Raw genomic sequence first — 137,901 nt, 5'->3', positions numbered from 1 at the left:
CCTGAGATGTCCCCAAAGTGTCCCCAGCGTCACTCCCATATCTCCCTCAAATGTCCCCAAAGTGTCCCCAGGGTGTCCCCAGGGTGTCCCCAAAGTGCTCTCAGGGTGTCCCCATGATGGTGGCCCTGAAGTATCCCCAAGGTGTCCCCTGGGGGTCCGCACGGGGCATCCTGAGGTGTCCCCAAAGTGTCCCCAGGGTGTCCTGACAGTGTCCCCCTGGGGTTCTCAGAACGTCCCCAAGGTCCCCTCAAGGTGTCCCCAAAGTGTCCCCAGAGTGGTGGCTCTGAAGTGTCCCCAAAAGTGTCCCCAAGGTGGCCTTAGGGTGTCCCCAAAGTGTCCCCAGGGGCCTCCTGATGTGGCCCGTTGGTGTCCCCACGACAGCTCCCAAAGTGACCCCAGGGTTTGGGGTTCCCAGAATGTCCCCACAATGTCCCCAACATGTCCCTGAAATGACCCCAGGGAGTTCCTGAGGTGTCCCCAAGGTGTCTCAGGGATGTCCCCAGGGTCACCCCAAGATGTCCCTTCAGTGGCTCCCAAGTGTCCCCGAAGTGCTCTCTGGGTGTCCCCAGGATGTCCCTAAAGTGTCCCTGAGATGACCCCAGGGTGTCCCCACGGTGTCCCCATGATGTCCCCCTGGGATTCCCACAATGTCCCCAGGGTGGCCTCAAAGTGTCCCCAAGGTGTTCCTGAACTGGCCCCAGGGTGGCGCCACAGGGGGTCCTAAAATGTCACCAAAGTGTCCCCAAGGTGTCTCTCTGGTGTCCCCAAGGTGGCTCCAAAGTGTCCCCAAAGTGCTCTCAGGGTGTCCCCAAGATGTCCCCAAGGTGTGCTCAAAGTGTGCCTGAGGTGTCCCCAGGGGGGTTCTGGGGTGTCCCCAGGGTGTCCCCACGATGGCCCCCCAGGATGTCCCCGAGGAGTCCCCAAAGTGTCCCCAAGGTGTCTCAGGGATGTCCCCATGTCCCCAAGGTGTCCCCATGATGGCCCCTGAGAGTGGCCCTGAAATGTCCCCAGAGTGTCCCAGAGCTGTCCCAAGGTGTCCCCAAGGTGTCCCTGAGGTGTCTCAGGGATGTCCCCAAGGTGTCCCCAAAGTGTCCCCAGGGTGTCCTCAGGGTATCCTGAGGTGTCCCCAAGGCGTCCCCAAGGGTTCCCAGGGGGATCCCAAAATGTCCCCAAGATGTCCCCAAAGTGTCCCCGAGGTGGCTCCGAAGTGTCCCTGCGGTGTCCTCCCAAAGTGTCCTGACAGAAGTGAGGGGAGACGAGCGCATCCTATTGATGATCATCGGTCTCAGATTTATTGATCCAGCTCACACACTTTTATAGTAGGTGTTGCCTTCTATACCAAGGCAGGCGACCAGGTTCTGAGGAACAGCTCGGCAGCCCTCTCTCTCCAGGGCCGCTCGGGCCAATGACACACGCAGACACCAATGTGGTGGACGGTCAAAAGGCGTTTATTACTTCTTCTTCTGGGGTCTTATAGTCTTGGGGGTCTCTATGTCAAAAAGGGGTTTGTCTTTCTTATCTATGGTTAGGGAATGGAAAAGTACTGGGTAAGGAGTGGAAAAGTGCTGGGTAAGGGATAGAAAGTTGCTGACTTCAGTGGGACAGCATTCTTATTGTTAGTGGGGCCACATTCCTATTGCTAGTTTCTTATCTATGAGTACCTGGGGGTCTTATCTACGGGAAACAGAGGGTCCTGCCTTTCCGTCACATCGCGACAATCTTCCACAGCGCCTCTTCCCTAGCTACCACAAGTAGGGTTAATGAAGCTCATACACATTGCAAAACCTGAGCTCATCATTGGTTACAGATTACACACCAGCCCCTCCTTTGTTGCTAATACCTGTGGTTTTCTTGTTGAGGCTAATACTTGTTTTTACATCCTGCTGTTGACTACATTCAAGGACACCATGTTTTTCACCGTGTTCTTCTCGTTATTTGCTCAAGGATGCAGTGTTGTTGTTTTTCTCGTAAGGAAAAAGGCTGAGAACTTGCTGCTTACAGCTGCTTTTTTACTGCTTAACCAGCTGTATGTGATCATGGCTTTTTCCTCAGGCCATGTCTGCACAAAAACTCTCCACAGATCCCCACCGCCCTGGGTGACTGGTGGATAGTCTGCAGCCCCAGTACATCAGCCAGACACTCTGCCTTATTTAGCATGGCTACTGCAGCAAGGACATCATCTCTACTGGCTTTCTATCCAAAACATATGCAAGGCGCAACAAAGAACACACCCAAAACACTAAGCACAGCTTATGGCCTTAAAAACAAAAATCTCAGGATGGCAGTACTGGATCTTCTGATCCAAACCATCAGGAAACATTTCTTTAGAGGTGAGAAAAGCTTCTGTTGATTGTACAAAAAGTAGCTATGTCAACCAGCGTTGCATGACCCAATATTTCTATTGAACTGGAACTATTTTGATCAATATTGTTGATCCATTTATTTTCAGTGCATTTGGCAAAAAATGTAAAGTATCGTTTAAAAGGAATTATTGGATGCGTACTAAGTACTACGGATTAGTTAAAGTGTTGTTTTTGCATGGCTTGGTTTTTGGTGGGGAGGGAAGAAGCCAGCCACAGAAGTGATTTTTTGTGAAAAGCTCCTAGAAGCTTCCTCCATGCCTGGCAAAGTGAATCCCTGCTTGGCACTAAGAAAAGACATGCTGCTAATCCAATTAGAGAAGCTGGTAGCGCCTTGGTGATATATTTAAGAAGAAAATCAAAACTGCAGGCAGTTAACTCTTAAGTTTGCAAATTTTTCGCTCGGCACCTCTTCTGGTTTGAAAGCAAAACCAGCCAGAGACGCTGTTGCAGTGTGTGTGTTTGACTGTAATGCAGTTCTAGTAGTCAGTTTTAGAATACTTCCTCTATTGTGCTGTTGTAGCATATTTTATTATTAATGGATTGTTCCTTTCCCCCCTGTGTTTTTAGTTTTTGCCCTAGCTGTCCACCTCCCCAAAGACGTGCCCTTTTGTACCCTGTTCCTCCTCCCACTGAATGTCAATCCCTCCTCAAGCCTGTCCCTTTCTCTAGAAACTTCCCTATCAATTTTATATCCTTCAAAACCCCATTGGTTTGTTTAAGTTCTTCTCCTCCCCTGTAGTCCCCTATTGGTTTAAACATTATATTTCCTGCCTTGTGGTCCACCCCCAGTTTCTCCCAGTGTGTTCAAGATTGTATCCTCCCCTGGGACCTCGCCCCATTTCTAAGTTGATGGATGCCTTTGAGTCAGTGTCTTGCTGTCCCTGACCCTGCAGGGAAGAAACTCCTTTGGAAAACATACAGAAAACCTCTCCCTGTTCCTCGTCCCTGCCCTCGGTGCAGTCCTGTCCCCAGTGCAGTCCAGCTGTGCCACAGAGCAGCTGTGCCCTACAGCTGCACCCTGGATTCCACAGCTTTCTGGGGGCAGCCCACTCTCGCTGTTGGTGTCAGGAGCTAGTTGGGCTGAAGAAATCCAGCACCACAGCAAGACTCCAAGTCATAAATACAATTTATTTGGAAAAGGGGAAAAAACCCCAAGTCCATGCAATAATACAAAAGAAAAACCACTGACAGAATACAGCGTGACACCCTGCTAGTTAGGGTGGTGGCAGCAGTCCAAATGAAATGGTCTTGTTGAAGTGGTGATCCTGTAGAAACCATCTGGAAGCTCTTGTCCTCTGGAAGACCAGTGGGTGAGGGTGGTCATTCCTCTGGGAATCCAGTGCAAAGACTGCCTGTGGTGTCCAAAACCAAGATTATATCCAGCTGGGGATGCTTAGCTCCTCTCCCCTGGGCGGAGCATCTGGCAATGCGCTGATATCACTCTGAGTCGTGCGGTGGGTCCTTGATTACCCGGTGAACAGAAACGGCTCCCGGAGGGAGTCACCTCTGAATCATGTGGCAAGACATTGATGGGCCCATTAACAGGAGATAAGGAAAAAACGATGCCCCTCCTGGTTTCAGCAGCTCTTGAGGGTGGGAACAGAATGCATTTTTGTACCGTAACCTAGGACAATACAAGATGCATGTTTTTGTATTTGCAGGAAGTTTGTATGGATCTGAAAAGTGTCCTTACAGCAGAGGCACAAAAGTATTCTCATACCCCTTTTAGTCATCTTCAAACCAAGCAATTCTCACAATAACCTACCGCATGAATGACTTGCAAGTGAGTTGAAGAAACACGGCAAAGATAAGTAGTGTTCAACTGCAGAGAATCGTTTAGGGACACCATACCTTTATATACCTTGATATTTTAAATCAGGAAGCATGGATGGACCGATTTTTCCCCTTAGCTGACTACAGAACCAGCAGCCCCTTGCAGGAAGGTGTTTGGATTCAAGATGACACTGGCAACTAAGAGCATGGCTACATAGAAGGCGCTACTTTTAGACCAGAACATTCAACTCATTCAAGGCAGATAGGAGAATAGCTGACTAGTGACAGCTGTGACCAGAAGAGTCTTAGGCTTGTCCCGTGGGAACAATAGTAACACATTTCAATTTTAAAGAAACGTTCATTTCAGAGGATCAAGCATCCATAAAAATAAAAGGTCAAGTAAAGACATCCTAGTGCTCTTCTTATCAGAAGCATGTTCCTCCATATGAAAGTACTTAGGAAAAGACAGTCCATTCATAAAGAAAGGTGTGCCAGTTAGAAAACCCCTAGAACAACACAAGACAAACTTACACAATATACATCCTCAGTTGCAAAATGAAGAAATAATAATTTCAATCTTCCGTGGAATTAGTTGCATTTTATTTGTTCTTTTCATTTCAATTGCTAAAAAGTTATTTTTTAAGACTAAATTTTATTAAGTCAGCAGAGCTACCTTTTCGAATGTCTGCATACCCCTATTAAACCCTGAGGTGACAAAGAGAAGGCAGTGGAAGTAAACCTGGTCCCTCTCTCCCTCCTTGAAGCTTTAGGCCAGCGAGTGATTAGAATTTAGTCCCTTCATTTGAGGTAAATGCTTTACCAAGAGAGAATATTATGCAGCCTTTATCTTTCCTTTTGGAGCTGATCCTCTTTGTAGTCATAAATTCTTGACTCACTTGGTGAGAAACAATGGCATTACAGCCATGGATGTTCAAGTGCACTGATGGGAAACAAAGTTTTCATCTTCAGGTCCTTGCTGCAGTAAATATTCCAAATTCATCAGAAAGAAAGTTCAAAGACCAGAAATCCCCATTCAAATGACCTAATTCGAATAGTCTGTAGGTATAAGAGACATCAAGCGGGTGCTGTCATCTCTTAGGGGAATACCCAGCCAGTACATGATTGTCTAGTTAGGCGGCAACAATTTTGGAAATAATTTAATTTTTTGTATTGCAAGTGAATGGTCAATCCATTTTATTACTGGATAAGGTAAAAGAATGTCTTCTGCATCCTCTCAGAGGGGAAGCTTCCCTAGATCTAAAGCTGCTCAGCTCCAATATAGGGTGCTTTGTCTTAAAAGGGAACTCTAGTCTTTGTCCTTTTGGATTGCTTCCATAGCTTTTCACTCACTCTTCAGGCAGCTGTTAATATGTCCTGTTATCCCATGCAAACTTTTATGGGCACAGTCACTGAATTGGTACGTATTCCATGAAGTCCACAGGCGCCGTTGCGATGGAGCCACAGGTCTCAAGGGGGTTAGCAGATGTTCTTCTGAGGCCACTCCTAATCATGTTTGATGGATCATGGTGACTGAGGAAAGTGCCCAAAGACTGGATGAAAGCAAGTGTCACCCGTCTTCAAAAAAGGCAGCTAGGAGGACTTGGGAAAGTACAAACCAGCCAGCCTCTTTTTTATCCCCAGGAAGTTGATGAAGCAGATATTGCTGGAAAGCCTTGCCAGGCACATGAAGGAGGACAAAATAATGCCATACGCATGGATTTACCAGGGGAACTTTATGCTGAAGAACTTTTTAAACTCCTCTGATGAATCAACTTGACTGGTAGATGAAGGGAATATTATCTGCCTGGGCTTCAGGGAGGTTTTTGACATATCTCTACATGGCAGCACGCATACATATGGAAGCAATAGTGCAAAGGGGAGGGAATCAGTGTCTTTTCAGTGATGCTGAGTGAAAAAACAAGAGGCAGTGGGCACACACTGAAATACAGGAGATTGCCTTTGAACATCAGTAAATGATTCTTTACTGTGAGGGTGACTGAACCACGGCACAGACTGCCCAGAAAGATTGTGGAGCCTGGATCTTGGAAGACATTAAAAGTACACCCAGATAGAATCCTGGGCAAGAGGCTCTAGGTATCCTGGTTTAGGCAGGGGGGTTGGGCCTGGTTAGCCCCACCAACCCCTTCCACTCTCATTCATTCTGTGCTAGTGAATTCTCTTCAAGATGCATTTCAAGCACTGGCATGACAAAGTTCTGTGCAGACAGAGATCCAAATGGACACGGCATCTAAGTTCCTTAAGCAGTGTTCAAGAAGAATGTGAAACTCTGGGACGAGTGTCTCTTCCCTAACTGAATCCCTTTCATGGGAAAATTCCCAGCTCTAGAAAGATCTTCTGATACGCATGCTTAAGACTGACACTGGCTGAGCAAATTTCTCCCTATGTGTATCCAAGACCAGTTAGGATCTTCACCCAAAGTGCTGTCAACATAGTCACAGAATGCCTATTGTTAAGAAGTGACAACTTCCATCAGAATGGCAACTATTGGTCCACAAAATGGATGAATGGATGGGAATTATCTACTTGGGTTAAAAACAAAAATAAAGAGTTGGCCTTTACTTATCAATTTCATTGCAATATTATAAGGGAAGAAAAAGACCTAAGTCCTTGACTTTCTTAACTCGAGGAAAGATTTTAAAAATTCCTTGTAAAAATGTATGATCACAATCAGACTATTTGAAACAATTTTAGTTGGGAAAAAAGTTCCAAATTTGTCTAGATAGTGGCAAAGAAGCCAAGAAAATAGGAAAGAAACAAAAAGAGAGCAGAAGCGTCAGCTTCATTGTACAAGCTCGTTCTAGAAGTGGTCTGCTGGGGAAAGGAAGCCCCAGTTGAATTTCCAATGTATTCCTGCGCTTGATTCAGTAACTGGTCAATGTAAAAACCAATCCTTTTGTACAACTTCTCCCAGCAACAAAAACTCCAACAGGTTGACACTACCATCACGCCTGTTCCAGACATATTTCAAAGAGAAATGATGATTTTCTTGAAAACCTACTTGCATAAAAGTTGCAAGACGGTGGAGGGATTCCCACATCCTCCTGCCTCCATCTGGCTTGAAAGTAGATTTGATAAAATATGCAACAAAGCACATGATTTATAAGGTAGAGTCAAATGGATGATTTGGGAATTGATCTCTTGTTGATAGTAAACTTCATATCCACTCTGTGTGACCTTTCTAAAACAAAATGCGGAGCTGAGGCATGAATCTGCCACAACAATTGTAAAGCAAACATACACACTCCCCTTCACATGCCCCCCCTTCCACACACACCTAGGCACACACAGAGATCAGCATAGCAGATCATGAACACCTTGGAAAAGACGGAAATGCTCAATGCCTCTCTTGATGGGCAAAAGAGCTGGTGCAGTAATTCAAATGCCTGGTACAGAAATTCTGTTTAATATTTAGCTCCTATTTAAAACACAGCTTTTCATTTCATTCTATTTACAGAATATTTTCATGTCATTTGCTTCTTTAAAATTACTTAGTTCTCACCTGTTGTACGTCTAGGAATATTTTCTTCCAAAAATAGAAAAAAATAGATGATATCTCTTCAGCACAAAACATTGGCTGATGTAATTTTAAACCATCATGATATGGAAGAATTGTTCTGTCCCTCTCGAAGGTGGAAGAAGCATTTGGATCACAGATCATCTACAATGAAATACTTGACATGTTTAAGATGCTTTCAATCAATTTTGATCGTCAATTGCTTCTTCGTTGTAAACAGTCATTTTTCAGTGAAGGGAAAGTGTGTGTGGTATATCTACATGATGTGTTCAAACCCAGTTCCTACTAATGGCCAGGCTGAATTCCAGGAAATAACGTCCCGAATGATATTTTGCCGCCTTCTTTGGCACTTCATGAAATCTTACCATGATGAAGTGCTGAAATACAGAGATTTTCTCTTAGAGAGTGTCTCATGTTGTAAGCCATCCCATGGATTTTATGCTGTAATTCTTATCTCTTTTAAAATTTGCAACCTTCTGTACAGTTTTCATGAACCTTTCTGTTACAGTAGTGAGTAGCACAGATAAATGTCATTTTGTACAACTTTGAAATTACCCCAAGAGCTGAGAGAAAACTTGCTCCTATACTTCAATCCCAGTTTCTTCTATAGTCCAACTTTGTTTCTCTACCATCAAGCTTCTCCTTTGTTGCTGCTCCAAGCCCCGTCCAAGCTGACCTTGAATACTTTCAGGGATGGGACACCCACAACTTCCCTGGGCAACCTGTTCCAGTGTTCCAGCACTCCCACAGTAAAAAAGGCCTTCCTTTCATCTAATATGTGTAGGAAATCATAAATCTAGGCATAGAAACTTGGAGTGCAAATTTGAAATTCTTTTGATTTGAAGCACATTTTATATGAATACAGACTTACAGATGACTAAAAGATGTGGATGGGCATTTGAGCTGACAAGTTTTGAAAAAGTGCATGGAATTTAAAATTGAAACCAGTAAAATTAAAAACTTCTTGCCATTTTCTTTTTCCTCTCCTATTCAAAATTGCATATGTCAGATATCAGTGCTTCGTGCAAACCTCTCAGATGCTCTCAGAGAAAAAGCTTTTCTTTCAGACTAAGTTGCGGTTGACGTAGAACACTAGCAGGAGTGAAAGTTTTTCTGGGCATCGGGGGAACGCCTTCTCCTTGGATTTGTGTGCAGAATGCATTTTATCCAAACTGGAAAATAGATCCCAGCTCTGTTCTATTCATCATTCTTACTGCATCAGGCCTGAAGATTCTGTGAAAAGTAGCCTGTGGACCTTGAAGATAGCGCATGTGAAAGAGATGAGAGGTGAGGGAGAAGTTGAGGGAGAGAAGAAAGAGCATATGGCCCAGTACGGACACCAGAAAATATTTCTTCATGTGATCCATGGCCTGAACAATTGTTTAGCACCCTTTAAAGGTGTTGTTTGACAAACAGGGCTGAAGCAGATCTTCAAAATATCCAGGAGATCAAAATCCATTGAAGCAAATTCTCCTGGCCAGTCACCTTGCTGCTGCTGCTAATTCACCCTCCATACCAGCTGATCAGGCCTAACAATGCTGCTGCAAAAATATTGTGAAAAAGGTAGGCACATTTTCACAGATGCAGGGAAAATCCCCTTGGATGATCATTCCAAGGCATAACTTAATGGAGCAAGTTATGCAACCTTGTCTACTGGCAATATCTAAGTAGGTGAGTTCACCATCTGTCAGCATCACTTTTGAAAATAAATGTTTGATCCACAAAAAAAATATTTCATATGTCCTGTCTACCTGCTTCATTTCAACCGATGAATGGGCTACATTCCATCAGCAAAGGGTTTATGATCCTATCTTTCTTTAAACTGTGATAATTCTTTATTTTTTTCTAAATCAGACACTGTCTATTCATAAGATTCAGATGTCCATGGTAGAAGTGTAATTAAATTCACATGTTAAAAATATCCTTCTTGTTATCTTTTCTTTTAATTACCCACACGTAACATCAGTCTGAGAGCTGAAGAAAACCCCTTCATTTGCTGTTTGCCAAGCATCATCTGTGTGATACAAATTCTACTTGAGAAATCACACCCATTCATTGCCATGTAAACAACCTTTTCTTCGTCATTAGGTATTTTGGTGAAGTGAATGATTAGAACATAAGCAAGGGCATTTGTTCAATATGCTCCAGAAAGAGCTGTGGTCTGTTCTCTTCTTTGCTGCCTGTGTTAGCACTGAGCTGCAAAAAATGAAAGACTACTAGGAAAAGTGTTACTTTCAGTCTAAATTCATAAATGATGTTTGAAATACCCTGTTAAATGAAAAGGTGATCTTTTAAAATATGACATCTTAAGGGGAAAAGTCAGCTTTAAAGAGGTTTTGAGACAGTTGCTTCTGGAAAAAAAAAATTGACGCATCTGAGGTCTTTAGCCATCCCATCTTGAAGATTGATTCAAAACACAGTTCCTTCATACAGAAAGAAGAGAGGACCATAGATGGCAACCCATTTGAAAATGGAGTTCTATTTCTTTCTGGTTGGGATTACCGGACACCATTTCTTGTGAAGTCGAGGGACTGCAGTTAGCTCTCCACTAATTTCCTTCCCTGAAATTCATCTGCATTTGCTCCTTTGTCCAGAGTCCCCATTTATTAGTGATGCTATACTCCATCTATGCATTAGAATATTCACCTAGAGTGTGTGACTCATACTTGCTAGGTTAAATTAGCTGGAACAGAATGGATAGTTACAGTTGTTTGTATGCAATAGTCTTATTTTGACAAGTTTTCTTTCAACAATGTTGAAGCAGCACTTAGCAAATAGGAAGTACAGCTTGCAGCAGGGAAAGACACCCTTCTGCTTTCTCAAGTTTCCTGTAGTTCAATAGATGCCAAAAGGTTTTTCGTAGTACTACTACTGTCTTGTAGGAATACTCGATCTAATCCTACCTTTGATAAAATGGGCTACTTTTCTACAAGGCAGAACATTTTTCTTTTAATAATATGTTTTTTGTAAGTTGGAAACATGAACTTGTGCACCAGTCACGTGGAATGTACTCCTACTTCTTAATAAGTTTCACAACCTTCTTTAGAAAATACTGACTCTCTGTAACTTCAAAATAAGAATTCTGGGCATCTTCATTCTATTGTAATTTTTTTTCTGCCATGCTGGTATTGTTTTCTGTCATTTTTACCAATAGAAATATTTTTCCCTGACACCTATGGAAAAGACCTATTTTTACTCAATAGTGCAGCATCAGTACATTGTTTAGAATTATTTCAACATGGTCCCAAATATATCTGACAGCTAGACAGCAGAGGTTAGCAACAGTGAATGGGAGTAACTTCTGAACGGGTTCAGTAGATTTCCCAGGAAGGGCTTGCTTTCTGCCACTGCAAATTTTCCCAGAGATATTGTCTGGTTAAGAGTCGCATCAGAAGAGCCGGAGAGAGCGGCAGCTTCCGAAAGGCGAAGAACAAAGCTGCACAACACTGGGATTGTGTGCACAGCTTGCCAGCTGATAGAAGACAGGACCTTACCACTCTCCTGCCTTTTCCATTCACATGAACACTCGAATGGAAGGCATTTTGGACAACTTTCTTTTGCTTCTTGCAAAACACTCTGCAGACCTCTCTGCAACTTCTAGAACACGATGGGAGATGTTTTCTGTGCTGGCACAGTTTCCCCTTGCCAGACATAGTGGAAAATCTTATTGCTAAGATGCACACAACAAGATACACTAAAGATGAAGATAACAAGCTCTTGGAAGCTACATGCCGATCCCGGAGGTCGTTCAGCAGAGAAAGGGTGGTGCCATGTAAGAAATTGGCAAGTGTTTCTGGATTTCTCCAAAACTAAATTTGCCAGCAACAGGGACCCTCCAAGGCTTTGTAGCACCAAAGAAAACCTTTCAACTGATACCCAGACCCTGGGAAAATTATTTCCACACGGAAAATGGCCTCAAGTCTGAGGCCAGTCTGGCTAACTGGTCGGTGTTTGGCTAGAAATTGGCAAACTTTGCTGGATTTCTCTAAAACAAAAATGGCCAGCAAATACAACCCTGCAAGTCTTTAGAGCCCCAAAAGTCTCCCCTCAACTGATACCCAGTCCATGAGGAAAGGACTTCTTTTTCCCTTGGGAAATGGCCTCCATTTGCAGCATCTCGCCCTGACTGACAGAGCGGTGCCTGCTTAGAAAACTGCAAACTTTGCTGAATTTCTCCATAACTAAAGCTGCCAGCAACTAGGACCATGCAAATATATAGAGCCCTAAAATTCATCCCTTAACTGATACCCAGAGTGTGAGCAAAGGTCTTCTTTTCCACATGGAAAATGGATTTCATTCTAACCTGGGCAGCACCAGGTTAGAAATTGCAAACTTTGCTGGATTTCTCCAAAACTGAAGCTGCCAGCAATGAGGACCCTCAAGTCCTTAGAGCCCCAAATGTCACTTTTCATCTGCTACCAAGACCCTGGGAAAAAGGACTTCTTTTTCTCATGGGAAATGGACTCTGTTTGCAGCATCTCGCCCAGACCTACAGGGCAGCGCCTGGTTAGAAATTGGCAAACTTCTCTGGATTTCTCCAAAACTAAAGCTGCCAGCAACGAGGACCCTGCAAGTCATTGGAGCCCCTAAGGCCACCTTTCATCTGGTACCCAGACCCTGGGGAAAAGACTTATTTTTCCCATGGAAAATGGACTCCGTTTGAAGCAAGTCACCCTTGCTGACAGGGCGGTGCCAAGGTGGAAATGTACAAGCCTTGTTGGATTTCTCCATAACTATAGCTGCCAGCAAATAGGACTCTGCAAGTCCTTAGAGCCCCAAATGTCACCTTTGAACTGATATCCAGTCCCTGGATAAATGACTTCTTTTTCCCATGGAAAAATGCCTCCATTTTGTGGCTTCTGGCCCACGTCAACAGTGCAGTGCCAAGCTCCAAACTGGCAAACTTTCTTGGATTTCTCTATAACGTAAGCTGACAACAAATATGACACTGCAAGTCCTTAGAGCCCCAAAAGTCACCTTTCAACTGATTCCCAGTACCTGGGGAAACGACTTCTTTTTCCCACTGAAAATGGCCTTTGTTTGCAGCATCTCGCCCTGACCGACAGGGCCGCACCCATTTAGAAATTAACAAACTTTGCTGGATTTCTCTAAAACTAAAGCAGCCAGCAACTAGGACCCTGCAAGGTTTTAGAGCACCAAATGCCACCTTTCAACTGATTCCCCAGACACTGCGGAAACTACTTCTTTTCCACATGGAAAATGGCCTCCGTTTGAGGCCACTCGCTCTGACCGACATGGCGGCGCCAGGTTGGAAATTGGAAAACTTTGTGGATTTCTTCAAAACTAAAGCTGCCAGCCACTAGGACGGTGCATGTCCTTAGAGCTCCAAAGGCCACCTTTGAATTGATACCTAGACCCTGAGGAAAGGACTCATTTTTCCCATGAAGAATGGACTCCAATTGCAGCAACTCACCCTTGCCGACAGGGTGGTGCCAAGGTGGAAATGGACAAGCCTTGTTGGATTTCTCCATAACTAAAGCTGCCAGCAACTAGGACCCTGCAAGTCCTTAGAGCCCCAAATGTCACCTTTCAACTGATTCCCAGTACCTGGGAAAAGGACTTGTTTTTCCCACAGAAAATGGCCTTTGTTTGCATCATCTCAACCAGACCGACAGGGCCGTGCCAGTTTAGAAATTAGCAAACTTTCCTGGATTTCTCCAAAACTGAAGCAGCCAGCAACAAGGACCCTGAAAGGTTTTAGAGCACCAAAAGCCACATTTCATCTGATACCCAGACACTGGGGAAACTACTTCATTTCCACATGGAAAATGGCCTCTATTTGAGGCCACTCGCTCTGGCCGCTAGGGTGGCACTAGGTTAGAAATTGGAAAACTTTGCTGGATTTCTCCAAAACTAAAGCTGCCAGCAACTATGACCCTGCAAATCCTTAGAGCCGCAAACGTCACCTTTCATCTGATACCTAGACCCTGGGAAAAAAGACTTCTTTTTCCCACAGAAAATCACCTTTGTTTGCAGCATCTCGCCCTGGCCACTAGGGCCACGCCTGGTTAGAAATTGGCAAACTTCACTGGATTTCTCCAAAACTAAAGCTGCCAGCAACTAGGACCCTGCCAGTCCTTAGAGCCCCAAAGGCCACCTTTAGTCTTAAAGACAAACACAGTTGAAATTACTTCTTTTTCCCACAGAAAATGGCCTCCCTTTGCAGCCTATCATCATGGCAGACTGTGCGCTGCCAAGCTTGAAATTGGTAAACTTTGCTGGATTTCTCCAAAACGAAAACTGCCAGCAACTAAGACCCTGCAAGTCCTTAGAGCCCCAAACGTCGCCTTTAATCTTATCCCCAGACCCTGAGGAAGTGACTTCTTTTTCCCATGTTAAATGGCCTCTGTTTTGCAGCCATTTGACCTTGGGCACAGGATTGCGCTTAGCTCGAAATTTGCAAACTTTGCTAGATTTCTCCAAAACTAAATCTGACAGAAACTAGAACCCTGTAAGTCCTTAGAGCCCCAAAAGCCACCTCTGACGTGAGACCCAGACAGTGGGAAATGCCTTCTTTTGCCTATAACATATGGCCTCCATTTTTTTCCAGTTGCCCGGGCAGACAGTGCGATTCCAAACTTGAAATTGGCAAACTTTGCGGAATTTCTCCAAAACTAAAGCTGCCAGCAACCAGGACCCTGCAAGTCATTAGAGCCCCTAAGGCCACCTTTCATCTGGTACCCAGACCCTGGGGGAAATTACTTCTTTTTCCCATGGGAAATACTCTTTGTTTGCGGCCACTCGCCATGGCCAACAGTGCAGTTCCAAGTGAGAAATTTGCAAACTTTGCTGGATTTCTCCAAAACTAAAGCTGCCAGCAACTAAAACCCTGCAAGTCCTTAGAGCCTGAAACACAACCTTGAATCTGACATGCACAACTAAGGAAAAGACTTATTTTTCCCATGGGAAATGGCCTTGGTTTGTTGCCACTTGGCCTGGCCGTGAGTGCGGTGCCTAGCGAGTAATTTGCAAACTTTGCTGGATTTCTCCAAAACTAAAGCTGCCAGCAACTACAACCCTGCAAGTCCTTAGAGCCTCAAAAGCCACCTCTGAGGTGAGACCTAGACACTGGGGAAATGACTTCTTTTGCCTATGACATATGGACTCCATTTTTTTCCAGTTGCCCTGGCAGACGCTGCGATGTCAAGCTTGAAATATGCAAACTTTGCTGGATTTCTTCAAAACTAAAGCTGCCAGCATCGAGGACCCTGCAAGTTCTTAGAGCCCCAAATGCCACCTTTAGTCTGAAATACAAACACAGATGAAATGATGTCTTTTTCCTATGGAAAATGGCCTCCCTTTGCGGCCTCTCGGCTGGGCAGACAGTGCGATTCCAAGCGAAAAATTTGTAAACTTTGCTAGATTTCTCCAAAACTAAAGCTGCCAGTACATAGGACCCTGCAAGTGCTTTGAGCTCCAAATGCCACTTTTAATCTGGTACCCAGACCTTGGGGAAATTACTTCTTTTTCCCATGGGAAATACACTTCGTTTGCGGCCACTCGCCCTGGCCAACAGTGCAGTTCCAAGTGAGAAATTTGCAAACTTTGCTGGATTTCTCCAAAACTAAAGCTGCCGGCAACTAGGAGCCTGCAAGTCCTTAGACCCACAAATGCCATGTCTGTGGTGATACTCGGATCCTAGGGATATGACTTTTTTTCCCCATGGATAATGGCGTCTGTTTGCGGCCACCCAACCAGGCAGACCATTTGGTGCCAAGCTAGGAATTTGCAAAGTTTACTGGATTTCTCCAAAACTAATTCTGCCAGCAGCTAGGACCTTTGCTTTTTTCCAATTGCACTGGCAGACAGTGGGCTACAAAGCCCTCTCCCAATCTCTCTTTGTATTTCCATCTTCAGAAATGATGCAAGAAATCTGTACTTGGCTGAAATGAATAGAGGTACTGGATGAGACAGAGTAATGTATGCCGTGGGAACACTGAGAGTATTTGGAAATTTGGCACCTCTTAATTTCAAAGCCTTCAGTCTCATCTACTGGAAAGTGCCTCAGTCTTTGCATCATCCTGAGAATAGGTGATAACCAGTTCTATGCCTTGTTCTCTCTTTTCCATGCCCTTCTTTCTGGTTCTAGTTTGTATTCACTTCAAAGGAGAAACCTCTTTTCCTTATAAAAGAGATAAGCCAATTATTTTATACTTGTTCTTTGTAAGAGAAGTACTTGTCCAAATCTCCACAATCTAAATAAATGACCTCTCCTTAGTGCTGATCAAGCCTCTAGGAAAGACGAAACAACAGAAAGTGCTCAATTTTTGTGCCCTCCTGCCGTTGTAAGGTAAGAGGCCAGAGGCAAGAATCCAACACAGCTTTTCTTTAACCTTTCCTTTAAAACAACACTGTCTGGTCCCACACCAAAGGTACAGTGGGTGAAATACTGCCTGGAAGTGACAGGGCGTAACAAATAGTAGATGTCCTACTGCTCTCTTTCCAGAAGAGCTCTGGGGAATGCTTTACAAGTATGTACCAGTGTATATCTATGTGTACATGTGTACCAAGGTGTGTGACTCTGCACATGCGATACCTGTGTGTGCCGGGTGCACACACACAAGTACCAAGGTGTACACGTGATGTGTGCATTACTATATACATAAGTGTTAAGTTACCCCTTCTTAGGTATGACTAAATTGGTGTACAGCCCTGTGTTTGTGAATGTGCACAGGCTCTACAAGTGTGAGCATAGCCCTGTGTAAGATATGTGTGTTGATGACATTACACATATTAGTGTGCACAGATTTATATGCCTATGTTAATGTACACAAGTATTACCGCGCCTGAGTGGGCGCAGCTGGTGAGAGAGAGACGGTGAATCTTGTTTCTTGAATCAGAAGGCTTGATTTATTAATATATGATATAATACATTATAGTTATACTAGAAAGAATAAGGAGAGAGGTTTTGCAGAGCAGCTAGGCTAGCTAGACATCGATAGAAAAGAATCCACAACAAAGCTGTGGCCAAGGACTCAGTCCCCTGGCTTGCACTGGTGATTGGCCCTTAATTATAAACATAAAACATGAACCAATCACCAATCAAAATAGGTGCCCCTGTTGCATTCCCCAGCAGCTGATAATAATTGTTTACCTTGTCTTCGGAGGCCTCTGGCCTCCCGAAGACACAGAAATCCGAAAGAAAGGATTTCTGTGGAGAAATGTCTGCGACACACAAGTTCTACATATGAGCAAGTCTCGTGTTTGTGAGCATATGTGCATTAGTAGAGAGTGTACATAAGTGAGTGTCTTTGTGGCGCATGTGTGCTGGCGTGTGCAAGTAGAGGGTGCACAGCTCTGTGTGTGTGTGTACGCAAGTGTATGCTGCTGATAGGTACCACTGTACCTATAGAACCAAGGTTCTATACCAGTAAACAAGTGTGTCTACTAGCTCTGCAAATACCCCTACGTGCAGACATGGGCTAAGCACGCCCATAAACACGGCTCTGGATGCACATCTCTGTGCCTCTGGCTGCTGTCCCACCTGAGAAAATGAACGTGTGTGTTTGTGTGTGTCTACGTATATGTGTCACTACTGAGCTCTACTGATCACAGTAGCCCCAACTCCCTGTGTACACTATGTCAGAATATGTAGAGTTCAACTTAGTTTATGTTCTTACCTTGTGCCTTAATTTTGCTGTAGACTTGTTAAAACTTGTAAATGAGTAAACTCATTCTTGTATATTGATAGATTAGCATTATTCCCCTGTTGCTATACTTTGTGAAAGACAAGTGAAAGCCTCACAGGACTACTCTCCATGGTTTAAATAACTGCTTAAGTAACATTTATAATGGAGAATTTAAATTGTATTAGTCATTAATATAATCGTCCTATGAAAATTACAAGTATCTGTTAAGGGGAGGAACAGTGTAAAGTGTTATAAGGATTCACTTAAAACTAAAGTATGGTGGGAACTGAGACCAAGACCAAGTTGGCCCCTGTACTCACCATCGAGAAGATTATAACCCAGCTGCAGGCAGCAATCCTGTAGGCATGGGAGGTGGGGGTAAAAGCCATACTGGACCTTTGTTCTCAAACTCCACCAATCATTTTGCTTAAAACCCTTTTCCACTATCCCCACCCATATCAACAGATACTATTATAACTAATCCATAATCAAACTTGACTTAAGAAAAAAACAGGAGTAGTTCATAAAATAAAAAATTAGTTAATTGCTCGAGCCAAATAACTTACAAAAAAGAAAAGGGGGGTTTGTTTATGGATTATCCATTATCTATGATGGATAATGAGAAGAATGGCTCTCACAATTAAGGGATGAATATTGCGTGAATATTAAGAAAAGCTTTAGTGATGTATAGTTATGTTATTGCAGTTTAAATGTCTTCTCCTTATAGTTCCCTATCCCCCCCCCATATTGTTGCCATCAGACAGCCAGGGTTGACTAGGACCAGTAGAAAGAAGGTGTGCCCATGTGCCCCTTGCATGGGGCAGTTGGGAATGGAAAAGCTTGTTGCTAGGCAGGCACAGCCTGACAACCCCTGACCCTCCAATCCAGTTACAAGAAAGCAGGTTCCACTGATAAATGGCAAAGAGCTGCCTGACAGACTTTGGGAGGGGCCAGGGCTGGCTGATGCAACCCCCCCGCCCAGGGCTATAAAAGACTGAGCATACATCTTGAAGATGAGCCAGCCACATGGTAGGCAGCCACGAGGGCAGTTCCCAGCGCTGCTGTTTTCCCCTATTTAGTCCTTTTCTTGTATTTTTTTTAAGGTTTAATAAACTCTTTAAATTTTTTAAAGTGAGCAGTTGTTTCTCACAATAATAACAATGGCAGTATTAATAGCAAAAGTATACAAAAAGATAAGGTGTTTCACCCACAGAAAGGTGTTTACCACTGGGAACAAAAAAAGATGGTAGATACTTGTATATATTGTGTCCACATGACTAATATGGCAAGCATTCCCACACAACACCCATGTGGTCATCAGGAACTAAAGCAAGATGACAGGGAAGCTCCTGTGGCTAATATTTCCTGCTTACCTAGCCTGAAATAACGAAAAACAGTGACAAAATAAACCCCCTGGAAGCCAGGTCATCCAAGTAGGGGTTGCATTGCCACTCTGCTGAGCTCAGTTTTGCATGGATGCCTCTGGTGCTTATACAGCATTGTGGGGTCTCCCGTGCCAGTCCTTTCCTGCAATATAGCCTCCCTGACAGTGCTGTCAGTTCGGCACTACAGTCAATTAGTGTTTTCTATGCTGTCCATTTCAGCACTATGGTCTGCGGCTGCACTGTGGAGGAAAAATGGGAGAGGGGACCAGTGAGATGGCAGAGGAACTGAGGCCATAGAGGTTGATGCTGACACCTTCGCAGAACGAGGGGAAGATGGCTGAGTTCCAGTTAGGGTGCCCAGGTTTTCCTGCCAGAACTAGTGATGACGTACATGACATAGAATAACAACTTGGTCACATCCACAGAGTGCTAAAACTCTGCTCCCTTTCTGTAAGCAGAACAATATCACTTTGCTCATGATGGGCCAGTACTGCCTAAACTGCTCACTGGGTCTGGCCAGAGCTGGGTGGGGTGGGTGAAGTTGCCAAAATGTGAGAGATCCAACCCTGCTATCTGGATTGGGGCAACCTGTTGGAGACTGAAATGTTATAGTTTATGACTTAAACATTTTCATGGATAACTTTTGCCTATTATAGCAAAATGCATTACAAAAGCTGCAAAGAAGACCACCACAGCCTGAATAGGCTGTCTGACTGGGGCACTGAACTATTCACGTATGGAAAAAGACAAAGTAAACTCATGTCTGGGAAGAAAAGAATACATTCATGTAGGAAAGACATTCTGTGTTGTCCCTGGGAGCCAGCAGGGCCTCCTGAAGATAAGGAGAAGCCCTGTATCTCTCCTGAAGGAACACCAAGGTCGTTACCACAGAGACCAGAGAAGGAGAGAAAGTTGGGAGATACGGACTCTGGCTGGCTCAAGAGTGACGTGGCTCTCTGGGTGTCTGCTGAGAACTTTGTTTCTCTTTTATGACCAATGGGCACTGCATATGTGTTAGAGAGGTGTCAATATCTGGAGGAACTCTAAAGGTTACGTTGGTTTAATAAAATCTCTCTTTCGCCCTTCTGATGGAGTTGTGTATTACTGTACTGTAATACACAACTACAGCGACATCAGGTGGCCGTCCTCCGTGATTACAACGGACTGTAAAAGGGAAAAAAAAAAAAAAAGTTGAAGGGCACCCTAAAAAGTCTGAGTGAAGGCAGCAGGGACGCTGCGAAGGTCCGGACCTAATTCAGACATCTGATTCGAGGTGAGCAATCGAGAAAAATTATGGGAAATAATTTATCAAAGGAGGAAATTACTGTTTTGTCCATGTGGAAAACTTTATTGAAAAGACAAAGGGTTGAAACTTCTGATTATGCGCTTTGCAGTTTACTGATGTGGTGCAAATCACAGGACTTTGAGGCTGATGCCGACACTGCCTTCAGTGTCTGGGCATGGAAAAAAGTTGGGAAGAGACTGTGGGAAGTGATATCTAAGGGGGATAAGACTGTTGTTGATTTGGCTGCTACTTGGAGGCTGTTGTACGAGGCATTGAAGGAATGGAAAGCAGAACAAGAGAGAGAGGAGGAATTGGAGGAGCAGGAATTGGAGCAAGAAACTGGAGTAGAGGAACAGGAGGAAGGTGAGCTTGAGCCTGTCGATGTATCGTCTCCTGAGGAGGCTGCTGCAGCTGCTGTGGAGCTTCCCCCAGGGTTTGCTATCGTGAGAATTAAACGGCAGGCTGGGACTGTTCCTCGGTATTTATCTCCAGAAGACCATGTTAAACCTGTGTATACTTCGCCTGCTCAACAGTTAGCTGAACTGAGTGCTAGACCAAAATATCTCACGCCTGCACAGCAGCTAGCAAAAATGAAGTTACAGAAGAAGCGGAGTGAAACACAGGCTGGGTCGCTGCTCCCCCCGCACCTTCCGTGGCTCAGCTGCCCGTGCCGTGCCCGCCCCTCGGCCGGCTGTTCCTCCCCCACGCCCCGCTTTCCCTTGAGCCAGCCACCCCCTCTCTGCCCCGCTTCGAGCACTCTGCCTGCTCCTCATGTTCCCTTGAGCCAGCCACCCCCTCTCTGCCCCGCTTCGAGCACTCTGCCTCCGCTCCAACCCCCGGCGAGCCGTCTGCCCCCCTCCTTCCCGAACTAGTCCAACAAATGCAATCTTTAACATGGTGTCCTGCCTTGTCTAGTGACAGCTCTGACGATGAACTGCCGGTTATAAGTACATCTAAAAAGACACAGGATGCTGTTTCTTGGACTCTTGCCTCCCTGCCAGGTGGCTGTGACTCCTTGACACCCTTTGCATTTTTGGGAGCACGTAAGAATGAAAGCAGTTGAAGTAGGGGATTGCAATTTGTTAGAGAAAATAGGTCCACCTAGAAGGATGGGGATGGCTGCTGCTGCTGCTGCTGCTTCTGGTGGGCCTGTGGCTTTTCCTGTTTTCAAAGCTGCTCCTAATTCAGGACAAGACAGCCATCAGGTTTTTGCATGGAGGGTTGTACAGGACCTTCAGTCCAAAGTAGATCAGTATGGCGTTGACTCTTCACAGGTGATGCAAGTGATTCATGTTTTAAATGCTGATGTACTCGCCCCTTATGATATTGTTCACCTTTCTAGGATTCTGTTTCAGCCAGTGCAGTATGGTGTGTCTCAAGCTACCTGGAAACAAATGGCTGAAAGAGTAGCATTGGACAATATGCAGTTACCTCAGCACGATCCACGTCATGCTGTGGGAGTTGATGCCTTGCTGGGCAATGGACCATTCTCTAACCTGTATTTACAGGCAAGATGGGACCCCCTGGTTCTGGCACAGGCCCAGCAGCCGGGTATGAGTGCCTTACTTAAAACAATGGAGATGGCAGCTCCTAAAACAAGGTATATTACCATCCAGCAAGGGGTGAAGGAACCTTTTCTGCAGTTTGTGGAGAGGGCTGCTGCAGCCCTTGAGAAGCAAGTTGAGGATGATAAGTTGAGGCAAATTTTATGCAGACAGCTAGCACGAGAAAATGAGAATGACAATTGTAGGAGAATTATTGATTCTTTACCAGCAGAACCTTTGCTGTCTGATCTTGTAGTTGCTTGCTCAAAGGTTGGTTCGGTTGAGCATAAAATTGCTGCTTTGGCAAGAGTCATGAAGTCCTCACCCAGATGTTCTGCTTGTGAAGAATCATGACATGTGAAGACCCAATGCCCTCAAACTGCTGGGTGATGTGCACACTCTAGGGTAGTTTGGACCAGTAAAGTGCCTTGTCATCGATGTGGTAACTTTGGCCATATTGCTAAATTTTGTAAGTTAAGATCTTTTTCAGGTGGTCAACAAGCGCAGGGAAACTGGAGGCAGAATGCGAAGGGGCGCGTGAAGACACAAATACCCGGACGGCAATCACGAGCCCTGCCAGCACTGCAAAGCTCTCCATTTGTGACCGAGACACAGGGGCCACAAGAGGCTTGGCAGGGATTGATAAACCGGTAGCTGACACAGTGACTATTCTGACAAGAGATATATGTAAAGTGCCTCTTGATGCTTATGGTCCTATAGGTCAAGGTTTGAGTGCTTTTTTGATGGGAAGATCTAGTAGCACTATTGAAGATATTCATGTTCATTTGGGTCTTATTAATTCTGATTATGTGGGACAAATTCAGATGGTGTCTGTTAGTGAACCTCCTGTTGTCATTCAAAAAGGTATTTGTATTGCTCAACTTTTCCTTTTATGAGTTGTGTTCCACCTGTAGTGGACCGGAGTTGTGGCACTGGAGGTTTTAGATCTACAGGACCACCTCAGGTTCTCTGGACTCAAAAGGTGACCAATGAGCTTCCAGAAATACAATGTTTGGTCACTGCTAAGGGATATCACCCAGAAACTACAACAATCTCAGGTCTACTTGACACAGGAGCAGATGTAACTATAGTTTCACAGCTTGTTTAGCCTCCAACATGGCCCCTCACTCAATCAACCTTTGGAGTTCTTGGGTTAGGTGGGTCAATTGCTGGTGCTTTATCTGCAGTCGCGATCACTGTAACACATCTGGAAGGTCAACAAGCTGACATCAGACCATATGTTACTAATGTTCAGCCTAATTTATGGGGACGTGATTGTTTAACTCAATGGGGTGTTAAAATTACCATGGATTTTTAGTGGGGGCCACTGGGATGCAGGGCTTTAAACATCCAGTTGTGTCCTTGACATGGCTGACAGATGAGCCTGCCTGGATTGAGCAGTGGCCCCTGCCTACTGAAAAGCTTCTTGCCCTGTGAAGCTTAGTGGAAGAACAATTACTAGCTGGACATATTGAAAACTCATTTAGCCCAAGGAATAGACCTGTGTTTGTAATAAAGAAGAAATCTAGTAAGTGGAGACTTCTGCACGATTTGCAGCGGATAAACGCGGTGATGGCCGCAATGGGTGCTTTACAATCAGATCTCCCAACACCTACAATGATTCCACAAGGATGGGAAATAATTATCATTGATTTGAAAGATTGCTTTTTTACAATTCCATTGGCTGATCAGGATAAGGAAAAATTCGCCTTTATGGCGCCTTCTTTAAATCATGAGGAACCGGACCAAAGATATCAGTGGACTGTTTTGCCTCAAGGAATGAGAAATTCTCTGAGTATTTGTCAGTGGTTTGTGGCACAGGCTTTATCTAAGGTCCGAGAGCAATTTAGCAACTGTTATTGCTATCATTGTATGGATGATATCTTGTTGGCTTCTGAAAATAAACAACAATTGTTGGCTCTTGAAAAATGTGCTGTGAAAAATTTAGAGGCCTTTGGTTTGGTTATCGCCCCAGAGAAAGTCCAAAGACAGATGCCGTGGAAATATTTGGGGTTGATAATAACCAATACACAGATTGTGCCTCAACCTATAAAATTGGACATTGATCTTAAAACTGCTGTTGACATGCAGAAATTGGTTGGTGCAATAGGTTGGCTTAGCCATACTTGGGGATAACCTATCATCAACTGCAACCTTTGTATGACTTATTATCAGGGATAACTTCTTCTACCGATGAGAGACATTTGACTGCTGCAGCAAAAAAAGCTGTAGAAGTTGAATTGGCCTTAACATCACCAGGATAGATGTTTCTGTTGGTGTGCAATTGTTGATTTTGAGAGATAATGAAATACCATCTGGATTGTTGTGTCAATGGAATGACAAATGGGAAGATAAATTGCATATTTTGGAGTGGGTATTTTTGTCTTTCAGGTCACGAAAAACCGCTCCAGGTCTGTATGAGCTTTTTGCAGACATCATTATCAAAGGTCGCAGACGCTGCCATGAAATCCTAGGTTGTGATCCTGTAACTATTGTCACACTGGTACAACAATGGTATTTTGAGTGGTGTTTTCAAAACAATCACAAGCTACAATCTGCTTTATCTTCCTTTACAGGTCAAATAGCATATCATTTACCATCTCATCTTATTTTGAATTTCACTAAGGAGATTCCTTTTCAGGGAAAACAACTTTGCTCTTCAGTAGAAGGCACAACAGTTTTTACGGATGGATCTGGAAGAACTGGAAAGGCTGCTGTAGCCTGGAAGAAAGATGACCACTGGGAACATGAAGTAATGGTTCAACAAGGGTCTCCTCAGTTAATTGAACTTTGTGCCGTACTTTTGGCATTTACCTTATTTCCTAGTTCTGTAAATACAGTTGCTGATTCTGTTTATGTTGCTAATTTAGTAAAGCAGTTGGATCAAGATGTGTTGTATAATGTAAAGGAGAAACCATTATTTGTCATGTTGTTTAAATTGTGGACTGTTATTCGTAACTGAAAGCATTCTTATTTTATTATGCATATTTGTAGCCATACATCGCTACCTGGATTCTTTGTGGAAGGTAATGCCTATGTGGATTCCCTCGTGGCTGCCTCAGCAGTAAAAACTGTGCCTGATGTGAACAGCAAGCTGCTCTATCTCACCAATTTTTTCATCAGGGTGCTCAGGCACTATGGCAGCAATTTATATTATCACACAGTGAAGCAAAGTCAATTATTTCTTCTTGCCCTGATTGTCATTTGTCTCATGTCTCACAATATTACAGCACTAATCCTAGAGGCTTACTCCCTCTGCAAGAATGGCAAACAGATGTTACAAAAATGCCTGAATTTGGCCGTTTAAAGTATGTTCATATCACAATTGACACCTTTTCTCACGCCGTGGTTGCCTCAGCGTTGGCAGGTGAAACATCTCGGGATGTTATTCGTCATTTTTGCCACACCTTTTCCATCTTAGGTGTTCCATCACATGTAAAGACAGATAATGGCCTGGTGTATGTTTCAAAGAAATGGCAAGTGTTTTTTCATGCTTGGGGTGTTGGTCATTCTACAGGTATCCCTCATGCTTCGACAGGCCAAGCAATTATTGAGCGTGCTCATGGTGTGTTGAAGCGCCAGGTGCAAAAACAAAAATGGGGAATGCAGAAGGAATCACCTCCAGTGAGATTAGACAAAGCCATTTATGTCTTAAACTTTTTGTGTCCTTTACCTGACTTACAAGTCTCTCCTATATTCTACCATTTTTTGTCTTTGAATTCAAAACAGCCAAACTTTAAGAATGCTATTAAGGTTTGGGTAAAAGATTTAATTACAGGAAAATGGACTGGCCCAGTAGAATTAGTAACATGGGGAAAAGGAGATGCATGTGTTTTAACAGAAAATGGCCCTCGACGGTCTCTGCCTGTTGTGTCAAACCTTATTTGGAGCACACAGAAAAGGACAGGATGAATGGTTCCACAGTGGGAACAAAATGAATAGGTAATTGTATTGGTTATTAGGTAGATGGAAGCATAGACCCTCAAGGACTGTGTGGTAAAGATGGTAATTCAAGACAGAGTAAGGGAAGTTATAGGCTTACATTGAAATTCCAAAAGTCAAGTTAGCGGACATCACTTTTGCTTCCTTTTCTTGAATTCTCTTAGAGAGGTTGGTAGTACTGAAAAGTGTGCCTTGTACCATCTCCTTTTGCAGAGCACCGATGGTCCCAAAATAGGGGAATTTGATGTACCTAAGGGAGAAGTGTTGCTTTTGCATAGGGGCTGAACTAGTAGCTGAAGTCCACACTTCGAGCAACTAGGTTGGTTGCCCATTATGATAGCAGCAACCAGTTGCAAGGTTAAGTGGATGCTACTTAGTTCTGAGTGGTGACTAGGCAGATGACTTGGTCTCTGACTCTATGTGGGAGAAAGTTATTTGATTGGAGGTGAAAGTGTCATTCTGCTACAAATGTGCTATCTGGAAATTGCGAGGTCTGTAACGGTATTTGAATATCTGTCTTTATGTGTTTTGTTTGTATATGAACCTTACGATTGTGAGGGTGTATGTTGTGGAGTTGGTAGAAGTTGGTTATCTGTAAGTGAATGAAGAATGGATCCTCTGTCTGCTTGGATTTTTGCAAGCGCCCTGCAGAAGTCCTTAGCAGTTGTATTTGCTGGTCAAATACAAAAAGGGGGAATTGTTGGAAAGACATTCTGTGTTGTCCCTGGGAGCCAGCAGGACCTCCTGAAGATAAGGAGAAGCCCTGTATCTCTCCTGAAGGAACACCAAGGTCGTTACCACAGAGACCAGAGAAGGAGAGAAAGTTGGGAGATACGGACTCTGGCTGGCTCAAGAGTGACGTGGCTCTCTGGGTGTCTACTGAGAACTTTGTTTCTCTTTTATGACCAATGGGCACTGTATATGTGTTAGAGAGGTGTCAATATCTGGAGGAACTCTAAAAGTTACGTTGGTTTAATAAAATCTCTCTTTCGCCCTTCTGATGGAGTTGTGTATTACTGTACTGTGTCGCGCCCTACAGCGACACATTCACACAGGGGTCAAGCTTAACCCCTTCAGGGTGGAGACCAAAGCCCCAGGGCTATCAGCTGCCAGGTTCCCACAGGTCCTCACACCAAAGGGTGGGGGGAAAAAGGCTTTAGGTGTGTGATGAAAATTCCTCTGGTTTGAGGCAGTTATCACCCACCCTCTACTAGGACCCCAAGATGCAGGGGCCCTTTGTCCCAGGCAAAGCTTATCCACAGCACAAGGAGTGCCATGGTCCATCAAAGGCACCCCCAAGGGGTCCCCAGACCCTGCACCAGAACACTGCAGATGATGCAACAAATTCACAATGTTGCAAGGGACAGTGACCTCCTGCAAGGGAGGCACATGAGAATTCCCACCTGCCCAAAATGTATGTATGTATGTATGTTAATGCAATGGATTCCATACTTTTCATTGTGGTGTGGCACAGTTCCTTCTGCCACTTCCTTCCTTCTGCCACTTCCTTCCTTCCTTTCCTCTTCTACTATTAAATAAAACATATAGATTTTTTGGCACCAACATCTAACCCCATTTGGTTTTAATCTCATTTTTGGGTATATTTTGAACCTTCAAATTCTTTCCATTTTATACACAGAGACTTAGTTTTCTTTGCTCTTCTGGGTTTAAACCAGATCATAACAGGACCCCAAAATAATGAGACATAGGGAAAAACCTGGGAGCTTAATCATTGCCACAGCAGGAAGGAAGAAGTCACAGTCTCCTGGCACAATCCAGTTCAAACTGAAAACCAGGGGAATAATGGGAGATGAGTGAGTGCAGCCATTGACCCAGTGGTTCACTGTCTCCACTGTGGGTTGCACTGTCTCAGTGCAAAACCCAGAGGATCCAGCCAGGCAGAGGATACCAAAACCCACCAAGCATGCAGGTGTTGAAGCTGCCAGTATTGAATTTGCACCACTGAGGATGGATGGAACAATGAAGGAGACCACCAGGAAGGATACAACTCTGGGATGCTGATTGAGAATCAAATTGCAAAAATTTGGTGTAGTTTCGGTTAGGAGTGGGTTGGAAGGTGAGGGGAGGATGAGGATGGGCAGTATGAAGAAAGCAGCAGTGGTAAAACTGAAGGTGAAAGGAGAAACCAAACAGGTGGAGAACTTCCAGCCCCATTTCAACAGGGCTGCAGAGGGCAAAGTCCAGTGTTGGCAGTAGGTGCCCAGCATGGGTTTCTCCTCTGGGAAGGTCCCCACCAGAGCCCCCCTCACCCAGCACAAGGGGAAGAAGAGGTTGTTGCCAAATGTTGAGCTCTTCCCCAGGGGCCCCCAATTCAACCTGCAGCCAGTGATGATGGAAGTCACCCCATGTTTCAGTCTGGGGAAACTCAGGGGTGAGGGAACTCTTAAGTTTCAGCTGCATAAGCTGGCACTGAGCTCCCAACTCTTTGGTGAGCAATGAACCCCCCACCAAGCATGGGAATCTTTGGCAATCCCTTAAAATGTTGATGGAGTAGTGGAGCATCACTGCCCCAAACCGTCTTTAACTCATTTACTCCCCTAAAACCATCTTTTATGGTGGCTGTTCAAAGATTTTGTGTATACTTTCAAGCAGGGGAGGTGTTTAATGGCTCCTTGCACTTGGCTTGGCTGAAATAAATGTTAACGCCCAAAAAAGTAATGAGAATGTCTGTGCAGTCTGGGCATGGAGCTGGGAAGCCAGAGACAGGTTTTCTTGGGGCTGGCAATAAGCAGGGGCGGGGGGGCAGAGTTAGGCTATGTTTTGGGGAAACAGAAGTGGATTTCAAGGGGCTAGGGCTGGGTTTGGGGGGCCTAGGGTGTGTTATGTTGGGCTGGAGATCTGGAGTTTGGGGATGTATCATGGGGTGCTCAGTTGGGTTTGGGAGACTAGGAGAGTTTTGGGGGCCTTGGATGGGTTTTGGGGAATTGGGGGATAGATTGGGATAGATCTTGGGGGGCTTTAATGGGTTTTGGGGAACAAGGGACTGTGTTTAGACAACTAGAAATTGGTTTGGGGAGACTGTGTATGGGTCATGGAAGACTTGGATGGATTTTGTTGGACCAGGGAAAGGGGTTAGGGGGTTGAAAATTAGTTTTCGGGGGGCTGGGATCCTTTCTGGGGGGACCAGGAATGTGTTATTGGGTTTGAAGATGAATTTGGGGACAACAGAGCTGGATTCGGGGGGGCAGTGTTGGTTTGAGGGGGTTCCTCCACCCAGGTTGCTTCTGTTGTGACATCATGTGTTGTCATGGTGATGTTGGAACCTACAGTGTTGTGAGGCTGCGTTGGGACAGTTGGGTGTCTCCAGTCCCCACTGGATGCTGAGCTGGAGGATCCTGAGCCCCTGGTGAAGAGCCATCCCACCATGGTGACACTAGTGGTAGGTGCCGAGTGCTATGACATAATGGCCATGGTGGGGAAGGGGACTTTTGGACAGGTGATCCAGGGGCAGTGCAGGAGCACTGGGGAGATGGTGGCTATCAAGATCCTGAAGAACTGTGATCACGATGGCCAAATAGTGAAGAATGAACTGAGGCTGCTGCAGGCTTTGCGGGAGGGGGACACAAAGGACTCTCACATCATTCATTTCCTCGAGTCCTTCAGTGACACAGTCTGGACCTACCTGGTCTTCGAGCTGCTGCAGCAAAACCTCTTTGACTTCCAAAAGCAAAACAACTTCTCACCACTGCCAGTCCGACACATCCGAACCATCACAGCACAGGTGCTGGTGGCACTGGTCAAGCTGAAGGAGCTCTCCATCATCCATGCTGACCTTAAGCCAGAGAACATCATGCTAGTGGACCATGCACGCTATCCATTCCGCATCAAGCTTGTTGACTTTGGTTCGGCTATCCTCCTCCCTGAGGTCTGCCATGTCCAGGAGCCCTATATCCAAACTCGCTTCTACCGGGCACCAGAGATCTTGCTGGGGTTGCCCTTCTGTGAGAAGGTGGACATCTGGTCTTTGGGCTGTGTGATGGCCGAGCTTCACTTGGGTTGGCCGCTCTACCCTGGCAATGATGAATATGACCAGGTATGCTACATCTGCTCTACCTTGGGGCTACCCCGGGGTGAGCTGCTCTGTGCTGCCCAAAAGACACAGTCCTTCTTCCAACGTGCGCCATGTTCCACTGGTACCTGGCAGCTCAAACCGCCAGGGAAGGTGATGGCAAAGCCAATGGAGAGGAGGGAGCATATCTTTTCCTCACTGGATCAGTTGGCAGTGGTGAATGTATGCCCGAGGCCTGATCCTGATCAGGAGGAGCTAGCCAAGCACTGTGATCTGTACAGGATGGTGGAGCTGGTCAAGAGGATGCTCACTTGGGACTCGCATGAGCGAATCACACCCAGTGCTGCCCTTCATCATCCCTTCATCTCCATGAAGGAGGTGAAGCCCAGCTTTAAGGCCACCCAGTACTACCAGCTCAGTCAGGAAGACCTGAGGGCATCCTGTAAGGATTCCAGCATAATCAAGATCTTCCCAGGCACAGAGAAAGGTGCCTTCATCCCTGCCAGCCAGGGAGGCATCCAGAAAGCCACTGCTCAGATGGATGGGCTCAGCCTGGCTGAGCCAGCTGGGGACACTGGTGACAAATGTCAGCAGGACATCTGTCAAGCCCCCAATCTCGTCCACTGTGGAAGCCAATACTGTCAGCATCACCGGTGTCCCCAGATGGAGCCCACCAAGGGTCACTTGGCTGTGCCATGGTCTCCCAGCAAAATGAAACGGTACAGCCACTGGTATGGCAGCCCAGTTGGTGGCATCATGGAACAGAACCTGCCTGGAAGATGTTACAGCTCATCCTGTGCCAAGGTACAGGGAGGGGGCTCCTGGCAATGGGGAGTCTGGGACAAAGGGTGCTTGGGGTCCCTTACATACTTGGGTTTCCTGGTGCCACATGTCCCCGGGTGCCTGAGGTTCCCACAAAAAAGGAGGTAACATTCACCCTGTCCCGATGCTTTCTGCCCTGTTCCCCACCACAGAGAGCTCTGGTGATGTGGCGCAACCCCAAGCCTCCAGGGATTTGGAGAATGGGCTCCAGAGGCTGGGCTGGGATGCCCCTGCAGTACTCAGCATGCTCTTCCTACCACAGAGCCAGTGGCACTCCCAGCACCACTGAGATCCCACAGCAACCCTTGCATACACTCCAGCAGTCCAGAGCTTGCAAGAGACCTTCTTCTTCCTCACCCTCAAGCACCCCAACCACCAAAACCCAGCGCCTTGCTGGTGGAGACCACAGTCAGGGCTGCAGTAGAACATACTGTGCCAGGTGCTACCGGCTATGTTTCTCACATTGATTCCCCAATAAATAGTTTTGCCAAAAAATGAGAATTTCAACTGATTATTTGCCAGGGGAGTTTGGTACTGCCAAGACTTGAGGGGTATCCCAGCTTCTCACCTGGGGCTGGTAGGGCCTGTCACTTTTCACCATTGCAGCATGGGGAACCCCCATCCTCAGGCTCAACAACAACATGAACTCCAGAAAACTTGGGTTTTCTGCTTTTTCTCCTGTAGCAGGGCATCTCACATCTCACAAAACTTATCTGTAGCTTGTTAACTTGTCAGATAGCTCAAACAGGGCAAGTTGTCTTGTATGAATTATTTTGGTGCCATGGGGTTAACATTAGTCTAGCATCTCCCAACTGCCAATAAACACCTTACTGTTGAAGTGAAATTTAGCAAGATAAGCTGCATTTCTGACTGACAGACACTTCACAAACTATAAAAGCTACTTTCACAAAGCAAAAATCTGCACATTTTTCTGGAAATGTGTATAGTTTCTCTCCATATCTGGGATGCCTGCTTTCCAATTACTCCCCTGGAGGCTGAGTAAAAGAACTCTGTGTACATAATCATCATCTCAGTAGCAAATTACATTTGACTCCTAATCAGTACTATTTCTTTTACTAGCTTTAATATAGATACCTTAATATTGTGCACTGTTCTATATAATCTACTAGTAGCTCCTTTAATTTTATACTGAGTACTAAGTAATTCTGATTAATAACTTTCATGTTATGGCCTTCTGTTTAATAAATAACTCATTTATAAATAGATCTAATGTGCTATCCTTAGAACTTGTGGGCCAGAGTAATTTCTTTAATTTAAACTGGCAAGGCTTGTCTAAGGCTTCTACTCACCCTGTGACATTCCCCAAACTGGAGTGGGAAGCCAGAGTCAGCACAGCCAGACCCAGTGGTTCCTCAGTAGAACATTCCTTGGCCTTGAATGGAGCCCGCAGAGGCTCTCCCAGCACTTGGCACTGCCTGCTTACAAACTGCCTGTGGCTGCTCTTGGGTGGTGCTGGTGGCATGGTATGGGCAGCAACAGCTCCACTCACCCTGAGCTTCACCACCAGACCCAGCTTGCTGGCTGCACAAAGTCCCAAGACCAGTCAGATATCCCTGCAAGGAGATTTTTGGGGAAGGACAAAACAACCCAAGAACCTCCCCAAAGCCGCTGTCAGCAGCAGCTGGTGGTGACTCACCCAGAAGCGTTGACCCCAACCAAAATCCAGAGTGGAGGCGACACAGGCATTCAGGACACCCTCCAACAATATCCCCACACAGCACCCTCAAATAGAGCAAGGGGCAAACCTGCCCCCACCACCCATGGGACCCCTCCACAACACATGAGGCCCCCTAAAAGAGGCCAAGACCCCCAGAACCCCCCCAATAGGACAGAGGCTCCCCCAGCACTCCTGGGATATCCAAATGGGGTCTGGAATCCTCCCAAGCTGAGTTCTGAGTACCCATCCACACTTCTATCCCAGCTCCTCAGCTCCCAGTCATGCCGTTGTACCTGGTGGGGGTCAATTTTGGGGGTTCATCTCCCCGCAAACTCCCCTATGCTGTCACACATGTAGGGGTTGTTCTGCTCCAGAATGGTATCCATCATCATCTTCATCCCCATCCTATGTCTGCTGGAGGTGGGGATTCCCACCTGTCCCTCTCTGCTCCCCTGCACGGTGTCACTTTGCCCTTGTTCTTGCAGCAGGGACAGTCATCGTCCAGCTTGTCCCCTTCAGGGTCATGGGGGAAATTGGGTGGAGAAGGCTTCTTGAGAGGGTGGGGGCTAGGGATAGATGGATGGACAAACAACTCCCTCTCTCCACTGGGGGGATGGATGGATGATGGATGGATGGATGGAAGGATGATGGATGGATGATGGATGGATGATGGATGGATGGATGGATGGATGATGGATGGATGGATGGATGGATGGATGGATGGATGATGGATGGATGATGGATGGATGGATGGATGGATGGATGGATGGATGGATGATGGATGGATGATGGATGGATGGATGGATGGATGGATGGATGGATGGATGGATGGATGGATGGATGAATGGATGGATGGGATGGATGGATGGATGATGGATGGATGGATGATGGATGATGGATGGATGGATGCATGGATGGGTGGATGATGATGGATGGATGGATGGATGGATGATGGATGGATGGATGATGGATGGATGGATGATGGATGGATGGATGATGGGTGGATGATGGATGGATGGATGATGGATGGATGGATGGATGGATGGATGATGGATGATGGATGGATGGATGATGGGTGGATGGATGGATGGATGGATGGATGGATGGATGGATGGATGGATGATGGATGGATGATGGATGGATGGATGGATGGATGGATGGATGGATGGAGGATGGATGGATGGATGGATGGATGGATGGATGGATGGGATGGATGGATGATGGATGGATGGATGGATGATGGATGGATGATGGATGGATGATGGATGGATGATGGATGGATGATGGATGGATGGATGGATGGATGGATGGATGGATGATGGATGGATGGATGATGGGTGGATGATGGATGGATGGATGATGGATGGATGGATGGATGGGTGGATGGATGGATGGATGCATGGATGGATGGATGGATGATGGGTGGATGATGGATGGATGGATGGATGGATGGATGGATGGATGGATGGATGGCTGAGTACTGATGGACATCTGTGACAACGGGTGTCACTCAGGGGTCTGTACTGGCACCTGTGCTATTCAGTATCCTCATCAATGAAACAGACAGTGGCATCAAGTGCACCCTCAGCACATTAGCAGATGACACTGAGCTGAGCAGTGTGGGTGACACACCTAGAGAACAGGGCCACCCAGAGGGACATGGACAGGCTCAATCAGTGGGCCGATAGGAACTTTATGAGATTCAACAAGACCAAGTGCAGGTGCTGCACATAGGTCAGGGTAACACCCAGTACCAATACAGGCTGTGAAATAAAGAGATTGAAAGCAGCCCTGCCAAAAAAGATGTGGGATGCTGGTGAGAGGCTGGACATGAGCTGGCCATGTGCACTGGCAGCCCAGAAACTGTGTCCTGGGCTGATCCCCACAGCATGGGCAGCAGGTGAGAGGGGGTTCTGCCCCTCTTCTTTGCTCAGACAGAACCCCACCTGCAGTGCTGCCTCCAGCTCTGGGTTCTCCAGCACAGGAAGGATGTGAACCTGCTGTCCAGAGGCCATGGAACTGCTCTGAGGGCTGGAGCAGCTCTGCTCTGGGGACAGACTAAGAGCCAGGGATGTTCAGCCCAGAGAAGAGAAGTCTCTAGGGGGACCTTAGGGCCCCTTCCAGTGCCTAAAGGGGCTCCAGAAGAGCTGGGGAGGGACTTGGGACAAGGTGGTGTGACAGGAAAAGGGAGAATGGCATCATACTGTTATCTGGCAGGGTTAGATGGGACACTGGGAAGAAATTCTTTCCTGCAAGGGTGGTGAAGCACTGACATGGCTTACCCATAGAAGCTGTGGAGCTGACAATGTGTCACTTATACTCAAGAGCATCCCTGAACCAGCCTTGGGACTTGATGCCAACTTGCCTCACCAGCAGCCTGGAGAGCTGCCTTCCAATCAGCTCTACCAACAGGATATAGCCAAGGCATTACTGTAAGTTTCCCTCTTCTCCTTGAGAAACCACGTTCCACACCCAGAGACAAACCAGGAGGTGCTGTGATGGTTCCCACCAGCTGTCCAGATCAGAGAGACACAGGTAAGGCACCATGGAGGAGACACTGACTGTCATTTCTCTTGCATGAACCGGGTTTAACAGCAGGAGGGAGCCAGGGCACAAGGGCTCATAAGATCCAAAAAATGCATCAAACAGCAGCAAGAGAAGAGGAAAATGTGCAGATCACCAAGCTGGGATAGTGCTTTTAGGTAACATCTGCCAGCACAATTATAGTGAAAAGCATTGGGAGGTCAGGGACTGACTGAGAAGAGTGCCCAGCAGAGAGGAGAGCCCAGGGAGACAGGAGAAGACAGAGGACGTGAAAAAGATGGAAAGTGGAAACTGAGGCCACTCATAGTGTGCAGGCCCTGGAGAGAGACACTGTTGGTTGAACAGATGATGGGGAAGAGTAACCTGGCTTGTAGTGCAATTTTTACATGATTTGCAAGGGTGTTTTTTGATGTCATGTGTGCCTGAGAAGGTAAGAGGACAAGGCACAAAGAAATGGTTTATGCAGATGCAATACATGTAGCTAAATAATAAAATCATTTATGTTGGTAATTCTATAGTAAAGTATCTTTCCCCTTCTCCGGGGCTGCTGAAGAAGTGACTTTTACACAGAATGTGACTAGTGCCAAGAAAGATCCCTGCACTTGGATGCTCATCTGGACTCTGCTCCTGCTCACATCCCCTACTCCCAAAACCTTTCTCATTGGACTTAATTGCCAGAGGGCACAGCAGTCCCAAGCACTGGCAGTGGAGATCATTCCTCATTTTGGAGTGAGCTTCACAGTAGGCTTGGGAGTGGGTGCTTTATACTTTCTGTGAAAAGAAATGCTTAAATGTTTGTCTTGGTTTTGCCTCAGAAAGTGATTTCTGGGATGGCTGAGAAATAGGACAGAAGGTATATGAACTGCAGCTTGTATGAGACACTGCAGAATCATCTTCAAGGTGAAGTGTTGTGTTTTTTAATCAAACTCCACTGCCCAAGTCTGCCAGGAAACCAATTTCTTCACCAAAAGAAGGAGTAAAAAGAGTGGAAACTCACCTGCTTAATCAAACAGCCCTGTTGATGGGAACTGTCAGTGTCCATGCTTGCAGTCGCTGGGCTTCCCTGTCTCCTGCAGAGATACCTCTCTCTGGGTGCTGCACCTGGCAGAACGTGAGCCACTCAGAGGGGAGCTGAGCCTCTGACCCAGGAGCCCTGGAGACACTGTTCCTGAGAATTCTTTTTCCCTGAGATCTCTGCACGCTCTTTCAATACAATTGTACAAAGCTCCCACCTTTCTACATAACAAGGGAGTGTTCATAAAGGAAGTCTTGAGTTAAACAAATTTTAAAAAATCCTGTTGTTTCTTGCACGGTCAAACTCTCTATAGAACAATCAGAAGCAACCATATGGGACCAGGTTCGGTTTGATGGTTTTATTGTTTCAATCATAAATGTCAGGTTTAATGGTCAGCCTTCTCCTGAGATGTCTGCAGCCTTTGATGGTCACTGGCAGGTTATGCTGGGAAGCTTGGTGACCAGTACTGACCAGGTCTGTACAGAAGCTACATGCACTTGAAATCATTGGCGAAGAGTGAGGCTACTGTTGCAATGTTGCAACTGGTGCTACTTTTTACTCCTCCTCTCTTGAGGATGAATGAAGAAGTTCCCTTTCTCCACGCCTGCACCATCCTCCCCCGAGCTTCTGCCATCAGGAGGCTCTTTCTCTCCCTGTGGGAGCAGCCGAGCAGGTTCCCATGGCCATGTCCCAGCTGGCGGAGAGGGTGCCCTGAACTTCCTGGGAGATGGAATGTCGAGCTGGCTTCTATTCAAGATCTCCCCCTCCTCAGTGTGTGTGGGCTTTCTCCACCTCCTTGATTTCTTGCAGTCTCCTTGCGGCTTCAAGCCTGTCATTTTCTGGCACACTTGATATGACAGGCAGAAGACTGAAGCAGCACAAGGCTTTGGAAAATAGATCACTGTTTTCCAGTCATGTCTGTCCCTTTCAGGCAGTGACTCATCTTTATGCTCCCAGACATCCATTTTGCCCCTTTTCACAGCTGGCCCTTCTCAGAGAGCATGCATCTGGAAATTTACACAAGCCCAGTTTAGTCAGTGTTCTCCTGGGGGTCAGGGCACCTCAGAGCAGACAGGGAAATATTCCCAGTGCCCTGGGTTTCCACAAATGCATACCTAACCATTTCCAAATCAGAATTCTCATCCCAGAAAGGTCTCTTTCCAAGCAGAAAAGTTGCAGTGCACTTGTTTACATACCTTGCTCATCTTTCTGCCACAGAAAGCATGACTTCTGCTCAAGCACATTGACAAAGTCAGGACATTCAAGGATGTCCTGTAAACCTCTCAAAGGCAGTGTTCAGCTGATCAAACCTTGAAAACAAGCACAGATCTAACTGTTGCCATCGTGGAATTAGTGGAAAAGACCCTGAGGATTAAAACCAATTGCTCACCCACCACTGCCAAGGCCACCACTAAACTACGTCCCCAGGTGCCACATCTACACAGCTTTTAAACCCTTTCAGGGATGGGGGCTCCACCACTACTCTGGACAGTCTTGCCAGGGCTGGATGAGCCTTTCCACAGAGATTCTTACTGATGTCCAACCTGAACCTCCCCTGCAACAACTTGAGCACAGTGCCTCTTGTCCAGTCCTTTGTTCCCTGGGAGCAGAGCCCGACCTTCACATGACTGCATCCTCCTGCCAGAGGGTTGTGGAAAGCAAGAAAGTCCTCTTAACCCTCCTTTTCTCCAGGCTGAGTCCCCCCAGCTCCCTCAGCTGCTCCTTGTGCTCCAGACCGTTCCACAGTTCCATTGTCTTTTCCAGACATACTCCTGCCCCGCAATGTCTTTTTTGTAGAGAAGCACCAAGAACTGACCCCAGGACTAGAGGTGCCTCACCACAGCTGGGGGCTGACTGCCCTGGTTCCACTGGCCACGCCGTGGCTGATACATCCCATGTGCTATCGGGCCTCCTTGCCCATCCGGGCTCATGTTCAGCGTGCCCAGGGGCAGGGAGATGAACGGGCAAGCCTTCCCAACCGAGCAGCGGTCTGCTCTGGGCAGTCCGAGCTGCCCCAGCAGGATGGAGCTCCGGACGCCACCCGGATACCACAGACGCGGTCCGGACACACAACACACATCCCACACGTCCCGGACAGCCTCAGTCCCTCTCCCGCCCGTCTCGCCTTTCGTCGCCGTTTCCACTTCCGCCGCCATTTCCGCTTCCTGCAGTGGCAGTGGCAATGTCGGCGCTGGCCGCGAATCCCAACAACCCCGTGGTTTTCTTCGATGTGACCATCGGCGGGCAGGTGGGGGTGCTCCAGGACGGGGAGCGGCCCGGGGAGGGACTGTGGGGATAATTGGGGATGTCGGAGTGTTGTGGGGGATGAGAGAGCACGGGCGGGGTTCAACGTGGGGCTTGCGGGGCCGCGCCTGGAAGCGCTGGGAGGGGCGGTACCGGGAGCCGGGTGCGGCCCTGCCGGGTCACCGGGCCCGTCGGGCAGGGCTCGCAGGGGAGAGGGGAAGGACTGCGTCAGGAGGAGCCTGGAGGGGTGGGCATGAATGGGGGTGAATGAGGTGACCGGATTTGTGGGAGTGCCTGGGGTCGGGGGGCGGGCGTCTGTGTGTGAGGGGACCTGGAGGACTCACCTGGCCCTCCTCTCCTCAGGAGGTCGGCCGCATGAAGATTGAGCTGTTCGCAGATGTTGTACCCAAAACAGCAGAGAACTTCAGGTAACAAGCAGCTACCGTTCCTGCAGCTCAGCCTGGACTGAAACTGCAAAGGCTTTCTGGTGCAAGAATGGCTTTTTGTGGCAAACTGATTAGCTGATGCCCACCCCAAACTGCCTCACCTACTTTCTGTCTCTCTGTTCTCAGAGATGCTGTGTGGCATCCTGGTCTCTCAGGGGACCCTGTCTGGCTGGAAGGGGTCCTCCTCTGCTTCTTCTGTGAAGCCTCCTGATTTGCTCCATGCAAGGCAGTGCCTTGTGCCATGCTGGAGGTCTCCTGGCCACCCAGTTCTCCTGCCATCAACTGAGGGGTGCACCATGTGAAATCCCACTTCCATTGGAGGCATGGACATACCCTGGTCTCTGTCAAACACAGTGCCTGCCCCACATTCAGTTTCTTACAACCTTGGTGTTAACTCTCTGACTTCCTCACTACGAAGAGTACAGAATATGTTTTGAAATGTCAGGGGGAAGGAGTTACCATTTCCTGTTCCTGTTTCTCTGGGAACATCTCTGATGCAATAAGGAAAATCCTGTGCACCTGTTGGTGCAGCCCTCAGAGTTCATATGCACCTAACACTCTGCTCTCTTTTTGTTTGCCAGGCAGTTTTGTACAGGTGAATTCAGGTAAGTAGATTAAGTGTCCCGCTTTAAGTGTCCTTTAAGTGTCCCACTGGAGAAACAGGGCTGGGTGAGGTAGAAAGGGTTTCTTTTGAACTTTTTCATGTTGCACTAGTACAAAATGGAAGAGAAATCTGCTCTGAGGAATTTGTGAGGGGCTGGAAACTCACAGAGATGGCAGGTTTCTCTTTCTGATATGACTTTTTGTGCTCAGGTGACTCTAAAAAGCCCTATCTGCAAAGCCCACCTGCTCATGCTGCACATTGCAGTGGGATCCTGTGAAGGTGATGGTGTGGGTGTTGCAGGGAACAGTCATTTCATGTGCAGAGCCCACTTGAGGGGTTTTTTTGCCTCCAACAGCAGCAACTGAGAGGCTGCGGTACTTGGCTGTATTTCAAGGCAGCTGCTAATGTATACAGCAACCCTTTGGGACTCTGAATTGCTGAGACAATTTTGTGTTGGGATGTCTAGTAGGTTGCAATAATTCTCCTTTTCACTTCCCTGCAGGAAAGATGGTGTCCCTATAGGTTATAAAGGAAGCACTTTCCACAGGTAAATCATCTACTCTTGTTTTGACACTGAATGGCAGCCTGAGACATACGGGGTTTTGTGACCTGCCATGAGCTGTTTAGTGGTGTTGGGGACATCTGCGGATCATGGCTAATGTAATTCTGTGGCTTTGGGGACCTGGGGGTGCTGTCCTCCCCGCTGGGAGGAATCCCCTGCTTCTCGTGTGCCGCGTCAGATACGGCGTCTGTGGCGTAATCGCTGTCCCTGTTCCAAAGCAATGAGTCCTAAATGACCTCGTATCAACCATTAATTGGTATTTGTTGTAGATTTTAGGCTGCAGCATTCACAGACTGTTAACTAAGTGTTGTTTTACTTCTTTAGGGTAATAAAGGATTTCATGATCCAAGGAGGTGACTTCGTAAATGTATGTACTCCTGTACTCTTTTTGTCCTTTTCCTCTGTGGTATAACATGCTACTGTTTCCAAGGGTCTGTGCTGATTTGTGGGCTCTCTTTCTTTTTTGAGGTATCCAGTAGTAACTGGAGCTATCCTCATAGCATTGCTGCCATCCTACTGCAACGGACAATAAACCACTTGAAAACAAATCTGGAGCCTTGGGCGAACACACATTCTTCCCAAAACATTTTCTCTCTGCAATAACCTGCCAAAACCCTGGAAGCTTTCAAAACTTGAAAAATTTTGTTTGCCCTGTTTTCCTTCCCCCTTCTGTGGACCTCCTCCAGACAAAACACCTCTGTGAATTTCAATTCACATTGTTGGTAAACCCTAAGTACAAAACCCAGTGCGTAATGTAAGAGGTCATTTAAATCAAAACTAGCCTTTTGTTACTAAATTTTCTCAAAATAGAAAAGTCTTTGCACCCACAATGGTGGTCATGCTCTGACATGGGGATAAGCAGAACATATGAGTAAGGCTGATGGGCCACAGGATCTCTTCACTGTTCTAGGATCCAGTAAAATGATTTTATTTTTGGATGTGTTTCAAAATATGAGGGAAGTAATAAAACTTTTTTAATATAAAACTTGGTGGTATGAAAGTCTCTTAGAGAAATGACCACACAGCAGGTGTTTCAGCAACACCAGACTCCGTGGTAGTTGCTAATCTTCACACTGCTCAGATGTCCCAGTGCACTGTATTACTTCCACTACATCTCAACAAGCTTTACACATTGCTCCCGTATTTGAAATTTATATGTTATATTTATTACAAAGCCACCTGGGGAGCAAGCACAGTCACACTGACCCCTGAAACAGGGTGCAGGTTTCTTTCTCAGAGCCAAAAGTTTACTTAAACTACAGAGAGCAGGAGGGAAGCAAACAAGGGCTGAGCAAGTAGAGCAAAAGGACTTAGTAGAAAGTACAACATAAACAGAAGATCTTTATTTTAGAAACTGTCCTTGTGGAACAGAAAGATTGCTTTCCTATTTCCAATAAAGTCACAGAAAATAAGGTGAAATATATAAAACCACTGTAAGCCAACTTTTGCCATGCAACCACTTCTGCTTTCTTTGTCACACCATCCCATACTTCTGTGTCTCCTGCTTTTTCCCTTCCAAGTCCTGATGGGTCTGTACCAAGCAATCTGTAGCCTCCACTTCACTCTGGGAGGCTTAAACTTACCATCTGCATGGGCTTCTGCCAGTATATGAATGATGAACAATGAACTGTGTAGTTAGAAACTGGTTCCTGTTCTTGTTCTGAAATGAAACACTGAATGTGTTCACTGCTGGTGTATGTAAATGGCAATACAAAGTCCATTTTGCCCTTTCCTCTTGCTTACAGATTTTAAATTAATTTTTAATTTGAATTGTTCTGTAGCAGTTGCTACGGAACAAATGCTGTAGCTGACTGGGTACCTCTGTCGTGCAGGGGGACGGCACTGGAGTAGCCAGTATATACAGGGGTCCTTTTGCAGACGAAAACTTCAAGCTGAAACATTCTGCTCCTGGCCTGCTTTCTATGGTGAGTATAAAATAATGACCTTACAGACTAAAATCTTTTGGAACTTTCTCTGTGCCCTTTTCCTAAGTGTATATAGTATTTGCTTGGCAGCAGAATCTCTGCCATTGGGTACAAGGTCTGCTTTGTAGCTGCTAGTCAAGCAGCTACTTTTAGGTCAATATGTTGAGTAACACAATAGTCCTGTTCCTGCAGCATCCTTTCTTTGCTGCCTGTTGGAGCGCTGGGACAGGCTCAGCTTGATTGCTTTCAGAAGAGCTTAATTCTTGCAGTTTTCATACAGTGGTGAGTTGGTGGTGTTTTCTTCTTTCCTGATACTGCTATCAAACACTGACCTTGGTAAGGATGAAACAGAGACATTGGGGAGTTCCAAAGCCACAGCAGTGTTACCATGGTATCTTTTAAAACAGACCTTCCTATTCAACATAGTAGGAGAAACTGCAACTATTGCACATTGTCTGGTAGGAACAATACCCGGGCTTTTGGAATAGAAAGCAAATGGAGTCAGTGCTTCAGTGTTCCTATCCACAACTGCTTCTTCCTCAGCTCTTTCAGCTGCTCTGCCCTTAGAACCACTTAGGACATTAGTAGTTTGGGTTAGTCATTCATCCATGTTGAAAACATGGCCCAATAAGATGTCATGGCACAGCTAAGCAGCTTGTGTACTGTGGTGTGAGAGAAGGGATTCACTCCAGTATTGCCACTTTTGTATTAAAGTGGCATGGCTCTGAAGTCATTATACTGGGTCAAACCTGGGATCCCAGGAACCATGGATCCCAGCTGGATTCTTTTGAAGCTGGCTAGCATTAACTAGAAAGCCAAAATGACCCTGTCCTTTGCAGTCCTGCAACTGGAAAACTTGACCAGGTCACTCATCAGGACAGAAACTTGCTTTAGTAGCTCCTGGTTGTCAATATGACAAGTGGCATTCAGTGTTCCAGAGATGTTTTCTTAACAGAGTGCAAATGCTCTGGGGTTTTGTACTTGGGTGTGAATAAAATTTCACATCTGCATCCCAAAGTTCCTGTGAGTCCTGTGCCAATACAGTTGTTACTTTTCTCATCATGACCATTGAAAGTTTTTTATTTGTATTCTGAGGAAACCTCACAAAAACCAGAAATCAGCTGGGTTCTTTTCTTGCCCTGGTTTCTGGTGTTCAGTTTTCCTCAGGGTAATGCTGCAGCCAATAAATACTCGTCACCAAAATGTTCAGCCTTTTTTCAGGAGTCTGCTCTAAAGCCTGGACTTTGGCACAGTTTTGTATTGAGCACGCCTTTGTAGAAGTATAATAAATAGTGAGTGACATGGCGCTTGTGAGTTCTGGTGTGACTGGGTGTGGTGACATGCTACATCCCAGCACAGGGTCTCCTGCAGATGTGTATTGTTTCCTTTGGTTTGTCTAGCAATAAGCTAAAAATAATACATACTTAAATAACACCTCTTCTTTATGTGTCTGCCTTCAGTTTTGTTCAGTCTGAAAGAGTATACTTGTATTTTGCTGTTCTCAACCCCCAGGCAAACAGCGGTCCGAGTACCAACGGCTGCCAATTCTTCATCACGTGCTCCAAGTGTGACTGGTTGGATGGGAAACATGTTGTGTTCGGTGAGTACCTGCAGTAAAAGTCCTGGAGTGGCAGCACACAGACATCCCTGCAGGGAAGCTGTTAAAAGAAATACTGAGAATCAGAATCTTCTGAATTGGGAGGAACCCAGAGGGATCATCAAGACCAACTCCTGACCCTGCACAGGTCACCCAAAAAATCCCACTCTGTGCCTAAAAACTCTGTCAAAATTCTCCTGGAGCTCTGGCAGCCTTGGGACTGTAATCATTCCCTGGGGTGCCTGTTCAGTGCCCAGCCACCTCTGGGTATCGACTGCTCATTCTTCCCTCCTCTCTTGTGCTATCTGAGGGATCTGTGCTACCTGTTGGATCACTGTTGAAATGAATCACTTTTTCACAGGTTAGCCTTTATCCAGATCAGTGTTCAGTGTACTGTATTTGGGCACAAATCACTGTGCATGTGCTGAGGGCACAGATGAGCGGAAGGATTCCTTTCTTCTCCACTGTCAGAGAGGGCTGAGCTTTCACCCGAGTTTTGGACAGTAATTCTGTGAAACTGTAACTGCTAACTTGCATTTACTGCTGGTTGAACTGTAGGAGTTCCAGACCAGTCTTAAGCTGGTGGTCTCAACCCCCAAATTTCTAGACACACTACCCCTGTGGTGGGAAGAGGCACTTAATCTGTGCTGAATGTGGAGAATGTTTGAAGAGGGATTGTTTCCTTTATGAGTTTAGAGATCAGTAACAAATCCTGAAGTGCCCAGTAGCTACACACTGCCCAGGGCTTTTCAGGAAGGACAAAAATTTGTATACCTGTGATGAGTGGTGGGGAACAAAGGTAAAAATCAGCCATATTGAAGTGGATACATTTTCTCATTCTAGGTAAAATTGTCGATGGGCTGTTGGTCATGAGAAAAATTGAAGTAAGTTTGAATATGGCTACTTCCTTGTGAATGTCTGCATTGGAAAGTTATGTACATGATTAAGTAGAGTTGTCCTGCTGTCTGTTTACAGGATACCAGTGAATACCAGTGTTGATAACTGGCATTATTGGTTGTCATCATTATAATGTAGCAGGAAATCTGTTGAAACACAGGCTGTCATATGAGTTGGCTTTGAAAATGCTAGGATCTTGTGACTGTGATAGTCTTTGAGCGGGGATTGTGCTCTTGGCGTTATTTGCTTTGCATTTGTTCAGAGGCTGAATTAAAAAGTTGTTCCATCAGCAGCTCAGACAAGAGCGTAAAGCATCTCACTTCTTTGCCATTGACTGGGATTATTCAGTGGATGCAAAATCATCAGTTCTGCTGATCTATGATCATGTTTCATAAGAAAAATTTAAGCTAATCTCCTGATAGGCTTCCCGGAGCTGAAGATAAATACAGTCCAGGTGATGATTGCTGCCAACATCAGGCCTGGGTGTCATGGCAGGATAATGAGTAGATTTAACAAATAGCAGCAAGTTCTCTGAGACAGCCAGCATTGACTCCATGACACATGTGGGATAATGTGCATAAGGGTCTCTAATCTAGAAAATGGGGCACAACACAGAGCTGTTGGGCTTTGAGACAAGGTTACACGGAAGGAGTAGTACCGTGGTATAATCTGCTGGAGCATTGTGGTGAGCCTGCTTTGGGTATCGGTACAGTGAGACCAAAGTAAGGAAAATTAGAGATTCAGAGAACAGCTGAGTCTAGCACATCAGGAGGTTCAGAATGAGGGTTTCTTTGCCACGGTCTCTTTCCTTTCTGTGTGAGCACAGGTTTGTTTTGCTTGTGGCAGCTGCTTTTAGTATCAAAGCCAGAGCAGCCTCAAGTATGTCCATGAGGAGCTCTCCAGTTCTTACTCTATTCCTTCCCTCAATTCAAAGGACCAGCATCTGGTCTGTGTTCCAAACCTCTGCTTACAGAGGGAATTCACCAGCTTATGGCTGGGCCTGTTGCCAAATGTGTAATGGTGCTTTTCTGCTCCTCAGAGCTGTGTCTGGAATTCCCTGTTCCTCATGTTACAGAGATCTCTCTTAGCCAATCTTCCAGTACCTGTCACTGCCTGAGTTTGCTGTGCTTTTATAAATTTTAATGTTCTGTATTTGTTTGTCCCCAGAACGTGCCTACAGGTCCCAATAACAAACCCAAGTTGCCAGTTGTGATCTCTCAGTGTGGGGAAATGTGAAGCGATGAAGAAGCAATGTGGTAAGTCTCAATCTTCACAGGCACAGTGCCATGAACTCTGGGCTGCTCTGCTTCTTACTTTTCTCTTGATTTATTTTCACATTTCTTTGAACCTGCAGAGAGCTGTGTCAGCTCATTGAAAGACCAGAAAGTGCTTCTCTAACAGCATTTGTTTTTTGTCAGCTGAAGTCCCAGAGCTGGCTTCCCTCCAAGCTGCACAAACACCAGAGGGAGCACAGCAGGGATAAGATTTTGCAGCTGTAGTTGAGGAGAAGATGGGTTTGTGGGAGCTTTTTCTTGGATTGGGCTAGGCTGCCTTGAAGCCTCGATTGTAGAAAGTGGATGAAAGGGAATTACAGCAGTAATCCCTCTGGCATTACCCAGGCAGTCTAGCTGGTGGGAAGCCTCACTTTGACCGGCATATTGGAGAACTTTCCAACAGCTACAAAAAGCAGATTATCCATGGGTGGGACAGGCAGGGATCAAGAAAAGGAGAAGAGAAAGGGAGGACTTAAGCCTCCTTGCTCAATATAGCTGTAGGACCAGCATTACTGAAGGACCAAGGAATACCATTTTGCATAGTCTTACCATGACTTGAAAAGAGTACCACTGTCTTTATCTGAAGAGAGATGTTTCCACTATTTACTGTTATTCAGGCTTCATTTTGGTTAAACCAATAGTCTCAGGCTAACATACAGTAAGTATTCTGTTTCCATTTGTCTGCTCAATTTACTGTAAAAACTACAGGTATTTAAACAAATCTGTCTAGATTTCAGTGTGTTGGGCTTCAGCTTGTCAAAAATCTGCTGTATTAGCCTTTTGGTTGCTGATTTTTTCCACATTTCAGGAGGCAGTTTGGACAAAAGCACATACTCACAGTTTTTGACCTTCCATTAAATGATATCTAAAGGCAACTGGAATTGCCCACAATGTTCCTTCTTTTGTAATAAAGTCTTAGACACCTGCAGCACTTCAAACTCTTTGGAGCTCTTGCTAATTGTTGAAGTGACAACAGGGAATGTAATGATTCTTCCATTCCCCTGGTACTTCTGGTGGCATTTACAGGCTTTTGAAAAAAGCCTGCTAGCGAGGCTGTTCCTTTTCTTGCAGAGCTGTGCTGAGGGGTCGGGTTCCCTTTAGGGCTGTACTCAGTCCCAGACTTTCTTATCATTTTGGTTTGGAGTACTCCATCTCTGGCCAGTGCCCAGCTTGAGCCTGGAAGCTTTTCATTCATAGGTGCAAGGCTGGTGCCACCTTACTTACTTGCAGCCTTGCTGCACTCTCCTGTCTCTCATCTGACTGGAGATGAGAACAGCTTTTGCATTGCCTGATGTCACACAGCCACATCAGCTACTTGTCAAGATCCTTGAAAATCAGCTGGGAGAAACAGGCACTTTTGCTTTTAACTTCAGAAGTAGATGGGTTGCCTAGCAGGCAGACTTAGGAGAGCTCCTGAGTTCTCTGGATGATGGAAGCTGGTGTGTGTAGCAGCTGGCATGCACTTAAAATCACTGTGTGGCCCCCAGTGTCACTGCACAGCCTGGCTGTTGTAGGATCTATTGGGAATGGCTGTCCAGCATTTAGACTTACCTGTTTCTTCTTCCTTTCAGTGTTCCTTTACTGGTGATTAGACCTGTGCTGGCTCTGTGCGATTCTAATTCCAGCCAGCTCACCTACTGCCCCAGACTTCTGCACAGGCCAGATCCATCCTCTTGAGGTCCTCCTGAAATTATTTAATAATGGGCATCTTTTTTTTTTTTTTTTTTTTTTTTTTTTTTTTTTTTTTTTTTTCCTTTTCTTTTTGTTTTTTTTACATTTTGAAATGTAAATAAAGAATTGTTTAAACACGTGCAGTGCACATCAATTAACGTTAGTGGGAATGGATTCCTTTCTAGGTGAGAAGGGCTGTAACATCTTCAGCAACATGTATTATCCCTGGCTGGTTCAGTCAGGAGCATTTACTGCGTGGAATTGAGAGAAAGAAGGGGTGAAAGGAGCTTGGCAGAGCTGTGATGCACCAGCTCTTTCACTCGGCAGGTAACTACAGCTGCCTGGCTGGCAGAAAGGTTCTTGGCATCTTGTGAATCTCCAGAACCTTTGTGTGTACAGCCTTTCTGAGTCCCGAGGAATTGGTATAGCACAGATTCCAGCACCATGAGTGCTGTGCTCTGAGGACAGTTCTGATGTAAGTGGGTGTCTTTCAGCCTTCCCCCAGCACGTGGTAGCACCAGGCCATTGAGGTGCTGTGTGCCACGTGTTGGAGGAGGGGTTCACCTGGGTTCTTACAGAGGTGTTGGAGCAGGCTTGTCATATGGGAAAACCAGAATGTCATATGGGAAAACCAGAATGTCATATGGGAAAACCAGAATGTCATATGGGAAAACCAGAATGGTGATGCTGTAGGAATGAAACTGGGGCTGCTTGTCCTGTGTATCGAGGAGAGTGCAGCTGAGGCTGTCTTTCTTCTCCCAGAACAGGGCTGAGAGCTCGCCCTCCTGGCAGGGGACAAGCCAGCACCCTGCCCAGGGCTGGGTTCCAGCAGGAGCTTTTCATCCAGCTGTTTAAAGGTAAAGCACCTGACGAGAGTTAGGACAGAGTCTGTTCTGGCACATGAGGGTGCTTCCACAGGCTTGGCTGTGCTCTTTTCTCTCATGGCTCTTTGAAATCGTGTCAGCAGGCTCTGGCTGTCAGGATTCCTATGTCCTCATTCCTAGGATTGCACAGCAGCTGAGAACACTCACTTCTCTCCAGCCTGAGGCATATCACTTTGTACCTGCAGCACATCAGTGATAAAAGAGACACAGACACCCCAGTCCTTTTTTCCCCAGCCCCACACAGGCTTTGCAGAAGGCTCTCCTGTAAGGGGAGGGTTGAAGATTCTCAACAGGCTGCCTCAGGTGCCTCAGAGAGCTATGCCTGGCAGTGCTGTGCTGGGGTTTGCACTGGCTGCTGGTACCCAAATTCACCATTTTTTCACCAGGGAAACCAGTTTATTTCTCATCCAGGCTTAGCAGCACTTTTTCAGCCTGATATATTTATACCACTGCCATCAGCTGGTCTCACTTCCTGCATACAGGGGTCACAGAGCTTCCCCAGATTAATTAAGAGTGGCAAATCCGTTACTACCTCTTTGTTGTTACAACAGCTAATTACATCCCATTATATTTCCCTTCAATATGGAGTGTCCAGGATTCCAGCTGCTGTGCCATGTTCCTTACCTGCTGGCTGAAAGTCTTCTCAAAAACCACATTTTTTGTTTGAATTCTCCCATGAAGATGTCGCCCTTGTGTTGTATGTAGCAAATCCTGGAATGTCCTGTAGCGGAGATGATGGACCTCCTCTCAGCTCCAGCATCTTCCTCCAGCTGTGGGTGCTGCAGCTGGAGATGGTGTTTCTGATGGCCTGTGCATTTCCCTGAGGGTCTGAGTTGCCTCTGGATCCCACAGTGTGACCCCCCAAAGACATTGTTGGGGCCCACGGTTTCGGCTGGAGGTGCATGGCCCTGAGACATCCCCACAGATTTCCTCCCTGGAGTTTCCTCCCTCATGGGGGACTGCCTGGTGTATTCCCTAATTCTGATTCTATAGTAAGACTATTTTTCAGGTGATTCACTGTAGTGGTTTTGGTTTGTTAATTTAAGATTTCTTTAATGTTGAAATTTTTTAAATTAACATGTTGGTGAGTGTGATGGGTTTTAGTGTTGGCTAATTACTTACATACTTATTTCTTGTGACATAGGAAGATAGGATTAGGAGAAGGGTAAAGTAGGCTTAAAATTTTAAAAGGGTATAAAGAAAATTTTATTAACAGTAATTAAGAGAAAAAAGTAGTAAGAATTAAAACAAACTCTTTAGAATATTCTTTCATAACTTTTTTTTTACTGATAATGTAAAGAAATTAAATTTAAATTTTTTGTTAGTTTATTACTTTTAAAAGAGTGTTTGGTTTGGTTTTTTTTTTCTCATACAAAACTGTGACAGTCACCAAGCAGCATCCAATTTTTACATCATTCTAGCTTCTTTATCCAGGTCATCATCCTGGTGCAGATCCTTGTGGGATTGTGTTATTGTTTTCAAGCCCTTCTCTTCATTAACTGATTTGAAGATTAGGTGAAAGAGTTCCCAAAGAGCAGGATGAGAGCGGTGTTCCTAACAGGTTGATGTAGTGGGTGGAGCTGGGAGACCCTCCCCTGGCTCGGGTGGAATACGGGGAGCTGGGATGGCCAAGGGCAGTGATTTGTGTGCGGTGCTGGGAGAGCTGATCCCAAGGGGACACACGTTGGTTGCAGAAATGGTGGAGTGGGGGCTCATCTCCCAGAGATGTTCTGGGTGCTTGCTGATGACCTTTCCCTCCTGCCATGTTAGACCAATGATACAGCCAAAGCAGGGCTAGCAATCTGGCCACCAACCACATTCTTCAGCTGCCTAAGAAAAATTTAATTGGTGGACAAGGACGGGGTTTTCCTCTCGACCTTCCCTCTGGGGAATGCAGCAGGAGATGTCGTGCATCTCCGGTGCACTGTAAGGTGAAGACATAAGGAGGCGAAGAGGAGCTGAGAGGTGGTGGTTGGAGAAAGGCTCCAGCAGGGAAAAGCACCCAGCAGTAATGCTTTCCGACAGCCTGGGTGGGTAGAAGGGCTCAGGGTGAGGAGCTGCCCCCGCCCCTCCAAGAGAAGGATGGGATGCTTAGGGAAAAGCTGAATCCGCGCGGGTCAGCTCAGTGCTGTAACTGCGTGTCCGTACGTGGATTGGGGAGCTCTGACACGGCTCCAAATCCGTCATTTTCCGCTGGAATTTAACGTTCCCAGGCCCTTTGTGGCAATCACTAACGGGAGTGGGCGCCCCTGGAGCGCTCGGGCCGGGGCCGCCCGCAGGATCGCGCTGCCCTGGGTCTTGGCGGCGAGCGGAAGCGGGGCCGGAGGCGGCGGAGGACGGGAGCCGCCGCCACATGGGCGCGCGCACTTCCCCGTTCGTGCCCGTTGAGGGCGGGAGCGGCGGCCGGAACGGCCAATCAGGGGCGGGGGCGGGGACCCCGGGTCGGCCGGTGAGAAAAGCTAGCTTGGCAGCCGCGGGCGAAGCAACCAATGGGCGCACGCTCTTGAGGAAAGGCAGGTGTCGTCGCCAATAGGTTTTCGGTGGGGGGCGGGGGCGGGTTGAGGAAAGGCCAATAGGGTCGCTCTCCGTTTAACGGGCGGCCCGGGTGGCGAATTGCGGCGCGTGCGGGCGGGGCGCGCGGGGTGGCTAGCCGGTGCGCGCCGCCATTGTGGCCAGTTCGATCGGTATCGGGAGCGGAGAGCGGAGCTCAGCGAGCCCGGAGCAGGGAGCAGCCCCCCCACGGCCGGCCTCAGTCACCATCACACCGCGGGAGGCGGCGCAAACAGCAGTCACCACCACCGTCCGCACCGAACAGCCGCCGCCATGAGCAGCGAGGCCGAGACCCAGCCGCCCGCCGCCCCCGTCCCCGCGGCGGCCCCCGCCGCCCCCGCCGACTCCAAGCCAAACGGTGGGACCGGGAACGGGGGCAGCGGCCTGGCCTCGGCGGCGCCTCCCGCTGGCGGGGACAAGAAGGTCATCGGTGAGGGCAGCCCGGGGTCCCGGAGTGGGGTGGGAAGCCCCGATCCCCTGCCCCTCCCCCGCCGTGGCTGAGGGTGGCGCGCGCTCCCTTCCCCCCCGAGGGGCGGCGCGCGCCCCCTCCCCGCCCCCGGCCCGTGTCCCCGCTCGCTCCCCCGCGCGCGCGGGGCCGTTGCTCGCCCCCCTCTCCCTCGCCGCCCCGCGCGCCGCCGGCCCCGCGTGCCGGGTGGGGGCGGGGCGGCGCAAGATGTCCGCCACGCGGGGCCTTTGTGCGCGCGCCCCGCCACGTGCCCCTGACGCGCCGCTCCCTCCCCTCCTTCCCCTCTTCACTCTGCCCCTTCCCGCAGCAACGAAGGTTTTGGGAACAGTGAAATGGTTCAACGTGAGGAACGGTTACGGCTTCATCAACAGGTGAGCGCGTGGACGCGGGGCCTTGTTACGGGGAGGCCCGGGGAGGGGGCGCGGCGGTGACAGGCGGGGCGGGGGGCGGCCGTGCCTTTGCCGCCTCTCGCCCTCCTTGGTAGAAGGAGCTGGTGAGATGCGCCCTTTCTCCACCCCGGGGTTTCTGACCTGCTCGGGGCTTGCCTGGTTGGCTTTTGACTCCTTTAACCTAGGCAAGGGCTGCGCTCTCGAAGCAAGTCTGTTTTCACGGCGATGTGTCTTACATTATGGTCCATCCTTTTATGATGTTTGGGTTGTTTTTTTTTTTTCCCTTAAGGATATAAAAGTACACTGACTGTCAGCACACACAGTATTTGTTTAAACTGCTGCATGAAGTTCAGTCAATGCAAGCAAAAATTGCTTTTAGCACTTGGTAGTTAAAACACGCTCTAATGAGGACACCCCCAGCAAGCAGGAAAATGAGCGAAAGGAGCACAGTTCACACAGTCTACTGCCACACTCGAGTGTATGGACTGGTCTCATGAAACAAGTGCCTAGAAGATTCTTTTTATGACAGTGGTTGATGTGAAAGAATAATTTGAACGCTGTGGGAATTAAATAAGTACCTGAAGTAGGCCTGTCAAGGAGAGGAAGTGCTCTGCAAACAAGTTTCTTAAAAATGGGCAATTCTTGGCCCCATTAGTTGGGGGGACCTCCCCGGAGTGTTGCCAGAGCTGTTTCCCTTAATTCGTGGTACTTAAACTTCCCAGTCTCAGAATGAGGCTGCATACTGGAAAATCTCCCTTTAGGCAAGTAAGTATAGTGTTATTATTGGAACTTTAATTTATGTTTGGTTTAAACACTGCCTTTTTGAACTGCCTGTTACTTTATGAACTAGCCTAAATTGTCTGTCAAGCTCCTGAATTGGTGTTGTGTCTGCAGCTTTACAAACTTGCCTCCCAGTCTGCCCAGTTGGCATTGTTCATCGTGCCATGCTTCAGCTCCCAGTGCTGAGGAGTCACCAGTGCTGAGAGCTTCTGTGTCGCTGGCCTTGGGAACGCCTCCCAAATCCCAGCCACAAACCCCACCTCGAGGGAAGGCTTTTCCTGTTTCCTCGGCAGTGAAAATGTTCTGTGGTGTCAGTCAAGCAAGGAAGCAGCAGCAGCTAGTTGAGACATCCGAGCAGCTTCCCCAGTCATTACTTTGGCAGCTGTTTAATCCCTGAGGTTGCCATTTGTAATGAGAAACCCAGCATGATCTGGTATTATCAAGAGATTAGAGCCTGGTAACTGAAGGGGAGGACATTTCCTCAGCTCTGGAATCTTTGCTTGGCTGTAGGGAAGCTGTGGGGAGCTCCTGCCCTTGCACGGCTCTGTTTTAGCCAGGTCTGCTTTCAGATAAAATGAGGCTATGGAACTGAAACGAGCTTTGATGTAGTTGCATGCTCACTTCAGGTGTTTCCTGTGTGTTCTTAGTGTTAGAGGTGTGATTCTGTTTCAAAATAGGAAGGAGTTTGAATTCTGGGTCTTTGATGGTTGTTTCTTGTGTTTGCCAAAGTAACAAGTGGATGTGCAAAGGCCGCTGGCCTGGTCTGTGCCATAGCTGGAGCTGCACAGTCTGGCACGGTATTTGGTGCTGTGCTGGACTTGGCATCTTCATAGTCTGTCTGCTTGCCTGTTTCCCTTTTTCTAATATATTTTAGTGGATAAAAGATGTGAATGGAAGAGTGGCATAGTTGCAAAGATCAGTTCAATTATTTGTTTGGCCTTCAAAATGGATGTTTCTCTTGTACCCTTCCAAATTGTCTTTGAAAAAGTGATGGTCCTGTTGTTCCATCATCCACATGTGACAGCATGCTTGCTGCTTCCAGATGTGCTTGCTGGAAAACAGCATTGGGAGTGATGTTGCCAGTGGCATGAGGCTGTAAAAATGACATGGTGTATTTTTCACTTGATTCACTGAGCTCTGTGTGACCTTGTTAGTTGTCCAGCCAAAACTCCGATGTCCTCTTGAATGGAAACTGCTTTGCAAATGGATTTTAAAAACAAGTATTTGGTCTGGTTGTCCAAAATTGAACCTGTACAAAAGTACAGGGCGTCCATGTTGTGGATGAGCACTTGCTACCACCGTTTTTCAGCTGAGGATGAAAGGAGGTGCTCAGCATTTTTACTAGAAGCATGTTACCATTCTCTTGTGGAGGTTTTCAGCATTTTGGGCATTTTATTTTGAAGAAGAGTCATTCAGCTGTGGGTTTGCAAGGGCTTCTTAGTGCTGCTTTCTTGGGGCTTTGGAGATGACAAAGGAATGGCTCTGCTTTTTGGCTGCCTTTTCCCAGTAACCTTTGTGGTCTGTAGGCATCAATTTCAAGAGGAAACAAGGGGACTTTTTACTGGTGATGTCTGATGGAAAAGCTGTAGCTTGGATGGGGTTTCTGGAAGGAGTTTAATTGTCAAATCTCACTTTTTAAAGACGGGGTAAGGAGCACCTGGCTTTATCTTACTAAAAACCATCCCGAGTATTCTGTTACCACTAGCCATGAGCACTTCAGTTCAGAGCATGTTTTCACACAAGCTTACTTGTGTCTTTAACTAGGAAATAAAAGCCACTTTGCTGTTGGTTCAGGCTGTTCCATGCTGTAATGAAACTTAACACTGCAGTGAGGGTGGGTTGGTGTGGTGGGAGCTGGAATGCTTCGGGAGTGGGGGAGATGGCTTGTGCAGCCCTCACCAGCGCGAGGTTGTCTCTGTTGTACCTCTTCAGAGCAGAAAAGAAACTTCTGACTGAAGCTGGCACTGAGCTGTGGTTGTTCAGGCTCGTGGCAGTTGCGAAAGCTCTGCCAGGGCCACGCTGAAGGATGGGTGCTCTTGGGTCCTTACAGATAGAGACCTGAGCTCTTTTCTGTTCATTGAGAGGGGAGACTGAGGCTTGACCAAGTGTGCTGCCTTCACGGGCAGCTGGTGTTGCTGCTCCTCAGGTAAGTGAAGCGCTGAGGGGTTGTAAGTGAGGCTGCAGTGGCAAGGGTAGAGCTGCTTCCAAAAGCTGCAGTAGGCAGTCTCCCACAGAGCACTGCTGGAAGGAGTGAGTGGTCACTGTCAGGTGTTCAAACAGCTCTGGTGATGGGATGTGAAGGATGGAGGGGTGTGCAGTGAGGAGGAATGTGCCTCACTGACGCATGCCTTCAGCATGTGCTTCGTACTTTGTGTAAGCTGATCTCTTTGCTACACACAGTAAGCTAAAAGGAACTAGTTGAGAGCAGGTTGAGGAGTAATGCTGAAAGCCTGTTATGATAGATCTGCGTATTTTGCCTTTGTACTAAACAACTGAATTTTTAATTTACTGTGCATTTTATTAATGAAGTTCAATTTCCTGTTGTCTTGCAGGAACGACACCAAGGAAGATGTGTTTGTCCATCAGGTAAGATTTCCTTGAAACTGAAACATATTCTCTCTCAGAAGTTGCCTGTTCCTGACCCATTTAAGTAGGATTGAAGCTGTGGAAGAGCCTTGCCTTTTCACTGTTACTTGAACACAAACAACTGATTCTTGGTTGCATTGCTGGAAGAGCCTGCTTGCACTTTGGGGTTTTGCACATCAGCCAAGTGGGCTGAGGTTGTACAGTGATGAGAATTGCACTCAATGCTAGTATGGGCTTGGGGGTAACTGCTTGGAGTTCAGTCACCTTGTGGATTCATACAGTGGTTAAGTAAGCATCTGGAGATAAAGTTAAATTAATAGCTTGCAGCAGGGAGAGAATTGAACTTATGGATGAAGTGACAATGAAACTTTTTTTTCCTAGGCAGAATTACAGATTTTATTGTTCTAGGCTTTCCGTGGAAGTCTACCAGCATTTTAGTACAGGCTTTTCAATTTAACTGATATGTATCTGTAGATACAATGTGTGGCAAATAGGTAAGCTTCTGGAAAGTAGACCAGGAGTGCACACCACACCTGTGTCTTACTTTATGGAGCAGGTTTGCCTTGGTTTAGTTCTTTGTCTAATTGAGAGGCTGTGATCAGCAGTTTGCTTTTTGCCCTTTCTGGCTCAGGATTTCCTTGGTAAGCAGACCACAAAGAATTCTTAGTGGAGCCTGCTTTACTCTGGCATTTAGGAATCATTCTTTTGTCTCAAGTTAGGGATATGCTGCTGATGTTAACACAAAGGAAGGGGAAAACAATGCCTGGAAAGCGTTTTGTTTTTTAATCTCTCAGCTTCATGCTTGTTCTTTGTATGAATTAGTAGCTTTTAGAGGCACTGGTTTGTGAGAGGTTATACATACCCTGAGAGGATTTCAGACCCAATGGGCAAGCAGGGCCACCTGTAAGTGACCTTGACTTACTAGTTGTGTTACAGGACTTGTCATGTAGCTGGTATCTATGTTTCTGAAATAACAGTTTGGTAATGATTTGTTTCAGTGTAATATTTTTACAATTAAACCATTATTATAGGGCTCTAATCAGAAGGAAATTGGGTTGTTTGAGAAGTCTAGCTGTGTATGCTTTTCTCCATCCCTGTTACATACTTCAGGTGTCACAGAAAGCTGTTGGACTGGCTGCTTATTGTAATAAGGCTTTCCTTAAAGTTACTGAGACTTGTGGGCATGTTTTTCCATTGATTTTGTACAATTTGGGCAGAAGAAATCCAATCAAATTGTGTGGCAGGTGTTTATATTAAAGTTGTTACACTGTTACTGCCCTTCATTTAAAGTGTTTGATAAGCAGGACATGCCTGAGCAAGGTGTGCATTGAGTATTAACTTGTCTGCTGAAGATGTCATCCAGTACAGCAGAGCACTGAAAACTGAGTCTGTTCTAGTAATGTTGTTTGACAGGTGGGCCACTGATACGGAGCATGTCTGGTGCTGATGCATGGAAAAGAACAATCCTTGTTGTGCAATACACAACTGGAGTAGATTTAGGATTAATTGGTTAGACCTGTAGTAGAAACTATGGTGTTGGAAGCCTTGGAGGAGGAGATCTCTTGATACCAGGCCATTTTTATGTTTACAGAGTATGGAACACAGAAGCTGCTGTGTCCTTTGATGTGTAGGAAATAATGGAGGGCTGGAAATCCAAGAGGGTGATTGGAAGGGTTGTGATATATTGATGTATAGGCATCAGAGGAATGTATAACTATCATAGTGATATTGATTTTTAAACTGTGATTATAGGAGTGCTTTAGCCAGTGTGTGGTGTGAGAGTTCTCCTCTTTGTTTTCAAACTGCCTTTTTAGCCAGCAGACAGCATGTTGACAGGTGCTTCCAGTTAATGGTAAAACTGTTGCACATTTCAAATAGTCCAGAGCATAATACAGGTACATTTTATGACTTCCTGGATTTTCCCAATTATTCAATTGCTTTTTCAGAAGTACAGGTCTTTCTCCTCAGATAAAGAAACTTGAATATTTAGTAATCTAAAAAAAAAAAAGTCTTCCTTTGTATTCTTATGCTGTGCCTGCACTGTTGTGTTGTTAGACTGCCATAAAGAAGAATAACCCCAGGAAGTACCTCCGCAGCGTAGGAGATGGAGAGACCGTGGAGTTTGATGTGGTTGAGGGAGAAAAGGTAAACACATCTCTCGGGTGTCAGAGCGCACACGGAAAACTCAGGTTGCAGGCTTTGGTGTGGTGCCTGTGGTTTGAGTTGATGCCTGGTGACATCCAAGGAGGTGAATGGTTTTTCATTTCTTCACAATGTGGATGTAATAAATCTTTGCTCGGTACTAGACTTATGCTGTAGCTGGTGGGATGGTGACTGTTTCCCTAATGCTGTTTCCACTCTTTAGGGTGCGGAGGCAGCCAATGTCACAGGACCTGGTGGAGTTCCAGTGCAGGGCAGTAAATACGCAGCAGATCGTAACCATTACAGACGATATCCACGTCGTAGGGGTCCTCCACGCAACTATCAGCAGAACTACCAGAACAGTGAGAGTGGGGAAAAGAATGAAGGAGGAGAGAACATACCAGAAGGCCAAGCCCAGCAACGCCGTCCCTATCGCAGGCGGCGGTACCCACCTTACTATATGCGTAGGCCCTACGGGCGTCGTCCACAGTACACCAACCCTCCCGTGCAGGGAGAGATAGTGGAGGTAACATTTGCCTGACAGGCGACGCTAAACGGGCTTGGTTGCTTTGGAGCAGGGTGATGGGAGGCAGCTTTTGACACTTCTTGTAGGTACTCCAGCTGATTTTGGTAACGTTTGGCAGTAGCGTGAGATGAAGTAGCTGAAGGTCTTCATGTTATAGCTTCTAAAAACCAGAGTGTTCCAGTTTGTATGATTAAGTGGAGGATTCTCCATCATGTGTGCACCTCTTCCCTAGAACTGCTGTCCACCTTGACTGAACTGACGACCTTCCAGCTCCTTTCTCACAAAGTGACAAGCTGTGGAGTTAACACATTTCTGGTTGGGGCTGAGGAGGTCTGTGGCCTGATGTCTTGCAGGGTGCTGACAACCAGGGTGCAGGAGACGGCAGACCAGTCAGGCAAAACATGTACCGGGGTTACAGACCGAGATTTCGCAGGTATGCTGCAGATCAGCTGCTGGTTTTAGCCTTGTTCAGCAACAGAGCCGGGACATGGCGATGCTCAGGTGCTGCATAGTTAAAGCCTAGCTTGACTTTCAGGGGTCCTCCTCGTCAAAGACAGCCTAGAGAGGATGGAAATGAAGAAGATAAAGAGAACCAAGGGGATGAAACCCAAAGTCAGCAGCCACCTCAACGTCGGTACCGCCGTAATTTCAACTACCGACGCAGACGCCCAGAGAACCCTAAACCACAAGATGGCAAAGAGACGAAGACAGCCGAACCACCAGCTGAGAACACGTCCGCTCCCGAGGCTGAGCAGGGCGGGGCTGAGTAAATACCGGCTTAACATCTCTACCATCATCCGGGTGCGTGGCAGGGGCCTGGGGATGCCATTTGTTGGCTTCTTTTTATTTGTGCCTTACAGTGTTTGGACTCTTCTTGCTCACGCATGCTGTATCTGATCTGTGATTGTGTCTGCAGAACTGAATTGTGAGGCTTTGTTGCATCAATGCTGACTAATTAGGAAGACTTAGTTACAAGCTTCAATTGTTATTGATGGAATACTGTTACACTTAAAATCTTGGCTGTGTGCAGAAGTACAAGTGTACAGCAGTCTCTGCTCACCCAGAAATTCAAGCAGTGCAAATGTAAAGACTTGAAAGTAGTCAGGAGAAGCTGGGAATTACATGCTGGGATTTACCTAGCTCCATCAGTGCCTGAGCTGAGTCCCTACAGGGAGGTGGATGGCATTGAGACCTTGGCATCCATTTCTACAAAGGTGATGCAGAATTAGCAGGAGTGTCTCAGGAGCAGCTTTTTATCTAATCAAAGCGCTGAAAAAACTGGTAGAAATTGTGGCTTTGTCAGAGCACATGGGAGTTGTGTTGCAGTACTGAGATGTGGACTCTGGAAGGGTTGTGTGCAGGGCAGGGGCCAGAGGCTGGGTTAGTTGCAAGGGAACCTGTTTGTGTTTGAGGCTTGTTTGGTGCTGACTCCTGAGAGACAGTTCTGCTAATTTGGGAATATTTTCATTGCCAAGACTCTACTTGTTCTGCATTTCTTGTCACCCGTGTGTGTATCCTGTTCGTTTTGTTCCTTGCTTATTGGAGGGCAGGAAAGTGCAAGAAGCATTTAGGCTGTAGTGGGAGCAGTCTGAGTGGCCACACTGATGGGATGGACAGGGGCTGGAGGAGTTGGGCTGCGAGGTGGCTCAGTGTTGGCAGCAGCTGCAGCCTCTCCCAACTGTGGGAGCTTGGGGACTTCATCTGCATGGGCTCTACTGCTTCATGATGGTCTGCTTGCAGATGGGTCATTCACTCACTGTCCAGACTGTGCTGCAGTGATCTCTGTGCACTTTTGGTGAACATTTGTTGTATCCTAGTATTCATCTTTGTGGTCAGCACCTCCTGGACGAATTCTTAAAATGTAGGCTTCAGAAGAATATGACAAAGTCACCTTTGTTCCTCTTGCTGTCTGGTATCATTGGAGAATATTGGGTTTAGTTTCTTGCTTTGAGCAGTGGCTGAATGTTGGCAGAGCCTGGGGGAAGCAGCCCTTCCCCTGACGGGAGGGATCCCTGTGGCAAAGGAGGCTGGTGTGGTTGTGGGGGATAAGGAGTATCCGGTGAGTGTTGCGCTGTGAGCTTGTGTCAGGCAGCTTAGGGTGAATTTTTGAGTTGCAGGTGAGCCTTGGTACAAAAAGCACCCCTTTAACCCTTTGACACCTGTCTGATCAGCCTTTTTTTCCCTCTTTTTCAGTTTAGTCATCAAAGAAAAGACTTCAAGAAATGAAGAAGAAAATGAAATTCCAGCAATAAGAAATGAACAAAAGAATTGGAACTGAAGACCTTAAGTGCTTGCTTTTTGCTGTTGACCAGATTACTAGAACTATCTGCATTATCTATGCAGCATGGGGTTTTTATTATTTTTACCTAAAGAATTCTCTTTTTGGAAATGATAAACGCGTTTTTTAAAAGCCTGGTTTTTCTCAATATACCTTTAAAAGTTTGTAAATTGTTTCATATCTGGTCACGTTGAGATTTTTAAGAACCTCATTTTTAATTTGTATGAAATATACGCCTGATTTTTTCAAGTCAAACTGCAAGCATCTGTTAATAAAGGTCTTAAAGAGTTACCATATGTGCTTAGGTGTTTTAAAGGTTTTCAGTCTTCGTAGAAGGTTTGGCAAAAAAATGACTGCTTTACTCTTTGGGCATACAGGCTGGTGGGGTAAAGCAGAAAAGTTGAAGTAAAAAAACCAATGAGGGTGCAGTTGAGTCACATTGGAGAATGATGGGCAGCCACAGAGGGGTGGGAGTTTCTAGTGCTGGCCCAGTGTGTTTCCAGGAGCTGTTTGCTGGTACAGCTTGGCTGTGCCCTTGCTGGAATACAGCACTTACAGACCTGACTTGGTGTGATGGTGCTTAAAAAAAAAGGGGGAATCCCTCCCCCAAAAATGGTAAAATCACACATTGGTTTGGGTTGGAGGAATGAGGAACTTAAAGCTCGCCCCATCCCATCCCTTGTCAGTGGGGCAGGGACACCTTCTACTTGCAGCTTGCAGATTGGGTTGCTCCCATCCCTGTCCGAGCTGGCCTTGAATACTTGGAGGGATGGGACAGCCCTGGTTTCTCTGGGCAGCCTGTGCCAGGTTCTAGATACCAGAAAAGTCCCGAACTGGCCCTTGGGGCTGTGCTATAGCGCTGTTGCTCCATGAATGCACTGCAGAGCCCCTGGGTGCAGAAGCGTGGAGAGGGGGCTGTGCCTTCTGGCAAAGCTGGCTTTGGCTGCACCCCGCTGCCATGGTGAGAACTCGGTGAGTGGGGGCTGCTCCTTCAGCATGGAGCTCACACTGTGCCACGGTCTGACAGCACCCGTCAGAACCAGTGCAGAGCACCTGCACGAGGGGGTCACTGCCCAGTGGCAGTTTTTGGGACCCTTCTGCATACCAGTGAGCTCTGTGCTCTTAATTTTCTTGTGGTCTCCAGTGTCCCACTCATCCCAGGTGTCCCAACAATCCTAGTGCTCCAGGCTTTGCTCTCTACACCTGCTGATGCTTACACGTGCTCATCCCCTGGCTGTGCCGTTTGTGAGCATCCTGCCCTCCAGACACTGCTGTTTGCTGTTTGACTGCACAATCTCATCTCTGCTCTTTCCTGCCACTCAGCGTTTGGATTTTCTCCTTTCCCAGGTTCCTGGGGTCCTGGGAAACAGGACAGACTTGCCCCAGACTTGCAGAAGTGTGAGAAGCAGCACTAAAAAACAGCTTTGCTGCATTTTGACTTCATGTGAGGGGGCAAATGGCTCAAGAAGACCCTTACAGCTCTCTAGGTTTTGGATGCCGGTGCTTTGCAGCCTGGCGGGGCTGCAGGAGTGGGACTGCGAGTCTTCACACCCATCTGTTTTGGGGACTGACTGTGTCCCTGCAGCACCATCGGCTTGGGCCTGGAGCTGGACTTTCCTCCTCTCAGGGTGACAGTGCCAAGGAGATTCTGCTTGGTTTTCCTGTGCTGCAAAGGTGTCTGTGTGCTTAGCTTGGCGTGAGAAGTACTTCAGACTGACTCACCCCCTTGTGTGTATGGCTTCGGTGTTCCTTCATGATTCCCCATGGAAACATGGATAACTAAGTATTCCAGACTCCTGGTTTTACCCAGTTTTTGAGCACAAGCCTCATACTGCCCTGAGTCCGAGCGCAGGGAAGGTTTCCAGTGGGGCTGGTGTGGGAAGGCTACCAGCCACATGGAGTCAGTGCTGCTCCGTGTGGAAAAGACTTCCCACTGAATTCTCCCAAAGCATGGGCTGAGCAATGTCAGAGGAGCTACTCTGCCCTCAGTGTCCTGACAGCTTTCCCAGGAACAGGGGCATCTTCCCTTAAAGCAATACTTTTCTGGGATTTATCTTCATGAAACCTGGCTGGAAGTGGGGAAAAAACCCTTCCCTGGCTGACTGCTGCAGTACCTTTGCTTTTAGCAGTCAGCCAGCTGCATCATTACCTGGAAGCAGCTGCAGAAATGTCTCAGTACAGGTGCTAGTGCTTTAATGGGGTCGGACTGGCAGGGAGAAGGTCCCATATCAGGGCGGGGCGCAGGAGGTGCTGCCATCACACGCGGGAATCCATGGCGTACATCTTGCTGGTGGCTGTTCGGCCCCGGGGCTGGGGATGCCTCTGGGGTTGACAGCGGCTGCTGGGGGCTACCAGGAAAGAGTTGGGCTTGTGTCAATCATGGCTGGCAGTTGCAGGGTGACTTGGGACTGCCACAGCATGGGGACACAGCAGGAGAAATTAACTGAGACAGCCAGCAGGGTTAACTTCCACCCCATGGGACCAGGCATAAAGATTGGAGATGACGTCTGGAGAAGCATCATCTGCCCAATGTCCCTGGTGGGAGGGCTGTATTTCAACCAGCACATCCCTGCAGCCATTGTCTCAGGCTTTGGCTGATGACAGGGATTCAACTTCAGCACAGCTACTGCTTTGAGTAAACATCAGCGCACCTTCATCAGGACCTGGAGGCCCACAGATGTGGATGGATCCCTGCACCCTCTTCACGCCCTTATAGGGTTTATGGGGCCCCCCACTCAGCCCTGTTCTGCCTTGTGTAGCCTTCCCAGCCAAGGGGCACAGGTTGGGCACAGAGGAGTCCCCCTTGGTTAGGCTGGGCCCTGCAAGAAGCCTCTGTGCTCTCTGAGCTGGTCCTTTACCCCTTAGATCTGCCGGGCAAAAAGCTACTTGAGATAAGATGGGGTGGAATGAGACAGACTGACCTGTGCAGGCATAGAGGCAGCAGGTCAGCAGGACAGATGCCACAAAGCAGCCCATGGAGCCAGCCATCCCCAGCCAGCATGACCACCCAAAGTCATAGTGGACTCCCAGGAATATATTGTGTGACACCAGCATGGCCCTCTCCACGTAGACATCCACTGCGTACCACACAGAGCCTATGAGACCCAGGATGCCTAGGAGAAAAGGGGCTTGTTAAAAACAACCCTACAACACCCCATGCTCCCCAAGCCCCGCTGAGCGGGTGCCACCAGCTCCCAGCACGCTCCCCAGCTCCCTGTGGGACATGAAGTCTGTTTGCTCCAAAGCTCCCCAGTCACGCACTCCCAACGCAGAGTATGACTCCAGCTCCATAGCACAACTTCAGTTTGACACAAGGATCTTCCTTGAGGAAGGTGATGCAGTCAAGCCCAAGGACCAGTGTGGCCAAAGCCAGGCCAGCCAGGAGATCTGCTGCGATCATCAGGGTCCGTGTCACCACAATCTTCACTGGGTAGAAAAGTTAAAAACAACCAGAAACAGGAATGAGGAATTACCAGAGGAACAGGGGTCTCCAGATTTCTGCCCATGTCCTTTTTGAGTCACCCAGCTCACCAGTGGCCATCACACTGGAATCCACCAACTCCATCCCTGCCATGGGCCAAGGGAAGGTGCTCAAAAAGCTCATCAGAAACTTAATAAGGACTTAAACCCATGATTAGACCACCTCAAGAAACCAAACAACTCAAGGTATACCCATCACCACCTGGTATGTAGTTGCCTGCTCAAGCCATTCTTGAGCAGAAGACACTGCCTCTCACACTGTTTTTTCCTCCAAGTTGTGTAGCAGGTGTTTTAAACAGCAAATGTCAATATACCAGTGAAAACCTAGAGCTGGCATGGATCATATCACTAGCTGTGATGGGACTGCCCTGCAAAGCTCGCTTCTCCCCCAGAGCAAGGTGGCAGTCCCCCTTAGTCCATACCAACTACTTTCCTTCTCCACTGCCTGAATCTGTGTTGTTCCATGTCATGACCCAGTACAAAGGTTCTCTCTCTTGGTAGGCCCTGTGCAGGCCAGAAGAAATGTCCCTACCCTGATGTGACTGTCCCTGAGCTGTGGGCATGGGTCCTTGGCCAGTGGGAATGGTCCTTGCTCTGCCTGCAGCACAGTGGGTAGCAAACCCTAGGCTCTACATGCTGGAGCATGTTTGTCGTGAGGTGGCACAGCTTCACAGCATCTTTCCTGCCTGATGACCCCATGGCAGGTCTAACTGCCAAGTTTCTGCCGAGACCAGGCTATTGGGGCAGGAGATCAAGAGATCAAGACAGGCTGGTGTGGCTGACTGACAAAGGGCAGCTTGGTGCAATGAAAATCACTTTCCCTCTTGCCTTTCAAGAAGACTCTGAGCTGTGAACTTAATAAATGCCTCCAGGGCAGGTCAGCTCACCCGGGTGGTCAGCCAGAATGGAGTCATATTGGTCGCAGGTCCTGACCCCGTCCTGCATGTTGGTGACACACTCCCTCCAAAGGCCCCGGCATTTGTGACTTACCTGGAAGCAGGAGAAAGGCATTCATGCAAAAAGCACCAGAGTCTCCCCAGCTTCCCATGGATCTCCCAGCCCAGCAAGGCAGATTTCAGGCTCCCACTACTACACCTGGATATGTCCTGGTGACTCCCTGCCCATACCTGCTCTCTGTTTTCTCCTGCTCCATTCCTCTGCCTCCATAATCATCTAATCCTTCAATTTACAAAGCAGTGGCTTTGCCCCATCATGTCCCTTTTCCAAGCCTGTGGAGCCATTGTGCAACCTCATGTGTTGGGGAGGACGAAACAAGAAAGCCTTTTAAATATGACTGCCTGGCAAAAGATTTTGAGAATATAGAAACTATAAGTGAGATTGAAATGAAAGCAACCTTTGAGATACCTTAGTTGTGACCAGTTGAATGTAATCCCCCCTGGAGGAAACAATTCCCTCTGCAAGCAGGCAGGCCTAAGAGTCAGAGCAGGCCTTGCAGCTTGGCAGATGGGGCCCAAAGAATAAGATTTAGGGTTTAACACGTAAACATAGTACGGTAATGTAGTGATTCTTATATGTTGTGTGGAAATGTTATAAGATATGCATGCTGTAGTAGATTGGTTAATGAGAATCTGCATATTCAACACTGAAGACGATTTATTGTATTGTAATGGGAACTTTGCTCTCTTTTGGCGTTTTCTTATCTCTCTTCTCCCTTATCTCTTTGCTCGCTCTCGCGCTCCTCTTCGCGCCCTTTTCTTTCTTTGTCTCTTTGTCTTCCCTCTGCACTCCTTCACCCCCTCCTCTCTACATGCTCTCCGCTCTTAAACCTTTGCCGTTGACTCTCTTCACTTTAAGCCTCTCTTCTCTCGGGCCTGCTCCGAGCTGCGGCTGGCAGCTCCCAGCAGGGCCCTGCACCCACGCCCTTTGTAATAAACAAGTTACACGACTTGGCTTCAAAGAGATCTCGTCTCCGTCCGTCCCGACCGTGCGTGACCCCCGTCACTCTTGCACTCATGGATGGCAAGGCACCCACCTTGCTCTCAGCTGCTCGCCTTGAGGATGATGGTTGCTTTGCTCACCTTAAAGGTGGCTGCTCTGCTCACCTCCAAGCTGTCATCAGCATTGACCATCCAGCAGTCTGTGCATGTGGCCAGGAGCAGGAAGAGTGTTGAGAGAAGAGCAAGCCCGAATGCTGTCACCTGTAGGGCTGCACTCATGGGGAGACCTGCAAGGGCACAGAGATGTTCACCAACTCTGCTCTGGCTACTTCCAGACACCCAATCTTACAAGGACAAGGTGCCACCGAGGCCAGGCATCCTCTGGATATCTAAGAGTCATCTGGGTCCTGTCTCACAGTGCTCACTTGCTGTCAAAACGCTCTAATATCCTCAGCCAAGGTTGGGCCACGAGGTTTACATGTAGAGAGAGCTTTTAGACACACAGTAATTTTGTAGTGGATACATTCCCACATTGGTTCCCTTTCTTCCAAATAGAAAATGCCAACCATCATTACTTGCCCTTTGGCAATCAATAGATGCTGGAAACCACTGTCAAATAACTGCTGCTAGGAAAACCTGTGACCTAAAGCGTGTTTCCAGAGAACCTCTAGAGACCCATCCCTGCCATGTGACTTGGTGGGTGCATCTTCTGCCTTTTCTTGCTTTTGCTTTTCACTCCAAGAAAAGCTATGAGGTGTTAAACATCCAGATTGGAGCACAAACAAGTGTCCCATGGAGGTGTCCTAATCTTAAGCACAAGCCCAAAGACACATCTCCCATTCCAAGGGGGACAAAGGCTGCTGGGGCATGATGTGGGTGTCCTGAGGAGCTGCCAAGGCTTTCCACAGAGGAGAAGGGAGGGCACCATTTGTTTTCCATCCTAGATGGATGTTTTCCATGTCTAGGTGAAGGGACTCTGGAGAGAAGAGAGCTGTGCCCAGGGTATGAGCTGGGGACATTGTGTCTGCAAACCCGGGACAGGAACCCTATTTTGTCATGTTTTGCAACCCAAAAAGCCAAATATTTTACTGCCTGAATTTGCAACCACTGCAACAACCCTTTGGACAGGGATTCATACAAATGAGTTAATTAGCAGCCCCAGATGAGTTTCTGAGCTACATGAGTTAATTACCATGAAATGATAACTCATCCTTGTTGAGCACCTCCAGCCAGAGGGCGCCCACCCTGGCATGGCACAGGCTCCCTGTGGGGCAAAGACGGAAGGAGGGTTGTCCCCACACCCAATGTGCCCCATGTCCCCCCGCATCCCCTCTTGGGATCTCACTGGCAGTAAATGCATCACTCTCCCATCATCTCTGAGCACGTTCATCAGCTTCACTCCAAGTGGGCAGTCTCTTAGACCCCAATTTACAGTCAGTTTTTTTAATTCCCCAGGCTCTCTTCTGAGCTCATTCCCCAGAGCATTATTTGTTTCTGCTAGAGCCTAGCTGTTTTGGAGCCTTTGAAGAAAATCTGTTCAACCACTTCAGTTATATAATCAAGAAAAAGGAAGAGAAAGAAAATCTTAATGCTAGGAAAAATCAGCTCTAAACCTTTTTAATAATGGAGAGCATGGACTATTTACCTTCACTGCAGGCTCATCGTTGTTGCAGAGGGGGTGATGACAGAATCTCTTTGTTGCTGATGATTTGGGATAAGGGATGTAAGTCTGGAAGGCTCTTAAGTGCTGATGGGATTGGATCCTGACTTATCTAATGGAGTCAGGGAGACGCAGCAACAGCTGGAGCTTGTGCTGGGCTATTTGGGGTTTGTCCAAGGTATGTCAGCTGGGTTTTGTGCTCTGAGACATGATGGGCATCCCTGCAGTTAGAGCAGCCATAGGCTGGGAATGGAGCCTCCCCAAAAATGTCACATGAGAAAACCAGTGGAAACCTGCTGGGAACTCTCCCCAGGTGGGGGACTATGTGTGCTGGACAAATAATCGTTTTTTTATTAGACCTTTCAATTACTGCCTAAGAATGAGTGGCCTAAGACGCTGGAATGGAGTAAGATCCAGGAGCGATACCTGAGTTCAGAGGGTTGGAAGGGGCCAAAGAAAGGAGCTGGAATGCCAGGGTGGTAATGAACCTCTTTGGTAATTAAGACCTTTCTTTTTTTCCCATTAAGCAGAAAACAAGTGAAAACCCCTGCAGCAGCGGTGGCTCAGGTACCTGTCTGGTCAGCCCCCAAGGAGGCGCCTCTGAACCTGAGCAGCAGCACCCCGGCCGTCTGGCACTTGGAGTGCCCGAAAAGCTTCAGGTTTGTTCTCTAATCCCCTACTGTTTGGGGATTACACAGGATCTGTGTTACAGCCCCCTCCGAGCATCCCTGGGCTCAGCTGCGCCTCATGGCTCTGCCGCTGCTCACCCTCATCTCTCATTTCCGTTCGTCGGTCATAGGTGAGGTGCATTTGGGTTTTTAGGGTTGGTTTTGCTTTCTTTTGTTGTGTGGGTTTTGTGGGGTTTTTTTGGTTTTTTTTGGGTTTTGTTTTTTTGTTTTTTTTTTTGTTTTGTTTTTTTTTTTTCCTCTAGATAATCCTCTGCAGCATTTTACTGTGGGCATTTTGGCAAAACACCAATCTGGACAAATCCTTCAGCCCTGCAGAGATGCCCAGGTGCTTGATGTGTGACATTCCTGGGGCTTTGAGCTATTCTATTTTCCCAGAATTCTGGCACATGGCAAGCCTAATGCTTTGGAATGCAGCAGTGAATTAAGGCCAAAAATGTTCAGAAGGGTTTGTGAACCTTCATTTTCCAACCTTTACAGATCAAGAATGGTTCTTGGACATCTATGACGCATGAAATACTGTGTGACCCCAAGCGATACAAAACTGTACCTCCATGGTCTTGGCAACACCTATAGAATAGGTGTATTTGTATTTTCTGCTCTGTCTAAACACTCAGTTTATGTTATATCGAACTAATCCACTTTGTTAATCCCCAACTGAAACCTTTTTGGGGGTGAAAAGAGGCAGGTAGAGGAGCAGAACTAGGAGCAGTCTGTCACAGCACAGCGAGTCTGTAGCCGAACAAGGTAAATCTGGCCATAACAAATCCAATTCGTCCGACCGGGCTCATTCCAGAAAAGAGGTAACAAAGACCTCAGCCAACCCTGTTCACGCTTAGGTGCAGATATACCCCTGGCCAGAGGGCTGGGGGAGAGGTCCCATCCAGTCAGCTCTCTAAGCCGGGAGGTTCGAGCGCCCCACAGAAAGGGCAGCGCGCTCAGCTCGGTGCTCTTTGCCCGCGACTCCGCGCTGTGTCGTGCGTCTGTCTCCCGCCCACGACTCCACATAACAGTGGTCAAATGATTAAGCTCCTTTCCCGGGTTAATGACAGTGAAAATCGGATCTTGGGTTTGTCAAAAAAAATTTTGGTTTGTCAAAACGATGAGGTTTGTCACAACCATGTGTTAAAAACGTGCTGACAAGACCCAAACCTTGAACTTCAGCAAATATTTTACTAAAAAAAACTGCTGTGGCTGGAAGGGGAAAAAAAAGAAAGATGTTTTCTGAGATGGGATGATCTCAGAGGACTAGAGAGGACTCAGCAGATGTTGCAGGGGCAGGACAGTGAATAAGAATTATTAAAATCACCACCAAATTCAAACAACCATGTCTCAGATGTGTGAGAAAAGCCCTTCTGCATGCCTGTGTGTGGGGGTAATTTTCCCTTTTCCCTCATTTCTGCCTATTTAAAAAGTGACTGTTATTTCACAGGGCTGTGGCTGAAAGCAAGAGGTATGACCCAAAACCTCAATACTACCCATTAATCTGGTGTGTTTGTTTGAAAGACAGGTGTCTGCCAGGGAAGGCAGGAGCCTCCTTGGAATGGAGAATGTAAACCCCCGACCCCTGGATTATTATAATTTTGAAATCAAGGGGCTCTCAGGCAGATATGAGGACAGGAATAACAATTCTTTACTAGTATGTATAACAAGGCAAACAAAACAATAACACTAACAACAAACAGAACCAGGGACACAGCAAAAGCCTTCTGGGCTGCTGGCACTTTCCACTTTGGTGCAGTTACCGTCACAGCTGGCAGAAATGAGCAAAAAAAATCCGGGGGTGGTGGACTAGATGTATTAGGAGTTCCACAGTGGTAGCTGGAACTCAGGGACGGCGCCGGCCTCAGCGTGGAGAAACCGAAAAAACAGCGGGGCCAGGGCAGCGGGGCCCAGAGGCGAGGTTCGGGACTGCCGGGGCACACGGGCACACGGTGATCGGTGCCTCAGTGCCGGTAATTCTCTCTTGCAGGAAGGGAGAGCCTGCCTGTCCTCCTCTGATGCCAACGAGCGAGCGCACCCAGCTGCCTCCAACCCCGGCTATTTCACCTGGCCCCATTCTGGCGGCATCTCCGTGCCCCGGAGAGAAACTCCCCGAGGGAAAAAAGCTGTACCCAGATGCTCCACTCCTCTCCCGCCTTCAGACACAGTCTTTTGTCTTTCTTAAGTACCCCTAAGTATCCATAAGCCCCCAGTAGTTAGTTTCCTAGCAATTTATGGGAAAAAGAAAAATCTGTAAGTAAAAGAAAAAGGAAAAAAAATCCCAACTCCCAACAACTGGTTTAATGACTAAGTGCGTTGGAGGGGTGAAAAGTGTTTCAGCCTGCCTGTGCTGTGACCAAAGGCAGATCCCCCTCTCTGATGTGCTTCCAGCCTGGGTGTCCATCCCCAGGAAGCCTTCAGGTGACTATTGGAGATGTCGCAGCAGCCACCAAGGACAGCAAATCCCGGGGTCTGAGGTGGGATGGGATGTATTTCTGGACTAGATGCAGGAGGCAAGACGAGGATGCTAAGGCGACACAGCAGCCATGCAAAAACCTGGATGGAAAACATGACCTCTAAAGAAAAACATGCACAGCAGGGGCCACGTCCCACATAGTGGAATACAAATCGGCTTAAATTAGTAAATACCCAATTAGGCACAAGTCAGCTCTGAATTAATGGCAAATGGGAGAAAACAGGAAGACTTCAGCTATGAGGGTTCCTGAGAGGGCCTATGAGTGGAAGATGCTGGTGGCATTTCAGCCTTGGGAAGAGACTTGTGGAGGGGTCAAGCTGGATTCCCAAGGATTTAATCTGAAGAAATTTGTAAGAACACATCCCCACCTTTGAGAGCAACACATGGCAAAAGATGCAATATATTTAGCCAGGAGGGCAAGAACTGTTGAGGATGGGGGAAAGGCTCCTGCCACACTGCAGAAGTGGCTCTGAACCAGCACTGGAGGGGACTGGTCCAGATGGGGAGTGAGGGGAGATCAAAGAGACAGTTCCAGAAAGATGCCCATGATTTAAAATATTGTAATACCACCAAGTCACAATTTTAAGTACAAAAAAATCCAAGGCCATGCATCCCAAGGGAAAGTTAATGAAATTTATATTAATAGAATAAAAAACATTCTTTACACTGAAATATAAAAAGGCCTTTTTAGTGTGTGGGGTTGTTTGTTTTTTGCTTTTTTTTTTTTTTTTTTTTTTTGGGGGGGGGTTGTTTTTGTTTGTTTCTTTTAAAGCATAAGATTCCTTTTCAATCCTTACTGCAGTGGCTTTGGTTGTTGTTTTTCGAACCCCAAAATCTGGGTTCAGCACCTGATGGGTGATGCCAGCCTAGAAGCACTGCTCTCCCATGAGGTGTGCAGGACAGCTTTACAGGGGGACTGCAACTTAAAAGAGATAAAGGCAGTTCATGCCAGGGAGAAAGAGAGAAATCACGCGCCCCCTCGGGGAAAAAATAGCATTGTTTCTCCTCCAGCAGAGCCAGGGACCCAGACCCGAGCATGGGCATAACATCAAATAGAGGGAAAGGAAATAAAACAGGAGGAAAGAAAATAAAAATGAGAAAAATAGAATAAAACAAAATAGAGCAAAATAAACAAAATAAAATAGAGCAACCCAAATTTTTTTAAAAATCAGCTTTCTCTTCATATTTGGGTTTAAAGATAAAATTAAAAAATAGATTATGAAGCTGTTTGGATAATTTTCAGTGTCCTTCCCTGTGGGTTGGTTGGCGCAACACCTGCAGCAGGGCTGGAGGGATGGAGTACAGAGAGTTTGGAGGATTTACAGATGAAATTGGAGCTTTGGCAGTTGCAAAACAATTAGTAGCAGTAGAATAGAGGTACAAAGTGGTGGAGGCAATTAGCAGGTTGTATTTGGAACCTTCACTGTCTGCTCTAGGGGATCTTGGCAGGGGAAGAGGGATTTGGACCCAGCAGGGAGGCACCAAAATTCAGGGCTCTGTCCATCTGTAACCAAAAACAAATAATTTATGTTCAGACCCTCTTTTTGCTGCTTTAATTTGCCCAAACCCATTCATTGTTTAACAAGGCACAGCCTGGTCCTGGACAGGAATGAGTCCAAGGCAGGTTTGGGCTGGCAGAGCTCAGCTGGAGCAACTGGCCTCCAGGAAGGAATCAATAATAATTAATAATAATTTTAAACTGTTGCTTTTCAGTAGCAATGAGGAAGGGCAATGCTGCATCCTAAAAGCATCCCTCTGCCAAGAACGGGGCTTAGGGATGCTTGAACCCAAAGTTGGGCTGGTGCTGTTAGAAGTAAAAACCTCATCCAAGGAAAACCAAACACTGGCTTTCCTCCCCACTTGCTCCTGAAAACAGGATGTGAGAAAGGGGTGGCCATGGTACAAACCCCTTCTGTGTGGCACACCCCTGTGGGACTGGCCAATTGGCTCTGTGCCCCTTTGCCCCTGGCATCAGCCTCCCTGCAGCACCCCCAGAGAATCCCTGTGACAGACAGAGATGGTGTGACCACAATGTGGGGCTGGGGGCAGCACCCCGCCCAGCTGAGCACACAGCAATGATGGATGTGACAGGTGTGACACTTAAAACCTCTGCTTTGGAGAATGGCACTGAAAATGGTGCTGAAACCTGGAAGATAAGAAGGAGAAAGGTCTCACGGCACATTCAGGGTCCAGGCAGGGTGGGAACACCAGGGTCTTGCCTCTTTTTGGGAGGGAAGGGAGGCACTGGGCAGCAGGAGCGTAGGGCGAGGGCTCAGACATAGTCCTGGGCTGTGGAGGGCTGTGACTGCTGATGGTACTGCCGTCCTCGGCGCTCCTTGGCAGGGCAGGAGCAGCACAGGAGGGACCCCCCCAGCATGGAGAGGCTGGCGGCCCCCCAGCCCACGAAGAGAGCAGAGCCGAATTCGTACCTGTGATGAAAGGGGTAAGGGCGCATCAGGGAGGGGCAGAGAGGCACAGGTGCAAACTGAGATGGGCAACAGGATGCTTGAAGCTCCGATGAGGTGATCAAGGTGATGTCAAGGCAGATTTTAGTTCTTCCCTCTCCATCCTCATCTTTCCTGTTGGCTGTATCCAGCTACCACATGTCCCCAGCTTATAATCCTCCCCTGGGCTGAAATTCCACACGTGCACCACTACCCAGTCCCAGCTGGTAACAGCTAAAGCTTTAGCATCAGCGACATCTTCTGCAAGGTGGCAGCGAGGGCTGGCAGAGGTCCCACCCGTGGGGCACATTGGGCCACAATGCTGTGCCTCACCAAAACCAGAAAGGAAAGGTCCAATGGGAAGTGCAGGGACAAGACAGGATTCAGAAGGGCACCTCCTGAGCCAGGGTCTTACCTGGTGTTGATGGGGATGGTGCTCTCTCTGAAGAACTCATAGGTCACCTGTGTTGCATACAACGACACGGCAGCCAGTGTGCACAGACCTGGGCACAGAATCGTGGAATCACAGAATGTTTTGGGTTGGAAGGGACCTTTAAAGATCACCTAGTCCAAAGCCCATGCAGTGAGATGGTTGCCTAGCTGTTCCACTAGACATCAAACGTCGGCTGTCAGTGACATCCAGCCCTCACCAAACTGCTCCCCTTCCTCTATCAGCGTTGAAAGGTGCTTGAGGATTCCTGCACTAGTGATGTATGAAGGCTAGAGCTGCCTTACCAGAGAGAACGAAGAGAACACCTCCAGCAACAGCTATGCGGCTTTTGGTGACAGGATCCTCCTCCCCAACTTTAGTGCATTTCATGCCCACCACGCTCACGATGATGCCAAAGAAGCCCAGGAGGAGAGAAATGACCATGAGAGCCCGGCATGTCTGGATGTGAACTGCAAGGGGGGAAGAAAAACTGCTCCCAGCAGGTGCCTTTGACCACAGCCGGGCACTGGAAGCAAGGTCACTGCGTTCCATGCTGGTGATGGATCTGTCCTTAACCCTGTCCTTGCTGTGTAGCTCCTGTGTCATATCCTCCCCACTTGGTAGATATGGGGACCTCAGCTCAGCTCAAGGCACTGCTCCCAATGCCTTCCCTGACCTTCCTCCCTTCCACCCTCATCCTGGTCATGACTGTGCTGGGCTAGGAAACTACCTTGCCAGGAGCAGCACCACAGTCACCAAATGCCAAAAGGGTGATGCACGGTCATGGAGCAGGGGTGGGGGGGAGTGTTTGATGTCCCCATGGGGCACTGTTGGTATCTAAATGTGACGCCCACATTGGGGCTCAAACCTGCTGGGGCCAGGAGCATCCCAGCCACACAAATGGGCTCAAACCCACAGGGCCAAGAGAGGCTCAGTCCTGAGAGGGGGCCCAAGATTCACAGATGGAGAGGGAAGCTTGGACCCACATCAAGGCTCAGCTCAGTGGATGAGTGGACTCAGACCCTTCTGAGGGGGGGTCAGATCTACAATAGGAGTGGGGGCAAGAAGGACTTGGACCTGAAGGTGACTCAGGCTCCAGGAAGAGCCAGGGGAGCTCAGATGCATAGAGAAGGAGGCATCCAGACGTGAAGAGGGTACAGACCTGTTCGGGATGTGTGTTCAAACTCATACAGGTGGGTTCAAACACAGAGAAGGGCTCAGAGCCATATGGGGGAGGGTCAAACCCACAGCGGGACTCAGACTTACAAAGGGGCAAGGGCATCTCAGGATCCCAGGGGAGCTCAGACCAAGGCAGAGTCGGGGAGCGGAGACTGCACCCAGGAAAGGAAGCGGGGCTCATCCTATGGGGCCCCGGGCCCCCGTACCCACCTTCGAGGGAGAGCAGCGAGTCATGCAGGCGGCACTGCACCTGCCCGGTGCTCTGGGCGGCGCAACTCATCCACAGCCCCTCGTGGAGACCCACGGCCGTGATGATGGCGTCCCCGGCGTACGAGCTCTGCCGCCACTGCGGCAGCACGGCGGCCGCCAGCCCCGCCACCCAGCCGGCCAGCGCCGCCAGGTACCCGGCCAGCTCCCGCGCCCCGCCGCCCATCGCCGCCGCCGCGCCCGGGCCCGCCCCGGCGGACGGAGAGCGGCCGTGGGAGGAGGGACAAGGCCCGAGGGGCGGCTCTGAGGGGGAACACGGGTCGGGGCGGGGGGAGGAGGGCAATGTCGGGAGGATTTGAGGTGAAGGGAGAGACGTGCGTCTTGCGCGGGGAGATTTAGGTCCCAGAGGGGATTTTTTGAGTTTCGAGTGGGAGAGTTAGGGCCAAGGGGGTGCGTTACCTGGAGCTTAGGGGGAATTGGGTACCGGCAAGCGGGAATTAGAGGCCTGGGGGGGCACTGGGGTCCAGGGAAGAGCATTAGGTCTGAGGGGGAGAGATTTGAATCTGAGGAGAGTGATTTGGGGTTGGAGGCAAGGGATTTGAATCCTAGAGGGAAAAATGTGGTCTTAGGGGAAAGATTTGGGGCATGGAAGATATTTGGGTCCAACATAAGAGATTTGGGTCTGGAGAGAGATGGAAACCACTCAATGACAGTGTTGGGACATGCGAAAATGGGGCTCCCTGACAGGAGCCAGGGGGTTAGTGGGAAGTTACCATCCTTGACCTCCTGCCGTGGACGGGGAGCCCCCAGAGGCCCCAGGGGTCACTCCAGGAATTCAGCAGGGAGCAGGGAAACAGTTCATTCACTGAGGGAATTCAGGCACACCATGCCACCATGGCACCAACAAGAGAAGCCATTGTCAGTGGTGTATGCCTGCGGGGGTGTGGGGAACATGTGCCACCACCCTGGTGACACCAAGCCCATTGCAGCCCCAGGACCTGGCAATCGTTAACTGCCATGGCCTCATCAGCAGTCTGCTCACGAACTCAGGCAGCTGGGGGTGGACACTGGGACGGTGGGCAGCCTACACTGGGACTGTATGTTCATCCTGGAGAAAACATTCTCCAGATCCTCCCTTGCCCACCCCAATGCTGAATGGCCCTCCAAGTGAAATAGGGGTGCTGGGTGGCTGCACATGGGGCAGGATTTTTTTGCCCACATTCCCGGGATGGTTATGGTAATGGCGAGACATCTGCAGGAACAATTGAATGCCCTGTCCGGGAGTGCCAGGGTGCTCAATGTTCTTCTTGTTCAAGGACAGTTCCCTCCTCACTGGAATGGTGGGTTCCTTCCCACGTTATGGGAGCGAGGTCCAGGGGATGCTCAGCCAGAGACTGCATTGCTGCTACTGCCCCTGGGACACCTTGTCTCCCATAAACACCTTTGTGAGGCTTACAGGGCTACAACACTCCTGGGTAGACGCTTGCCAGGAGGGAAGGTTGTACCCCAACACTGACAACAGCCAAAGGGTGACACCAGCCTTCAGTCCCCACCTGGAAGGCAACAGCTTAGAAAAAAAATACCTTTATTCACGCATTTTCTGCAGAAGGCACTTACATACCTCCAAGTTCAGGAAAGGCACACATCTGCACCCATTGGCACCAGGACCCCACCCCTAACAGAGCATCCCTCCCTTGTCCCCATGTCACCCACCCCTGAGCCTCCATCACACACCCCAGGTCAGCTCCACAGGGGAATACTGGATGCTGCAGGGGTAGTACACAGCATTCCCCAAAGCCCACTCCAACTGGGTTGGGGGCAGAGGGGATCCCCTATGTTACCCTTATGACTATGCAGCTTGAAGCCACAATGCTGACATGACTAGACCCAGCAAAGACGTCCTGGTCCCTGTAGGATGTCACAGCTCATCCTTCCCGACCGCAACGGCAGCTGGTGATTCCTTCTCTGGCTCCAAATCCCCCTCTTCCACACTGAAAAGCATCTTCACCAGGTCATCTGCCTGCACACGCTCCTGTGGGCAGACCCATAGTGGTAAGCATAGCCACTGTCCCAGCCAAAACCCCTACGCATTGCTGGGAGGGAGCTTACCCGCTCACTGTGCCGAGGGTCCAGGGTGAACCAGAGGGCAATAGCGCAGCGCTGACCCTTGGTCACAGCTTTCACCCCGTGGGGGTTCTCTGAGCCAGAGGAGAAGCCCACAGCACGGCCACACTGCGGCTGGACCTCTGCCTGTCAAGGGTGCGAGACCAGGAGACCCCAGTCAGGGGTGAGTTGGTTCCCCTCAACCCAAGCTCATCTTTTGCAGTGGCTCAGGGGATGTTCCCAGGGCACAGGGCCAACAGGCCAGGAGCTAGATTTGGTGCTGCACATGGATCCTTGGAGCTGAGCTACTCACGGTCTCAGTCTTGGCATCCAGCTCGGTGAAGTAGAAAGCTCCTCCTTCAAAGTCCCCATTGAGGTAGAGGATTGCACTAAAGGGAGCAGGGGACAAGTGGAGGTGACAAGTAACCATCACCAGAGCTCTCCAGCACCATGGCAATAGCCAGAGGCAAGAAAGCCCAGGTCTGGTGTACCTCCTACCTTGCTCCTCCCAACTCAGGTGCCACCGAATCGTGGTACCCTTAGGTGGGGAAGCTGCAGCTGACAGCCACCACCAGTACCTGTAATCCCGGAAAGTGTAGGCTGGGGGTTCCTTCACGCACAACAGTGCCTCTGCATTGAGAATGCAGTTGTCCACATGCACCTCATGGCTGTTGTCACTCCGGCCTTCTTGCTTCTCTAGGGTAGAACAGGGCACGTCAGGAGCCCTCTGTGCAAGAACAGGGTCCATCCCCAAGTATCCCGTGCTTGTAGATGACAAGAAAGTCATGCATTAGCCTAAAGCACTTCCACTTGCTGGAGCGTGGATCGTGCAAGGCCATTTGGGTGGCATAAAACACTGTTGACTTGTCCCATGGCACTTCCATGGCCCTCCAGGTACAACCTCTCTCAGCGCCCATCCCAAAATGCCTCAGAATGATGAAATCCTGTATGGCATGAGGCCATCTGCCCTGTTAGAGGCAACCAGCAGAGCTGCTGCTCATCTTCCCAAACTGGGCTTAGGGACAAGCTTCCTACACCCTCCTGGGAAGAAGAGTGGGTTAGGGAGCAGCAAGGAGGTCTCCAAAGAAAGGTCCAAGACTACACCACTCCAGCTGTTAGAGGAGATCCAGACAGGAAAAGACAAAAGACTTGTTCCTCTGGGCCACACTCACCATCAATGGCTGTGCGGCACACTAGGTGGGAGTAGGAGAAGTGGAGTGGGACCTCCAGGCGGAAGTAGGACGCAATCATGTGCCGCACCTTCTCTGTCACGTTGTAGTACAAGTAGGCACTGTGCAGGGGCACCTTCCCCTCCTGCCCCAGCTGTGGAGGACAGACAGGACAGGGACTCAGCCCCATATGGGCATGGGCAACCATCTCCCCCAAAACTACCCTACCTTGTCCCCACAGCCTGTTTCTCCACACAGCCACCCCAACCTTGAGGGCCTTGAGGACGGTCACGCCATAGAAGGTCTCGCTGGGAGTGTGAGGAGAGGTCTTCCCCCGATAGCCATCTCCAGCCGAGGCAGCCGCCTGTAAAACCCGATTTGTGTTACTGGTCTGATGTGTGAGCTGCAGGATGGGACCCCTTGATGGATAGATGGCATCCTCTATCCACCCCTGCCTTCTCTACCTGTTCTTGCACTCACGTTAGTGAGTCTCTGCAGTTCTCGGCACTCCTCAGCAGACAGGACTCCATCCACCACAACACGCTGGGAGCCATTCAGGGCCTTGGAGTTCATGGTGACACTGGCTCCTTCGTACACCAAAGGGCCACCTGTGGCACAAGTGGGATTGGTGGATGTGGGGAGAGATGCCACCAGCTCTGGTAGGGCTGGGGGAAGCTGTGGTCCCTCCACCTGCTCCTGCTGCCACCCATGTGTAGAGGGACTGTGAACTAGCAGCAGGGGTCACAAAGGTCTCCATCCCACCTCCCCTCCTGGCCTTCTCCACCTTCTCGGATGAACTTGCTCATGTCGGCAGACTCTTTGGCCTTCTCCTCCACCAGTGTCTCAATCTCCTTCATGAGGTTGCCGATTTCCTCAGAGATGCGTGCTGCAGTCTCCCGCTCCACCCTGGGCATGCGGCAGCCATCAGCACCACCACCCCACTGTCCCCACACCAGAAATGAGGGCCACTAACACAAGGGCAGGACAAGCTGTCTCAGGTGCTCGTAACAAAGCTCGCACCTAGACTGGAGAGTCACCTCAATGCATCCCTCACTCTGAGGTGTCTGGGGTGACCTACACATGCCCATCATCCCATGGGCTGATGGCAAATAAAGTTCTGCCCTCCAGCAGCCTCTTCCAGTCCCAGCATCAAAACATCCCCTGCCAGGAGCTCTATGCTATGTCCTTTGGCCCAAAGCCCACACTGGAAGAAAGGTTTGTCCTGTCAGACCCCCATTGGGTGAGCTTGGCTGGGGACAGCACTCACTTCTGTTTCTCTCGCAGTCTTTTTGGTATCACCTCTTCAGGTGTCCATGTGTCCTGCCACCAGAAGAACAACATCAGGAACTGGACAAAGATCTGGCCAGGACACAGATCCCTCATCTGCATTCCATCTGGCCACTGCATCACCCTGGTCTCACATCACCCACCGGGTCCACAAAAGGGATGCCAAAGACGTCATAGCTGAAGAAGAGCAGCTCCTTCTCCATCAGACTCTGCTGGTAATATGCCTGGATCTCCTGTGGCAAGGGGCAGAGGGATGGGGTGAGGTAGAGCAGGAGGATTCTGAAAAACCCCGAACGTGGGCAGGAAGATGCAGGTTTACACCATTCCTGTGGTCCTTGCTCCAGACCCGCAGCCTTGTTTCCTGCTCTATCTGGCAGCTGGGCAGAAAGTGGCATTCCCCATCCTGTCTGAACTTCCCTGTGGACAAGCCCTGGGGACATGACAGTTGAGCAGAGGCACATGTGTGTCCCTTATGCAGGAAGCTCTTTAGGAGCAGTTTCCCTTCCCCTACTCCAACTGGTGTGGGGCAGATACTCCCATCCATGCCTATCACATCCCAGGCAGGACCTGGCCATCCAGATTTGGCTATTTTGAAGCCAAATCCTCTCCTTTTTAAGCAATTTCACTTCAGCTGTGGAAAAGTGCAACAGAGGTAGCCTCAGATCCTCCTAAAAAGATTGTCCACCTGCCTCTCACAGCCCCCTCTATCAAGAAAGGGTCCATGTGTGCCTGTCATCCAACTTCACTTGGCCTAAGACATTTTGCCAGTGATGTTTTTCAGCTACTTTCCAGGTTGTCTGACCTTAAATCCACCCATTCCTGTCCACCTTCGGTATCTGGTACAGAAGAGAACCTACAGCTTCTGCAAAGGTCCCCAGTGAGAAGAGAAGATGTCCCTACAATCGTTCGTCCTTCTGATTGCTCACCTTTCGCGGCTGGATGGGTCTGGCCAGGTTTTCCCCCAGGACAGCAGTGTAATAGGCCAAATTTTGGTTCATCACCTCGTCATGTGGGAAGAAGAGCAAATAGGTCTTGGCGCATTCAATGGCTTTTTCATAATTCCCATCTGCAATGAGAAATGGGCTGTTAATGGCACGTCCAAGGACACTGGAGGCAGAACAAAGACAGATATGGAGGAGAGATGAAAGACATAGTCCTTGTGTTCCAAACTGTGTCACAAGTAGGGCAGATCCCCTGGGGCAAGGATAACTGCTGCCACAAAGGCAAAATTCAGACTCTGTGGTGCTCTCCTCTCTCCAGAAACCATCACAGCAGAAACCAGGGGTACTCGTACAGCTTGGGTACTTTTCTCACTTGGAAAACATGACAAAGCCTATTTAGAGGAGCCAGACCCAACCATTTACTGGCAAACCTGCAGTTTCCAGCCACTGAAACATCCTACCCCAATTTCATGTGGTCTTTCACAGCATCACAAAATCACAGAATGAGTCAGATTGGAAGGGACCACAGTGGGTCATCTGGCCCAACCTCTCAGCTCAAGCAGGGTCCTCTGAGAGCATACAGCACAGGACTGTGTCCAGATTGCCTGGAATATCCCCAGTGAGAGATGTAACACCCTCTCTGGACAATCTCTTCAGTGCTCAGTCGCTGCAAACATCCTCATATCCAGATGGAACTTCCTAGCCATGAGTTTCTGGCTCTTGTCCTATTGCTCAGCACCACGGAGCAGAGCCTGATCACATCCTCCAGCGTTACCCTGCAGATACTGACAAACATTGATGAGGTCCCCTCACAGCTGTCTCTTCTTGAGGATTTGTATTCTCTTGGACTTCATATTTTTCCCCTCCTTTTGGAGAAATTCACACAGAAACATCTTATACTTTTCTAAAGAAGTATAAAATATGAAATATTTTATATTTCATATATAAAAATGAATATATATGAAATAAAATGAAATCAAATCAGGTGTATTTTCCTGGGTTGTAACTCTTCTGCAGTGGGAGTGTGCTGCTGTGATTTGAGGCAAGAGGTGGACAGCTGGCAAGGAGGAAAAAAAATGTTTCTCTCGGCTGTTGTTTCACTTGAGAAGTGAAGCTGCCCAGTAATAAAGCAACGTGGACAGGGACTGCAGCCAAGCACAGAGTGACCTAATCTCCTGGAGAATGTTTCAGGCAGGAGGAACATGCCTGTTGAACCTCATGAAGTACAAGGCCCAGTGGAAGGCTCTCCAGCAGTATCAGTGAAGATGGGGGGATGGATGGGATTAGAGCACCCAGAGGAGAAGGATATGGAGTTAATAGTGGATGAAAAATTGCACAGGACCCATCCATGTGCACTAGCAGCTCAGAAGCCCCCCCTCCCCAGGCTGATCCCTGGCAGCATGGGCAACAGGTGAGGGAAGGATTCTGCCCCTCTGCTCCACTCTGGTGACATGCCACTTGCAGTGCTGCGTCCAGCTCTGGGTTCCCCAGCATAAGGATATGGACTCATTAGTGCAGGTCCAGAGGAGGCCACCAAAACGCTCAGAGGACTGGAGCCCCTCTGTGAAGAAAGGCTGAGAGAATTTGGCTTGTTGAACCTGGACATGAGAAGGCTCCTGAGAGATCTTGATGGCCTTCCCGTACCAAGAGTGGCCACAAGAGAGATGAAGACAACTTTTGTAGTTTATAAGGTTTATAGTGACTGGACAAGGGGAATTGTCTTAAACTGAACAAGGGCAGCATGAGGTTGGCCATAAAGAAGGAATTTTAGGTCTGGGCAGTCTGTGCCAGGGAAGGAATCAGGTTGGCCATAAGGAAGGAATTTTAGTCTGGGCAGTCTGTGCCCAGAGTGTTAGAGACTGGGTTGGATGGGGCTCTGGGAGATCTGAGTGACCAGTGCTAGATGTCCCTTCATCTTCAGTTGTACTGAAGATGGCCCTTTCCCCACCAAACCACTCTAAGGAATCTATGATTTCAGGCAGAGTGCTGAGTGCTGACAACCACAGAGGATGAGGTGGGGAGCTGCTTACTGTTGTAGTAGGCAAACTGCAGATAGTTGAAGTGCGAGGGCAGGAAATCCTCCAGAGGCTTCTCCTGGCCAGGCTGGGAGGCCAGCTCTGTGACACAGCCCTGCTTGCAGCTTAGCACTTGCATGGAGTGATCTGGAAGAGAAAAACACCATGCTCACAGTCACCCACGGGCTGATGGGCAGGACCCTGAGGGGTATTCAATCTCCTGCTCATACTGGGGTTGTTGCAAGCTTTTTGGTAGTGGAAAACCCTCAGGGATGGGGGTTGTCCACCTCAGAGTTGACCAGTGTGGGGTTGTGGTGCTCTCTCAGGACGGACTAGCCATCATCAGCCTCCCATCAGATCCTGGTGACCCTCTACTGGTCTCTCTTCTGTCTTTCCATGTTCCTCTGGAATTAGGAGAATTCCTGGACATCAGTCCCAGTGCTAAGTGCAGGTAAACACCTCCTGCCATTTACTAGCCACACCTTCCCTAGTGAAAGCTAGGATGGGGTTTCCACTCTTCAGGGAGCCCCTACCCCCACCCCAGGTCTTTGTGGATCAACCTCCTGAGAATTGTACTCAACTCTTGTGACAGGACACAGAAGGCATGGCTCCCACCTGTAATGGCCTGGAAAAGGTCTGCATTGTACTCAAGGTAGTTGTAACCCTCGTAGTCATACGGTCCCTCGCAGAGAGCGCGGCATTCAGCGTCTGCCACAAAATACTCCTCCAGCGCCTTCTCCAGGTGCAGGATGGCAGCAGCTGGCTGCTCCTCTGTGTAAAACCGGATGCCCAGCTGAAATTCGCTCTGCGGAAGGATGAGAAACGATGAGGGGATCTCAGTGCTTCACCCCCCTGTGATGGGTCGTCTCATCCCCACCACAATGGCACCTCACGAGCTCTCTGAGCTAGCAGCTGTGGTGTGATTGCCCTGGGTTGCACAGCGGACAGGGACTTTGGGAAGGGAGGTTCTCACCAGGTGGGGTTTGGCCTCCAGGTCAGTGAAGTCATCCTCGTGGACTCCCACCATGGCCTGGTAGTACTCCAGGTTTTGCCTCATCTCCTGGTGCCCGGGGTTGGCCACGAAGAAAGTGTGAGCGGCCGCCGCCGCCTGCGCTGGCCGGTTCATCTGGGTGGGACGAGGGTGAGACAGCGCGGATCCCGTGCAGAGCGGAGCGGACACCCGTCCCCGGGGCATCCCGGCAGCCGGGGCGGAGGGCGGTGACGGGGGCGGCTCCGGCGAGCTCCGACGTGGCACTGGTGGGGGGGCGCGAAGGCGGGGGGGCAAGGCCGAGACTGCCAGCCGGCAACCTCACTCCGCCGGGGCAGACACCGAACCCTCCCGGCGGCCCGGGACCGGGATCGCCACTGGCCGGTTCACCCGGTCCCACCCATCCATCCTCCCGCCTGATTCCGGGATCCCCCGTGCATCCCGTCCGTCCCAAAACCCGTCGTAGCGGGACACCCCTTTCCTTTCCTTCCCCTCCCCCTTTCGCTTTCCTTCCCCGCCGCCGGTGCCGCACCTTGAAATAGGCGACCTGGAGGTAGTTGTAGGGGCTGCGCCGGCTGAACTCCCGGTCCAGCTCCTCGCTCAGGCGGTATCGGGAGGGCGCAGCGGGCCCGCAGTCCCGCAGGCAGGCGGCGCGGCGAAGCAGCGCACGAAAGAACCGCAAGTCCCGGAGCACCGGGTCGGGCTGGGACTCGGTCGCCTCCGCCGGCCCCGCTGTGGCGTTGGCGCAGCGCAGGCGGCACCGCATCAGACGGGAGCGCACGGCGGCCCGCGCCCGCAGCGCCCGCTCCATCTGCAGCACTACGGTGGGCCAGTCCCCCCGCGCGTACGCCTCGGCACCGGCGGCGAACAGCGCGTCCGGGGACTGGGCGGGCAACGGCGGGTCGCCCGGTGCTAGGGTCGGGACCGGGACCAGGACCGGTTCCGGTGGCGTGGCCGCCCGCGCCAGCAGCACCATCAGCAGCGGCAGCAGCAGAAGCGGCGGCGACAGCGCCATGTCCGAGCGCCGGCCGAAGCGCGGCACCAGCCAGCCCGGGCGCCGGAGCGATACTAACTCCGCCCCCTCCGCCCCGCCGCCGGCCAATCAGCGCCAGCAGAGCCCCGCCACGGTCGCGCCCCTCACCGTGCGTGCTGACGCCTCAGCGGAAGCCTCTCCAGCGGGCGGAAGCCGTGGGTCGTGGCTGTCCATGGCGGAGGGCGGCTCGGAGCCCGGGGATGACGGCCCCGGCCCCGGCCCGGGTCCCGGCCCCGGGCTGGCCCTGGTCGAGGGCAGCGCAGGCCGCGCCGGCCGCGTCGGGGACCCCGGTGACCTAGTGGCCCTGGCCCAGCAGGTGCAGCAGGTGAGGGCCGGGTCCCAGCGACGGGGCTGCGGGGGCAGGGCTGGGCTCGCTGTCCGCTGCTTCCCGGACCTCTCCGGGCCTTCTCAGGCGGCGGCGGCCTTGGCGACTCCCAGCACGTCCCGCTGCTTTCCGGTGACCCCGGCGGCCTCCTGGTGTGTCCTGTGCTGATTCCCACAATCTCCCACTGTCCCCTCCCAGTATGTTGCAGTGCCCCGCCGGCATCGTCCCGAGTTCCCACGTTGTTGGTGTCTCCAGAACCTCTCATTGCACTTCAGTGCTTCCCACTGTGCCTTGCTGCCCCACAGTGACTCAGAGCATCCCACTGAAGTCCCATTCCAGTATGCCCTGCTGCCTCCCAGTATGTCCCCCTATATATAGTTCACAGCAGCATGTACAGATGCCTCCCACTACCATGCTGCCAGTCCATCCTAGCACCCCTGATATGTTCTATGACTGCTTCAGTGATTCTCAGTCCATCCTGCCTCTCAGTCCTCCCCAGGTTTTCCTGATATGTTCTACTGGTCCTCCCAGTGCGCTCCAGTATGTTACACTATTTCTCCAGTGCCTCATAGTACATCCTACTGATCTCTGGTGATGTTCCTCAGAGCTTCACCTTAAAGCTCAGTGTATGTCCTACTGCCTGCTCCCTGTGTAGCCCACTACCTCCCAGTCCAACCCGTTGCCTCCCAGTATGTCCTGCTGCTCCCTCTCCCTGCCCCTCAGCCTATCCAGACAGCTCCTGCTCCTTGCTCCTGCCCAGGGGTGCCAGGACAGCTCCCGCACCCCCCAACTCTGTGGATGCCTTGAGCTTGACCACAGCTGGCTCAGCACAGTCCAGAGGGCTGTCGTTCTTCCTGTTCTGACCTGCCCAATTTTCTCTCCCAGGCCAATGACTTTGTCCGAGCAAATGCCTGCAGCAAACTGACAGTCATCGCTGAGCAGATCCGGCACCTGCAGGAGCAGGCGCGGAAGGTGAGCAAGGATGGGCAGAAGGCTCATTGCCTTGGGAGATGAGCATCTGCTGCCGCTGCTGGGCATTTGGGAAGGGCTGTGGCCTACATGTGAATTGGAGCTAGGAGCTGAGCAGAGAAGATTTAGTGGAAAAATAAGGAGATTTATTGTCCAGTGTCAAGGGGGATGGGGGAGGGTTGATTTTTGTGCTTTCCCTGTGTCCTCACCAAACCAGGAAGGACTTTATGAATAAAGTAGGGGGGCAAGGGCAGGTGGTCCAAAACAGCTCGCGGGTACCAGGACAGAAAGAGATGACTGGTTTTGGAACTGGTGATTTGTGTGTGCACTATGCTCTTGGAAGGATCTGATGCAGTGATGATGTGGCCCTAGCTGGATCTGAGGCCCTGGGGTAAATTGTGCACTTCAGTGGATTCCTCTGTGAGCGACTAGCGCTTTCAGGGCCTGGAGCACGCTCGCTGTGAGAGCTGACAACAGAGGCAAAGGACAGGTCTTTGTATGGAAGTTCAGGGACAGTCTACAGAGTCTGAAAGGGAATCCAGGGACAAGGACAAACTTGGACTGAGGGCACAGGGTTTTATATGGTGAAAAAGGGGTGGCTCTGAGGGTTAAGGTCCGATGGGAACAAGTGAAAACGGTGCAGAGGAGGGGCAGCCAACCAGGGGAACCAATAGGGTAACAGGGGTGGAACACTGAATCAAACTGAGACAATGGGGATCAGGAGAGGGAAGAACTCTCTAGGGAACGTACAAATATGGTGAATAGGGACTGAACTGGGGTGGAGCAACTGTATGAGCCAATGGAACTTAAGATATTAACATGTGCCTGCAAAGGCTTATGGGAGTGAGGTACTTCTCACCCTAACCTAGGAGGGGTGTTTCTCCTTGTGTTTCTCCTTGCCTGCTTCTACATCCCACCTACTTAAAGGGTGATAGTTCTAGTGGTTTCTCCGGCCTCCCTACTGGGAAAGACGAGTTCTCTATCCAGTCATAAGCTTGGTTTCATGTTTGTCTGGATGGGTTTGCTGGAGTGGGTGGTCCCAGGAGTACACAGCAGCACTTGGCTGTGTTCATCAGTCTAGCTTTCCATTCTTCATAGTAAAATCAGGAGCCAGAGTGAGGAAGGATCTGCCAGTCATTGCAACTGGCCCACTGCCATTGAGGCCATTGCATCATGTAATCATTAACTGGTGGAGCTGGAGCAGTCAGGTGGTGGAACTGGGGAGATGAATTCTCCTTTGTTTGCTGCCCCTTCCCTTTCGGGGCACAGCAGAAAGGCCTGTCTTTGGTTGCAAATGCAAGTTGTGGCTGGGGGTGTGTATTCTATTACCAGCTGTTAGAGGTGGGGCACTTATCTTCTGTTAATTGGGCCACCTGTTAAAACCAGGTGGGGCAGTTTTCCTTATGTCTGCCATGACCCATCCTCCTTCCCGGGAGATATCTTCTGTCAATGGGCATTGAGTGTCACTGCATGACTGATAAAGTTATCATCCCACTGGGAGATGCTCTGCCCAGGGGGAGGAGCCAAGCATTCCTACCTGAATATAATCTGAGATTTGGAACACCACAGTCAGCCTTTTCCCACTTGATTCCTAGAGGAGCAGCTTTCTTTTCCACTGGATTTCCAGAGAAATACCAGGCCCATTTACATCACCCCTGGACCTTCAGAGGAAAACTCCACCCTTCTACAGGATCACTGCTTCAACAGAACCACAGCTGGCACTGCAGGAGGACTGCAGTTATTATTTAGTCAGACTGCTACCAACAGCCTGACCAACAGGGTGTGAGGTCATATTTCTGACTCTGTCAGTGTTGTTTTGTATTACTGCATTTTTGTTTTTATTTTTTTTTCTTAATAAAGAACTGTTATTCCTACTTCCGTATCTTTGCCTCAGAGCCCCCTTAATTTCAAAACTATAACAGTTTGGAGGGAGGAGGTTTACATTTTCCATTTCAAGAGAGGTTCCTGCCTTCCTTAGCAGACACCGGTCTTTTCAAACCAAGACAAGGCCCCAGTCCAGCAGCTGTGTGTGGAGGTGAGGAATAAGCCCAACGTGTGGTGGCATCAAGTATAGAGATGAATCTGGGGTGAGATGCAGAGGTATCTCCACCTCTGTGGAGATGTTCTCTGAAGTCCTACTGACAGGGAAGAATTGGAAAAAACTTTATCTCTGGAAAACGTCTCCTTCCTGTGTGGCAGGGAGATCAAGGCCTTGTGACCCGTAGGTCGAGTGATGTGTCTTGGGCTATGGCTGGGAGGCAATGGCATGTTGTTATTTTATTTCAAGTGTAAAGATGTTTTGTTATTCCAGGTCTTAGATGAAGCTAACAGGGATGCTGATCTGAACCAGGTAGCCTGCAACATTGTGAAGAAGCCGGGAAACGTTTACTACATGTACAGGCGGGAGAGTGGGCAGCGGTATTTCTCCATTCTGTCTCCTAAGGTGGGTGGTTACAGGCCATGAAAAAGTAGGGAGGGGAAAAAAGTAGTGTTTCTGGTGCTTGGGAACATATGAAGCTCAGGCAAAAGCAGCAGCTGGATGGGGGCATTTGTTTGTCCCTACTCAGGTTTGGTGTTTGCCGTTGCTCTGGGTTAGTCTGCTGGAGCCAGAGCCATCTTACAGAGTTCTCTGGCTCTTGATGAAGAATGGCAAGAAGCCCTTTGGAGCATGGATCTGAATTTTGTCTTTTGGTACCTGTGGTTCGTTGTCTGGGAGGAAAGAACCGCCTACGTGCCCTGAGCCTTCGCTGGCTGGTGTGGCTGCCTGGTAGGACAGTCTCTTAGGAACTTCAGCCCAGGAACTGAGTTTGCCTGCAGCTGAGGTGATGGTCTTAGAGATCTCCTCCTTCCAGACTACCCATATTCTTACATACAGGGTGAAGGCTTCAGGGCAGGTCAGGGAGATCTTGTGTCCACAAGCCTTCCTCTGTCAGTAGTGCTGGAGCTCAGCCTGATCTTGGACTTGGGGTAGCTGAGCTTATTTTTAGGTTAGGAAATGGTATGGTTGTGTAGCTGGGACTGCTTCAAAGGTAGTAGGGCTTAAGGACAGCACAGCCCACCTCCAAGGAAAACTGAACACTGATGGAATCTCTCTTTTCTCCACCAGGAATGGGGTACCACTCCCCATGAATTTCTTGGTGCCTATAAGCTCCAGCATGACATGTCCTGGACTCCGTTTGAGGACATAGAGAGACGAGATGCTGAAATAACTGTCCTGGAGAAGCTGCTGAACCAGCAGGCAGCACTGCCCCTGTGCATGGAGCCCAACTTCCAGGGCCTGACCAAGTCACACAAGTGACCCCACAGGATCCCCTGAGCAGAGTCCCTGAGTGAGGGGACACAGTGCCTGTATGCTGCCAAAGGCGAGGTGGAAAGAGACCAAGAAACAAAAATGCTGATTGTTTTTGTGCTTTAAGGAGACTAATTCTGCATTCAGTCTTACTGGATTTTATAGTAATTGAATAATTTACTTTATTGACCTATGCCAATAATTTACTTTATTGACCTGTACCAGGAGTTGTCAGTTCCAAGAGTGCTTGGAGCAAAAAGCAGAAATGCTTGGGGTAGATGTGCTAATGCTGTGAAATAATATCTCCTATCTGCCTGGCTCTGGTGTACCTCACTGTGAGTGCGTCAGGTAATGATCTCAGGGCTGGATTTTCCCCCTTATTAAAATCCACATGTTTAAAGAGCTCTGTGGCCTGGGAAGAGTAGTCAAAAGCCTGTGCAAAGGGTCTGTTGTGGTGAGTCTTCTGGTCTCTGTCCTAGCTGGTCTGAATCCCTGAGCTGGGAACATAGGGTGACCCGAAGCTCTTTTCTCTGGAAAGAGCATTCTCAAAAGTGCCATGCAGGCTTCAGGTGCTCTTCAGATGATGTGTGTTTGACATCTGTGACAGTGTTCACAGGGGTTTTCAGGATGAGGGAAGAGATGTAGATCTGACTCTATATTTCAGAAGGCTTGATTTATTATTTTATGATATATATATTACATTATAACTATACTAAAGAATAGAAGGAAGTTTCTTCTCAGAAGGCTAGCTAAGCTAAGAATAGAAAGGAGTGAATAACAAAAGTTTGTGGCTCAGACAGAGAGTCCAAGCTAACTGGTCTGTGGTTGGCCATTAATTGTAAACATTCAAGATGGGCCAATCACAGTCACACCTGATGCATTCCACAGCAGCAGATAACTGTTGTTTACATTTTGTTGCTGTAGCTTCTCAGCAGGAAAAAATCCTAAGAAAAGGATTTTCATAAAAAGATGTCTGCGACACACATCCTCATGCACTCCCCCTTGGATGTGAGTGCATGAGCTGCCAGGTAGAGGCAGGATACTGGATGACTTTATGCCAGAGCAGTGGGGAGAGTAAAATAAATCAACTGTTATCTCACATGTACCACCAAGACAGGCCCGGTGTTTTTCCTGCGTGGCAAAAATACCTTTAGCTTTGTCAGGAGGACTTAGTGGCACGTGGAGCTGGTAGGACACTTCCAGCATGTTTTTTCCACCTAGGAAAACCAAGGAGAAGTAAAGATCAGAGCTGCTGAGGAGATATCCTCTCCGTGCTCAGCCACACGGGGCTTCTTCAGGAAGTTGCCTGCTTTTCTGTGAGGAGCCAAAGTTGTAATTTACTGACAGAGAGGATGTCCAGGTTGGATCCTGGTATGTAACATTAGATCTGGTTGGATTCTCCCATGACTTGCTCACTTTCCTGACATTACAAGATGATCTTATATGCTGCTCCAGGCATTACATGTACACAACTGCCTTGCCATCTCCGTGGGCAACGTGGGAGGGTTGGTGTCCACTTGTAGGAGCTGAATTCTGACCTTCGGGTCTGGGCTGGCTATGGATGGAGTTGGTGCTTCTTGGTGGAGCCCAGCTGTGAGGGCATCTGCAAAAACGAGACCCTTGGGGACCAGCACTGTCACTGTGTTTTGTCACTGCTGGAGTTTATTCCCCCTTTGCAGGACACAGCCGCACCTCAAGTGTCCCTCTGTCCTCATCCCCACGCACTGGGAGATGCTCAAGGCTGCTGGCAGTGGCAGTTCATCATGGGAAGAGCTGTTTCCTGCTGGTGTTACGGAGGATTGGGAGGTTTGGGGCAGCTCCCTAGCAGCCCAGGATTTTTTTTTGTCCCAGATTTTCTTCTAGCTGTGTCCAGTGCAGTAGCTCACCTACATCCCACCATGGCAGAGCCTCTGTTTGACAGAAACCTGTTCCTTGGATTCAATATGGGACATTTTTCTCAATATCTTTCCTCACTTGGAGCACAAGGGCATATTAACACCAATTTATTATTATTAGTAGTAGTAGTAGTATTAGACCAGGCTATAATTAATTCCTTATCAAGTTACAGGTGCCAAATTTGACAGGGTTTTTCTCTGCTTGTTTCATTGCCTTGAGTTTGATTTTACTGCATGCTATTATATCTTGATTTGGAAGGGAGAAAGTTAATTACTGCATGGACTTTGTGTGCTGCTAATTATAGCAACACCAGATTTTCATGCGTGCTGATTTATGCTCCTCTGAGAAGTGGGGATTTGTGCCCCGGTCTTACCTGTGTCCATCATGAATATCTGTACCATGGCGCGCACAAGAGGACGGGGGGTGGTGGTTGTGGGCCTCTGTAGCCTTTGGTGGGATGTCCTGTGTGTCCAGCAGGACCGCTGGCCCTCCACACCCCACAGCTCACCCCTGTTCTGCAGGTTCTCTAGGCGCTGTCAAGTCTTTCTCGTGGATTTGTTCCCAAAAAGCAAAACCACTATGGCTTTGTATGAAAAGACAAAGGAGGGCTTAAGAGACGGGACGTGGAGGTGATGAGCCCATAGTGCTGCTCAGTGTTCTTGGCACTGTGGGGAGTGGGGAATGAGGCTGGTGCAGGGAGGGGTTGACGGAAAGGGGGAACCATTCCCCCAATATTGCTCATGCATTGTTGGGATCTAATTAAAGCCAAAGAACTGAGGCATCATCAGAAATACTGGAAGGTGCTCTAAAGCCAAAGCAACACATAATCTGGAACACAGACAAGGATGAAGCTGATTGAGGTGGAGCCTCCTGTGATGCTTGTGGCGAGGATGAATTTCTGGTGGAATGATGAGATGGTACCCCGTGGGAGACTCCAGGGTCTCTCCAGCTTCTTGATCTCATCCACTTGGCTCAGCCTCTACCCAGCTGGTGCCTTTGTGCTTGACAGGGCAGGGATTTCATTGAAATTCATCTGGAAGAGACAGTGAGACACTGATACCTATTTATGATTTCATCTTGAAAATTCTTTTGAAAAGATTCCTCTTCCTTTGCTCTTTTGTGAGTGCTCAGGGCAGCAATGAGCATATTCAGAAGGAATGGCTCTTTTCAAAATCCCCAGTGATGTCTCATATTTGCAGAAGGCACAGATGTGCTTCTGACACCATTACATTGGGCAGAGTGGGTTTTGTTTTGTTTTTGGCCATGCAGATGAACCAGGGCTCATTTAAGAGGTCCACCACAAAGATGCTCTGAGGGTTTGACCCATTCCAGGTGATTCTCAGAGCCAATGTTTGGTAACTTGAGGCTGCCGGCACTGGTACTTGCAGCTCTTCCCAGCTTTTAAAATTTGAATTAGCCTGGAGTTTTCTGTTTCAGGCCAGATTTTTGCTTTGCTTCTGAAAGTAGCCATGCCTGGAGATTTTCTTTCTAGCCTCTTATTCCTGAACCATGTGGGTGGTTAGGGGGATTGCACCTGCCGTAAGTGCCCTCTGCTCTGGGGTGTCACCTCTCAGCCACGAAGTGTCCCAGCAGGAGGAATTGTGGGTCTCTGGCCCTTCTTATGTCAGCCTCAGGTCCAGGGAGAGAAGACAAAAATAAAAAACAAACCCAAACAAAACAAAACGACAAACCAAACAAAACAACAACAACAAAACTAAAAAACCACACGCACACAAAAAAAAAAAAACGACCAAAAAAACCCTTATGGGGCAGGCCGTGCCCGCGCGCGCCCCCTGCCGGTGCGTGCAGCGCCCTGCGAGCGGCGGCGCGTGGCCGGCAGGGGGCGCTGTGGCCGGCACGCCCCTCGCCAGCGCGCTGCGCGGTGACGTCAATCGGCTGCCCCTGTGCCTTCGCCGAGGAGACCCCGCAGTGAGCTGCCAACGCCCGGCGGAGCGTCCGAGGTGAGAGTGGGGGGGGGAGGGGGGCGGAGACGGAACCGGGACCCCCGGCCGAGCACGGGGACCCCCCGGCACCGCCGACTGGTCCTGATCCCCGCGCAGCACCCACCAGCGCAGCCCTGGCCTTCACCTCGGTCGGAGCGCCCGCTGTGCGGGAGCCGCCCTGCCGGGCCCGCTGTGTGTGCGGAACCTCCCCGGCAGCCGCCTGCCGGGGGGAAGGGCGGCCTCGTCCCGGCGGGTCTCGGTGGCTGCTGGCGGGCGCTTGCCTTTGTGGGCCTGGTCTGTTGAGACGGTGGGCATGGCCGCCGCTTCTCCTGCCCACCCCCCCCTCCTGGCGGCGGACGGACTGGACCCTCGGAGCAGCGCAGGAAGCGTTTCCGCGGCCATGGCGGGGCCCGCCCGTACTCCCTTGGCCCTGCCCGTCCCAGCCCCGCCCTGCCCGTCCCGGCTTCAGCCGCGGCCCTCCGCGCTTGGTGCAGCCCGGCTGCGCCCGGGGCTGTGCGAGAAGCCCCGGGGGGCTGCGGGTTGAGCGAGGTGTGCCGTGCCGTGCCGCAGGAGCCCTGAACCGCAGCAGGGTGCGGGCATGGTGAGGGATTGAGCTCCAGCTACGTGCCCCGCACAGACAGCGCTCAGTCGAGAAGTCGCAGACTCTTCTGGGCATCTGCCTCACGAGCTCCAGTGCTGTGGGTTACCCGGAGCCGTCCCACAGCTCTCGTTACAGCGTGATGCCCCTGGCTGTAGCTAGGGCAGCAGCTAACACTGCTTCGAGGGTTCGTGTTGTCATGTGTTCTTCATTCTCCTTGGGAATCTCATAAAATGTACGTACTGCAGCAACATAACACTTGCCTGTGTTTTAAAGGTCTGTTTTAGTGATCTAGACTTCAGTTGTGTATTTGTAAGTAGATAGAACCTGCCGCTGGTGACAGCAGTAGGAGACAGTCACAGGGCCAGTCACAGGTAGCTGTGAACACAACAGCCAGCCTTGGAAACCTGTGCTTAACAAAGAACATTCTCGTGCTCAGGATTCCTGGTGTCCTTTCTGTGCGGATGCTGTGGCCGGGGCAGCCAGAGATCCCATCTTGACAGCAGCATGAGGAAGAAAAGCTCTGGCGAAGAGGCCATGTTAGATGGGAACTGGGCGATCAGAAGTGGATTGCTTGGTCTGGCCATCTGTGATTGTCTTTGTCTCGTATTCATCTGTGCTTCTCTCCCAGGAAGGAGGTGTGGGTTGCTCAGAGTATTGAGTTGCAGTGCCCCAAACACTTTTTTTTTTTTTTGGAAGGGGGCATTTAAAACCTGGATCAAGCTCTTTGTATTGCTGATTGGGATAACTCAGTAAAGCATTACAGCTTCTCTTTTTCAGTAAGCAAATTATATTCAGCTGGTTGTATGTGGGGAAGCTGTTGTAAACTTCCCTTCTGTTGTAAACTTCTGCTTTGTAAACTCTTGTTGTTAATGTAAGGTTCTGAGGAAGAAAGTATAGGCAAGTGTGTATTTGAGTCAGGTCTTAGACATGCATGTAAGGTTTGAATGAGTATATTGCTGACTGTAAAAATGATTTGGTGTTTAAACAGTTCTCATTTATGCTTCAGTAACAACAAAAAAAAAGTCTTGGCAAGGAATAAAAAATTACTGGGGTGCAAGATAAAACATGTTTTCACTTCGGTAACATATCCTAGGCAGAAATTTTAATCACTAGATTTGCATACTTTGAACTTGGTTATTCATGACCTGCAACTGATGCTCTGAATTCATTAACTGCTCTGCTTTAGAATTGTTTGTTTGCCCAAAACTGATGGTCGGGCTGGGGAGTTCGTGATGTTTTTACTGTTTAAATAGAAAAGCTCTGGAAGCTCTAGAGCGTGAAGTACCTAAAAGGGAAATTGTCAGAAACTGTCGTTCTGCTTAAAACCAACAGTAAAGAGAAATGGAGCCCCTGTGAAACTCCCAGGGATTTCTCTTATAAGTGTGCAGTGGGCTTTCCTTGCTCTAAACCGTGTGTGTGGCTGATTGAAGGTGTAGCATGAAGCTGGCCACTAATCTTGATGTAAAGTTTGACTTTTTGGTTAAAATGGTGCTGTAGTACTAAAATAATTTTCCATGTCTTGTGAGCATAAATAGCTGGACCTTACAATTAAAACCTTTCCAGCCACTCTTGTTCCCATGGAGGGGTTGGTGTAGCTGGGTTCCAGCTCTGCTGTTAGCTCCAGAAGACTTGGACAATAAACAAACGTGCAGCACTACAGCTGGAGTTCATGTAAGATGTTGCAGGTGAGGTGTGTGTAATCTGCTCGATGCCCGTGTGAGGCTCTCAGCTTTGGAAGTTGTCTGTGGGCTTGTGTGTGCTCATTCCTCTGCCTGCTCTTTGTGGTCAGCCGAGCTCTCCTGCTGGCCTTTGACGCCATCATGAATTCATGATACTAGTTTCTGGAACAAGAGACAGGAGGAATTGTAGGGGGTGTAGTTTTCTTTGTCCTTTAGGAAAATATTCTTTGCTAAGAAAAGAATGACATCTTTTTAATTTCAGAAGATGAAAATTCTGTTAAATCAAATGGAGGTAAAATTGGTTTCTGGTGCTTCAGGTAGCAAGAAGCCCTCTTTAACCACTTAGTCTTCTTCCCTGGCTCCTTTCACTCCCTTACATTAAATGTAGGTGAAAGCACCTTTGTTAATATATGACAAATAAAGCAACTTATTGACCAGATAAGCTTTTATGCAAAATTTTAAAAGAAATTCTAAGTATCTTTGCATTTCTGCAGCCTGTCACCATTTAATTATCTGGCTTCCACCAGACCCTACACTTTACACTTTATTATGGTTGTGCACTATACAAACTAAGTGTATATCCATCAGGAAGGACTGCCATTAGGAGTGGTAGGTAAAGAAATCCCTTTCTCCAGAGTTTCTGCAAGGGTTGAAGCCTGGCACAAAAGCTCTCCCTCCCTGGGGATGTTGGGCCACCCCAGCATAGTGGCCAGCTGCCTCTTGCAGCCCACGGTGTGTATGTCAGTACTTGAGGTGAGTGACAGGAACGGCATTAAGGCAGGTAATTTCCACCTTCTTGTGGGGGATCCTTCAGGTTGCTTTTGAGTGGATGAACTGGGTTTGGTTACCTGGTCCTGGGTGTGCAGAAAACTGCAAACAGTGAGAACAAGAAGCAGAGTTTGTGTAATTAATCTTTGTAATCTCCCCTTGGAGTTTCAGAGAATGACTCTGACCTAAAGAGTTGTAAAACCTTAAAAAAATACTAATTGGCCTGTTTTCAGTAGAGCAGCTGTTCTTCCCTTGAAAATGTTGATTTTTCTTCCAAACAAGTGATATTTTATAAAGAGAAAACAAAGAATTTGTTTTGAAAAGCTTTTAAAAGCTGTTATTATGTTTTAAGCTCTTGTGCTGCCAGTTCACCCCATTACTTTAGAGTGTTATGGCATAATTCCTACCAGGAGAGTTGGTCCATGCACCATTTTCTTGTCTCATGAAAAAATACAGAAGCTTTTTTAGTAAAGTAACATGGGGGCTTCCTTGGGGCCTTTGGCGAGATATACCTGTCTCTTGTAGGTGCTTCCAGCTACATTTTTGCCACGTTGTCCATGGCTGTGATGAGATTGCATGGGAAGACACGTCCACATGTGTTTTCCAGCATAGACCAGACTCTGGCAGGTGAAGGTTTTCACCAGGCTGAGGTGGTGTTAGAGCAAGCCTTAGGCTGCTGTGGACTGGGACCAGTAGAGACCCTGGCGGAGCAGGCGATTGCTGTGGCGTGTGTTGCTGCACTCACAGCAGCAGCTGAGACTGCCAGAACTATCTTGCTTTGGAGCAAGCTGGTTTGAGTTGCTCAGCTCGTCACAAGTTGAAGGATGCTGTGCTGTGTTTCTGGCCAATGATGAGCGTTCAGTTTGGGGAAATAATGACAAAAATGCTCCTGCAGCTTTGCATGCAAGTCAGGAAGGCCTCTGCCACTCCATGAGCTGGATGACTGTGTGCACCAAAGAGCAGCTGGGGAACAGCTGAATGCTGAGGGGCTTGCGTGGGGCCTGCATCTGGCTGCATCAGTGTGTTGGAGCAGTTACCTTGAGTTCAATGGTACTGCGGGGTTTGGTGCATGGGAAGTGTTGCTGAGTCTCCCGTGTCCTGGAACGCTGTTTCTTTGAGCCGCTTGTGCATCTGGCGATAGCTGAATAAGTGCCAGGTGCCAGCAGGTCCTGAGGACAGGGCTGCTGGGGCTCATCTTGGGCTCGGGGAAGTGGGGTGGTTCCAGCTGCTCTGGTTCCTTCTGTTGGTTAGGTGAATGAAGGGCAGCTCCCCTGCTGCTGTCATGGTGTTGGTGAGCCTTGCAGCTACTTTATTTTAACAGCGATCCAGGATAGCTCAGTATCTGGATAAAGTTGCTTTTGCAGTGTTTTTAAACCAGGCTTTATCTTTGAAGTCTTCAAATAGCATGTTGGTACACAGCCTGAGCTGTTCTCCCTGAACACAGTGTGTCTTCCTGGGAACTTTCTGTTTGTGTGCATGGAGGACCTGCAGCTGTCCTGTTCCCTGAGCATAACAGGCGTAAGCAGGATCTGCTGCAGTGTGCAAGACAGGGTGCTTCTCATGAAGGAAAACGTGCCTCAAAATACAGGAACTTCTCCCAATATCTTTTCCAGCTCTGTTGAATGTAGCTGGCCACGGGAAAGTGGGGAGAACCATCAGGGCCATGTGGGCCTTGGTTGGATGCTGTGTTCAGATAAGAGTGTAGGTGCAGTTTGTATTTTTAAATAGTATCAGTATGCAACAAAGTTAGTGAAAATAAGGGGTTTTAAGTGGTAATAAAATATTGAACGGGATTTTGTTGCATGGTTGATGAATACAGCTTCCTGTAGAGTGTGAAAGTGAAGAGTAATAAGATAAGATTAAAATGCCTTTGGCAGAAAAGGACTTAATGTAACCCCACGCACATCCCAGTGCTTAATCTGGGGCAGATTTTTCCTGTGGTGATGCTGCTTTTGACAGCGTAACCTTAACCAGAGTGATAATGGGAAAGTTGTCACTTTTTCTCTGTGGAGTTTATGTTCAGTTGAAGGTGGTAGCTTGGAGCCTTGAAGTGGGATAGTGGGCAGAACCTGTGGCTAAGGAGGTGCAGGCACAGCTGCGCTGCAGTGTAACTGATATGGCAGCAGAGCCTGCTGAGTCACACTATCTAGCTGGTCAGCTTTCTGGTTTTGAATTTAGGGCTAAAATGGGATTACTTGTTTTTCCTCTTCTTTTTTTTGAAGTTGCAAAACTTGGAATGTGTGTTACAGTGCTGCTGGTAGTTTGGGCTCAGGCTATTCAAATTCCCCTGCCCAACTGTCTTCACTTCCTGTTTTGTGTGTGTGTACCAGGCGGTTGTGAGGAGTCTTTAGGAAGATGTGCAAAGTAGCTCTCAAATATTGCAGAATTAGAGAGAGAAAATTGCATTAAGTATAGAAAATATCAGTTGACCTCAAACAGTGAGGTCCCTTCCAACTCAGCATATTCTGTTCTATTCTATGATAGCTCTATGATAGTTGCCTTTTGAGAAGAGATCTCTTATTGCTTCTTTGGCAATTCACAGTAATTTGTCCAGAAAGGGGACTTCGAACCTGCAGAGGTGCTGGGGTATTCAGGCTCTGTTGAGTCCATTAATCTGCAGATTAAGGGATGCTCGAGGACCTCAGACACATGATTTATCTTCCAACAGGGATTCCTGTGATGATAGCAAACTTTGTGGGTTTCAAGAACACCAGGAACCTGTGAGATAAACCAGGGCTGTCATGGTATTGATCCAGCTCTGTTGGTGATGGTGATCCTGTGGCTCTTCCCGCTGCTTGTTTTTGTGTGCCTGCCCACAAATTTCTCATGCTGACATCCAACACCAGGTTGAGACTGTTGATGTGAGCAGGCATGTAGATGGAGCCATGCAGCAGCTCTGCTGCTGTTGTTCTCTTCAACTTCAGATAAAAACCCACCCGCTGCAGATCCAGGTCTTTACCTGAATTCTTGTGTTTATCTTGACAAAGCTTCTAGTGCAACTGAACTTTTGTGCCTCTGTCTTGTAATTAGACACACTTATAAGGTAAACAGCAACACTGGTTTTTGGAGACAGAATTTGTACTCTGCAGGGAGAACTGGTAGTATTTAAAGGATTGTGTCTGATCTGTTAGCGATAGTTAATCCCAAAACAGTGCTTAAAGCAGGATAGCCTTTTCAAGATCCTGGAGTAATGGAGTACAAGATTGTGTCTCAAGTCCGTCCCTTGTGCTTTTGCAGGTTTTAGCTTGGATTTCATGATTCCCTTGTTCTAGAGGAGTGGAACTCCAGTTCTGTGCTGGTTTGTAGTTCAACAGCTGCCTTAAGCCTCACCTAAGAAACTAAAGACCCAGGTGATAAGATTGACTTGGAACCTCTGGTAACAAGTGTGTTTGTGTATAGAGATTGTGTGCAGCAGCCTAAGCTCTGGGCAGGATGGGCAGTTGAGCTTGGGCACCAGGTAGTTTAGAACCTAATATATTCCTTTATGTGTCATTTTACTAGCATTTACCACTTTACTAGCATAGAAGTGGCAGATGTGTTTAGTTCTGGGGTGAGATCTTCATGAAGAAGATGATTCCTAGCAAGCTGGAAGGGGGGGTGGGCTTTGTGTTGGAGGATTTTCATTGTGTCTGTAGATAGATGTTGCTGCACATGTGCACATGTGCAGAGGAGAATTCTGGCCATGGTGATACTACTCTTAAAACTGTGCCAGTTCGTCCTTCTATATTTAACTCTTAATCAGAGTGTGGCTTCTGTTTGTGTTTTACATCACAGGTTTGTGACTGTACCAAGAGGTCCAAGGTCTTCTCCCTGTGTGGTTGGCAGCTGAGCTCATGTGGTCCCTTCGTTAATGGCTTGGGATCTCCGCAGGGAAACCGTGTGTTGTACATGGCAACCTTTGTCATGTGGTGTTTGTAATACAGGCATAGAGTGCCTCTTCCGTGTAATGCTGGGAGGTATCTCTGGTGAGGCAAATCAGGTTGCTGGGATTGTAGCAGCCAAGTACCTCTCCTTGGTGCCCCTGTGACTGCAGAGATTTGTCACTTTGAAAAGCAAAAGTGTTTGTGGTAGGGCTAGAAGAAGTGGCTGAGGGTAAGGACCTTGAAATGGATTAGATTGATTTGGGAAGAAATTATCAAGTACAAAGGAGGACTTTGTTTAGAACTGTGTGGTTTTACAGGATATGAAATGAAACTACCATGGAAGGGCAAAAGTAGTTACCTGAGATCATGAATAAAATCCTGTGAATATTGTTCCTGTCATTGTGGACTCCTTGAGTGCTTTGAGTTGGATGAATAAACTGTTAACTGTAAAATGACATTGGATGGGGAAAAAAAATCTTAGTTTTCAGAAATGGCTGCTTGTTTTCTTTGAATGGGAGCAGGTGCTCAAACAGGATCTGGAAGCTGTGATTGACTGGTTAAGGTTCAACTCTTATGCTAATGGTGTATCCCAGAGGGCACCACAAATTGGTTCTTAGTTGGCAGTGGCTTGCAGTGAGCCAAGGTAGCCAGTCCTAGTGATGAAATGGCAGCAGTTTCAGTCCTGCCTGATAGAGGAAGTGGTGGTGCTGCCCAGGCAGGAAGCGAGTTCAGGACGTGGGGACAGATCTGACAGCACAGTTTCCTTTAGCTGGGAGAATGTGCACATTTTAACCTGAGAACAAACTTCAGTAGCTTAAAAGTTAGAGAAATTTTAACACGCTTGAAGGCTTGTGATTTCTTCTTCAGATTACATGGGAAGCAAGAGTGAAGGTGAGATCGTGGGAATTCTGAGTTTAGTCGGGAACACTGTGTACAAAACCGCACAAAATTTCACTTAATTCTCCAGTTAATAGTGCACATAGGTGCTGGAACAGATTGGAGCTACTCTTAAGTTACAGGAAGTTTGTGAAAGCCAAGTGCTCCCATAGTACCGCCATGTTTCATATGCTTGGCTTTAGGATGGGAAAGTCAGACTTGCACAGGAGATGCAGGTGTGTTTGGGATGGTATGGCGAGTGCTTAGTCAGTGGGAACCTGCCTTAGGTACTGTGGATTTCTTCAGCCTCTTGTGATCGGTTAGTGGCTTGGTGCTTGAAGGCCTGTGTGACCAAAGTGTGTCCCTCCTGAATTTCCTTTGCTCCAGGAAGGATTACCGAGCTCCAGAATGTCCCCCTGGAGACTTCCGTTCCTTGTTTGTTGTATTACTCACATCTCTGTTAACACTTCTGGAATTAATCCTAAATGCAGATCAGCTGTCTTCCACAAAAGTGTAATTGAGCTTTAAAGCAAAATTCTGTAAAACGTGCCTATGAATTTGACAGAGTTTACATGGCTGTTTAATCCACAGTTTCCAGATGCCAGGTCTCAGTTGTCTAGGACAGTGTTGAGTTCTCTGAAATCCTGCTGTTGTGGTCACATGCTGAGCAGGTTAAAATCCAGCAAATACTGCAAGTGTCATTAGTTAACATGTACTTTACTGAATTGCTGAAGGTTTTGATTACACTACAGAGAGACTTGAGGGATCAAATCAGTGCAATGCTCTGTTTCTTTTTTTTTAATATTTTTTTATGTTTTTAAGAAGTCTTTAGAGCTCCTTGAACAGAGCTAAGTCATATTGACCTGCATTGCATTCCTGGTCTTTATCAGCTCTTCTGTCTGGGCTTGACCAGATGGCACACAATTACATGGCTCAAAATCCACTCACTGCCCTCAGGCTAGGATGACTTCAATGCTTTCCAGTCTCTTTCAATTCTTTCAGATATTTAAAACTGCTTGGAGTGCTCTCTCTGCTGGGTGTTGTACATACAGACTGTGGTGACTTGTGGGGGGCAACAAGCCCAAAGCCTCTGTAACTTCTTTGTTTCTATTGCCCTTGTCGTTGCACTCTGGGGATGAGTTATTCTGTGGTTAATCTTAAATTGGATTAAGTTACTTCTATACCACAAGTCAATGATGTATGTATCCTTAAAGCTATTCCTATGGAAGAGGAGGTCCCAGGATTGTGAATCTAAGCTCCTTAGAAATGAGCTTGTTTTCAGCTGTGGACTTCTTACAAGTGCAAAACATTAGCTCATCCAGTTACTTTGCCACTGCTAAGACTTTGGAGGCCTGTGCTGAACACTCTAAATCTATTTAAAACTTACACCATTTTATTTCAGTATTTAAGCATAAAGTTATGCATCCATTTAAAAAATGTAGGGGGATCTCTTTACCTAAGGGATGTGCCCAAATTTTTGTTTCTTTTAATGTGTAATTTTGAAGTGTCTTATTGTGGTGGGGGCAATCAGAATTGAACAACTGGTGTGAGAGCAGTGGTACTTGCTTGTTTCATAGAGAATTTCCAATGATCCAGTTCAATTGTTTTCATGGTAAATGCTATTAGTTTTGTGTTTTAGAAAGGAGGAAAAAACAAAAAAAGAAAGAAAACAGCCCTGCCTGGGCTTTTCCAGACCCCTGTTGTGCCATTCAGAGTCTACTTTAGGCTCCAGAGCAAGGCTTTGGGTTATAAGGATCAGGTCACCTGGTAGAAAACAGTAGTGCGTGCTGCCTCACCCCGTGCAGTGGCTTGCGTGTTTGAGTCGTTGATCTGCACCACAGCAGTGCTTTGCTTCAGGAGGGAATTGGAGGTGCAGAGAGAATGAATGAGCAGCGCTCCTGCAGATGCTTTTGATTTGCAGCGCTGGTGTTTGTTCGAGAGAAACTGTGTGGGATAGGGCTGATAGCTCACTGCCGTAGTCGGAGCTGTAGGCATGACATGAGCTGCGTGCAGCTGGTGCTGTGTCAGCCCCAGACTCTGACCCGAGCCCTTGCCAGAGAACAGCATCTTCTCTCCCAGTGTCAGTGTGGGGGGACTTGCCTGTGTCCAAGGACAGGGAAGAAGCAAAGGCTTGCAGCACACTCTGTGACCTGAGGCACTTTCTAGTACTGTGGCTTGCTTGATGCTCTCTGGAGTAATGAGCTGTAAAATGCTTTTTCTTTTTACAAAGGTGTATATGAGGTTTTTTGGTAATACACAAGATCTGAGTTTATGGAGAGTCATGGATTGGTCTGTTGCAGTGAGCACAGGGAATGCTTCAGAGTCAGGATTTTACCTCTTGGGTGTTTTCTGGGCTCTGGACAGATGGTCTGAAGCAGATGTGTAACCCGCAAATTACAGGTAGAACAGGAAGGGAGGATTGCAGCATGGAGGAGTTCTGGTCTGCCAAGGAGAGAGCTGCTTGGAAAGAGTGCTTCTCTAAAGGTTTGACTGTAAGTGCTGTTTTGTGAGAGGGATGTTTCTCCTCTTGTGCCAGCCCTGGGGTGAGGAAGGACAGCTGGAGCAGGGGTTCCAGGGACTGGCTGGGCAGTGTAACAAATTCGAGTGGAAATTGGAAAAACATATGAGAAGTGGCTGGGAAACCCAGTCTGGAGATTTGTTTTGTACTTCATTTACTAACTCTGAGAGGAATTCTTGGAGGCAGCAGCTTACCCGCACTGAGCAGCGGCAGAGCTGAATGCTTTGGGCTTTGCCCAAACCCAGAGGTAGATGGTAGAATTGTATTGCCCATGTGAGCGGGGCACACTGCTGACTGTGTCCGGGCTGAGCTGGAATGCACTTGGGTTCATTTGCTCTGCCTGAGTTTTGGCATGTTTTCCTTTGGAAATCACCTTAATGAGTGGCTCATCCCTTTGCACTTTTTCTCTGAGCATGAAAACTTTCTTAATATGGGCCTGAGCTGTGCTGCTCCACTGCCTGCTTTCTGTCTGGTTGTTTTTTTTTTTTTTCTTCTGAAATGGGACTTTCTCTGGGGTCAATCAGTGCTGACAGCATGGCAAGGCAGAACTGAGGGAGCCCTTCGCAACTGAGGCAATATTGAATAATAGTATTTGGGTGTAAACAGTTGAACTGGCCTGAACACAGAAGATGTCTTTTGAAATGTAAATAGTTGCTTTTTCCTTCTGAGTAAATATGTGCTTGCTTCAGGGCCAAATTGCAGAGCTTTTTGTTGTATTAATGAAGGGCCTGTTGATACGTCTGCACAGTGCATCCTTCTGGATGTCTGCTGGGAAACTGAGATCTGCATAAATCAATAGATTCTATTGATATTGAAATGGGGTACTGGTGGCTACACCTGATGCTTACACACATAATTTATTATCTCTGTGCTTGCTGAAAGAAGAATTACAGGTGAGGATGGCAGTGTGAGTGCCTGGTGTACCAGGTGCTCGCTGATGGCCTGCCCTGAGAATCTTTGCTGCCATTTCCTAAAACTGCTTGTGGTTTTGTCCAGGTCTTGTGGGAATGGCTGTAGCTAGTATTCCCCTACAAGTACTGTTCTTAGGAACTTCTGAGGATGTTTATTATGAAGGTAGCTGTCTTTCTTGAAATCTTAGAGCAACCCTGTGGTATCTAAAGAAGAGCTGGGGGTGGTATGTTTCTTTTGAGTCCCTAGCAATTTCCTTTCCTTGCAGGCACGATGGTATGATACACAGTATCAAATCATGTTGCTGGCTGTGACTAAAGCCTCAAAAATTTGGATTTGCATATTTACATTACTGTAAGAAGTGAAATCTTCAGGAAGTGACCGAATGAATAGTTCAGGAGGGATTGATTCGGATTTTTTAATACAGTTACCCTGACTTGCAGTTACCCAGACCTGAGAACCGTGGCAACATCCTTGCTTGCTAAAGCTTTGCTGTTCCTGTGATGGCAAATTTGCTGCTTGCAACACCTCCTGCTCCCCTCAGGACTTTACAGAGACTTTGCGGCAAGTCTTTGTTGCTGTAAATAAAAGTGTTTTGGATGATATTATGCTGACAGTCAGTGAGAGCTTTGCCACTAATTTCCTGGGGTCAGGATTTCACACATCTATGTGAAGGCATGACCGGAGGCCTGGTACACCTCTAATTAAAGTAATACACAAATGAAAGACAGCCAGCAAGTGTTTGGAGGAGATATTGGTGATGCATACTGGTTTAGTTCATGTACTAAAGTTTTTGCTGAGACTGTGTTGGAGTAACTGGGTGCATTTAGATTTTGTGATGTCAGAAGTCCCCTTGGGATCTGAATGCCCTGCTGAGCTCTCAGTGCTGTAAACACTTCACAGTGGGCATAAAGGTATGTGTTAACTAGCAACTTTAACCAGAAAATTGTAAAATGATGCTTAGGTCCTAAAAAAGGCAGGGAGAGAAGAAAAGAATCATGTTTATTTCTGTCTGTATGTGTTAATTTCTATTCCACAAACACTTCTGGTGTGTCTTACGCTGAGCTGCTCTCCAGCGGGCGCTCTCTGGAAGGCAGGTGTGTTCCTGAGCAGCTCTAAAGACCAGAGCTTACGCTTCCAGCTTCCACTGCATGTGAGGCTACATACTTCCATGCATAAAAATCGAGTCTGGAAAAGCCAAAAGATCTTTTTGCCCATCTCTAGGTAACTAGGCAAAAATTCTTCTGCTTATGAATGTGAGCTGCTTTGTGTGTGTAGTGGAGGGAAAGGATCTACCAACTCATTTAGGAATGTCATGTTTTCATATCTCACATGTGCTATAGTGGTTTGGGCTCATGTCAAAGGGGATATGCATGGCTATCTAGTGCATCTGGGAACCATCTAAATATATGTATCTTTTTTTTCTTCTAGGTTCTCTTTGGATTGATATTCTAGTAGATTTCAGCAATGCAGACGATCAAGTGTGTAGTAGTGGGTGATGGTGCTGTTGGTAAAACCTGTCTCTTAATTTCTTATACAACAAATAAATTCCCATCGGAATACGTACCAACGGTAAGTGTGAGAATGGCTCAAACTCTTCTTTGGGCTTGCTGGGGCGGGATAGCATGAGTTCCTTTCTGAACTAACCTTGATGGCATGCATTCTCTAATATGTGTTCTTATAGCCTCTTGGAGACTGACTAATAGAGCATGGAAGAGTGAGAATCAGTCTGACACCATGCTGTTACCTTCCATATCACCTGGTAGTGCTAGTCAGTTCACCTGTGTGTGTCAGTTCTTGCTACTTGACTGCTGTGCAGATTCTGTATTTTCTTTGTGGATGGACTCTGTGAGTGAGATAAGCAGTGTGAACAACTGCAGATCAGTGGAGAGTAAGCAGTAGGAGCACCTGCTCTCCTGGTTGTGCTCTCACTTCCTGCTACATCTTTGTTTTTAGGGAAGGGAGTGTTTCATGTTGCTAGAATAGTCAGTGACAACAGTTAACATTTTCTGAAGCTCATTTTCTCACCCTCACTACGGAGGGTGATTTGTCAACTTCAGCTAAGTATGAGGAGCGTGTTTGGATGCAGACACATTCTTTTGTACTTCAAAATGTATGCATAGTCCTTAACTACACTGAAGTAACTGTTTTGAGTTTCACAGGCTCAGTTTTCTGAAATACTGAATCCCTTGACTTATCCAAAGTTCAAAGTGAGAGCGGTTTGACTGCCTGTGAGGCACATGCACAGTCTTCCTGTCAGAAAAGTGCTTTTCCACTTGATATTGTGTACACAAGATCGCTATACTGCCACTGAGGTGGGTCAGTTTTTAGTGAGGTTGCTGCAAGAGACTGGCAGCTGGATGTTGTAATCATATTGTTGTTATAATATTTCTGGAGTCCGTACCTTCTGGGTGGTTTCCTCACATGCAGCTCTTCTCAGCAGTGCCGGTCCTTGTGGCTTCATCAGGGCTCCTTCCAGGGCTCTCAAGCCACCCCCTTTTGTCCTAGTAACCTTCACGAGCCACAGCTGCTGCCCAACTAAGGACTTCACAGCTGTGGCTCATTTAGAATAACTAGAACTGGGGCAAGGCCACTTATACAGTACATAGATTTTACAGGGACTCTTACTATACTACTATAGCTGGATGCTCTTTTTACTAATTTTCTCTGTTATGGTCTGAAAAGGCCATCTTCTGTTAATATACAAGTTGAAGAGTTTATCTATGTATCCCAAACAAATTTGGATGTGGAAATGCATCACAGAGAACATCTGCCAGTAAAAGCGTTGGTAATGTTCTCTGTGTTACAAAGTAATTCAGAAGACGAGGTAGCTCCTCTGAGATGGCCGGTAGCTCAGCCTGATAGCTCTTTTGGAATACGAAAATGTCTTCTCTTTGTGGGAAAGAAGTTGCAGTAGACATCATCATGTCTCTTTGAGATACTGGCTTTATATGCTATCCAGAATTTTTCAACTTACCAGATACGAGGTTTGTCCTGGGTAGGACAGACTTCCACAAAATAAAAATGTTTGTCTTTAGTTGTAGATGAGGAGCTGATCATGAAAGGACTCCCAAACCTCCTAGTGTTCAGGGTAGAGGCAGTGGTCACTAGTGGGAACTTGTGGATTGTGCTGTAGGCACAGGGACCCAGGATCAGCCTCTCTCATGGGCTCTGTTATGGATTGGTAGAGAAGTGGCATTTGAAACTGTTTCGCCATTCTTAAGTTTTTCAGTGGTGTCAGATATCCTGATGTGATGCTTGTAGGGCAGCTACATTCTGTGCTGAACCTGTGAAAGGCTGCTTGTCCTATTTAAGCTGTTCTTTATAGTCAAGGCAAAATGAAATTGATCAGTGAATTCAGCAGTGAGTGTTTCTATACTTACCCCTTAAGGGAAGTGATAGAGCTGAAAAATGTTATAATCTTAAAATGTATGTTTTGAAAGCCTTCAAGTTGGTATCCTGTCCTGCACACAGTAGTGCTACCTGTAAATCTCTGCTAGAAAGGAATGTGGAAAACATGCGAAAAGGTTAGTTGCCAGTGAATTGTGTTCAAGGTGTGCTGAGGCTTCTCTATAGTGCCTTTTAAATCTGCCTCATGTTTCCAAAATATTATTTACCTCTGAACTTCATGGCTTGAGGAACTCACTGTTCTGGAGATACCAGAGGCCCATTCCTAATTCTGTGAACAGCCTAGAGGCATACTTCAGACTCTGGAAACTGGTACATCACCTCTGATATTCCACCTAATGCTTCTGATAATAAATGGACAGAGAAATAGAACGGATACTTCAGTCCCTGTGCAGTGGCCTGGCTGCAGTATGGATGGAGAGCACATCATTTCAGTCCTATAGTTCTGTTCAGTTGGCGCTGTGTTTTGCGATCCTTTCTCTTCATGGAGGATGTTTCCCAGTGGAAGATGGATTTCATGGTGGTACTGCACATAGTTAGTTATCTGTATGTTTTTGATTTTGTTGCCATTCTCAAAAATCAAGGCAGTGAAGGGCACGTCTTTGGAAAGGCACTGGCAATGTTTGGGTTGTGACAGCTCAAGTGAGAGCTCATGCCAGTTGCTGTAGTGGGCTGCCTGGCATTGGCAGGAACTGCTTTGGGCTCTGTTTTTTAGCCATTTTGGCACAACTGAGGATGAAATTGTCTGTGAATTGTACTATGAGACTATAGTTGCCTGGTTTCTGTGAAGGCCAGCCTCATAACCCTGGCCTTCTTAGGGCTCTACCCCAAACATTTCAATAGAAACTATACCTTAAGACAAAAATTGAAATTAAAAAATCCCATTTTGCAGATAGGGAGCTTTAAAAACAAAAAACAAGATGAGGAAGGAGACATGCTAATTGCCCTGAAAGGGCAGCTGCAGGTGGTAGCTGAACAAAAATGGGGGGATATTGCTGGGGGATTGAGCTGCCGACCATCTTCTGACATGTGGAAGAGGAAATGCTCTGACCTTCATCACTCTGGCTCCTTGTTCTGTTCCTAGGAACAGAGGAGTTTCATCCTGATAAGTCTTTTGGGGTCTTGAAGCAGTACAGTCATGGGATGTTGAATGTGCCCTGTGAAAATACTTTCAACCATCCCTCAACCTCAAGGTGTGATTTGGAGCTAGACCCTTTCTTGTGTGTTCAGTAAGGCAAACCCAGTGCAGTGTTTGATGGATTGAGTTGGAGGTCGTGGGGACGAGTGGCGATGTCTCTTGCAGTGCTTTAAAATCTTGAATGTGCTAATTCAAAATAGTGTGAGAAGTGGATTTCTGCTTCTGGATGATGTTCTGGGGATATGCAGTGTGCAGTGGCCATAGTTGCTTTCTCAGTCATTGTAAGTTTTGAAAAGCTGAAAAAAATAGGATAGTGTTGGGTCTGTCTTTAACCAGGGCAGTCAGGTGGGAAGGAGACATTTGAACTCTGGGGAGTACAGCTTTGAAGTGCAGTTTCACTGCTCTTCAATTTTTGTTGTTTTTTTTCTTTTTCCAAGGACCTAAGCTCTTACTGTATTGACAACAGATGCATGTGACTACTTGTTTCCCACATCCCTCCCTGCTCACTTCTGTGAAAAAGCCTTTGAGGTGGCTGCTGACATCTTTCCTGTTGGGATTTACTTCAGCTGTGAGAGCTGCTCAGGCTGCAGTTCTGTGAGGAAGCAGAATTTCCTCATCATTCTTTGGAGATCCTGACTTGCCCCAAGTGACCATGCAGCACCTTGCAGGGGCAGGTGGTGGGTTTTTGGTTTTCTTTTTGCAGTGGGGAGGATCTTTTGCCATAGGTTGTTTCTGCAGTATTGTCTGTTGTGGTTCTGAAGATAACATCGTTATTGAAATGAAGGATGCTGACCTCAGACAGTGCTCTCCTGAGTGGATGGGTGGAGGAGTTGAGCTTTTGGGTAGGTTGTTGTGTCAGTTGTACTGTAAGTCACTTTGTGCGTGAAACACTCGTGGGTAGTGCTGGTTTTGATCTGTGCAACCTCCTGGAGGGCAGTACTATTGTACCAGGTTCTGTTGCAGAGGCAGTAGATCTTGGTATCTGGAACCAGACTCTCCTTTCAGATTGGATTTGACACAGATTGATTTTTTTACCAGATACTGCTTCCTTCAGAGATGGAGGATAAATCTCTCTTGAAAGGATGGACTCTATAATAGAGTTCCCTAGATACTCAGAAATTTGGACTTGAGAGGATTTAGGTGCTGTGAGATACAGCCCCATCACTCTGTGCCCTTGAATGGCAGGGCTGACTTTACCTGTTCTGTCCTTGTGAGGATGTGTTTACTGTGTCTAAGACTAAGGTTGAAGTTTAGAATTTCTTTGGCAGCGTGGGAAACCTCCTTGCAGTAACAGGCAAACACTGTTGTAGGTGTTTTGCTCAGTGGTTTTTACTGTGTGTTATTCAGTGGTGTACCTTGTATGCCTTTGCTTGACTGTGTTGTGGAAACAGTTGGAGTATCACTATTACATGTGGAATTGTTCTGTTAATAGTATTAGTGGTAATAGCACTGTAAGCCTGATGGTTCTGTTTTCCTCTAGAGGTGTCTCTTATTCAAATTAGATGTGCTCTGGCAAGATGGGTAGGATGATGGTTTGAGAATCATGTCTCCTTGAAACATGTGTCTCTTTTCTTGCCAGGTTTTCGATAACTATGCTGTAACAGTGATGATTGGAGGAGAGCCTTACACCCTTGGCCTCTTTGATACTGCAGGTGAGAAACCAAGTGCTTGTGTCATTGTACTTGACCAAGATTTACCTGAGGTGATGTTGAACATGAAGACATACAGTTGGGTTTTTTTTTTTGTTGAGATTTTCTTTTAATAGAAGGGGAGAATCTCTCTTGATTCTGGCAAGACAGAATGACTAATATTAGAACCTTTTAAATGTCTCTGCATCCTTAATGTGGATGAAGTCAGGGTGTGGATTTCATAAGCCCTCTCACTGCTTGCTTTTAAAAATTAAAAATCTGCTGGCCTCTTGTTTAAGCTGCATCTCAGTTTTAGGCTGGAGAAATGTGCAGTGATGAAACAGCTAAACATGGCTTTGCATGTGTGAAAAGAAATGGTAGAAACTGGTTCAGCTGCTGGATACTCGTCCCTACCACCTAATAATACTGAAGTGATGTGGCAACAACTGGTATTGTAAACTCTTCTTCAAAAGAGCCCTTCTGGAGAGCTTAGTACATAAGCATTCATGTAAAATTGTCTGATAAAATTTAATCTGTTTCCAGCTGTGTTCTTACATGCATCATTAATGTCTAATTTTATTAATGAAACAATCTTAGGTTTCCAGTTAAACACTATAGCTGTTAAAGGAACTTTCCTTTTTGGCCATCCAGTCACACTTCACCACCTGAGCTGGGACTGAAGCCTGTTCATAGTGGCAGCTCCAGTGACGCAGTGGGGCCTCGCTTGATTCTCAGTGTGCCCCACACTCCACAGTCAGACAAGGTCTCCTTACTGCCTCAGCCCCAGATTTCACATAGATGTCTCAGGCAGCCAGGGCCTTAACATTTAATTGTGGTGCAAAACCAAAATAACAGCTTGAGCTAGTGCCTCTGGGAAGAGATACTGAACAAAGCAAACCATGGGCTTTTATGTCCCTCACAGCATGTGTTTGAAAGTCTGGGAGCTTCCAGCTGAGTCCTTGGTTCCTGCTGTATCTCTGAATGTGCCTCAGCTGGCTGTGCCACAGGTCCCTGGGCCCTTCATTGTGCAGAGGGTCAGTGCCAGCTCCTCTGGAGCTCCTGGACACCCAGAGCTCAACCTGCAGCTGGCACTGCATCTGTACCTTGAGCTGTCTGTACTGAATGTATTCTTCAGCATGGCTTCACTTAGCTCTCCGTGTTCTCCTCCCAAATGTGATTTGTGTTCCCATTATTGTAAGCTCCCTAGTTCATGGATGAGGAGTTAGGTGGAGAAGAGAGACTCTTTCCTGACATATGTTGTGTGGTCTGCTGTAGGCATCTTGGTGGTCCTACAGCAGTTCTAGTATTGCACGGTCCCTGTGTGGGTGATTGTGTTGGTCCTTCTCTGCCTATTTTCCGGCTGAGGGTTCAGACCTCTGAGAAGTGTTGTGTGTGTAGTTACGCACATTTTCTGTTATCAACATGAGCAGTGATCCAGCTAGCAATTTTGAGAAGTTACCAAATTACTTTAATGCATGTAGGTGACTCTGTGCACTTGTGAATGTAAAGGCTTTCTTTCCTGAGCAGGACTGCTGAGGGGAAAGTATGTGTTCTTAATGGTTGCCTGCTTTTTCTAAGTACCAGCCAGCACAGGTGACAAAATTTAACGATGCATGAATCCCCTATTGCTGGTTCTCAGATTAAAACCCAAGTCTTTGTTTTGAGCGTGTACTTGGAAGATAGACTTTTGGAGTAGTTTGTTAATTGCAACATTTTATTTTAGATTTAGATTAGATGCTAGGAAGAAATTCTTCCCTATGAGGATGATGAGGCCCTGGCACAGGTTGCCCAGAGAAGCTGTGGCTGCCCCTGGATCCCTGGAAGTGTCCAAGGCCAGATTGACTGGGGCTTGGAGCAACCTGATCCTAGTGGAAGGTGTCCCTGCCCATGGCAGGTGGTTGGAATGAGCTTCAAGATTCTTTTCACCCCAAACCATGAGACTGTGATTCTGGTCAGTGCTCACTCCTCTCTGTCCAGCCAAGCACAGTAGACAGGACGAGATGTCTAGATTTCCATCTTCAAACTGTAGGTCTTCTCCATTGAGGTGTCCCAGCTGCTGTGTTGACTCCTTCAAGATCTTGTAGGTCTTTGTCCTGTAGGATGAGTGAGACAGCATTAGTTGGAATCTGAGACATCTTAAACAAGTGTCTTGGATTTTGTTGCCAGTAAGTGCAGCAGCTTCATTGCCAAATTGGGTTTCTAAAAGTAGTGCAGCTGAATTATGCAGGAGGAGGTTTAAGAATGAAATTTGACAGTCAGGCTGATGGATCAGTGCTAGTGGTGCCTTGCAGAGACTCCATGCACATAGGGACTCAAAGGGAGGAGGCTGGCTTCTTCCAAAGCACAGCCCATGCTGGGACTTCGGTGAGGTTTTAGGGGAATACTGCTGGGTGGCCTGGTTGCAGTCATGTGTACCAGCAACATTCTCCTCCTCATGCCTGGAGACACTTCAGTGAGTCACAGCATAAGTCAGAACAAAACTAATTTTTTCTCCCTTCTTGAGAGGAGGGGATTTTTTGCAGGGTAATGAAATTTGATGGCATAATACTTGTAATGAATGGTCACCTATAACTGGAGCGACGTTCTGCAACTGTCCTTCATAACTGAGGAGAGTGTTATGCAGTCCGAGGGTGTTTGATCTCAAAATGTATTGGAGGCTTCCCAGCTTTCCTGTGACTTTCAGCGGCTCACTGTCACATAGCAACTGAATGAATTCTGGATTTGAAACATAGATTTTTCAAATGTTTGAGTTCACTATGTGCTTGGCTATTTGCTTCAGAGTTAGGATTAATCACAGCCATGTTATTGTGATGAAATGTGAATTCTGACTCCTTGTAAAGGGCAGGATTTTGTCGTCTGGGTCTAATACAGTGTTAATTTCCTCCTTTCTAGGTCAGGAAGATTACGATAGATTACGACCCCTCAGCTATCCACAGACAGATGTATTTCTGGTCTGTTTCTCAGTGGTCTCTCCTTCTTCATTTGAAAATGTGAAAGAAAAGGTTGGTTGAGCTCCGCATGAAAAGGGAGCTGCTGAAGTATGTCAGGAGTTATCATAGGTAGTTAGTAACAAATGCTGTGTCTCTTCTGTCTTTAGTGGGTACCTGAAATTACTCACCACTGTCCAAAGACTCCTTTTCTGCTTGTTGGGACCCAGATTGATTTAAGAGATGATCCCTCAACAATTGAGAAACTTGCCAAGAACAAGCAGAAGCCCATAACTCCAGAGACTGCTGAAAAGCTGGCCCGGGACCTGAAGGCTGTAAAATACGTGGAATGCTCTGCACTTACGCAGGTAAGGGTTGGTCTTTGACCATTTTTGCTTGCTTTTATTCCATGCTTTTTTTCAGTTCCAGGGAAAAACAACTTAGTGTGGATGTGAAGGGGTGTAAGCTCTGGGTCTGCTATTTACAGTGTAGCTTTCTCTTTGTCATGTTGTTCTAAGGCACAGAGAGTTGGCAGTGGTACAAAGAAAATCAGCCTGTGTGGTTTAGGCCTAATGGGGGTGATGGAGGAGGATGTGCTTACTGTGTTTACTTCTGTGCTGGAGAAAAATAACCGTTGATAACTTAGAAGGTACATTTTGGACAATAATTGGGTTGGGACACAGTGTGCACGTCACTGCTGAAACAAGCAGGCAAACAAAAAAATGCCTCTCGATAAAGTCAATGCTGGTACTTTGAAGACTGGAAACTTTCATAGTTGATAGCTGCCTTCTCTTCCTGTGCAGCTGGTGGTCGGCTGTTTCCTGTGTCCTTCCTTCAGACAGAAGTTCTGTTAAAACAGAAAGTAACAGTTAAATAGTTCTTAAGACAGTTCTTACATCATGTTTATAACTTGTGAATGTGAATCAAATGCCAACTAAAGTAGCTGATTTGAGAGCAAGAAACTCAATTATCTTTTCCCTTTCAGTTAGGAATACTAGAGTGGGAGCCATTTTCTGGCTAGCTGACCTGTTGCCTTGACTTTGGATGCTCTGAGAACTTAATCCTAGGTTCTTACTCTTGCAGAATTGACTATAACACTTTGAACAGCTTCCTTAATGCTGGTCTGTAAAGAATTTGTTCATCTCTGATGTGCATGGAACCAGGGGTGCGCAGTATCAAGCTCCTCACTCTTTCCAGTTATGTTGTTCATTGATCTCCTTGAGCACAAAGCTATTACCAAACTTCACAAATCCTGAAGTTCTACTTATCTTGCCCCTTTTTTCCAGATTGCATGTTTACTCTTCCATTTAAAATCCTCACGCTTTTTTTGTAACAAAGCTTTGCCTGGGTGTCTCCTGTGAAGGAACTTTGCTGGAGTTGTGCAGGACACTGACCCTGGAGGTGATGTGGTGGGGCGTGCTGCTGCTCATCCTGGGAATCCCTGATCAGAAGGTGGTCTTGGCCATGCTTCGTAACTGCCCGCAGGCAAGCTGAGGGCTGTTTATGCTTGAGCTGTAGTTTTTCTTGGGTCTGTTCAGCCCCAAAATATTGTTTTAGATGGTATCTGGCACAGCCTGAATGCTGCTGCTAACTAGGTTGTAGAACCTGCTAATTGGGTAAATACCTGCCAGGGCCTTTGTCCTGTATTGCTCTCTGAGACCCTTTCCTCTGTAGCTTTGGACTTGCTTTGGACTTGAGCTTGTGTCTGCTCAAATTGCATGGAATCACTTAGAATTACTACAGCAAGAGTTGATATGACAAAAAATGTTGGTGTTTATCCATTCTTTCTATTTCCCGATAGACTAATCTGTATCTGTTGCAGTGAACAACTTTATGCACTTGGAAGCTCAGCCTGAATTTTCTTCCAGAGCGTTAGTGCTTGTATACCAAGTGATGATTTTAGTGGTCAGGAGTGACCTGGGAGGAGGATTCAGAAGCCTTCTCACCTGGACAGCTAGTTGGTTTGCATCTGCTCCATTTCTCTCCCTTTGTTGTTGACTCACCAAACACTTTTTTCCTGGGTCTGTCATCAGTAGCTGGTGAACAGCATTGTAACTGATCTGCAAAGGGTTGTGTGGAGCTCCTGCAGTGATCTCACTGGCAGCTTGCTGAACACAGAAGGCAGCTTCCCTGGCCTGGAGGGTTATTTTCCTACCTGCAAGGTGATGCTGTAGTAGCTGATTTTAGCTGAAGTGAGACTCAGCTGGGTATTCAGTCTCTCTTTGCCTTGGATGCTGTCTGTGCGGTTCACTTCAGCAGTGCAGGGTGGTTTTTTTCTTCCCAACTAATCTACAAATTACTTTGACACCACAGTAGCTAATACTCATAGAATCATGGAGCTGGCATTATTTGTTTTTGTACTGTGTGAGTCATGAGAGGCTGAGTTTTGAGTTTTTTCTGTAAAGACAGAGTTTCTCCCCAAGTTTGGATAACTGCTCTATTGGAGAGCCAGTTCTATCCCCCTTTCCTCAGATTGTGGAATCCCTTTTTTGATGAAGGCATTTTCAGTGTCTGTCTCCAGCCTTTCTTTACAAGATCACCCAGTGCTACTGTGACAAGTAGGTGAGGTTTTGCTGTTAGGAAAGGGTGACTGACAGATTGCAACTACAGTGATTGTTACTTCTGTTACTCTTGGGTATGGATGTCTGCACTTTCTGAAGCCCAATCTTAGTACCTCACATCAGAGAGAATGCTGAATTTGATTTCTTTTTCTCCTGATGGTGGGTTGCCAGTTTTGACACAGATATATAAAGTGCTTTAAGCTGTCCATAAACAGAGGAATCCTGATCTCAGCCTGTTTCCAGTGTAACACAAAAGTCATGATTTTAACAGGCCTGTGTGTCTGTGGTATTGAACACAATTTCTTCCCTTCATGTTGTTACTCATGGTCATCCAAGCTTTTAACCCTGGTCCATTTTCACAACAATTTTGTCCCAGTCATTTTTTTTATCCTCTTCCCTTTTATGCTAGGTCCTTCAAAACAAATCCCAAATTCTGCACTGCTGAACAAATTTCTTGCAGGTGATACAAACCCTGAATAGGAGAATTTAAGTAAAATTGTTTCCTTGACTCTTGCCCTGCCTGGGTTCTTAATCTGTTTAACAGTACATAATTGATTTTATGTTGCAGCCTTATTCTCACAGAGAAATTAAATCTAATTACTATTTGGACTTCAGAGGCATTATTTATCGGAAGTATTTAGCTCTTTTGTGAGCATGAGTTGCAACTCACTCAAAGAAAAAGAAAAATTTCTGGGGAGGATGTACAGAATGTACATCGTAGTTTCCTTAAACTATTGTTCTTTCAAGTATAATCTTGCATGTTATGTGATGGCCTTAAATGCTTCCAGATGGCACTGCCTTAGAGGTCTCCTATGTATGTGCTTTAGTAAAATAAGATTAAAGACCTTCTAAAAGGGATATATCCAGTATAACCTGTAAGGGGAAAACCAGTTACATTTGAATGATCTGAAAAGAAATTAATTTTTGCACAGATTGCAGTTGTTTACAGGATGTAATTGAAGCTTTTCTGTTTGCTTTCAGCTGTCATAAAGCAGTTCTCCTGAGTTTTTGAAGGGTGCACTCATGACAGTAGATTTAGGCGAGTCCAGTTAGTCTAAACCGAGCCAGGTTTCACTTCTGGTGTGGTGTGTAACCTGGCAGACTTGGGTGGGATGGTAACGCCCTGCCCTGTTCCTGTTGTGCTTACAGCAAATGCAGCGCATACTTTGTGCTCCGGGGTAACCCCTGCAGAGTCCCGCAGCTCTGTGACTGCTTTTCTGGTGTTGGATCCCAATCGTTGCGCTCATAAAGCTGTTCCTGTCTTTCTGTGGTTACACTTGCTTTGGCAACTAAACTGAATAACTGAAATGCACCATTTCCATGCTGGCTCCCAGTGTCAGAGTAGCACTGGTAAGGTATTGCATCACTTCTAAAGACTTGAGAGTTAGTGACTGCCAGTGATGATGGCTTACCAGGGTGGTCCTGCTTCCCTCCCAGAATGTGTGTTCCCAGCCATTTGGAGACCTTCAGTTATTCAGGGGCTGAATTCACAAAGCAGAGGAGTTGTTTGGAGCCTTTGCTCTGGACCCGGGGAGTTGGGAGAAATACTCTGTGCATCCGAGGTGTTCACTTATCCACAGTGGGTGTCGACAAAAGGTTTAACTGACCTTTTGGGTCTCCCTGCTGGGGCAAGCTGCTGTGTGCTTGATTTATTCCCCTGTGAACTCCCTCAGTGTAGTGCAGCAGTGGAGCGGAAACCGTCACCATTTGTGTGGCCCCCTCCCCCATGTTCTTGCTGTGTTTGTGCCTCTGCCCTTCTGAGTGTTGATTTTGTTCCACTTGGCCTGTCACTTGTTCTGTCTCTGTCATTGACTTCTGGGTTATCTAAATGAGATTTTCTCCTGGGATCTACTTTGTTTTTTTGCAAAGTAAATCTGTTTACTGCCTCTGTGAATTCAGCCTGCTCCTGAATGCTCTTTGTATCTGCTTGTTTTTCTCTAATCCTCTAACCTGGCTGCTGTTTTTTCTCCTCCCCTCTGTCTTGTAGAGAGGTCTGAAGAATGTGTTTGATGAGGCTATCCTAGCTGCCCTCGAGCCTCCGGAAACTCAGCCCAAAAGGAAGTGCTGTATATTCTAAACTTTCTTCTTCCCCTCTTGCTGCTGCTTCCTCTGTCCCACTACTGTAGAAACCCGGTTAAAAATGAATCAAACCATCTTGATTGAAAGCTGTTGTGCCTGCTTGCCATCTTAGAGCAACCTCTGTATTAGCTCTTGGACTGAAAACAGTACTTGAGATCTTTAGTAAAACATTGTGACTGTGGAACATGAACTGGACTCGCTTAACTCCCTGCTGCTTGGGTTGCCAGGTGTGGCTAGCTTTACAATTCAGGCTGTTGGGGGAAAGGATTTGGTTACACTGTTATTTAAAGAACGACCAAAAAAATGAGAGATGTTTGATCTTCCTGAATCCAACTGGAAGAAACAATGGGCGTGTTTTCCATTTCTGCTTGTGACTTAACTGTATTTGCATGACAAAAGTACCTGAACTGGTGATCTGCAAATGATGATGTAAAGTGAAGGGTTTTCTGGTTCTCCTGTGTGCAGTGAGATGTTTGCTGTTGCTTTGGCTGTCTGTGCTTTAGTGGAGTATCTGTCAATCCTTGGGGGGAAGGAAATATCAATGTACTTGCTACTGCTTTATGAACTGTTAAAATTATTGCTTTCATCAACATGGTAGAGCTCTTCATTTCAATAATAGATTCTTAAAGCCTGTTACTGTAAGATGTAAAGCTGCTGCTTACTATCGTGCTTCTGATTTTTATTGTTTTAAGGAAAAAACATCGATTGTAGCTTGTCTTTAAATTTTGAAATTAAAAATTGCAGTTGTTTGTATAAATGACTGATGAAACTTTATTCAAGTTGCATTTCCTGGCTCCAGTTTAATCCTCAACAGAGTGTATGATACCCCTCTGTACTCCTCCCAGCTTGACTTCTCTGTTACCACGGCAGCTTTCTGGGCTCTGCCTGGCTGCTTCTAACCCTGAGGTGTTTAGGGCTGGATACCCGACCAGAGCATGTACTGGATAAGGTTATAATTGCATACTTACCTTGTCTCTGACACACGGGGGTGTGTTGTCACAGGTGTGCTCCAGGTTAAGTTCTTCCATCTGAATGCAGCACTTTCTACTTTGTTATTAGCACGTGAAATATAAGTAGCCAGTTAGTCATAAAAGTTGCCTTAAGGAAATTACTTTGGTGCGCGTGTTTTGCTACTTGTGAAGCACACTGGTCCGTTCTCTGAGGATTCGTTTTCTCGTTCTGAAAATGAGATGCTCTGCTGAGAAACTGCTGAGAGCAGTGGTACGGAACTTCGCTGGGCAGGCAGGCTTTAGGGATGGCAGATCTCCATGTGTCCTTAGAGGGGTGTGGCTGCCACTTGGCTTTCTGGGGTTTTGTATGTGTGAAAAATCAAAAATGAAACTGCCCCTTTCTCTCTTTGCCCCTTTTCAGAAAGGCCTAAAGAATGTATTTGACGAAGCGATATTGGCTGCCCTGGAGCCCCCGGAGCCGAAGAAGACTCGCAGGTGTGTGCTGCTATGAACGTCCCTCCACAGCCCCTTCTGCAAAGCTGGTGTTTGATGTCATACTAAAAGCAATGTTAAAATCAAACTAAAGATAAAATTTTAAAATTTGTTTTTGCAATAATGACAAATTCCCTGCACTCCCATCTCCCCCACACGATACCTGTGTGAGATGAGAATGTTAGTGTTTATTCCCCAGTGCCCCCTCAATTCTCTTAAACTAGTTAATTTTGAGTAATTATGTATTATCAGAAGACACTGATCATTACTAGTTTTTTTTATTTTGTTTATTGTTTCTAATTTTTTTTTTTGTTTAACATCAAGGCATGCTCAATGACTTTTTCTATAACAGACTAATTTTAGGCTGTTTAACTGAAGTCTTGCCCCTTATGCTGGTGTGGCAAGACTTGGTTCTGGTTTCTAGACCTTGTAGGGCTGTTCTGCAGCCAGCCAGCAGCCTGGGTATGAGCAGACTTTAGTCAGGAAAGCAAAATGTCCCAAGCTGGTGCTCCTCTAAGAAGGATTGTAGAAAATACATCTTCTCTGAAGTTGCCTTGTATCTTTTTGCCCTGGCTTTTTAACTGTGCAGGTAATAAATTTATACCCCATCCTCTAAGTTACGAAGCCTTAGGAACAGGAGAATGATTTTCTCTCGATGCACCATCAGACTTGAGACTAACTTGCCGGTCTCTTCCTTAATCTTTGCCATCACATTCTTTTGGCTCCTGCTGAAGAAATAACTGCCCCATTGGAAGTACACCTAGCTGGGTCAGTTGGCTTTTATTGAATCTACCTTCTGGCAATCCTTAATTATTAGAGAAATGCTTACAATGACCAGCACATACACGGCTGCTTGGACACCCTAAAGGGACCTGGGATGTGCTACAATGGGTTTTGGAGCTGGCTCTGATGGTGCATCTCTTGCTGGATGGCTTGGCATCCTTCAGGGAGAGGTGGAAAGACAGACAGACCTGTGTCAGTTGAAAAGAAGTGCAGGGAGGGGCTTCTGGTGTTTGGTGTGACACCATATTGGGACCAGTTGAGGGAACCCCTTTTTCTGCATTTTGCTCATGAGTAACCTTGAACCTGGAAGAGGGGCTCCAAGCCCTGAGGATCATGTGCAGTGTCTCTACATAGACCATCTGGAGTATCATAAGGATTTTACCAAAAATATATTTTGGTTTGCAAATTCAAAAAATTTTAAAACTTAGGGAATCTTCTTTATCTTCCACAATTTAAATTTCTTGTAGACTCATTAGTGTTGAACCAATGCTTTTTCATGTCTAAGTTCTTTGTATATGCATTCTTTTCAGATGTATTAAAGTATCTTCACAAGCCTGCCTGAGGGTAGTTATTTCCTTTGCCTTTCTTCTGAGTGTGAAGGACTTGTAAATATGGCTTTTATCCTTTGTGAGTCCCCCTTTCCTTCTTGTGAGCTAGCCTTTCCTTAATGTTTAATCCTTGTCAGTCTGCTTCTGGCCTCAGTCCTGTCAAAATCGCTCTGATCTTTAATGCAGCATCTTTCCTGTCAGACCCCATGAAGAAGAGGGTTTGGTAGTTCTCAAACAAAGAAATACTCAGTGTGCATGTTCCCAAATAGTAAAAGCTGTCTTTTGGGGCTTATTGGGTTCCAGAATCTCTTCTGTCAAGAAATTTCCTGTTGTTCCCTGCTCATTGGCAGATAGCAGAAAGCCTAAAGGGACAAATGATGTCATACCTATCCCAAAACTGCATGCACTTCATCACACCTTTTTGTTCATGCTTGAGAAGAATAGCGAAGTCTTAACACTGTTGATAATAACTTGTATTTATTATTAAATCACATTAGAAAGAACCTCACTTTTCTTTTAAGAAGCTGATTTTTGGGCACTCTAATCCTGAATCTTAGTGCAAAATGTGTGGTTTTTAATTTTTCATAGTGATTAGTGCTGCTGTTCAACTTTGCAGTTCAGTTTTAATTGCTGCCTTCTGTGGGGAGATTTGGCTGGAACTCTGGACTTCCTGGAGAAGGTTATGCTGGTATGTGTTGGTGGTTGTTCTTACAGCTTCTTCACCTTGTAACAGCTAATCCTAATTTCTATGTCTAAAGCCAGCAGCAAGACCAAGGGATTGCCTGCAGGAAACTGCCTTTGGAGTGGAGGGAGACCCCTTATGACTTCTTCAGGGTTACCCTGTCAAGCCTTTTCTGTCTTGGATATGTTCTTAAGTGGTCCCTCTGCATACATCTTCATGGCAGTGTTCTGTGCCAGCCCTTTTGGCCAAGCAATCAAGTCTATTCTGTTGAATCAAGGCCACGAGGTTAAACTTCACTCTGGAGGGAATCCAGGAAGTGCTAGATGGAAAAACATACTTTTCAAGGAGTGGTGCTGTTTCCTTCTTCCTAGTGTTCATTAGCTTTGCAGAAGTCTGATAGCTCCCTGGATCTGCTAGGATACAGCTGTCCCAGGCCTATGACTGGTTAAACAAGCTCAAACAGCTCTCATGCCGTTTCACACTATGCCTGGTTTTTTCTGGAGTGTGGTGGAGAGGTTTGTCTGAGGCTAGATGTGTGAGATGTGCTCTCTCTTGCCAGGTTCTTGAATGAGCTCTGTGGTGACTGTCTCCCTTCCCATATAAAAGCATGAAAAGCTGTCAAAAGCAGGCAAATCCACCACTTGCTTCCCCTTCTGGAACTGCCACTTTCAGCTACTGGGTTTGAGAGCACAGGGCTTGGAGGCAGGTGGGAATATGTGGCACATTTTTTGTCCTAGAATGGCAAACCAGTCTGTAGTGTGAGCTGGGATTTCCTCATGTTACTGACAGAGGATTTGCTTCTGCAGATATCCTTGTGGCTAATGGCTCTTGTCCTCTCACCTGAGAGGGCTGCTGAGGTACCTGCAGCAGCTCATGCGTACAAATAGGAATGAGGTTTTGACTGGCTGCTTAACCAGCTGCCACATAAAATCCCAGAATCCCAAACTGGTGTGGGTTGGAAGGGACCTGAAAGCCCATCTCTTTCCACCCCCTCCCATGGGCAGGGACACCTTCTACTAGACTTGGTGGCTCCAAGTCCTGTACAGTTTGGCCCTACATGTGCTAATGGGGTCCTGTGTAAAGGGCCAAACATCTCTGATGGGAAGATGCCTGAGAATTGTATCAGGCTTGGGCTGAGGGTTACATGGAGGCTGAAGAGCAGCTTTGTGTTTTATTGGCTGAGACACTCCAATTTCTTATTAAATTTTTTGGGTTATTCGTATAAGTCTTTTACTAAACAGCCACTTCTTCCTGCACAAGGATTAAGTTTGTGATTTGAGGGTTTTGGTTGGCTCTCATTGTGAGCTACTAGTTTCTAATCAGGTTCTTGCTTCTGTTGGCTACTCAAAACAAGTGGCACTTGATCAGCTGGTTGTTGTCTCTGAAGCAGGAATCATCTCTTTTCTCTGTCTGGGCTGTGTGTTCCCACACGTCCTTCACATCAGTTCCATCAGCTCCTGTACAGGGAGACAGTTACATTCATTGCATGGAAATTTGACATCTTGCACAATATTTTCTTGATGAACTAGTGGACCCTGTTTTTCAGGGTCGAGCTGATACCAAAAAGAGTGCAAGGTAGGAGAGCAAATCTGCTGTAGAGGGTTAGGGAGTAGGTGGGAGCATGCCCACAGTGTGACCACTACAGCTGTGTCAGGTAAACTTGTGTGTGCTGTGGTGACAAACAGCATGAATCAGTTTGTTTTCCCACTGTGCTGTTGTCAGTGGAGTTGACATATGGAAATCGAGGACTAAATATGGAAGTAGTTAACGTGGAGAAAAACCTTGCCTCTTGTAGGGGACGTACTTGCACCTAAGTCCAAACCAAGACACTGGACTCCAAGGTTGATTATTGTTGGGAAGAGTGCTCCAGGGCAGCAGTTGCTTTCCTGAGCAGAAGATAATTTTAAGCATACCCTAAGCTTAGTCCCTCCCTTGCTGATTTAGATGGTATATGGAAATTTTCCACTATATATAAAGATGATTCAGCTAATCTTGCTGTTCCTGTACATTTTGGTGCAGACATAGAGTCTGCATAACTGCTGTAATGCTGACTGGTGCTAAGATTGTATTAAACTAGTGGCCATTTTTTCTCTCCAAGCTTTCCTGTGCTCTACTGTCATGTTGGAGTCATGAGCCTTTTCTTGCTCTCCCTTGCCTGTTTCCCTGTGGGGCAATGGGAAACTGTTATGCCATGGAAGAAATGGTACTGTTGGGCATCAGATGCAGTGAGGGTCATCTTTACCGAGGTGTTTGGGAGGTCAGTGAGACAGGCTGAGTTCTGCAACTTTCCCAGAAGGCAGCTTCTTTGATCAGCTGTGTTCTTCACTCCTCTCCTCTCTCTCTTTCCCAGTAACGTGCTGGGCATTATGCATAGTGTGGCCCTAATTAAAGTATGGGGAGGGTATCAAGTAAGGAGAGATGGGCATATTTGATAGGACCTCTAAGAGAAGAGCTTTCAGGAGCAATGGCATCTTCCCCAACACGACTGAGTCACTCAGGCTTCTGAGCAGTTGGTTTCATGGCATTACATAAACCTGTCATGCACCCCCAGTTAGCTGTTGACTGTGGCCTTGAAGGCTTTCTGAGGAATGTGTTAGTTCATCTGACCTGGGATGGTTCCCTTTGTGCTTCGCTGTCTCTGCCTTGATTATGTGTCTGCCCTTCCTGTCATAAGGGGTTCTCAAAAAGGAGATTTGATCTTGGAATGCAGCTGTGAAGCTCCTTTAGTGTTACATTAGATTGATGTACAAATCTCCTGAGTTTTCTGTCCCTTATGTGCTCTGTTTCACATCCTAGAGTGGTTTTGGAGTGTGGTATTGAGATTTGCACTAGGTGAAATGTAAGTGGATATTGCCATTCAGTGGAGAATGGAATTTGGGTCATTGGGCCCTGACTGGAGGGAGTTTGAAGGGCTCCCAAAATCTCAGTTTTGCTTTTGGGTTGGTTTTGCTTGGTGGATCTGTTCCTGTTGCCTTTGCTGCTTGCTGCTGCTGAAGCTAAAAACAGACCAGTGATTTTCTCATGTTTCCAAGAGACAGCAGTGTCCTCTGGTACTTCGCCACCATCTAGGTCTCGATTTGCAGATGGCAGCAGCTGCCTCCTTTTAAAAGTCTGAGTGGTACTTGCAAAAGCATTGTCGCACTGACCTGACCCAGCCTTCCTGCTGCCTTATCTTGTGTTAACCAGCCTTCTCACTCTTCCTGTCCAACTCTTCCATGGGGTGCTTCTGGGGTGCTGTGCTTGGAAGGTGTTTTACTTTGCTTCCCCTGGCTGCCCACACTCTGCATCCTCTGAAGAATATTCCTCAGTATTGTTGCTCTTTAAAAAGGTCAAGCATGACAGAGGAAATTACTGCTTCAAAAACTGCAAAGAATAATCCTGAACTGATTAAACTATAAATAAACAAGTTCTAGCTACTGAAATGCACTCGTGAATTTCTGCTAGTTTTGTCACCTTGGTCCCAGTGGTGATCTGTCCCTTTCATGGACTGAATCAGTTCCTGAAATTGAGCCTGGAATAAAGCAACCATGATCTGGGAGTTGGCTGGAGCTCTCTGTGAACTTCTGCCCTAAATGACTTGTCCAGGATTGCACAAGAACCTGGCAGCACTGGTTCGGGCTGGAGCTCAACAACAAGGTTATTTTAGCTAGAGATCCTGCTGCCTGCCACAAACACACCAGCAAGTCCAGAGCTCCTCCCTCTTTTTCCTTTGGAAGCTGATGCTGACTGACCAATTCCTCGGTACAGTAAGGTGAGATGAAAATACAGCTTATCATGGGCTTAGGAAAAAAGCCCCTGAATGCAAAATAAATTGACTGTAGAAGAGATGGAGAAGCTTGAATGAGGGGCAGGGGAAATCCTGATCTGCATCTGAACTTCTGTCTGTGTATTTTTTTTCAACCCATCCTGATGCTGCTACCCTCTGCTTACTGCTCGGCTTTGGAAGAGTAAGCAAGGGGGTATATTTATCGTATCACCCCCTAATGCAGTGGTCCCTGGAAGTTAGTAATTTTTTTAAGTTATGCCAGGGAGGTTTTTGGCTTGAATTGTTAATGTGAGCCCTGTGAGCTAAGGACCAGCTGAACACGGGCTCTGTGCAATGTGTTCTGTCAGGTTCCTGGCACCTGGCGGAGCGCTTCCCTGAGGCATGGATGGGAGGGCAGCGTGTGTGCCTGGCTCTTGTCAGTTCCTGTGGTGCAGTAGCTGGGCAAGGGCAATGCTCAGCAGTGGAACTTTTCACCTCGTGTGCTTGTCTGTGGTGCGTTTCCAGCTGCCCTCTGGTGGTCTGCGACAGAAGGGCTGAGATTGGAACTTGGCCCATGTTCCTGGCGTCGCACGCTCGCGAGAGCCTCCGCGGCCAGAGGGACCTTCCGGAGCTGAGCGACCCTTGGAGCGGGAGCCTGCAGGGTGGCACGTGGTGGGCCCGACTCATGCAGCCGCCCGGGCCTCCTGGGTGACCTGCAGTGCTGCCTGGGTCGCAGCTGCTAATAAAGCCTGATGAGGTGCTAAACGAATCGACTGTAAGGGTCATACAAGTTGGTTCCTGCACGGGAGTTGGCCTCATGTTCCAAGGTGAGGGGATGGAGTTCTCGAGCAGGAAAACGAAGACTAAAGTCTCTACGGGGAGACGTCTCCATGGGCTCTGGTGAGAAATGGGGTGATCTCTGACAGACAGATTTGCCATCACCTTTAATCTTGCCATCAGTATTAGTGCTGGAATAAACTACATAAAATTAAACTAGATATATACTGAGTTCCTGACCTTTCGTCTTAATGTGTGTGTGAAAATACTTCTGTTAGTTTTGAATTTCCAGCTCTTGCTTGGTTTTGAAGAAATCGGGACCCTGCTGAGGGTTGCGTAGGGCAGCTTGGGGTGGCTGCCTGCACATACTGGAAGTGTATGTGCATCTGCTTACCTCCCTATATAGTGGATATTTTTGCCCCGATGAAGGAGGAAGGATGAGGAAGACTCCATCTTATCAGAAGGCTAATTAATTACTTTATTATACGATATTATTCTATACTATGTTATATTACATCGAAACTGAATCTGCCAAGCACCCAACTGCACTCCAACTGCACAGCACCTCGTGACTGTCAGCTCATAGTCCCGACACGCACACACGCTTGGCCCTGATAGGCCAAGAAACAAAACACTGTCACTTTGGGAAACAGTCTCCATATTGCATTCTACTTTTGCACAAACACAGGCACAGCAAATGAGATAAGAATTGTTTTTCTGTTCTCTGAGGTTCAGAGAATGTGAAACCCAGAAATATTCTTGGGAAGAATTGTGCCTCGCTTTTCTCTGTGAAGAGAAATGTGGTGACACCCCTGTGCCTCTTTGTGGTGCAACTCTCAGCCTGAAGTGGCCGTGTAAATGGTGTTTTCAGTGCATGAGGGAGAAGCCTAAACTCCATAATACAAGAGCTTTACTGGTCCTGTCTGTACAGTCCCTGGAAATCCTATCTGGAGTTGGACATGTACTGTGTAGGGTTAATGTTGCTATTTTGGGGTGATGGTGCTCACCAAAGTCTGCCTGTAATTGTATGAGGAGGAGAGAGGATTTCTTTCCACAGCAGGGAAAGGTTGGTTACTTAATCCAACACCCAGCTCTGGAAGGATGGGGGTGTTGGAAGCAGAGTGCTGCACACGCCTTCCTTGAATTTAGTGTAGGACCTAGGTCTAGGCTGCTGTCCCATGCATAGCTGTGACAACCTCCCTGTGCTCCCAGTGACAGTTACAGCTGGAGGGAGCTTACCCCAGGAGAAACACACCTCTTGGCCCTTCCAGAATGTTTTGGGAGGATAAGATTGGAGTAGAGGTTCCCTTGCCAGGTGCTGTGGCAGTGGTGAAGCCCATGGGAATCTTGCCTCCTCCTTTATAGTTCTCTGCTGATTTGGTTCCCATCAGGTGGGAACCGTCAAAAAGTCCCATGCTCCTGATCTGTAGCTAGTCCTAACTTGGATCATATGTTTCCCAAATCTCCTTCCTCCTACCTTTCACTGTTGGCTAGCCAAGGGGAACTGGAGATGCTAGCACAATGCTGCCCACTTCCCAGAGCTCGTAGTGGGGTGGGCTCTTCCTTGATGGTTTCTGAGTTGTTGGCTGTCTGTCACCTGCTTATGCCATTCTGGGCTGTGGACCTTATATCCCAGGGTCAGCGTAGGGTGAGAAGCAATTCCTTTTAAATGCAGCTGAGGCTAGTGAGGGCAAAACTCAAATGATTGGAAGCTTGCAAGAGTCGAGACCTGATAACATTCCAGGCAAGGTAAGTGACTGCTTTGGACCTTAAGGAGTGTTTCAGCCCCCTTGGCCATGGCCTGGCAATGCAACCAACTTCTTCCTTCCAGCCTGTGTGTGCTGCAGAGGTGCACGACTGTGCTGAGTCCATGAAGATGCTTGGATATATGTGGGAACTTAGAGCATGAAAAGGGCTTGTCTAGGAAACCTGCTCTAGCTTCTTCCCTTCTCTTGTGGAGAGTCTGAACTGGGCATCACTTTCAGAAACTGCTGCAGAATCATCCTGGCAGCCAAGAGGTTTGTTTCCTGTGAGCCTGGTGAGCTCTGAGATCTGGCCGTGTCTGAGTGGTTCTGCTGCAGAGAAGCCACTTTGTTTTCTGGAAAGCAGAGCAGGCAGAGGCAGGAGAGCAGGGCGATGGGCTGGGGGGGCTGTGATGGGGCTGTGTGGTTGTTCTCTGCTTTTATCCAACACGTGGCTTTAAGAGATGTTGGCAGCCCACTGTAGAGCACAGCATCCCTGGCTCATTGCTGGTGGTGACAGTGCTGGGATACGTAGGTGGCCGGTGAAGTCACTGTTCATGGCAGGGGATACTCAGGAACTGAGGACATTGTTATGGCAGATCATAGAACCCTAAAATTGTTTGGGTTTGAAGAAACCTTAAAGATAATTTAGTTCCAATTCTCTGCCAGGGACAGGAATACCTTCCACTAGACCAGGTTTCTCCTGTCCAGCCTGGCCTTGAACACTTCCAGGAATGGGGCAACCACAGCTTGTCCAGATCCCTGGAGGCATTTAGCCCTGCTTCAGAGCTGGAGTCTCTTGAGCCAGCAAAGGCTGAGGTAATGAATGTTGATTCAGCCATGACTGTCTGGGGTTGGATCCTGGTGGAAGGTAAGGCCTGCTCGGTTTTCCAGGATTGCTATGTGACAGGAACTGGAGCTCAGTGGCTCCTATAGAGTGAATCAGAGATTTGTGAGCACAACTGGTATGACATGGGACCCTTTACTCCCTGTCAGGGTTTACTGTGGGTGGGACAGTCTTGTCCTGTGTTGCCTCTGTTCAGCTCAGCTCACAGAAGTGTGCACCAGTAACTTGCAGCTTTCCAGGGAATTGCCTCTGAAGCACAAGGAAAAAGCCTTTTCCATGAAGCTGCATTTCCCATCTCATCTTCTGCACCAGGAGCAGAGCTCCAGCAGTAAACCAGGTAGGTATTGGTACAGGCATGGTATTTGCAGGGCTGGGGTTCTCTTTTGGATTTTATGACAAAGAAATGAGTCCACCAAGCCCTAGTGAGGCTGGCTGGCTGTATGTTTTGCTTCAGGCAGACAAATCTAGGCTTGTTGCACAGATTCTGGTGGTGGTACCCAAGCTCCAGGGATGCTGTGAGGCTGCAGGCCTTTTTTTACTTCCTTTGAAATAAGGAAAAGAAAAAGGGAAAAATAAAGAAAAATAAGTCTATGGCAAACAAGGGCAAACCAAAAGGTGCTGGCTGATAGCTAAAGCCTGTTTAAAATAAACCTGAAAATGTTTTGCACAGCATCTTCTTCTTTCCTGCTTTGATTTACTGATCACTGGTTTGGGATGTGTTTGGATAACATGAAGATTTGTCACTTTTGTGCGGTGGGTGAACAGGTGGAGATGGAGTTGGCTGCAGGAAGTCTGGAATTTCTCACTGCTGCTCAGCATGTGTGTCTCTGGGGCCTGTGCAGACAACCTTATCATGGGGTCCCCTCCTCTGGTCATGGGGCTTTACCTAGTATCAAATCCAGCATTTGGGTTGGTAGTTTTCCATTTCCTGTCACATGCAGGATGACTGCGCCACCCCTGAACTCCTTTTCTACAGGCTGAGAGCCCTCAGCTCCCTCAGCTGCTCCTGGTGTCCCAGGCCCTTCCCCAGCTCCGTTCCCTTCTCTGGACACACTCCAGCCCCTCAGGGTCTTTCCTGTCATGAGGAGCCCAGAACTGACCCAGGATTTGAGGTGGGGCCTCACCAGTGCCCAGCACAGGGGACAATCACTGCCCTGGTCCTGCTTTGCCTTGGCCCCTTGCCCACCTGGGCACACACTGGCTCATGTTCGGCACCCCCAGGTCCTTTTCTGCCCAGCAGCTTTCCAGACTTTTCTGCATGCCTGGAGCACTGCCTGGGTTTGGTGTGACCCGAGTTCAGGACCTGGCACTTGGCCTTGTGCAGTTGGCCTCGGCCCATCACTGCAGCCTGTCCTGATACCTCTGCAGAGCCTTCCTGCCCTTCAGCAGATCCCACTCCCACCCAGCTTGTGGTGTTGGCTGTGACAGCACCACCCCGGCTGCCTGGGGTGGATTTTTGGCTCACACCACATAAGCACAGCCCCCTTGCCCTGATGGATGTTGTCCTCAGCCATGTTCTCCCAGAGCTGGGCTCTCATGGCAGGATGCTTTGCAAGGTGCTGCTCCGCCTCACTGTCTTGCCTGCACCGCAGAGCGTCAGGGGGCTGAACTGGGACACCGCCGTGCCTCAGGCAGAGGTGAGTTCCGGCTGTCTCAGGACAGCCCATGTCAGGTTGTTCCCAGCCCACTAGATGGCAAACATGTAAAGGCTTTGCTCGTTCCTGGCCAGCCCGGTCCTTGGCTCCAGTGCCAAGAGGAGTTGAATTTCTTTTTGCTGGTGCCGTCTGCACCAGCAGCCACCGGCTGTGAGTCCAGTGCAGTCATTTACATTTCCAGCTCCTTTGTGTAACATCAATACTGGGGCGTGCACTAACTGCTGAGCTGTTTACAGCTGTGCCAGAGCTGCAGCATCGGCTGAGCAAGCCACATCCAGCTGTGCTCCCATTGCTGCTGGTGTTGGTTTTGGCTTCCTCCGGATGAACCCAGCCCTGGTTAACAGAGGACCAGGAGGAAGAGGACAGAGGCTTGGGGGTTTAGTGGGATAGTTTGTTCCACTGATTATCCTGAGCAGTTTGGGTTTCCCTGAGTCTCCCTGGCTGCTAAGCAAGCATATCCTCGGCTGCCCTGACACTGTCTCCATTGAGTGCTTTACGGGCACAGTCCCTCTCTGGTACCCCAATCCGAGACGTTTCTGCAGTCCACAGCTTCCTCACAAGGGGCAGTGGAGAGGCAAGGGCTGATTTCTGCTCTCTGGTGACCAGTGACAGGTCCTGAGGGAATGGCATGAAGCTCTGTCAGGGGAGGTTAAGGCTGGATGTTAGGAAAAGATTCTTCCCCCAGAGGGTGGTGAGGCACTGAACAGGCTTGCCAGGGAGTGGTCATGGCCCCAAGGCTGCCAGAGGTCCAGGAGTGTTTGAACAATGCCTTCAGGCACAGGGTGGGATTGTTGGGGATGTCCTGTGCAGACTCGGGCTGAACTCGATGATCCTTGTGGATGTCTTCCTGCTTAGGGTGTTCCATGGTCCAGGGTGGGTAGAATGCTTCCCAGACACCCTCTCTCTTTAGATGTCCCTTCAGTGCTGTCTCCTGTTGTCTTTAGCACTGGTCAACCTGGGGCATTTTGGCCTCTTTGGTCAAAGAAACTGCTGCAAGTTGGGTAGGACAAACCTGTCTGAGAGAGACACTGCCAGTAGACCAGTTCCTCTGCCCAGCTTTGGCCTCTGGGCCTTTTGCCTTTCTTGCATGAGCGGAAGGTGCCGCTTGAGTTTCCAGGCTGGGGCTTTTCCTTTGCGGTTCAGTGAAAGAGTGGGAGCATCTTCTGTCTGCTGAGAGTGATGAAGCTGGAGTCTGCTAAGGTGTCATGGGATATGGAAGAGCTGCTGCCAGTTACAGATACTGGCCAGGGAATGTGGGGACATGGCTGTTGCTGCAGCAGAGCAGGAAACTTTTGAGATGCCTGAATAATTCAGGAACTTGATGGATATATGTACTAAGGTGCCTCTGAAAATCCCTCCAGACTGTAATCTGTATGATGAGGAACTGAAATACCTTTGAAAACGTGGCTGCGGTGTCTGGTTGGAGCTTAGCTGCCATGATTAGAGAGCAGTATTACTTTGAAGATGGGACTGTGTTGCTTGATGGGCCTTTAGAAGTGTGAGCTTTGACCTCATGCCCTGATCAAGCCTGTCCTGTTCCTCAGTCCTGTATGGAGACAGAACAGGGCATAATTTGCCTGGGATGACCTGGTCTGACTGAAGTGTATGTTCAGATACATTTGTAACCCTGGTAGGAAAGAGGAAGGGTCTGGGCCCTGTTGTGTGTCCACAGTGCTAGGGGGACCTGTGGAGTGCATATAGTACTTGTGCCATCCTTCAGTGATGAACTTGACAATGGATGCGAAAAGCCTTCACATAGTGCTATGACCATCTGCTTTTTCACAGTAATCCAGACTAATTTGGACTGGAAGGGGCCTTAAACCTCATCTTGTTTCACTCCCCTGCCATGTGCAGGGACACCTTCCACTAGACCAGGTTGCTCCAATCCCCGTCCAACCTGGCCTTGAGCATTTTCAGGGATGGGACAGCCACAGCTTCTCTGGGCAACCTGTGCCAGGGCCTCACCACTCTTGTGGGGAAGAATTTCTCGCTAATGCCTTATCTAAACCTACTATCTTTCCGTTTAAAGCCATTTTCACCTGGGGTCCCGGCCCACTGCATGGTGCAGGCTCTGCCTCTGCAGTTTGATTCCTGGCTCAACCTCCCTTCCTTCAATGTCTTCCCCTTACTCTGCTCCCCTCTAGTTTCATCCTGCCTTGGCTTCAGCCTGGCTCCAACATGGGTTAATCTGTCAAACTGTTTCTAACAAGCCCAGGCAGACAATGGATGATCATGGATCTCTGCCTCCTCTACCCTCCTATGACCTACAGCAGTTTAGGTTAGAAAACAATAGTCCTGGTCTAACAGACCTGATTTCATTCTCAGGAAGATTGCAGCTTTGGTTGTAAAGATAACCAAGTTTGCATAGGGGGCTCCAGATCTGCAGAAGGTGCAATTTACGGTTGTGATATTTAAAACTTCTCACAGCACACCATGAGCTGAGGGTGCTTGCTTGCTCAGCCTGCTGCTCCTGTCCTGTGGGGGACCATCCTGATGAAGAGAGCAGGAAATGGCAGACACCCTGCTGTGTTACTGAGGGTTAGCTGAGGCTGTGGCCTCCCTTCCCGAAGCACAGAGACTCAGGACACTGCTTCTAAGGCAGAGTTTTAGGGTTGGAAGGGGATGGGGCTCTGACCATCTCTGTTGAGGGGAGTTCCAGGGTGATGGCAGCTGCTGAAAACATTTTGAGCCAACTACAATGCCATCCATTACAGCCAAGGATGATGTCCAATGCCCTTTCCCAGCTTTAAATCTGTGGAAGGACCTGTTTGTGTACTTAGAGGTTCATTGCTAATGCAGTGATGCCAAGATGGTGGTTGTGTTGGAGATGGAGGTAAGTCTGACTCCCACCTTTGCCTTGCCTGGTAGAATCACAGCTCAGCCCCAGTGCCCTGGTTTTATTTCCAGGTGTGCTCTCCATAGGTATCATGAGTGAAGCCAGATTTACAGTCTATTTCTTGCCTGCCCCCTGCTTCTGAGGGGGACATCTATTTGCGTACTGATAATGGAGCCTATGAGCTACAGCCATGTTATTCCTTTTCTTTGTGTGCTGGTTTTGGCTGGGATGGAGTTAACTGCTGTCATAGTGGCTGATGTGGGGCTGTGTTTTGAATTTGTGCTGAACACAAGGTTGATAATATAGAGGTGCTTTTGTTATTGCTCAGTGGGGTTTACACAGGGCCAGGGCCTTTTCTGCTTTTCCTAAGGCCATGCTGGGGAAGAAGTTGGGGATGCAGGGGAGGTTGGGAGGAGGCACAGCCAGGACAGGTGACCCAAACTGACCAAAGGGGTATTTCAGACCACATGACATCATGCTCAGTATATAAAGCTGGAGGGAAGAAGGAGGAAGGAGGGGACATTTGGAGTTACGGCGCTTGCCTTCCCAAGTTGCTGTTCCATGGGATGGGGCTTTGCTCTCCTGGAGGTGTTGAATACCTGCCTGCCCATGGGAAGCAGGGAATTAATTCTGTTTTTCTTTGCTTGTGTGTGTCACTTTTGGTTTCCCTGTTGAGCTGTCTTTATCTCAACCCACAAGTTCTCCAGCTTTTGCCCTTCAAATTCTCTCTCCGATACCACTGGTGGGGGAGTGAGCGAGTGGCTGCAAGGGGTTTGGCTGCTGGCTGGGGTTAAACCAGGACAATGTGCCAGATGCCTTTTATTACTGTCTTGGGTGGAGTTAGGAACTGCTGGAAAAGCAATCCAGGAAGTGCTGGAAAGCACAGTGCACCCTGCAGGTCCTGCCACAGCTGGAGCGGTAGGGGAGACACATACACCTGCTGTATGTTCATTGCCACACCCCCTTGTCTCTCAGTATCAACCCCCAAGGCACACCGAGAAAGCTGGGGGGACCCAGGCTCCCTCCTGGGTGCCAGAGCAATTCTACAGCTTTGCATCAGTGATGCATGTATCCAAAGACTAACACTGGGTCCTGGAGTCTTGGAAAATGAGGATTAATAAGGGGGGAACATGAAAGCAAGTGACACTGGAGGAGCTACTGCTGACTCCAGTGACCCATGGACATGTCTTGGGATCAGGATGCTGATTTGGGAAGGTCTGTGTTGTATTTTCATTCTTTGGAACAGTTCAGGGAACCAAACCTCTAGTATGCAGCTGGTCTGTCAGTCTTTTGACACTGTCCTATCCAAAAAGCCCCTGAATCTGCTTGTTGAGCTTGCCAGCTCTGGCTCCTTGCATGCTTCCCTCCTGAAGGCTGGTTGGAAGGCATGAGTGTGGGCAGAAGGAATCTGTCCTGATGTCACTGCAGTGACAACAAGGATCATTTTGGTCACTACAGGTGCTGTCAAAGCTTGAAGGACCAGACACTCCCAGCACATCCAGCACCAGGGGTTGACACCCAGCTCACTGGTTGGCTGTATATTGGCATCTCTGGCTGGGAGGTTCTCGTCTGTTTTGGGCAGGAGCAGGCATCTGGGGAGCCGAGACAAAACGGAAACACTGTTTTTTCTAAGCTCTCATGAGCCTGAGCAATGGTTGCAGTAGGGCCCTAACTCCAAGGGAATCATTCTGTCTGCAGCTGTGGCAATGCTGGGTCAGTCTGCTCCGTGGCACTGCTGCTGCCATGGTGTGCTGGGTCAGTCCCAGCTGGCTTGGAGTTTGGGGCAGACTCTGTTCAGTCATGGCTTTTGGAGGTTTATTCCTCTGCGTCCCTGGCTTTTTCCTTGTCTTTGAAGACCTTGCATGGGAAGGGTGAGAATCTGAAAGGTAGATGTCCTAGGAGTTCAGCTGTCTACACAACATTCCCAAAATAAGCTGCCACTGCTGTGGCATTTGTATACACAATCTTTGGTCATGTATTGTACTTATGGCTTCCTTCATTCTCCTGTCTGGGGATATGGCAGCAGCTATTGTGCACACTGGAATACACTGAGAAGACACTGAACCACAGAATCAATTAGAAAGACCTCTGAGATCATTGAGTCCAACCTATGAAAACCATCATGTCAACTGGTCCATGGCACTGAGTGCCTTAAACGTCTCCAGGGACAGTGACTCCACCACCTTCCTGGGCTGGTTGCCTAGGAGCAGAGCCTGACCCCCCATCTGGCTACACCTTCCTGTCAGGGAGTTGTAGAGAGCAAGAAGGTCCCCTCTGAGCCTCCTTTTCTCCAGGTCGAGCCCCGCCAGATCCCTCAGCTGCTCCTCACAGGGCATGTGCTCCAGACTCTTCACCAGCTTTGCTACTCTTCTCTGGGCCTGCTCCAGCTCTTCAATGTCCTTTCTGAATTGAGGTACCAGAACTGGAGACAGCCCTTGAGGTTTGACTTCCCAGTGCCCAGTACAGGGGGAGAATCACTTCCCTGGTCCTCCTGGCCACACTATTCCTGATACAGGCCAGGATGTTGTTGGCTTTCTTGGCCACTTTGGTCTTCTTGGGCACATGCTGACTCATGTTTATCTGCTGTTGACCAGCACCCCGATGTCTGTTCCACTGGGCCACTTTCCAGCCCCTCTGCCCCAGCCTGTAGTGCTGCATGTGGTTATTGTGGCCAAGGTGTGGGACTCAGCACTTGGCCTCATGCCAGTGATCTGAGCCCATTTATCCAGCATGTTCAGGTCCCTCTGCAGGCCCCTCCTACCTTCCAGTAGATAAACACTCTGACCCAACTTGGTTTTGTCCATGAATTTACTGAGGGTACACTCGATCACCTCATCCAGATCATCAGTAAATATATTAAACAGGGCTGGGCCGAGCACTGATCCCTGGTGTACTCCATTAGTGGCTGGCCACCAGCTGGATGCAGCACCATTCACCACCACTCTCTGGGCCTGGCTGTCAGCCAGTTCACCTTCCCCCAGTGAAGATGTACCTGTCCAAGCTGTGGGCTGCCAGCTTTTCCAGGAGTATGCCATGGAAGATCATGTCAGAGGCTGATGTCAGTCTCATGTCAAAGTCTCATGTCAGAGACTTTGCTAAAGTCCAGGTAGACATCTACAGCCTTCCCCTCACTCCCTAGGTGGGTCACCTGGTCATAAAAAGAAGAAAGGTTGGTTAAGCAGGACCTGCCCTTCCTAAACCCCTGCTGGCTGGGTCTGATCCCTTGGTTGTCCTGTATGTGCTGCGTGACAGCACTCAAGATGATTTGCTCCATGGTCAGGCTGGCAGGCCTGTCGTTTTCCAGATCCTCCTTCCGGCTCTTCTTCCCAGCCTATCTGCCTCAGGTAAGTGCTCAGGAAGAGCTTGGTCTTGCCAGGTATAGTGGTCTGGCTCTCCCACTGTCAAATCTTCAGCCCCTGATCCATCTGCCAGCTTATGCCCTGGTTGCTTCACATTTCCCTCTTCTGTGTCTTTGCAGATGCGTTATGGGGCTGGAAGCTTCTGGGTACCCACAGGCACAATAGGAGGGAGCCCAAGGGCTAGGCAGGGTTGGTAAAGGGGCTGCTTTGTGCCTGCTGGCAGCCTTTGGGCCCTCCTGGTGCTAGAACCCCCATTCCTTGAGATGCTTGCACTGAGGCACAGTTTGCTGAATGCCACCAAGTGCTCCAGCATGGGGACTCCTCGCCAGGATGACACGACAGCATGATCCTGTCCGTGTCCCGCCATGGATACTGGGTGGGCTAAGTACAGCTCCAATATAGTGAAAGGTGAGGAGGATGGCACACTGGGGTTACAGCTTCTCTGATGCCATCTGGGATCCCCAGTACCTGCTGATTGCAGGCAAGACACAGTTCTCAGCATCACCATAAGCCCACTGACTTCTCTCCCACACTGCTCCCAACACATCTCCTGGTGTGCCAGCTCTGGTGTGTGCTGGCTGCTACCATGTGGCTGTCTCAGCACACTTGGTCATACAGGCAGCTCTGACCTGCTGGGGGTGCATGAATGGCATCTTGGCCTGGCAGCAGCTGCACAGTGCCTGGTGCCAAACAGCTCCAAGCAGAGCTGGCCTGATGCAGGCTGGCATGCCAAGGGGCACGGTTTGCTGCCATTGTGCCTCCTGTCCTCATCTGTCAGTCTCCTGGAGAGCAGCCTGGGTCCCTTTGTTGTCACATGATGTCCTTGGAGAGGAGGGGCCTGGTTTTACCCTGTTTCATCCAAAATTGTGATGTGCCTCAGAAAAGCCTGTCCACCCTGCTTGCGCTGCTGCTTCCAGTGATTCTAACATGAGCAGGAGGTCTTGGCCGAGTCCCAAAACCCTGCCAGGGACTGTCACCAAGCCCAGGAACATCCCTGGCTCCAGAGGGGATGCGTTGATCTTTGTGGTGACCCACTGGCCTGCATCCCAGCAGTGCCTAGCCAAGCAGGGCTGAGGCAAGGGGGCCCAGCAGTGTTTTCACCCTTTCCCCAAGTTGTTATTTCAGCTGCTGGAGCCTTGGCAGGGCTGATAAACACCCTGCAGGTGCCGTTTGCAAGTACCTTCTCTATGAAATACCCCCGTGCCCTGGCTCGGGGTTCCCTTGCTGCCTGCCCCCCGCCCTCACGCCTCTTCCCCAGGCTCCTGGGACAGGCACTGCATACATGGACCCTTGTACTTGCCTCCCTCCTAACCCACCGGTTAACAGAGGCTGCTTTTCTGTGGGCGTAGAAGCCGGCAGCAGAGTTCAGCCTCAGCCATCGTGCTCCAGTCCTCCAGGGCCACTTCTTAACCTGGAGTAGCAGTGGGTTATTTGTGTTGCTCTTGGCAGGCACACCCAGGCCCTCCAAAATGCATGGAGGTGTGGGGCATGGGCCAGCCTGTGCTGTTTGTGTTGGACCCAGCATGCTAGGAATTAATTCAGTTCAGCTGCTAATTGCTTCAGAAGTGTGGGGCTGTGTCAAACAGATGCATGATAGGGACAGCAAGCATGGCTGGGGAGGAAGGCTGGCCCCATGCTGTTTTTCTCAGCACTCTCAGGACTTTGGTATCTCACCTCTCCTGGCTGCACCAGCCCCGGTGAATCTGCAGGGAGTGGAGGTGTTTGGGCTGTGACCCTGTTTCTCAGAAACCTCAGTGTGGTGATGTGATGCTCTTTTTCTGGTGGAGAGAGAGCAACCCCCTTCCCTACTGCACATCATCTCTTCTAGGATGGAGAGGAGAACTGGTGCGCAAGAGGCTTTCCCAGCCCCAAATCCCTATGCAAAGCCCTGCTGATTCTTCCTGCATTGGCTCACCCAGGTTTGCTCTCATGTTTGTTTGTAAGTTCCACAGTGCTCACACTGGTGGGAGTGGAGGATTTTGCACCACAGAAGGGTTCTCCCTTGCCCAAGCATGAGCTGATTCCCTCCATTCCTGTCCTTCCACTGTACCAGGTCCCTGCTATAGCTTCAGTGCTGGGGTGGTGGTGGAGTTCACTCACCTTGATATGAGCACAGCTGATAGGGCAAGGAGGAGTGGAGAGGCCTTGAAAGCACCACCCTGTGTGTTGTACAGAGCGTTTCTGGGACCTCTAGACATGCTAGCATCCAAACCCTGGATGCTGGTTGTGAGCTCTCAGCATTTGCCTTTGCACGCTGGACACACCACCATTCCCCTTTGAGCAGGTCAGCTTCACCACTGTTTCCTGCAGCATCAGCTGTCCATCCAGGTGGGAGAGGATGTCCTTTCCCAGAGCTGGGTGGGATCTAGGGCAGGAGGAGGTGCTACCAGGTGCTATCCTGGCCTTGGAGGAGGCTACCAACCCTACCACCATCTTTCATTCAGCCACGACCATGCTGCTGACTCAAGGCATGTTGACCCCAGGGCAGTGTCCAGGGAGAGGGCTCTGTGCCAGGTCAAGGACTGAAACCACAGGCAGACTCAGGTCTTTGGGGTGGGCATGGTCCCTTGGTCTTCATGCCTCTGAGATTTAGCATTGACTGTTGCTTTTGAGCCTCTGTGGGCTAAACCAGGATGCCTGTCCTGTGGCTTCATCTCTCATGGATGTTTAGCCCTGCCTGGCTTGCTGCCCCACTGGCCTGCATCCTGTCATCCTACCTGGGCCCTCTCCCACCCTTCTCTCC

General features: G+C 48.0%; 7 protein-coding genes across 14 annotated transcripts; 4 read left to right on the top strand and 3 right to left on the bottom strand.

Moving 5' to 3' along the window:
- The first annotated feature begins 37,730 nt into the window (after nt 1-37,730).
- On the top strand, nt 37,731-46,842 carry PPIH (peptidylprolyl isomerase H). 2 transcript variants are annotated; one of them, XM_059487410.1, is made up of 10 exons: nt 37,731-37,814; nt 38,174-38,238; nt 38,838-38,861; nt 39,363-39,407; nt 39,747-39,789; nt 41,255-41,347; nt 42,860-42,947; nt 43,788-43,828; nt 45,009-45,097; nt 46,687-46,842. In XM_059487410.1, exons 1-9 carry the CDS (start codon nt 37,749-37,751, stop codon nt 45,075-45,077), a joined length of 534 nt encoding a protein of 177 aa, XP_059343393.1. In that variant the 5' UTR covers nt 37,731-37,748; the 3' UTR covers nt 45,078-45,097; nt 46,687-46,842. The 2 variants fall into 2 exon arrangements, with proteins under 2 accessions (XP_059343393.1, XP_059343394.1); XM_059487411.1 differs by lacking the exon at nt 38,838-38,861 and having other exon boundaries at nt 37,739-37,814.
- Nucleotides 46,843-50,334: 3,492 nt separating this feature from the next.
- On the top strand, nt 50,335-59,678 carry YBX1 (Y-box binding protein 1). Of its 3 annotated transcripts, none has more exons than XM_059487455.1 (8): nt 50,335-50,650; nt 50,994-51,057; nt 54,408-54,441; nt 56,497-56,586; nt 56,807-57,109; nt 57,463-57,542; nt 57,633-57,910; nt 59,308-59,678. In XM_059487455.1, exons 1-7 carry the CDS (start codon nt 50,494-50,496, stop codon nt 57,877-57,879), a joined length of 975 nt encoding a protein of 324 aa, XP_059343438.1. In that variant the 5' UTR covers nt 50,335-50,493; the 3' UTR covers nt 57,880-57,910; nt 59,308-59,678. The 3 variants fall into 3 exon arrangements, with proteins under 3 accessions (XP_059343438.1, XP_059343437.1, XP_059343439.1); XM_059487454.1 differs by having other exon boundaries at nt 50,336-50,650; nt 59,303-59,678; XM_059487456.1 differs by having other exon boundaries at nt 50,338-50,650; nt 57,645-57,910; nt 59,303-59,678.
- Nucleotides 59,679-61,643: 1,965 nt separating this feature from the next.
- Nucleotides 61,644-65,044, bottom strand: LOC132083103 (claudin-16-like). The gene is made up of 5 exons (XM_059487641.1): nt 64,880-65,044; nt 63,755-63,857; nt 62,649-62,813; nt 62,309-62,500; nt 61,644-61,735 (listed from the first exon to the last, which is right to left on the bottom strand). The coding sequence occupies exons 1-5, from the start codon at nt 65,042-65,044 to the stop codon at nt 61,644-61,646; spliced, it is 717 nt and encodes a 238-aa protein (XP_059343624.1).
- Nucleotides 65,045-68,803: 3,759 nt separating this feature from the next.
- On the bottom strand, nt 68,804-74,055 carry CLDN19 (claudin 19). Of its 2 annotated transcripts, XM_059487494.1 has the most exons (5): nt 73,833-74,055; nt 72,749-72,913; nt 72,429-72,516; nt 71,852-71,998; nt 68,804-69,317 (listed from the first exon to the last, which is right to left on the bottom strand). In XM_059487494.1, the coding sequence occupies exons 1-5, from the start codon at nt 74,053-74,055 to the stop codon at nt 69,275-69,277; spliced, it is 666 nt and encodes a 221-aa protein (XP_059343477.1). In that variant the 3' UTR covers nt 68,804-69,274. The 2 variants fall into 2 exon arrangements, with proteins under 2 accessions (XP_059343477.1, XP_059343478.1); XM_059487495.1 differs by lacking the exon at nt 68,804-69,317 and having other exon boundaries at nt 71,842-71,998.
- Nucleotides 74,056-75,397: 1,342 nt separating this feature from the next.
- On the bottom strand, nt 75,398-83,347 carry P3H1 (prolyl 3-hydroxylase 1). Of its 2 annotated transcripts, XM_059487614.1 has the most exons (15): nt 82,865-83,347; nt 82,318-82,470; nt 81,960-82,149; nt 81,360-81,491; nt 79,315-79,454; nt 78,532-78,621; nt 78,369-78,421; nt 77,886-78,007; nt 77,582-77,709; nt 77,370-77,465; nt 77,105-77,255; nt 76,511-76,628; nt 76,246-76,321; nt 75,939-76,079; nt 75,398-75,861 (listed from the first exon to the last, which is right to left on the bottom strand). In XM_059487614.1, exons 1-15 carry the CDS (start codon nt 83,345-83,347, stop codon nt 75,748-75,750), a joined length of 2,187 nt encoding a protein of 728 aa, XP_059343597.1. In that variant the 3' UTR covers nt 75,398-75,747. The 2 variants fall into 2 exon arrangements, with proteins under 2 accessions (XP_059343597.1, XP_059343598.1); XM_059487615.1 differs by lacking the exons at nt 75,398-75,861; nt 75,939-76,079; nt 76,246-76,321 and having other exon boundaries at nt 76,597-76,696.
- On the top strand, nt 83,346-88,350 carry C22H1orf50 (chromosome 22 C1orf50 homolog). Its single transcript, XM_059487616.1, has 4 exons — nt 83,346-83,690; nt 84,576-84,662; nt 86,971-87,102; nt 87,766-88,350. The coding sequence occupies exons 1-4, from the start codon at nt 83,346-83,348 to the stop codon at nt 87,955-87,957; spliced, it is 756 nt and encodes a 251-aa protein (XP_059343599.1). The 3' UTR covers nt 87,958-88,350.
- Nucleotides 88,351-91,738: 3,388 nt separating this feature from the next.
- CDC42 (cell division cycle 42) lies at nt 91,739-119,524 on the top strand. 3 transcript variants are annotated; one of them, XM_059487415.1, is made up of 6 exons: nt 91,739-91,805; nt 104,433-104,573; nt 109,127-109,199; nt 112,068-112,177; nt 112,273-112,470; nt 118,114-119,524. In XM_059487415.1, the coding sequence occupies exons 2-6, from the start codon at nt 104,469-104,471 to the stop codon at nt 118,201-118,203; spliced, it is 576 nt and encodes a 191-aa protein (XP_059343398.1). In that variant the 5' UTR covers nt 91,739-91,805; nt 104,433-104,468; the 3' UTR covers nt 118,204-119,524. The 3 variants fall into 3 exon arrangements, with proteins under 3 accessions (XP_059343398.1, XP_059343397.1, XP_059343400.1); XM_059487414.1 differs by lacking the exon at nt 118,114-119,524 and adding an exon at nt 116,651-117,499 and having other exon boundaries at nt 91,755-91,805; XM_059487417.1 differs by lacking the exon at nt 91,739-91,805 and adding an exon at nt 92,377-92,620.
- The last annotated feature ends 18,377 nt before the right edge of the window (nt 119,525-137,901 follow it).

Source organism: Ammospiza nelsoni, chromosome 22, assembly GCF_027579445.1.
Source record: "Ammospiza nelsoni isolate bAmmNel1 chromosome 22, bAmmNel1.pri, whole genome shotgun sequence".
NCBI classification, from domain to species: Eukaryota; Metazoa; Chordata; class Aves; order Passeriformes; family Passerellidae; genus Ammospiza; species Ammospiza nelsoni.
The sequence above is the reverse complement of the archived record's forward strand: the minus strand, read 5'-3'. Positions and strand labels throughout refer to the sequence as shown.

What these genes read in the sequence shown, in the direction of transcription:
- PPIH (XM_059487410.1), top strand. Translation starts at nt 37,749, where the DNA reads ATGTCGGCGCTGGCCGCGAATCCCAACAACCCCGTGGTTTTCTTCGAT. An exon ending in CTCCTGGCCTGCTTTCTATG is followed by an intron (nt 41,348 to 42,859) that starts GTGAGTATAAAA and finishes CTCAACCCCCAG; the next exon opens with GCAAACAGCGGTCCGAGTAC. An exon ending in TGGGAAACATGTTGTGTTCG is followed by an intron (nt 42,948 to 43,787) that starts GTGAGTACCTGC and finishes TTCTCATTCTAG; the next exon opens with GTAAAATTGTCGATGGGCTG.
- YBX1 (XM_059487455.1), top strand. Translation starts at nt 50,494, where the DNA reads ATGAGCAGCGAGGCCGAGACCCAGCCGCCCGCCGCCCCCGTCCCCGCG. An exon ending in ATGTGGTTGAGGGAGAAAAG is followed by an intron (nt 56,587 to 56,806) that starts GTAAACACATCT and finishes TCCACTCTTTAG; the next exon opens with GGTGCGGAGGCAGCCAATGT. An exon ending in TACAGACCGAGATTTCGCAG is followed by an intron (nt 57,543 to 57,632) that starts GTATGCTGCAGA and finishes GTTAAAGCCTAG; the next exon opens with CTTGACTTTCAGGGGTCCTC.
- LOC132083103 (XM_059487641.1), bottom strand. Translation starts at nt 65,044, where the DNA reads ATGAGTGCAGCCCTACAGGTGACAGCATTCGGGCTTGCTCTTCTCTCA. An exon ending in AAGCAACCATCATCCTCAAG is followed by an intron (nt 63,858 to 64,879) that starts GCGAGCAGCTGA and finishes TCCTGCTTCCAG; the next exon opens with GTAAGTCACAAATGCCGGGG. An exon ending in AGTCATACTCTGCGTTGGGA is followed by an intron (nt 62,501 to 62,648) that starts GTGCGTGACTGG and finishes CTTTTCTCCTAG; the next exon opens with GCATCCTGGGTCTCATAGGC.
- CLDN19 (XM_059487494.1), bottom strand. Translation starts at nt 74,055, where the DNA reads ATGGGCGGCGGGGCGCGGGAGCTGGCCGGGTACCTGGCGGCGCTGGCC. An exon ending in CTCGCTGCTCTCCCTCGAAG is followed by an intron (nt 72,914 to 73,832) that starts GTGGGTACGGGG and finishes CCCCCCTTGCAG; the next exon opens with TTCACATCCAGACATGCCGG. An exon ending in TGTTCTCTTCGTTCTCTCTG is followed by an intron (nt 72,517 to 72,748) that starts GTAAGGCAGCTC and finishes TTCTGTGCCCAG; the next exon opens with GTCTGTGCACACTGGCTGCC.
- C22H1orf50 (XM_059487616.1), top strand. Translation starts at nt 83,346, where the DNA reads ATGTCCGAGCGCCGGCCGAAGCGCGGCACCAGCCAGCCCGGGCGCCGG. An exon ending in TGCAGGAGCAGGCGCGGAAG is followed by an intron (nt 84,663 to 86,970) that starts GTGAGCAAGGAT and finishes TTGTTATTCCAG; the next exon opens with GTCTTAGATGAAGCTAACAG. An exon ending in TCTCCATTCTGTCTCCTAAG is followed by an intron (nt 87,103 to 87,765) that starts GTGGGTGGTTAC and finishes TTTCTCCACCAG; the next exon opens with GAATGGGGTACCACTCCCCA.
- P3H1 (XM_059487614.1), bottom strand. Translation starts at nt 83,347, where the DNA reads ATGGCGCTGTCGCCGCCGCTTCTGCTGCTGCCGCTGCTGATGGTGCTG. An exon ending in TCCAGGTCGCCTATTTCAAG is followed by an intron (nt 82,471 to 82,864) that starts GTGCGGCACCGG and finishes CGTCCCACCCAG; the next exon opens with ATGAACCGGCCAGCGCAGGC. An exon ending in GTGCCGCACAGCCATTGATG is followed by an intron (nt 76,629 to 77,104) that starts GTGAGTGTGGCC and finishes GTTCTACCCTAG; the next exon opens with AGAAGCAAGAAGGCCGGAGT.
- CDC42 (XM_059487415.1), top strand. Translation starts at nt 104,469, where the DNA reads ATGCAGACGATCAAGTGTGTAGTAGTGGGTGATGGTGCTGTTGGTAAA. An exon ending in CATCGGAATACGTACCAACG is followed by an intron (nt 104,574 to 109,126) that starts GTAAGTGTGAGA and finishes TTTTCTTGCCAG; the next exon opens with GTTTTCGATAACTATGCTGT. An exon ending in TTGAAAATGTGAAAGAAAAG is followed by an intron (nt 112,178 to 112,272) that starts GTTGGTTGAGCT and finishes TTCTGTCTTTAG; the next exon opens with TGGGTACCTGAAATTACTCA.